The 129856-nt window shown below is 44.5% G+C and overlaps 4 protein-coding genes across 12 annotated transcripts in view; 1 reads left to right on the top strand and 3 right to left on the bottom strand.

Annotated features, from left to right (window-relative positions):
- The first annotated feature begins 33001 nt into the window (after nt 1-33001).
- Nucleotides 33002-58274, top strand: LOC110510302. Of its 4 annotated transcripts, none has more exons than XM_021591699.2 (7): nt 33002-33158; nt 38018-38213; nt 38960-39088; nt 44973-45304; nt 48837-48932; nt 52668-52709; nt 54503-58274. In XM_021591699.2, exons 2-6 carry the CDS (start codon nt 38025-38027, stop codon nt 52699-52701), a joined length of 780 nt encoding a protein of 259 aa, XP_021447374.1. In that variant the 5' UTR covers nt 33002-33158; nt 38018-38024; the 3' UTR covers nt 52702-52709; nt 54503-58274. The 4 variants fall into 4 exon arrangements, with proteins under 4 accessions (XP_021447374.1, XP_021447375.1, XP_036823682.1 ...); XM_021591700.2 differs by having other exon boundaries at nt 52671-52709; XM_036967787.1 differs by lacking the exon at nt 52668-52709.
- A 2434-nt stretch (nt 58275-60708) lies between these two features.
- Nucleotides 60709-104700, bottom strand: ddx52 (DEAD (Asp-Glu-Ala-Asp) box polypeptide 52). 2 transcript variants are annotated; one of them, XM_036967923.1, is made up of 15 exons: nt 104548-104700; nt 103956-104157; nt 102373-102497; nt 102091-102276; nt 99245-99388; nt 88178-88289; nt 87951-88017; nt 85397-85600; nt 84121-84211; nt 76949-77071; nt 71428-71578; nt 66555-66630; nt 65115-65186; nt 63997-64299; nt 60709-60985 (listed from the first exon to the last, which is right to left on the bottom strand). In XM_036967923.1, the coding sequence occupies exons 1-15, from the start codon at nt 104632-104634 to the stop codon at nt 60958-60960; spliced, it is 1971 nt and encodes a 656-aa protein (XP_036823818.1). In that variant the 5' UTR covers nt 104635-104700; the 3' UTR covers nt 60709-60957. The 2 variants fall into 2 exon arrangements, with proteins under 2 accessions (XP_036823818.1, XP_036823817.1); XM_036967922.1 differs by having other exon boundaries at nt 102373-102500.
- A 4632-nt stretch (nt 104701-109332) lies between these two features.
- LOC110510303 (serine/arginine-rich splicing factor 1B) lies at nt 109333-118157 on the bottom strand. 4 transcript variants are annotated; one of them, XR_002471548.2, is made up of 5 exons: nt 117508-118157; nt 112958-113157; nt 112560-112732; nt 111721-112446; nt 109333-109910 (listed from the first exon to the last, which is right to left on the bottom strand). XR_002471548.2 is itself a non-coding variant. In XM_021591702.2 (4 exons), the coding sequence occupies exons 1-4, from the start codon at nt 117717-117719 to the stop codon at nt 112249-112251; spliced, it is 783 nt and encodes a 260-aa protein (XP_021447377.1). In that variant the 5' UTR covers nt 117720-118157; the 3' UTR covers nt 109333-112248. The 4 variants fall into 4 exon arrangements, 1 of the variants encoding a protein (XP_021447377.1); XR_005040373.1 differs by having other exon boundaries at nt 109333-111390; nt 111510-112446; XR_005040372.1 differs by having other exon boundaries at nt 109333-111475; nt 111510-112446.
- A 9527-nt stretch (nt 118158-127684) lies between these two features.
- pigs (phosphatidylinositol glycan anchor biosynthesis, class S) overlaps nt 127685-129856 on the bottom strand; it is a 14382-nt gene continuing 12210 nt past the window's right edge. For both annotated transcript variants that reach the window (XM_036967634.1, XM_036967635.1), the window contains exons 9-11: nt 128790-128875; nt 128366-128576; nt 127685-128273 (exon numbers count right to left, since the gene is read on the bottom strand). In XM_036967634.1, coding sequence (XP_036823529.1) covers nt 127995-128273; nt 128366-128576; nt 128790-128875 — 576 coding nt within the window. In that variant the 3' untranslated portion in view covers nt 127685-127994. The remainder of the gene's footprint in view (nt 128274-128365; nt 128577-128789; nt 128876-129856) is intronic.

Raw genomic sequence — 129856 nt, forward strand, 5'->3', positions numbered from 1 at the left:
CGTTAATTCCCATATATTCCCGTCTTGTGACTTATAAATGACTTGTTATATTGTTATATAAAGACCTGACTGGGTCCAACACCCCACAGTATGACTTGTTATATAAAGACCTGACTGGGTCCAACACCCCACAGTATGACTTGTTATATAAAGACCTGACTGGGTCCAACACCCCACAGTATGACTTGTTATATAAAGACCTGACTGGGTCCTACACACCACAGTATGACTTGTTATATAAAGACCTGACTGGGTCCAACACCCCACAGTATGACTTGTTATATAAAGACCTGACTGGGTCCAGCACCCCACAGTATGACTTGTTATATAAAGACCTGACTGGGTCCAACACCCCACAGTATGACTTGTTATATAAAGACCTGACTGGGTCCAGCACCCCACAGTATGACTTGTTATATAAAGACCTGACTGGGTCCAACACCCCACAGTATGACTTGTTATATAAAGACCTGACTGGGTCCAACACCCCACAGTATGACTTGTTATATAAAGACCTGACTGGGTCCAACACCCCACAGTATGACTTGTTATATTGTTATATAAAGACCTGACTGGGTCCAACACCCCACAGTATGACTTGTTATATAAAGACCTGACTGGGTCCTACACACCACAGTATGACTTGTTATATAAAGACCTGACTGGGTCCAACACCCCACAGTATGACTTGTTATATAAAGACCTGACTGGGTCCAGCACCCCACAGTATGACTTGTTATATAAAGACCTGACTGGGTCCAACACCCCACAGTATGACTTGTTATATAAAGACCTGACTGGGTCCAGCACCCCACAGTATGACTTGTTATATAAAGACCTGACTGGGTCCAACACCCCACAGTATGACTTGTTATATAAAGACCTGACTGGGTCCAACACCCCACAGTATGACTTGTTATATAAAGACCTGACTGGGTCCAACACCCCACAGTATGACTTGTTGTATTGTTGTTTTGTTGTTTGTTTGTGTACTGAGGAACACGTAACATGGTTCTAGAAGAAAGACACTTTCCGTTTAACGTGTTTCTGGTTGAAATGTAATATATGTCTCCCTTTAAAAAGCACTTCATGTAAAGGTCAACATAGGGGCTTATGTCACATTTGACATTGGTGATTGTCACACATTTGTGACATACGGTCATAGATGCTTTGTAACACATTTTTGTAGTACTTATGAAGGCCTTATGAAGGCCTTATGAAGGCCTTATGAATGCTTCATGAAGCCTTTATAAGCTGAACGTCATTTAAAGCGGGACAGTTCATTCATTCACTCTCGCGCTCTGTCCGCCATTATCTCCCTCCCTCCCTTCCTCATTCCCTCTGTCTGGCTCACCTCCCTCCCTCCCTTCATTCCCTCTGTTTGGCTCACACACTCACCTCCCGCCTCCACATGCACTCGAGGACCCCGCACCCCAAAAAACGCAACCCTCTATACAAATACCCACACAGACACTACGCTTTTGCACACGCACTCTCACCCGCCCTCCCGTCTCTCTCTCTTTACCACCCCCTCACCCGCCCTCCCCTCTCTCTCTCTTTACCACCCCCTCACCCGCCCTCCCCTCTCTCTCTTAACCACCCCCTCACACCCCCTCCCCTCCTTCTGCCTAATCCTCATCACAGAACCTCCGTCATCAGTGTTTATCTCGCTCCAACAAATCTGCCGTGATTTGATGTTCCTCTGATTCGTCATTTATTACCCCTCCTTTATTCTACCCCCACCCCCCCCCCCCTTTTACCCTACTCCCTCTTACCCCCACTTACCCTACTCCCCCCTTTATCCTACCCCCCTTTACGCCAGCCCCCCTTCAAGCTACCCCACCTTGTCTGATCCCCCACCCACCCGACCCCACCCCCATGCCATACACACACACACACACACACACACACACACGCCCAACGATGGACACACACACGCCCAGCGATGGACACACACACGCCCAGCGATGGACACACACACGCCCAGCGATGGACACACACACGCCCAGCGATGGACACACACGCCCAGCGATGAACACACACACGCCCAGCGATGAACACACACACGCCCAGGGGTGCAGCGGCGGCCATTGTGCTAGCAATGTTTGAGTCGTTGTGAAGCGCCTCTTTACTGGCAACCTAGAGAATGCTGGGATTTACTGCAGCGTGACGTCACGGCGGGCGCCAGCGTGTGTTCGTGTGTGTGGCGTGATGTATCACTCAACCAGTAAAATGATGCAGAGTGGGCACTACATGTTACCCCCCCTCCTTCACGCTCTCCTCCTCTTTCACCCGCTCCATCACCCCCTCTTCTTCTCTACTCTCTCCTCCCCCTCCATCATGCTCTCCTGCTCTCTCCTCTTCTCTCTTCCTCTCTCCATCATCCTCTTCTCCTCTCTCCTCTTCTCTCCTCCTCTCTCCTCTTTCCTCCTCCTCTCTCCTCCCCTCCATCACCCTCTTCTCCTCTCTCCTCTCTTCTCTCCTCCACTCTCCTCCCCTCCATCACTCTCTTCTCCTACCTTCTCCTCTCCTCCTATATCCTCTTATCTTCTCTCTTCTTCTCTCCTCTCCTATCTCCTCTTCTCTCCTCCGCTCTCCATCACCCTCTTCTCATCTCCTCTCCTTTCTCCTCTTCTCTCCTCCCCTCCATCACCCTCTTCTCCTCTCTCCTCTTCTCTTCCTTTCTCTCCTCTCCTCTCCTTCCCTTCATCTCCTCTTTCCTCCTCTCCATCACCATCTCCTCTCTCCTTCTCTCCTCCTTTCTTATCCACCTACAACACCCTCTTCACCGCTCTCCTCCTCTCTCCTCCCCTCCATCACCCTCTCTTCTTCCCTCATCTCTCTGCCACTCTCTCCTCCTCCCCTCCATCACCCTCTTCTCCTCTCACCTCTTCTCTTCCCTTCTCTCCTCTCCTTCCCTTCATCTCCTCCTCTCATCACCATCTCCTCTCTCCTCTTTCCTTCTCTCCTCATTTCTTCTCCACCTACAACACCCTCTTCACCTCTCTCCTCCTCTCTCCTCCCCTCCGTCACCCTCTCTTCTTCCCTCCTCTCTCCTCCACTCTCCTCCGCTCTCCTCCTCTCTCCTCCGGTCTCCTCCTCTCTCCTCCGGTCTCCTCCTCTCTCCCTCTCTCTCCTCCGCTCTCCTCCGCTCTCCCTCTCTCCTCCGCTCTCCTCCGCTCTCCTCCTCTCTCCTCCGCTCTCCTACTCTCTCCTCCGCTCTCCTCCTCTCTCCTCCCCTCAATACCACCCTCTGCTGTCATCACCTAACTAGGAGCACAGAAACTCTGTTTCAATGTATGTTAGAAGGTATAAATGTTTGCGGTATACACACAGCGTGCTGTATACATGGTATAGTGGTAGAGTGGTGTAGTGGTGTAGTGGTATAGTGGTATAGTGGTGTAGTGGTGTAGTGGTATAGTGGTATAGTGATGTAGTGGTATAGTGGTGTAGTGGTATAGTGGTATAGTGGTATAGTGGTATAGTGATGTAGTGGTATAGTGGTATAGTGGTGTAGTGGTATAGTGGTATAGTGGTGTAGTGGTATAGTGGTGTAGTGGTGTAGTGGTGTAGTGGTGTAGTGGTGTAGTGGTATAGTGGTGTAGTTGTATAGTGGTGTAGTGGTGTAGTGGTGTAGTGGTGTAGTGGTATAGTGGTGTAGTGGTGTAGTGGTATAGTTGTATAGTGGTATAGTGGTGTAGTGGTGTAGTGGTGTAGTGGTGTAGTGGTGTAGTGGTATAGTGGTGTAGTGGTGTAGTGGTGTAGTGGTATAGTTGTATAGTTGTATAGTGGTATAGTGGTGTAGTGGTGTAGTGGTGTAGTGGTGTAGTGGTGTAGTGGTGTAGTGGTATAGTGGTGTAGTGGTGTAGTGGTGTAGTGGTGTAGTGGTGTAGTGGTATAGTGCTATAGTGGTGTAGTGGTGTAGTGGTGTAGTGGTGTAGTGGTATAGTGGTGTAGTGGTGTAGTGGTGTAGTGGTATAGTGGTGTAGTGGTGTAGTGGTATAGTGGTGTAGTGGTATAGTGGTATAGTGGTGTAGTGGTATAGTGGTGTAGTGGTGTAGTGGTGTAGTGGTGTAGTGGTGTAGTGGTGTAGTGGTGTAGTGGTGTAGTGTTATAGTTGTATAGTGGTATAGTGGTGTAGTGGTATAGTTGTATAGTGGTATAGTGGTATAGTGGTGTAGTGGTGTAGTGGTGTAGTGGTGTAGTGGTGTAGTGGTATAGTGGTGTAGTGGTGTAGTGGTGTAGTGGTGTAGTGGTGTAGTGGTATAGTGGTGTAGTGGTGTAGTGCTATAGTGGTGTAGTGGTGTAGTGGTGTAGTGGTGTAGTGGTATAGTGGTATAGTGGTGTAGTGGTGTAGTGGTATAGTGGTATAGTGATGTAGTGGTATAGTGGTGTAGTGGTATAGTGGTATAGTGGTATAGTGGTATAGTGATGTAGTGGTATAGTGGTATAGTGGTGTAGTGGTATAGTGGTATAGTGGTGTAGTGGTATAGTGGTGTAGTGGTGTAGTGGTGTAGTGGTGTAGTGGTGTAGTGGTATAGTGGTGTAGTTGTATAGTGGTGTAGTGGTGTAGTGGTGTAGTGGTGTAGTGGTATAGTGGTGTAGTGGTGTAGTGGTATAGTTGTATAGTTGTATAGTGGTATAGTGGTGTAGTGGTGTAGTGGTGTAGTGGTGTAGTGGTATAGTGGTGTAGTGGTGTAGTGGTGTAGTGGTATAGTTGTATAGTTGTATAGTGGTATAGTGGTGTAGTGGTGTAGTGGTGTAGTGGTGTAGTGGTGTAGTGGTGTAGTGGTATAGTGGTGTAGTGGTGTAGTGGTGTAGTGGTGTAGTGGTGTAGTGGTATAGTGGTGTAGTGGTGTAGTGCTATAGTGGTGTAGTGGTGTAGTGGTGTAGTGGTGTAGTGGTATAGTGGTGTAGTGGTGTAGTGGTGTAGTGGTATAGTGGTGTAGTGGTGTAGTGGTATAGTGGTGTAGTGGTATAGTGGTATAGTGGTGTAGTGGTATAGTGGTGTAGTGGTGTAGTGGTGTAGTGGTGTAGTGGTATAGTGGTGTAGTGGTGTAGTGGTGTAGTGTTATAGTTGTATAGTGGTATAGTGGTGTAGTGGTATAGTTGTATAGTGGTATAGTGGTATAGTGGTGTAGTGGTGTAGTGGTGTAGTGGTGTAGTGGTGTAGTGGTATAGTGGTGTAGTGGTGTAGTGGTGTAGTGGTGTAGTGGTGTAGTGGTATAGTGGTGTAGTGGTGTAGTGCTATAGTGGTGTAGTGGTGTAGTGGTGTAGTGGTATAGTGGTATAGTGGTGTAGTGGTGTAGTGGTATAGTGGTATAGTGGTGTAGTGGTATAGTGGTGTAGTGGTGTAGTGGTATAGTGGTATAGTGGTGTAGTGGTGTAGTGGTATAGTGGTGTAGTGGTGTAGTGGTGTAGTGGTGTAGTGGTATAGTGGTGTAGTGGTGTAGTGGTGTAGTGGTGTAGTGTTATAGTTGTATAGTGGTATAGTGGTGTAGTGGTATAGTGGTGTAGTGGTGTAGTGGTGTAGTGGTGTAGTGGTGTAGTGGTGTAGTGGTGTAGTGGTATAGTGGTGTAGTGGTATAGTGGTATAGTGGTGTAGTGGTGTAGTTGTATAGTGGTGTAGTTGTATAGTGGTGTAGTGGTGTAGTGGTGTAGTGGTGTAGTGGTGTAGTGGTATAGTGGTGTAGTGGTGTAGTGTTATAGTTGTATAGTGGTATAGTGGTATAGTGGTGTAGTGGTGTAGTGGTGTAGTGGTGTAGTGGTGTAGTGGTGTAGTGGTGTAGTGGTGTAGTGGTGTAGTGGTGTAGTGGTGTAGTGGTGTAGTGTTATAGTTGTATAGTGGTATAGTGGTGTAGTGGTATAGTGGTATAGTGGTGTAGTGGTGTAGTGGTGTAGTGGTGTAGTGGTGTAGTGGTATAGTGGTGTAGTGGTGTAGTGGTGTAGTGGTATAGTGGTATAGTTGTATAGTGGTGTAGTGGTGTAGTGGTATAGTGGTGTAGTGGTGTAGTGGTGTAGTGGTATAGTGGTATAGTGGTGTAGTGGTGTAGTGGTGTAGTGGTGTAGTGGTATAGTGGTGTAGTGGTGTAGTGGTATAGTGGTGTAGTGGTGTAGTGGTATAGTGGTGTAGTGGTGTAGTGGTGTAGTGGTGTAGTGGTATAGTGGTGTAGTGGTATAGTGGTATAGTGGTATAGTGGTGTAGTGGTGTAGTGGTGTAGTGGTATAGTGGTGTAGTGGTGTAGTGGTGTAGTGGTATAGTGGTATAGTGGTGTAGTGGTGTAGTGGTATAGTGGTGTAGTGGTGTAGTGGTATAGTGGTGTAGTGGTGTAGTGGTGTAGTGGTATAGTGGTATAGTGGTGTAGTGGTATAGTGGTGTAGTGGTATAGTGGTATAGTGGTGTAGTGGTGTAGTGGTGTAGTGGTGTAGTGGTGTAGTTGTATAGTGGTGTAGTGGTATAGTGGTATAGTGGTGTAGTGGTATAGTGGTATAGTGGTGTAGTGGTGTAGTGGTATAGTGGTGTAGTGGTGTAGTGGTATAGTGGTGTAGTGGTGTAGTGGTGTAGTGGTATAGTGGTGTAGTGGTGTAGTGGTGTAGTGGTGTAGTGGTATAGTGGTATAGTGGTATAGTGGTGTAGTGGTGTAGTGGTGTAGTGGTGTAGTGGTATAGTGGTGTAGTGGTGTAGTGGTATAGTTGTATAGTGGTATAGTGGTGTAGTGGTGTAGTGGTGTAGTGGTATAGTGGTATAGTGGTGTAGTGGTGTAGTGGTGTAGTGGTGTAGTGGTATAGTGGTATAGTGGTGTAGTGGTATAGTGGTATAGTGATGTAGTGGTATAGTGGTGTAGTGGTGTAGTGGTATAGTGGTATAGTGGTGTAGTGGTATAGTGGTATAGTGATGTAGTGGTATAGTGGTGTAGTGGTGTAGTGGTATAGTGGTATAGTGGTATAGTGGTGTAGTGGTATAGTGGTGTAGTGGTGTAGTGGTATAGTGGTATAGTGGTGTAGTGGTATAGTGGTATAGTGGTATAGTGGTGTAGTGGTGTAGTGGTGTAGTGGTGTAGTGGTATAGTGGTGTAGTGGTGTAGTGGTGTAGTGTTATAGTTGTATAGTGGTATAGTGGTGTAGTGGTATAGTTGTATAGTGGTATAGTGGTATAGTGGTGTAGTGGTGTAGTGGTGTAGTGGTGTAGTGGTGTAGTGGTATAGTGGTGTAGTGGTGTAGTGGTGTAGTGGTGTAGTGGTGTAGTGGTATAGTGGTGTAGTGGTGTAGTGCTATAGTGGTGTAGTGGTGTAGTGGTGTAGTGGTGTAGTGGTATAGTGGTATAGTGGTGTAGTGGTGTAGTGGTATAGTGGTATAGTGGTGTAGTGGTATAGTGGTGTAGTGGTGTAGTGGTATAGTGGTATAGTGGTGTAGTGGTGTAGTGGTATAGTGGTGTAGTGGTGTAGTGGTGTAGTGGTGTAGTGGTATAGTGGTGTAGTGGTGTAGTGGTGTAGTGGTGTAGTGTTATAGTTGTATAGTGGTATAGTGGTGTAGTGGTATAGTGGTGTAGTGGTGTAGTGGTGTAGTGGTGTAGTGGTGTAGTGGTGTAGTGGTATAGTGGTGTAGTGGTATAGTGGTATAGTGGTGTAGTGGTGTAGTGGTGTAGTTGTATAGTGGTGTAGTGGTGTAGTGGTGTAGTGGTGTAGTGGTATAGTGGTGTAGTGGTGTAGTGTTATAGTTGTATAGTGGTATAGTGGTATAGTGGTGTAGTGGTGTAGTGGTGTAGTGGTGTAGTGGTGTAGTGGTATAGTGGTGTAGTGGTGTAGTGGTGTAGTGGTGTAGTGTTATAGTTGTATAGTGGTATAGTGGTGTAGTGGTATAGTGGTATAGTGGTGTAGTGGTGTAGTGGTGTAGTGGTGTAGTGGTGTAGTGGTATAGTGGTGTAGTGGTGTAGTGGTGTAGTGGTATAGTGGTATAGTTGTATAGTGGTGTAGTGGTGTAGTGGTATAGTGGTGTAGTGGTGTAGTGGTGTAGTGGTATAGTGGTATAGTGGTGTAGTGGTGTAGTGGTGTAGTGGTATAGTGGTGTAGTGGTGTAGTGGTATAGTGGTGTAGTGGTATAGTGGTGTAGTGGTGTAGTGGTGTAGTGGTGTAGTGGTATAGTGGTGTAGTGGTATAGTGGTATAGTGGTATAGTGGTGTAGTGGTGTAGTGGTGTAGTGGTATAGTGGTGTAGTGGTGTAGTGGTGTAGTGGTATAGTGGTATAGTGGTGTAGTGGTGTAGTGGTATAGTGGTGTAGTGGTGTAGTGGTATAGTGGTGTAGTGGTGTAGTGGTGTAGTGGTATAGTGGTATAGTGGTGTAGTGGTATAGTGGTGTAGTGGTATAGTGGTATAGTGGTGTAGTGGTGTAGTGGTGTAGTGGTGTAGTGGTGTAGTTGTATAGTGGTGTAGTGGTATAGTGGTATAGTGGTGTAGTGGTATAGTGGTATAGTGGTGTAGTGGTGTAGTGGTATAGTGGTGTAGTGGTGTAGTGGTATAGTGGTGTAGTGGTGTAGTGGTGTAGTGGTATAGTGGTGTAGTGGTGTAGTGGTGTAGTGGTGTAGTGGTGTAGTGGTATAGTGGTATAGTGGTATAGTGGTGTAGTGGTGTAGTGGTGTAGTGGTATAGTGGTGTAGTGGTGTAGTGGTATAGTTGTATAGTGGTATAGTGGTGTAGTGGTGTAGTGGTGTAGTGGTATAGTGGTATAGTGGTGTAGTGGTGTAGTGGTGTAGTGGTGTAGTGGTATAGTGGTATAGTGGTGTAGTGGTATAGTGGTATAGTGATGTAGTGGTATAGTGGTGTAGTGGTGTAGTGGTATAGTGGTATAGTGGTGTAGTGGTATAGTGGTATAGTGATGTAGTGGTATAGTGGTGTAGTGGTGTAGTGGTATAGTGGTATAGTGGTATAGTGGTGTAGTGGTATAGTGGTGTAGTGGTGTAGTGGTATAGTGGTATAGTGGTGTAGTGGTATAGTGGTATAGTGATGTAGTGGTGTAGTGGTATAGTGGTTTAGTGGTATAGTGGTATAGTGATGTAGTGGTATAGTGGTGTAGTGGTATAGTGGTATAGTGGTGTAGTGGTGTAGTGGTATAGTGGTGTAGTGGTGTAGTGGTATAGTGGTGTAGTGGTGTAGTGGTGTAGTGGTGTAGTGGTATAGTGGTGTAGTGGTGTAGTGCTATAGTGGTGTAGTGGTGTAGTGGTGTAGTGGTATAGTGGTGTAGTGGTGTAGTGGTGTAGTGGTGTAGTGGTATAGTGGTATAGTGGTGTAGTGGTGTAGTGGTGTAGTGCTATAGTGGTGTAGTGGTGTAGTGGTATAGTGGTGTAGTGGTGTAGTGGTGTAGTGGTGTAGTGGTATAGTGGTATAGTTGTATAGTGGTGTAGTGGTGTAGTGGTATAGTGGTGTAGTGGTGTAGTGGTATAGTGGTGTAGTGTTGTAGTGGTATAGTGGTGTAGTGGTATAGTTGTATAGTGGTATAGTGGTATAGTGGTGTAGTGTTATAGTGGTGTAGTGGTTAGTGGTGTAGTGGTTAGTGGTGTAGTGGTGTAGTTGTGATGTAGGTGTATAGTTGTATAGTGGTGTAGTGGTATAGTTGTATAGTGGTGTAGTGGTGTAGTGTTATAGTGGTGTAGTGGTTAGTGGTGTAGTGGTGTAGTTGTGATGTAGGTGTATAGTGGTATAGTGGTGTAGTGGTATAGTTGTATAGTGGTGTAGTGGTGTAGTGTTATAGTGGTGTAGTGGTATAGTGGTATAGTGGTATAGTGGTGTAGTGGTGTAGTGGTGTAGTGGTATAGTGATGTAGTGGTATAGTGGTGTAGTGGTATAGTGGTGTAGTGGTATAGTGGTATAGTGATGTAGTGGTATAGTGGTGTAGTGGTATAGTGGTGTAGTGGTATAGTGGTGTAGTGGTGTAGTGGTATAGTGGTGTAGTGGTATAGTGGTGTAGTGGTGTAGTGGTGTAGTGGTATAGTGGTGTAGTGGTGTAGTGGTGTAGTGGTATAGTGGTGTAGTGGTGTAGTGGTGTAGTGGTGTAGTGGTATAGTGGTATAGTGGTGTAGTGTTATAGTGGTGTAGTGGTTAGTGGTGTAGTGGTTAGTGGTGTAGTGGTGTAGTTGTGATGTAGGTGTATAGTGGTATAGTGGTGTAGTGGTATAGTTGTATAGTGGTGTAGTGGTGTAGTGTTATAGTGGTGTAGTGGTTAGTGGTGTAGTGGTGTAGTTGTGATGTAGGTGTATAGTGGTATAGTGGTGTAGTGGTATAGTTGTATAGTGGTGTAGTGGTGTAGTGTTATAGTGGTGTAGTGGTATAGTGGTGTACACTGTAAAGTCCATGGAGAATAAGAACACCTCCTCCCAGCTGCCCACTGCACTGAAGATAGGAAACACTGTCACCACTGATAAATCCACCATAATTGAAAATTTCAATAAGCATTTTTCTACTGCTGGCCATGCTTTCCACCTGGCTACTCCTACCCCTGTCAACAGCACTGCACCCCCAACAGCAACTCGCCCAAGCCTTCCCCATTTCTCCTTCTCCCAAATCCATTCAGCTGATGTTCTGAAAGAGCTGCAAAATCTGGACCCCTACAAATCAGCCGGGCTAGACAATCTGGACCCTTTCTTTCTAAAATTATCTGCCGAAATTGTTGCCACCCCTATTACTAGCCTGTTCAACCTCTCTTTCGTGTCGTCTGAGATTCCCAAAGATTGGAAAGCAGCTGCGGTCATCCCCCTCTTCAAAGGGGGGGACACTCTTGACCCAAACTGCTACAGACCTATATCTATCCTACCATGCCTTTCTAAGGTCTTCGAAAGCCAAGTCAACAAACAGATTACCGACCATTTTGAATCTCACCATACCTTCTCTGCTATGCAATCTGGTTTCAGAGCTGGTCATGGGTGCACCTCAGCCACGCTCAAGGTCCTAAACGATATCTTAACCGCCATCGATAAGAAACATTACTGTGCAGCCGTATTCATTGATCTGGCCAAGGCTTTCGACTCTGTCAATCACCACATCCTCATCGGCAGACTCAACAGCCTTGGTTTCTCAAATGATTGCCTCGCCTGGTTCACCAACTACTTCTCTGATAGAGTTCAGTGTGTCAAATCTGAGGGTCTGTTGTCCGGACCTCTGGCAGTCTCTATGGGGGTGCCACAGGGTTCAATTCTTGGACCGACTCTCTTCTCTGTATACATCAATGAGGTCGCTCTTGCTGCTGGTGAGTCTCTGATCCACCTCTACGCAGACGACACCATTCTGTATACTTCCGGCCCTTCTTTGGACACTGTGTTAACAACCCTCCAGGCAAGCTTCAATGCCATACAACTCTCCTTCCGTGGCCTCCAACTGCTCTTAAATACAAGTAAAACTAAATGCATGCTCTTCAACCGATCACTACCTGCACCTACCCGCCTGTCCAACATCACTACTCTGGACGGCTCTGACTTAGAATACGTGGACAACTACAAATACTTAGGTGTCTGGTTAGACTGTAAACTCTCCTTCCAGACCCATATCAAACATCTCCAATCCAAAGTTAAATCTAGAATTGGCTTCCTATTTCGCAACAAAGCATCCTTCACTCATGCTGCCAAACATACCCTTGTAAAACTGACCATCCTACCAATCCTCGACTTTGGCGATGTAATTTACAAAATAGCCTCCAATACCCTACTCAACAAACTGGATGCAGTCTATCACAGTGCAATCCGTTTTGTCACCAAAGCCCCATACACTACCCACCATTGCGACCTGTACGCTCTCGTTGGCTGGCCCTCGCTTCATACTCGTCGCCAAACCCACTGGCTCCATGTCATCTACAAGACCCTGCTAGGTAAAGTCCCCCCTTATCTCAGCTCGCTGGTCACCATAGCATCTCCCACCTGTAGCACACGCTCCAGCAGGTATATCTCTCTAGTCACCCCCAAAACCAATTCTTTCTTTGGCCGCCTCTCTTTCCAGTTCTCTGCTGCCAATGACTGGAACGAACTACAAAAATCTCTGAAACTGGAAACTCTTATCTCCCTCACTAGCTTTAAGCACCAACTGTCAGAGCAGCTCACAGATTACTGCACCTGTACATAGCCCACATATAATTTAGCCCTATCAACTACCTCTTTCCCAACTGTATTTAATTTATTTATTTATTTTGCTCCTTTGCACCCCATTATTTTTATTTCTACTTTGCACATTCTTCCATTGCAAAACTACCATTCCAGTGTTTTACTTGCTATATTGTATTTACCTTGCCACCAAGGCCTTTTTTTGCCTTTACCTCCCTTCTCACCTCATTTGCTCACATTGTATATAGACTTGTTTATACTTTATTATTGACTGTATGTTTGTTTTACTCCATGTGTAACTCTGTGTTGTTGTATCTGTCGAACTGCTTTGCTTTATCTTGGCCAGGTCGCAATTGTAAATGAGAACTTGTTCTCAACTTGCCTACCTGGTTAAATAAAGGTAAAATAAATAAATAAATAAATAAATAGTGGTATAGTGGTGTAGTGGTGTAGTGGTGTAGTGGTATAGTGGTGTAGTGGTGTAGTGGTGTTGTGGTGTAGTGGTGTAGTGGTGTAGTGGTGTAGTGGTATAGTGGTGTAGTGGTATAGTGGTGTAGTGGTGTAGTGGTGTAGTGGTGTAGTGGTGTAGTGGTGTAGTGGTATAGTGGTGTAGTGGTATAGTGGTGTAGTGGTGTAGTGGTATAGTGGTATAGTGGTGTAGTGGTATAGTGGTATAGTGGTGTAGTGGTATAGTGGTGTAGTGGTGTAGTGGTATAGTGGTATAGTGGTATAGTGGTATAGTGGTATAGTGGTGTAGTGGTATAGTGGTATAGTGGTATAGTGATGTAGTGGTATAGTGGTATAGTGGTGTAGTGGTGTAGTGGTATAGTGGTGTAGTGGTGTAGTGGTGTAGTGTTATAGTGGTGTAGTGGTGTAGTGGTATAGTGGTATAGTGGTATAGTGGTTTAGGTGTTTAGTGGTGTAGTGGTGTAGTGGTATAGTGGTATAGTGGTGTAGTGGTGTAGTGTTATAGTGGTATAGTGGTGTAGTGGTATAGTGGTGTAGTGGTGTAGTGGTATAGTGGTATAGTGGTGTAGTGGTGTAGTGATGTAGTTGTATAGTGGTGTAGTGGTGTAGTGGTATAGTGGTGTAGTGGTATAGTGGTGTAGTGGTATAGTGGTATAGTGGTATAGTGGTATAGTGGTGTAGTGGTGTAGTGGTGTAGTGGTATAGTGGTGTAGTAGTGTAGTGGTGTAGTGGTGTTGTGATGTAGTGGTGTAGTACAATAGTGTATAGTGTATACTATGTAGTGTGTAGTGTTTTGTGTATATTGCTATCGTGTGTAGTGTCTAGTGCTGTAGTGTATAGTGTATACCTGGTGTCGTGTGTTGTGGACAGTGTGTAGTGTCCTGTGCTGTTGTGTATACCTAGTGTAGTGTGTAGTGTATTGTTCTGTATTGTATGTATACATGGTGTAGTGTGTAGTGTAGTGTACAGTGTATAGTTCTGTAGTGTATAATGTATACATAGTGTAGTGTGTAGTGTACAGTGCTGTCGTGTATAGTACTGCTGTGTATAGTGTATACCTAGTGTGGTGTATAGTGTGTAGTGTATAGTGTATACCTAGTGTAGTGTGTGGTGTATACCTAGTGCGGTGTATAGTGTATACCTGGTGTAGTGTATCGTGTGTAGTGTATAGTGTACACCTAGTGTAGTGTATAGTGTGTAGTGTACATTATGCAGTGTATACCTAGTGTAGTGTATATAGGGTAGTGTATACCTAGTGTAGTGTATATTGGGTATTGTATACCTAGTGTAGTGTGTAGTGTATAGTGTATACCTAGTGTAGTGTATAGTGTGTAGTGTACAGTGCTGTAGTGTATGGTGTATACCTAGTGTAGTGTACAGTGTATAGTGTATACCTAGTGTAGTGTGTAGTGTACAGCGCTGTAGTGTACAGTGCTGTAGGGTATAGTGTATAGCTAGTGTTGTGTATAGTGTTTAGTGTGTAGTGTATACCTGGTGTAGTGTGTAGTGTTTACCTACTGTAGTGTGTAGTGTATATCTAGAGTAGTTTATGGTGTATACTGGGTGTAGTGTGTTGTGTATACCTAGAATAGTGTGTAGTGTTTACCTACTGTAGTGTGTAGTGTATATCTAGAGTAGTTTATGGTGTATACTGGGTGTAGTGTGTTGTGTATACCTAGAATAGTGTGTAGTGTATACCTACTGTAGTGTGTAGTTTATATCTAGAGTAGTTTATGGTGTATACTGGGTGTAGTGTGTTGTGTATACCTAGAGTAGTGTGTAGTGTTTACCTAGAGTGGTATTTAGTGTATACATAGTGTAGTGTATAGTGTATACCTAGTGTAGTTTATGGTGTATACCTAGTGTAGTGTATGGTGTATACCTAGTGTAGTGTATAGTCTACACCTTGTGTAGTTTATGGTGTATACCTAGTGTAGTGTATGGTGTATACCTAGTGTAGTTTATGGTGTATACCTAGTGTAGTTTATGGTGTATACCTAGTGTAGTGTATGGTGTATACCTAGTGTAGTGTATGGTGTATACCTAGTGTAGTGTGTACCCCATAAGAACTCCCTTGTCCAGAATACTGCAGCCGGAAGGAAGCCAGCAGAACTAACAACATAAATCAGGAGATTTCACGTCTCTCTCTCTCACACACACACACACCCTCTCTCATCCTTTTGTCCTCTCCTTAAGCCCTCTCTCACCCTTCCCTCTCTCTCACCCTTTCCCTCTCTCTCACCCTTTCCCTCTCTCCTTATGTCCTTCTCCATTCATCTCTTTCCTCTTCCATCCCTCTCCTCCTCTCTCCATCTCTCTCCTCCTCCTCCTCCATCCCTCTCCTCCTCTCTCCATCCCTCTCCTCCTCTCTCCATCCCTCTCCTCCATCCCTCTCCTCCTCCTTTCTCCCTCCCTCTCCTCCTCCATCCCTCTCCTCCTCCTCCATCCCTCTCCATCCCTCTCCTCTCTCCATCCCTCTCCTCCTTCTCACTCCATCCTCCTCTCCTTTCATCCCTCTCCTCCTCCTCTATCCCTCTCCATCCCTCTCCTCCTCTCTCCATCCCTCTTCTCCTCTCTCCATCCCTCTTCTCCTCTCTCCATCCCTCTCCTCCTCCTCACTCCATCCTCCTCTCCTTTCATCCCTCTCCTCCTCCTCCATCCCTCTCCATCCCTCTCCTCTCTCCATCCCTCTCCTCCTTATCACTCATCCTTCTCTCCTTTCATCCCACTCCTCCTCCTCCATCCCTCTCCTCCTCCATCCCTCTCCTCTCTCCATCCCTCTCCTCCTCTCTCCATCCCTCTCCTCCTTTCTCCATCCCTCTTCTCCTCTCTCCATCCCTCTTCTCCTCTCTCCATCCCTCTCCTCCTCCTCCATCCCTCTCCATCCCTCTCCTCCTTCTCACTCATCCTTCTCTCCTTTCATCCCTCTCCTCCTCCTCCATCCCTCTCCATCCCTCTCCTCTCTCCATCCCTCTCCTCCTTCTCACTCCATACTTCTCTCCTTTCATCCCTCTCCTCCTCCTCCATCCCTCTCCTCCTCCATCCCTCTCCTCTCTCCATCCCTCTCCTCTCTCCATCCCTCTCTCCATCCCTCTCCTCCTCTCTCCATCCCTCTCCTCCTCTCTCCATCCCTCTCCATCCCTCTCCTCATCCCTCTCCTCCTCTCTCCATCCCTCTCCTCCTCTCTCCATCCCTCTCCTCCTCTCTCCATCCCTCTCCTCCTCTCTCCATCCCTCTCCTCCTCTCTCCATCCCTCTCCTCCTCTCTCCATCCCTCTCCTCCTCTATCCATCCCTCTTCTCCTCTCTCCATCCCTCTTCTCCTCTCTCCATCCCTCTCCTCCTCCTCTCTCCATCCCTCTTCTCCTCCTCTCTCCATCCCTCTCCTCTCTCCATCCCTCTCTCCATCCCTCTCCTCCTCTCTCCATCCCTCTCCTCCTCTCTCCATCCCTCTCCATCCCTCTCCTCATCCCTCTCCATCCCTCTCCTCCTCTCTCCATCCCTCTCCTCCTCTCTCCATCCCTCTCCTACTCTCTCCATCCCTCTCCTCCTCTATCCATCCCTCTTCTCCTCTCTCCATCCCTCTTCTCCTCTCTCCATCCCTCTCCTCCTCCTCTCTCCATCCCTCTTCTCCTCTCTCCATCCCTCTCCTCCTCCTCACTCCATCCTCCTCTCCTTTCATATCCTGGCCACCGAGACAAAGGAGAGCTGGTGGGAAACACGTGTACACACACACACACACACACACATGCAAACACAGACTAAGAGCACTTAGCTTTCTGTGTGTGTCTCCAAATATCACATTTTATTGGTCATTCAGCAGATGTTATGTTATGTTATTGCATGTGTAGTGAAAGGCATGTGTTAATAGCTCCAAAAGTTCAGTAGTATCTAACAATTCACAATAATGCACACAAATCTAAAAGTAAAAGAATGGAATTAAAAAAATACGAAGAGCAATTTCGAAGTCCGAAGTATGTAATGTGTGTGTGATGTTTTGTATTGTTAGATGGGATGTATAGATGTTGTGTATTGTTAGATGGGATGTATAGATGTTGTGTATTGTTAGATGGGATGTATAGATGTTGTGTATTGTTAGATGGGATATATTGATGGTGTGTATTGTTAGATGGGATGTATAGATGTGTATATTGTTAGATTGGATGTATGAATGTATAGATGTGTATTGTTAGGTGGGATGTATAGATGTTAAGATGGAAATATATCCCAACTAACAATACACAACATCTATACATCCCAACTAACAATACACAACATCTATACATCCCAACTAACAATACACAACATCTATACATCCCAACTAACAATACACAACATCTATACATCCCAACTAACAATACACAACATCTATACATCCCAACTAACAATACACAACATCTATACATCCCATCTTACAATACACAACATCTATACATCCCAACTAACAATACACAACATCTATACATCCCAACTAACAATACACAACATCTATACATCCCATCTTACAATACACAACATCTATACATCCCAACTAACAATACACAACATCTATACATCCCAACTAACAATACACAACATCTATACATCCCATCTTACAATACACAACATCTATACATCCCAACTAACAATACACAACATCTATACATCCCAACTAACAATACACAACATCTATACATCCCAACTAACAATACACAACATCTATACATCCCAACTAACAATACACAAGATCTATACATCCCAACTAACAATACACAACATCTATACATCCCAACTAACAATACACAACATCTATACATCCCAACTAACAATACACAACATCTATACATCCCATCTTACAATACACAACATCTATACATCCCAACTAACAATACACAACATCTATATATCCCAACTAACAATACACAACATCTATACATCCCATCTTACAATACACAACATCTATACATCCCAACTAACAATACACAACATCTATACATCCCAACTAACAATACACAACATCTATACATCCCATCTTACAATACACAACATCTATACATCCCAACTAACAATACACAACATCTATACATCCCAACTAACAATACACAACATCTATACATCCCAACTAACAATACACAACATCTATACATCCCAACTAACAATACACAACATCTATATATCCCATCTAACAATACACAACATCTATATATCCCATCTAACAATACACAACATCTATACATCCCTTCTAACAATACACAACATCTATATATCCCATCTAACAATACACAACATCTATACATCCCATCTAACAATACACACCATCTATACATCCCATCTAACAATACACAACATCTATACATCTCAACTAAAAATACACACCATCTATACATCCCATCTAACAATACACAACATCTATACATCTAAATATCTATACATCCCATCTAACAATACACACCATCTATATATCCCCATCTAACAATACACACCATCTATATATATCCCATCTAACAATACACAACATCTATACATCCCATCTAACAATACACAACATCTATATATCCCCATCTAACAATACACAACATCTATATATCCCCATCTAACAATACACACCATCTATATATCCCATCTAACAATACACACCATCTATATATCCCCATCTAACAATACACAACATCTATATATCCCCATCTAACAATACACACCATCTATATATCCCCATCTAACAATACACAACATCTATATATCCCCATCTAACAATACACACCATCTATATATATCCCATCTAACAATACACAACATCTATATATCCCCATCTAACAATACACAACATCTATATATCCCCATCTAACAATACACAACATCTATATATCCCCATCTAACAATACACACCATCTATATATCCCATCTAACAATACACACCATCTATATATCCCCATCTAACAATACACACCATCTATATATCCCATCTAACAATACACACCATCTATATATCCCCATCTAACAATACACAACATCTATATATCCCCATCTAACAATACACACCATCTATATATCCCCATCTAACAATACACAACATCTATACATCCCTTCTAACAATACACAACATTTATACATCTACAGTGGGGCAAAAAAGTATTTAGTCAGCCACCAATTGTGCAAGTTCTCCCACTTAAAAAGATGAGAGAGGCCTGTAATTTTCATCATAGGTACACTTCAACTATGACAGACAAAATGAGAAATTACAAATTGTGGCTGACTAAATACTTTTTTGCCCCACTGTATGTTAAGGATAGCATGTGGATAGCACAGGAGGCTGCTGAAGCGAGGACGACTCATAATAAAGTCCGGAACGGAGCAAATGGAATGGTAAACACCTGGAAACCATGGAAACCACGTGTTTGATGGATTTGCTACCATTCCACTGATTCCACTCCAGTCATTACCACGAGCCCGTCCTTCCCAATTAAGGTACCACCAACCTCCTGTGGTGGATATAATAGATAGTGTGTCTGAAGAATACATGAATAGAATAGTAAATGTACAGCAATGGTTGAATAGGATGAACTTGACTCGAATACAGTAAATACGTATGAATTACGAAAAACAGTATGTAAACAGTATGTAAACATTATTAAAGTGACCAGTGTTCCATGTCTATTTACATAGCGTAGCAGTCTCTAAGGTGCATGGTTGAATAACCGTGTTTTTACGGATAGTGACCAAAGTTCAGGGCATAGTACTGGGCGGACCCCGGCTAATGGTGACTATTTAACAGTCTGATGGCCTTGAGATAGAAGCTGTTTTTCAGTCTTTCGATTCCAGCTTTGTTGCACCTGTACTGACCTCGCAGGCCGTGGCTCGGGTGGTTGATGTCCTTGATGATCTTTTTGGCTTCCTGTGACATCGGGTGGTGTAGGTGTCATGGAGGGCAGGTAGTTTGCCCACGGGGATGCGTTGGGTAGACCACACCACCCTCTGGAGGGCTTTGCAGTTGCAGGCGGTGCAGTTGCCGTACCAGGCGGTGATACAGCCCGACAGGATGCTCTCAATTGTAGATCTGTAAAAGTTTGTGAGGGTCTTAGGGGTCAAGCTTAATTTCTTCAGCCTCCTGAGGTAGAAGAGGCGCTGTTCTTCTTCACCACGCTGTCTGTGTGGGTGGACCATTTCAGATTGTCAGTGATGTGTACGCTGAGAAACTTTGTTAGGAAGCTTTCAACCTTCTCCGCAGTCATGGGTGAACAAGGAGTACAGGAAGGGGCTGAGCATGCACCCTTGTGGGACCCCTGTGTTGAGGATCAGCGTAGCAGAGATGTTGTTATCTACCTTCACCGCCTGGTGGCGGCATGTCAGTAAGTCCAGGACCCAGTCGCACAGGGCGGGGTTCCGATCCAGGACTCTGAGCTTAATGATGAGCTTAGAGGGTACTATGGTGTTGAATGCTGAGCTGTCGTCAATGAACAGCATAATTACATAGGTATTCCTCTTGTCCAGATGGGTTAGGGCAGTGTGCAGTGCGATGGCGATTGCGTCGTCTATGGACCTATTGGGGCGGTAAACAAACTGAAGTGGGTCCAGGGTGTCAGGTAGGGTGGAGGTGATATGATCCTTAACTAGCCTCTCAAAGCACTTCATGATGACAGAAGTGAGTGCTACGGGGCGATAGTCATTTAGTTCAGTTACGTTAGCTTTCTTGGGTACAGCTACAATGGTGGACATCTTGAAGCAAGTGGGGAAAACAGACTGGGATAGGGAGAGATTGAATATGAGATTAAACACTCCAGCCAACTGGTCTGCGCATGCTCTGAGGACGCGGCTAGGGATGCAGTCTGGGCCGGCAGCCTTGCGAGGGTTAACCCTCTTAAATGTCTTACTCACGTCAGCCACGAAGAAGGAAAGCCCACAGTCTGGGTTGGTGGCACTGTGTTATCCTCAAAGCGGGCGAAGAAGATTCTTGTGAAGATGCCTGGACAATTGTGTAATTGACGTCCTTTCCAGTCACAACTTGTGGACAAGCGCTGTTGCTAACGTTACTTTGCCGCCAACTTTACATTTTTTATATCGTTTTATATTTTTTATTTTTATAACAACTTTTTTGGTTATTTTTTTTGCTTTATTTGGACATGGTTCTATACGACCTCCACAGTAGTAATGATATATATTAATATAAATAATATAAATATTCATATAAATATTAACAATAATTGCCGTACTCATAATAATAATCACCTTACGGTGAGGATAGCCGTGCTGCAAGCCCAGCTTCAGACACAATCGTTGAAGTGTAGGAAAAGATGAAACAGCATCTGTGCCACTAGTAAGTACAAATAGTAGTATAAATCCCAGCACACTCCATTACCCGCAGTATTAGACTTAAAACGAATCATCCAGCGATCATACACTGTTTACCAGGGGGGCAGGGCTACCGACGTTAAGGCTAATCTGAAGATGGTGCTGGCTAAAGCTAAAACTGGCGAGTGTAGAGAGTATAGAGATATTGTTATCCACGTCGGCACCAACGATGTTAGGATGAAACAGTCAGAGGTCACCAAGCGCAACATAGCTTCAGCGTGTAAATCAGCTAGAAAGATGTGTCGGCATCGAGTAATTGTCTCTGGCCCCCTCCCAGTTAGGGGGAGTGATGAGCTCTACAGCAGAGTCTCACAACTCAATCGCTGGTTGAAAACTGTTTTCTGCCCCTCCCAAAAGATAGAATTTGTAGATAATTGGCCCTCTTTCTGGGACTCCATCCTAGCTGGAGCGGTGCTCTGATCTTATCTACCAACATAGACAGGGCTCTAGCTCCACAATGAGATAGGGTGCAGGACAGGCAGCAGGCTGTTAGCCAGCCTGCCAGCTTAGTGGAGTCTGCCACTAGCACAGTCAGTGTAGTCAGTTCAGCTATCCCCAATGAGACTGTGTCTGTGCCTCGATCTAGGTTGGGCAAAACTAAACATGGCGGTGTTTGCCTTAGCAATCTCACTGGAATAAAGACCTCCTCCATTCCTGTCATTATTGAAAGAGATTGTGATATCTCACATCTCAAAATAGGGCAACTTAATGTTAGATCATTCACTTCCAGGGCAGTTATAGTTAATGGCCTGACTGAAACATGGCTTAAGCCTGATGAATTCACTGTGTTAAATGAGGCCTCTCCTTCTGGTTACACTAGTGACCATATCCCCCGTGCATCCCGCAAAGGCGGAGGTGTTGCTAACATTTACGATTGAAATGTAGGGGAATTTTTCATCTTTTGAGCTTCTAGCTTCTAGTCATCAAATCTATGCAGACTACTCAATCACTTTTTATAGCTACTGTTTACAGGCCTCCTGGGCCATATACATCATTCCTCACTGAGTTCCCTGAATTCCTATCGGACCTTGTAGTCATAGCAGATAATATTCTAATTTTTGGTGACTTTAATATTCACATGGAAAAGTCCACAGACCCACTCCAAAAGGCTTTCGGAGCCATCATCGACTCAGTGGGTTTTGTCCAACATGTCTCTGGACCTAGTTTTGTCCCATGGAATAAATGTTGTGGATCTTAATGTTTTTCCTCATAATCCTGGACTGTCGGACCACCATTTTATTACATTTGCAATCGCAACAAATAATCTGCTCAGACCCCAACCAAGGAACATCAAAAGTTTTGCTATAAATTCACAGACAACACAAAGATTCCTTGATGTCCTTCCAGACTCCCTCTGCCTACCCAAGGACGTCAGAGGACAAAAATCGATTATCCACCTAACTGAGGAACTAAATGTAACCTTGCGTAATACCCTAGATGCAGTCGCACAGCTAAAAACAAAAAACATTTGTCATAAGAAACTAGCTCCCTGGTATACAGAAAATACCTGAGCCCTGATGCAATTTTCAAGAAAATTGGAACGGAAATTGAGCCAAACTGGAAGTCTTCCGACTAGCTTGGAAAGTAAGAGCCCTCTCTGCTGCTCAATCATCCTATTTTTACAACTTAATTGAGGAGAATAAGAACAATACAAATGTATTTTTGCTACAGTCGCAAAGCTCACTATAAAGCAGCATTCAACAAGAGAGGATGGCTTTCACTTCAGCAGTAATAAATTCATGAATTTCTTTGAGGAAGAGATCATGATCATTAGAAAGCAAATTACGGACTCCTCTTTAAATCTGCGTATTCCTTCAAAGCTCAGTTGTCCTGAGTCTGCACAACTCTGCCAGGACCTAAGATCAAGAGAGACACTCAAGTGTTTTAGTACTATATCTCTTGACACAATGATGAAAATAATCATGGCCTCTAAACCTTCAAGCTTCATACTGGACCCTATTCCAACTAAACTACTGAAAGAGCTGCTTCCTGTGCTTGGCCCTCCTATGTTGAACATAATAAACAGCTCTCTATCCACCGGATGTGTACCAAACTCACAAAAAGTGGCTGTAATAAAGCCTCTCTTGAAAAAGCCAAACCTTGACCCAGAAAATATAAAAAACTATCGGCCTATATCGAATCTCCCATTCCTCTCAAAAAAAAATGAAAAAAGCAGCAACTCACCGCCTTCCTGAAGACAAAGAATGTATACGAAACGCTTCAGTCTGGTTTTAGACCCGATCATAGCACTGAGACTGCACTCATAAAGGTGGTAAATTACCTTTTAATGGTGTCAGACCGAGGCTCTGCATCTGTCCTCATGCTCCTAGACCTTAGTGCTGCTTTTGATACCATCGATCACCACATTATTTTGGAGAGATGTAGACCAATTTGGGTTTCAACTGACAAATTTTGGCCTGGTTTAGTTTATCCTGGCCTGGTTTAGTTCATCCTGGCCTGGTTTATCCTGGCTTGGTTTATCTGTCAGAACAATATCAGTTTGTCTCTGTGGAAGGAGGTGCTGACCTGTTGCACCCTCTTCAACCACTGTGATTATTATTATTTGACCCTGCTGGTCATCAATGAACGTTTGAACATACTGGCCATGTTCTGTTATAATCTCCACCCGGCACAGCCAGAAGAGTCCTTAGCTTAGTGATGAGCTTTGAGGGTACTATGGTGTTGAACGCTAAGCTGTAGTCAATGAACAGCATTCTCACATAGGTGTTCCGTTTGTCCAGGTGGGAAAGGGCAGTGTGGAGTGCAATAGAGATTGCATCATCTGTGGATGTGTTGGGGCGGTATGCAAATTTGAGTGGGTCTAGGGTGTCCGGGAGGATGCTGTTGATGTGAGCCACTTCATGGCTACCGACGTGAGTGCCACGGGGCGGTAATCATTTAAGCAGGTTACCTTCGCTTCCCTGGGCACGGGGATTATGGTGGTCTGCTTGATACATGTAGGTATTCTCGGACAGGGAGAGGTTTAAAATGTCAGTGAAGACACTTGACAGTTGGTCCGTACATGCCTTGAGTACATGTCCTGGTAATCCGTCTGGCCCAGCGGCTTTTTGAATGTTGACCTGTTTAAAGGTTTTGTTCACATTGGCTACAGAGACCGTTATCACAGAGCCATCCAGAACAGCTGATGCTCTTGTGCATGCTTCAGTGTTGCTTGCCTCGAAGCGAGCATAAAAGACATTTAGCTCATCTGTTAGGCTCGCGTCATTGGGCAGCTCGCATCTGGTTTCCTTTTGTAGTCCGTAATAGTTTTCAAGCCCTGCCACTTCCGACGAGCGTCAGAGCCGGTGTCGTAGGATTCAATCTTAATCGTGTATTGACGCTTTGCTTCTTTGATGGTTAGTCTGAAGACATGGATTTGGATTTCTTATAAGTGTCCGAATTGGTCTCCCGCTCCTTGAAAGCGGCAGCTCTAGCCTTTAACTCGATGCGGATGTTGCCTGTAATCCATGGCTTCTGGTTGGGAAATATACGTACAGTCATTGTGGGGACGACGTCATCGATGCACTTATTGATGAAACTGATGACTGAGGTGGTATACTTCTCAATGCCATTGGATGAATCCCGGAACATATTCCAGTCTGTGCTAGCAAAACAGTCCTGTAGAGTAGCATCCATGTAATTTGACCACTTCTGTATTGAGCGAGTCACTGGTTCTTCCTATTTAGTTTTTGCTAGTAAGCAGGAATCAAGAGGATAGAATTATGGTCAGATCTTCCAAATGGAGGGTGAGGGAGAGCTTTGTATGCATCTCTGTGTGTGGAGTAAAAGTGGTCTAGAGATTTTTTCCCCCTGGTTGCACATGTGACATGCAGGTAAAAATTTGGTAAAAATTATTTAACTTTGCCTGCATTGCCTGCAGTCCCCGGCCACTAGGAGCGCCACTTCTGTGTGAGCATTTTCTTCTTTGCTTATGGCCTTTTAGAGTTGGTTGAATGTGGTCTTAGTGCCAGCATCGGTTTGTGGTGGTAAATAGACGGATACGAATAATATAGATGAGAACTCTCTTGGTAGATAGTGTTGTCTACAGCTTATCATAAGGTACTCTACCTCAGGTGAGCAATACCTCCAGACTTCTTTAATATTAGACATCGCGCACCAGCTGTTATTGACAAATAGACACTCACCCCCACCCCTCGTCTTACCAGAGGTAGCATCTCTGTTCTGCCAGTGCATGGAAAATCCCGCCAGCTCTATATTTTCTGTTTCTTCTTTCAACCACATCTCAGTGAAACATATAATGTTACAGTTTTTAATGTCCCGTTGTTAGGATAATCTTAATAGTAGGTCATCAATTTTACTTTCTAACGATTGCACGTTAGCGAGGAGAATGGAAGGCATTGGGAGTTTACTCGCTCGCCTACGGCTTCTCAGAAGGATCCCCGATCTACGTCCCCTTTTCCGGCGTCTTTTCTTCACGCAGAAGGCATGGATCTGGGCCTGTTCCAGTGAAATCAGGACATCCTTCTCGTTGGACTAGTTAATATAAAACGTTTCTTCCAGTCCGCGGTGAGTAATCGCTGTTCTGATGTCCAGAAGTTATTTTCTGTCAATAGAGACGGTGGCAGCAACATTATGTACACAATAAGTTCAAAAAGAAGTTCAAAATTATCAAAATTGCACAATTGGTTGGGAGAATGGAAAACGTCAGCCAATTAGGTTAGGGTTATGTTAGGGTTAGGGTTATATATAAAACACATTAGGTTAGGGTTATGTTAGGGTTAGGGTTATATATAAAACACATTAGGTTAGGGTTATGTTAGGGTTATATATAAAACACATTAGGTTAGGGTTATGTTAGGGTTATATATAAAACACATTAGGTTAGGGTTATGTTAGGGTTATATATAAAACACATTAGGTTAGGGTTATGTTAGGGTTAGGGTTCATATAGAACACATACCGTAGTCCTACTGTAATTATTTAGAACACATACCGTAGTCCTACTGTAATTATTTAGAACACATACCGTAGTCCTACTGTAATCATTTAGAACACATACCGTAGTCCTACTATAATCATATAAAACACAAATCGGAGGGCCTGTTGTCCGGACCTCTGGCAGTCTCTATGGGGGTGCCACAGGGTTCAAGTCTCAGGCCGACTCTTTTCTCTGTCCATCAATGATGTCGCTCTTGCTGCTGGTGATTCTCTAATCCACCTCTACACAGACGACACCAGTCTGTATACTTCTGGCCCTTCTTTGGACACTGTGTTAACTAACCTCCAGACGAGCTTCAATGCCATACAACTCTCCTTCCGTGGCCTCCAACTGCTCTTAAACGCAAGTAAAATTTTAAATCGATCACTGCCCGCACCTGCTCGCCCGTCTGGCATCACTACTCTGGACGGTTCTGACTTAGAATATGTGGACAACTACAAATACCTAGGTGTCTGGTTAGATGGAAACTCTCCTTCCAGACTCACATTAAGCAACAAAGCATCCTTCACTCATGCTGCCAAACATACCCTCGTAAAATAGACTATCATACCGATCCTTGACTTCGGCGATGTCATTTATAAAATAGCCCTCAACATTCTACTCAGCAAATTGAATGCAGTCTATCACAGTGTCATCCGTTTTGTCACCAAAGCCCCATATACTACCCACCACTGTGTCCATATTCGTCGCCAAACATACTGGCTCCAGGTCATCTATAAGTCTTTGCTAGGTAAAGCTCCGCCTTATCTCAGCTCACTGGTCACCATAGCAACACCCACCTGTAGCACGTGCTCCAGCAGGTATATTTCACTGGTCACCCCCAAAGCCAACACCTCCTTTGGTCACCTTTCCTTCCAGTTCTCTGCTGCCAATGACTGGAACGAATTGCAAAAATCACTTTAGCTGGAGACTCATATCTCCCTCACTAACTTTAAGCATCAGCTGTCAGAGCAGCTCACAGATCACTGCATCTGTAAATAGCCCATCTGTAAATAGCCCATCCAACTACCTCATCCCCATACTGTTATTTATTTATGTTCCTCCTTTGCCACCCCAGTATCTCTACTTGCACATTCATCTTCTGCACATCTATCACTCCAGTGTTTAATTGCTAAATTGTAATTATTTCGCCACTACGGCCTATTTATTGCCTTACATCCCTTATCTTACCTCATTTGCGCACACTGTACATACTTTTTTATTTATTGTGTTATTGACTGTATGTTTGTTTATCCCATGTGTAACTCTGTGTTGTTGTCTGTTCACACTGCTTTGCTTTATCGTGGCCAGGTCGCAGTTGTAAATGAGAACTTGTTCTCAACTGGCCTACCTGGTTAAATAAAGGGTAAAAAAATAAAATAAAATACCGTAGGCCTACTGTAATCATATAAAACACATACTGTAGTCCTATTGTATTTCCTACTGTAATCATATAAAACACATACTGTAGTCCTATTGTATTTCCTACTGTAATCATATAGAACACATACTGTAGGCCTACTGTAATCATATAAAACACATACTGTAGTCCTACTGTAATCATATAGAACATATACTGTAGTCCTATTGTATTTCCTACTGTAATCATATACAACACGTACTGTAGTCCTATTGTATTTCCTACTGTAATCATATACAACACATACTGTAGTCCTACTGTAATTATATAGAACACATACTGTATTTCCTACTGTAATCATATACAACAAATACTGTAGGCCTACTGTAATCATATAGAACACATACTGTAGTCCTACTGTAATCTTCTAGAACACATACTGTAATCATATAGATCACATACTGTAGGCCTACTGTAAGTCCAGGGATATGAGACTAGAGACGAGGAGGAACCGGTAGTGGCTCCAAAAGGAGCCTGCCGTGGAGTCTTGTTTTGGGCACACAGTGCGCGCGGTGACGAAGGCAGAGACGTCAGGGACCATTGTGGGCCACCAGAAACATTGTCGGAGGAAGGCTAGTGTACGACGGGACCCTGGAAGGCAGGTCAGCCTTGAGGAATGAGCCCATTCCAGGACCCGGGACCGGACTGGATTAGGGACAAACAGCCAGTTAGCCCGGCCCCCTTCAGGTCCAGGCTGGGAGCATTGCGCCTCGCGGACCAGATTCTCAATAGCCCAATCCACAGTGGCAGCAAGGCATGAGGTAGGGAGAATGGTGTGTGAGGTCGAGGGTTTGGCAGAGGAACTGTATAGAAAGGAGAGGGCGGCAGGCTTCACATTTTTTTACCCTGGGTGGTAGGAAATGGTGGAGTTGAATCTGGTGAACAGGAGGGCCCACCGGGCCTGCCTGGAGTTGAGGCACTTGGCTGTACGGAGATATTCCAGGTTTTTATGGTCGGTCCAGACCAGAAATGGCTGTTCTGCTCCTTCCAGCCAGTGCCTCCACTCTTCCAACACCATCTTCACCGCCAGGAGTTCTCGGTTGCCAACATCGTAGTTCCTCTCAGCAAGATTGAGACGCTGGGACAGGAAGGCCAGGGATGAAGCTTCTGGTCCTGGGCAGATCGCTGGGACAGGATGGCCCCAACTCCAACACCCGAAGCATCCACTTTCACCACAAATTGACGCGAGGGGTCTGGATGGATGAGGATGGGTGCTGTTGTGAACTGATGCTTCAGGTCCACCAAGGCTTGTTGACAGCTGGAGAACATTTGAACGGTACCTTGGGAGAGGTGAGTGTTCGAGAGGGGGGCCGCCGGGGTGCTGTAGTCCCAAATGAAACGGCGGTAGAAGTTTGCAAAACCAAGACACTGTTGCAAATGTACCCTGGACGTTGGTTGAGGCCAATCCACCACTGCTTTCACCTTTCCAGGATCCATCTGAACATTGCCCTCAGTAATGACATATCCCAGAAAGGTGATGGTAGAGCAGTGGAACACTTCTCGGCTTTCACAAACAATTGGTTCTCCAGGAGGAGCTGAACGACCTGCCTGACATGAAGAACATGATATTGGGCAGATCGGGAGAAAAAACAGGATGTTGTCAAGGTACACGAACACAAACCGGTTTAGCATGTCCCGAAGCAAATCATTGACCAAAGCCTGGAAAACAATGGTGAGTCCAAATGGCATGACCTGGTACTCATAATGTCCACTGGCTGTGTTGAAGGCTGTCTTCCACTCATCCCCCTCGCGTATCCGAACCAGGTGGTAGGCATTCCTAAGGTCCAACCTGGAAAACATGGTGGCCCCCTGGAGAGCTTCAAATGCCGGGGAGAGGAGAGGTAGGGGGTAACGATTATTGACAGTAATGTCATTAAGTCCCCGGAAGTCAATGCATGGACGCAGGGTCTTGTCCTTCTTCTCCACAAAGAAAAACCCTGCACCGGCAGGAGATGCAAACGGACGAAGCATCCGTAAGATTTCCATTAGCAAGCCCCAGAGTCAATGAGCACTCGGAGAAACTTAGATTGCTCTCCCCACATGATGAGAATTAGGGAACTCCCAGTCTGACTCACCATAGTACTGGTACCCACTAGAGACAAGGGTTTCCTAATAGGGCAAGTAGCTAGCTATAAAATGTCCTGCCCCTCCACAGTACAGGCAACAGTTATTATTCATCCTCCATGAGCACTCCCAAACTGATAACCTAGTCCAATTGCATAGGCTCAGGAGTATCCAACTCACCCGTCGTAGATTCACGAGAGAGCTCGGGTGGCTTCGACTCCTCTTGGAAGAGCTGCCTTCAGAAACATCCGGATTCCATAGGAGGTGAACGCGCCATATCGGGCTTTTCTAAAAACTTTTCTCAACCTCTGCCATGAATTCCTCAAAATGACCGCAAATGGCAGATTGTTGTTCCCAAACTGCCATAGCCCAGGAGAGGGCCCTTTCCAACATTAGCGTAATAATATACGCCATCTTCGATCGGTCTGAAGGAAACGAAGATGGCTGTAGCTCAAAAATAAGCGAGCACTGAGAAAGAAAACCCCCGGAAGGTACCAGGATTCCCTGAATATCGCTCCGGAGGAGGTAAGCGGGGTTCCCGGGGAGTAGGATAGGCTGTACCAACTCACCACAGATAGGGGGAAATAGGCTGTACCAACTCACCACAGAGAGGGGGAAATAGGCTGTACCAACTCACCACAGATAGGGGGAAATAGGCTGTACCAACTCTCCACAGATAGGAGGAAATAGGCTGTACCAACTCACCACAGATAGGCTGTACCAACTAACCACAGAAAGGGGGAAATAGGCTGTACCAACTCACCACAGAGAGGGAAAAATATTACTGGGTGATTGGGGTTTTTCAGAGGTGGCAGACAGTCTGAGCTAACTCCCTGATTTACTCCATAATAGCCTTTAACCCATGGTCGTGGCGTTCCGTCAAAGAACGGAGCCCTTTTAAAAGGCCCTGTAGCATCTCCTCATGGTGGCTCCCTGCAGGGAGACAGTATGGCGGAGCTGGTTCAAGTCTGCTGAGTCTGTCATGGCCAGGTCGTACTATCAAGGCACAAGGCGAGACCCAGATGCAGTCACAGGAGGCAGATGGTTGGAGTTTAAGATGTTTAATAAATCCAAAGGGAGTAGGCAAGAGAATGGTCGTGGACATGCAAAAGGTCAAAACCAGTTCAGAGTCCAAGAGGGAACAGAGTGGAAGGCAGGCTCGAGGTCAGTGCAGGCAGAATAGTCAGGCAGGCGTGTACAGAGTCCATAACAGGCAAGGGTCAAAACCGGGAGGACTAGAAAAAGGAGAAAAGGCAAAGCAGGAAAAGGGGAAAATCGCTGGTAGGCTTGAACATACAAGACAAACTGGCACAGAAAGACAGGAAACACTGGGGGAAACAAACAACACGTGAAGGGGGGTGGAGACAATAACGAGGACAGGTGAAACAGAGCAGGGTGGGACATAATCATATAGAACCCATTCTGTAGGACTATTTCCTATTGCAACATCTAACCACAGACCCATTTATAGGGAAACAGAAAAACAAGCAACCTTTGTTTCACAGATTTCACAGGTAGAAAGGGGAAAACTTATTAGCCTCGTTTTGCTATCTTTGCTACAGGACTTTCAGACCTGACCAAGTACTACACAAATAATTGACAAAAAAACAGTGACAAACAATATTTCTTACGGGTCTCTCAATGAACAGTTTGGAACCCAAAGCCTCTCCAAGCACATTACACAAACTGGAACCAACTTCGAGTGGTGGGAAAAATACCCATATGTCATACTTGAGTTAAAGTAAAGATACTTTAATAGAAAGTAACTCAAGTAAAATACAACTTCAGTAAAAGTCTAAAAGTATTTGGTTTTAAATATACTTAAGTATGAAAAGTAAAATTATAATATTTTCAAATTCCTAATATTAAGCAAACCAGACAGCATCATTTACTTGTTTTAAAAAATATATATATTTACAGATAGCCATGGGGCATGCTCCAACACAGACATAATTTACAAATGAAGCCTGTGTTTAGTGTATCAGCCAGAACAGAGGCAGTTGGCTTGACCAGGGATGTTCTTTTGATTAGTGTGTGAATTAGACAATTTTCCTGTCCTGCTAAGCATTCAAAATGTAACGAGTACTTTTGGTTGTCAGGGAAAATGTATGGAGTAAAAAGTACAACATTTTCTGCAGGAATGTAGTGAAGTAAAAGTTGTAAAAAATATATAAGAAGTTACTAAGTACAGATACACCCCCCCCCCCCCCCCCCAAAAAAAAACGACTTAAGTAGTATTTTCAAATATTTGTACTTAAGTAATTCACTCCACTGCCAACTTAGTTATTACACTCAACCATACCCCCATCTTTAGGTAGCATGGTGATTAAAAAAAACAATGATACCAAACAGTCAATCAAATGCATAGAACCTGCAGGTGTAAAACCTCTCATAAAGTTGTATGTAGTTAGTGATGGGACGATTGATACTGGAGCTCCAACGCACTTTTCAAAGCACTTACTGGTTTGACATAAGGTACCGATCATCGTATTAAAGTAACATTATGACGTGTTTAATGACGTCGAAGCTTTTATCACGCGTTTTTTCGTGTTGCAAAATGAGAGATACCACTGATTTCGCTGTTGTGCTTTTGGCTTCCTTCGATGCAAAGTTGCTTTCAAACACCGACCTCTACTGGACACCTTAATTAACAATTTAGTTAGATGTGTTTCGGTTTATAGCACCTGAACCGTAGCTCTGTTGGTAGGGTCAGAGGATGCCAAAATAAACTGGCATCGGCACAATATTGAATCATGGCGATGCCAATGATTGAAAAAACACTAAAAACACCACAATATCTTCCCATTGTTGTTCAAATACGTCATTTTATTTAGTGTAGCCTATGACAATATTTTGTCTTCAGCGTAATAATACCACGGATTTTGAAAAAATAGTGAACCTGGAGGCAAAATGGGTGGATTTTACTAACTCACGCATGGGGGGGGAGGGGGGGGGGGGGGGGGTCTATATAAACATCAAACATGCTGATATTTATCCCTGACCAGCAGATGTCCCGAATGTGCCCTGTGTTAAAATGGTATGTTAAAAGATAACTGTTTTTCGGGAACAATTTGGTGAAAGCCTAAGGGTTTAGAAAGCCTTGAATTCCCATCACTAGTATTATTGTTATTCCTGGTAAGACAGCTCTGCGAATCTGCTCTTTTCTTTACACCACTCCTAAATATGTGCAAGGAGACTTTTAAACTTTTCTGCCTGTGCTCCCCTAAATAGTATCCATAGGGAAACACTGACGAAAATTATAGTTCTTACACTGTCACCCTATTATCAGTACATTTCATTCATAGATACAATGAATACAGTCTGTGGATACTTAGTCAACTGAATAATTGTATCCGTTATTATATTTTTTTCAGCACAGGCCGGGCCTACTACAACTATCCTATTGTCTGTGTCCGCTGGAGCGCACACGGAATCAGTGCACATGTGCGAAAGAACAGGGTTTTGGATTCCAAATCCACAAGTCTGAACTTGTATCCCAAAAGTTATTCACAGCCATAAAAGGACTGGATAGAAGAAAAAAAGCAGAATGGTAGAGATTCCGTCCGAGCCAGCTATCACTGTTATAAAGTCACATTATCCGCCAGTTTTTTTAATATATATTTTTAAATACAGCAGATATCAGTAGAGTAGGAACTAAAGCAAGGAGCTAGGAACCGAATTTGTCATTAATTCGGGGAAGTTTGGGACCACTCGGGACAGCGTCGACCAATCAGATAGCACTGAGGGTCTGTAGTTGGGGAGCGGGTCCACCGCCAAATTCAAACACAGAAAGACTTCCCGTTGACTACTACAGTTAGACGTTTCTCCAGGAGACACACAGAGAGGGAACAAACAACTTTACAAGGTAGATATTATCGAATATAAAGTACTTCGTTGTGTATCATAAATGAGTTTTACAGAAAAAGATAACCTATTCACCTCGTTCAAAGGACGATTTAGCTAAAAAAAAAAAAAAAACAGGCATTCAGAGAGTTTTACGTCAGCTAGCTAATAATGTTAACTTTGTCTGCTTGCTAACTAGCTAATCCGAAGCTGCTAGTATCATTATTAAAATAATTTATTTAACCTTTATTTAACTAGGCAAGTCAGTTAATAGCAAGGTTAGCGAATTCAAAAGTAGAACAAAGTATCTAGCTAGTTAACTTAAGATAGCTACATTTTGTTGATATGGTTATTGGGATGTTAACTAGCATGTGAAATTACTACAGTAGGTAATGTTAGTTAACTGGGTACTGTAATATATTATACAATATATTACATAATATATATATTATAATATATTGTAACGTTAGTTAACTGGGTACTGTAATATATTGTAACGTTAGTTAACTGGGTACTGTAATATATTGTAACGTTAGTTAACTGGGTACTGTAATATATTGTTGGGGCAAGCCAAAGAAAAGCAGCATAACCGGGCGGTTGTGAACGGCATGACGAAATGTAAACAATGCAAACTTGAGTTGACTCCCTTTCAGAGACAAAACGCTTAAATAAGGTAAGGCTCCAGCAGATACCGGAGCGAACGGCTCTTTTTTTGGGCGAATTTCGGTAACCGAATTGCATCGGTGAAAGAGCCGTTTATTTGGCTCCCTGAGTTGCATACTGCTACTACTGTTTGTTTGTTTTAGCTCCATACAACGATTATCGGCACAACGTTATAAAAACATTATCTGGAGTTTATAATCCCTCACTAGTGAGGAGAGACTTTTTTTGGTTCACACATTTTTTGCAATGCGTTCATTTTTGCGGGACAGTAATTTGGTCAGGTACAAATGTATTTGAATTCACATGTCACGATCTGACATTATGGCAGGCAACTTTGTAGTCTTTATAAATTCCTTTTTCAAAATGTTCCTGGTTTTAAACACCCACACCAGAGACGATACGTCAGTGGGATGATTCGATTAGGCTGAGCCGCGGGCTCGTTACGTCATCGGGCGAAAGCGTGGAGGGAAAAGCCACTTACTGAAATGGAACAGTAATCTGCGCCTCTCAGTCATTTTGTCAACAAGGCAGCATGGTGCAACGTCCAGAAAAATACATATATCATTTTTATTATTATTATTATTATTTTTACTCGTTTTCATTTGGGGATGCAGACAGAGTGTGCTGAAAAACAATCACTTTTGCATGTGGAAAACACAGAATCCTACTCATTACTCCACATGCTCCTACATCACTTTGTTTCGAGCCGACAGGGCACCTGGCTCGTACCCAGGAGTGTGCCAGTTATCTAATGTAATCAACGTTTACCTGGTGCAAAACACGCCTACATGGACACCCGGGTGAAATTAATCGAATCCCCTCATTGGCAAGACGCGGGCAGTTCGGTTAACACTTCAAGTCCAAATATATCATACTTTAACTTGAACGACTACATGTTGACTGACAACATTGTGCAACAAATGTAAACTCTGCTCGTCCTCTTTCAGCTGGAACAAAGTGGATTTGGAAATTATTTTTGGGCCAAATTTTCATTTTCAGGGCTGGGTTTTATTTGAATGGTATCACCCACCAGCATGGCATTGTTTATTAATCAGAAACACCTGCAAAGTTCACGAGTAGTAATTGAGTTTAGCAGGGTGCACTGTGGTTTTAAAAGTAAGTGAGGGGGTATAACCTGGCGGTGGGTCTTGATCGACCAAGAGTAGTAGTGTTTACAACCAATTTCAATCAATTGGTCCATTTTAAAACTGGTATTTTTTTCCATGTTAAACACGGGGTGTGTCTATAATACAATCAACTAGGCTATATGTACTGTAATTGTCTGACGCTTTAAGCACGCTGTTTGATTAAATAATTAACACACACAAATGACTCAAGAGGGAGCCAGAGATCAAGATAGCCGGAACCTGTTCCTGACCCTCCTGCTGCAGCAGCTGGCCTTTGCAGATTCTGGCTTTGTGCTCCTGATGTAGTTGGTAACAGGCTACACCAAGGGTCGGAAACCTTTTCCATTTGGAGTGACAATTTATCTTACCATTTCCACCAATCTACCTGCCAGTTACGATTTTCATATGCACATTTTCGTGGAACGGTTTCATTTTAATTTATAATAGTATTTTTATATCAATCATAGACTGTAGATTAACCACATACAATCTAAATGACAATTATTCAAATCTAAAAGTAACTTTCATTGCCATTTCCAACTATGTAAAAATGGCCGACATAAAGCCAATGCATAACATTGCAGCCCGCAGGTAGAAAATACCCTGATGAAAATACATAAATATCCTATAAATCACATTGGCTATGCATGGCCTGTATGCAACAAATTTGCAACATTGTATATAATATTCTGGGCCCTGAGAGTTCCCAAGCCAGTGAGCTTGGGACAGACACAGCTGTAGGCTATTTGTGCAAAAGGGATAAGAAGTAATCAGGTATTCTATGATGTTTCCACTGGATCAGAACATTACATTTGTTCCTTTCATGCTGAGTGGTTATCGAAAGGGAGAGAGTTGGAAATATTGTTCAAATACTTTGATGAACTTCTCAATTGATCCTAAAAACACTTTGTTTACTCGCTGTTTCAGGTGAAGAAAAACATGATTTTGAGAAACTCCACAGCTCATTAGTGGTGGTGAGTTAAGACAATCAGAAAAACTATCAGACATCCCCTCTTACAGCTCTTAGAGACTGACCCAGGAAGACTCACAGCTCTTAGAGACTGACCCAAGAAGACTCACAGCTCTTAGAGACTGACCCAGAAAGACTCGCAGCTCTTAGAAACTGACCCAGGAAGACTCACAGCTCTTAGAGACTGACCCAGGAAGACTCACAGCTCTTAGAGACTGACCCAGGAAGACTCACAGCTCTTAGAGACTGACCAAGGAAGACTCACAGCTCTTAGAGACTGACCCAGAAAGACTCACAGCTCTTAGAAACTGACCCAGGAAGACTCACAGCTCTTAGAGACAGACCCAGGAAGACTCACAGCTCTTAGAGACTGACCCAGGAAGACTCACAGCTCTTAGAGACTGACCCAGAAAGACTCACAGCTCTTAGAAACTGACCCAGAAAGACTCACAGCTCTTAGAGACCGACCCAGGAAGACTCACAGCTCTTAGAGACTGACCCAGGAAGACTCACAGCTCTTAGAGACTGACCCAGAAAGACTCACAGCTCTTAGAAACTGACCCAGAAAGACTCACAGCTCTTAGAGACCGACCCAGGAAGACTCACAGCTCTTAGAGACTGACCCAGGAAGACTCACAGCTCTTTAGTGGTGGTGTGTTAAGATGATCAGAAAAACTATCAGACATCCCCAAATGGACACATTTTATAGGCCTATATTTGCGCGCAGGCCAGGCAGCCTAGTCTTACTTCTATATGCGTCCTTACTCAACATTGACAGGAGCATTTCAAAGACGACCAACAAATTGACAACTCATAAATGGAGTGAAATAAACAAGCTTGTTTCTCAGAAGTGTAGGTTATGAGTTCTGCAAAACACATTTCCAATCTGACAAAATTATTAAATAACTAATATATTGAACGCATTAACAGAAATTAAAGTCAGTTAAAAACAAATAACAGCCTACAGTGGGAAAACTGCCTTGTTCAGGGGCAGAACGACAGATTTTTACCTTGTCAACTTGGGGATTTGATCCAGCCACCTTTCGGTTACTGGCCCAACGCTCTAACCACTAGGCTACCTGCCACCCCATGCACACAAAAGTTATATGAAACAATACGAATACCCATGAAATTGCAGGAGAGGACACATTCTGGAGAGAGATGTGCCTTGTGTATCTGAGCCACAGTCCCCATTTTATTGTCATCACTGCGGCCTCCTCAATGGATTTGTCCAGAGACAGGCGCAAATCAGACAGGTGTCTCGTGTGCCATAAAATAAACATATACACTACCATTCAAAAGTTAGGGGTCACTTAGAAATGTCCATGTTTTTGAAAGAAACTTTTGAAATTATGTTAGCACAAATTAAAACTGTTGTTCTGGTTAAAGAAGCAATAAAACTGGCCTTCTTTAGATTAGTTGAGTATCTGGAGCATCAGCATTTGTGGGTTTGATTACAGGCTCAAAATGACCAGAAACAAAGAACTTTCTTCTGAAACTCGTCAGTCTATTCTTGTTCTGAGAATTGAAGGCTTTTCCATGCGAGAAATTGCCAAGAAATTGACAATCTGGTACAATGCTGTGTACTACTCCCTTCACAGAACAGCGCAAACTGGCTCTAACCAGAATAGAAAGCGTGGGAGGCCCCGGTGCACAATTGTGCAAGAGGTTTCCGGGGTCATGGTATGTGCCTAGAACAAACTACTGACTCGGGACCAACAAACTTCTACAGGTTGTGCGCGTTCATACCATTTGAGACTCTAAAATACCATCCGAGACACTCAAGCATTCCCTTTTAGGATCACAGACCAGGCAGCGTCATAATCTTCTGCTGGATAATTCCAGCTTCTTGTAAGTAGGACTTTGTTTTGCAGTGCTTTCTAGTTCACTCCAAAACCACCGTTTTCCCCCCAGACGTGTTTAAATGACCTCGGCCATCTGTTGTGCAGAATTTCATCCCACAGACGGTCACCAGTTTTATTATGCGCTTATCTTTTACATTTTGAGGCGAGTTGCTTGTTCTACATTTCTATCTGAACGCTCTACATTGTGTGTGTGTGTGTGTGTGTGTACTGCTGAACACAGCCCTGATCTCTTCCCCTTTCCTCCCTGATTGGCCAGCTTCAGCATGTCGTCGTCGGTGATGAGTGGCGTGGCGGTGTGGAGGGCTCACAGCGTTCTGGAGGAGTCAGACGGGGGCGAGTCCAGCTCCCCTGAGGCACCCCCCCCTGACCGCTTCAGGAAGCTACGCTCCTCCTCCTCTCTCAACTCCCTCCGCATGTCTCTGAAGAAGAGGCTTCCACTGCGCTCTGTACAGGTAAGAGGCTGAATCAAGCTGCACACGTCCCCAATGGCTCCCTGTTTAGTTCACTACTTTTGACCAGAGTAATTTGGGATACATAGAAAGACCTCATCCTAGATAACATCTCCTGCCATTGGGACCTTAAGCAAAGCAACTAACCCATTCTCTGTCCAGAGTCTGTGTGTACACTGAGTTTACAAAACATTATAAGAACACCTTCCTAATATTGAGTTGCTCTGAGAACAGCTTCGGTTTGTCGGGGCATGGACTTTAAAGGGTTCCACAGGGATGCTGGTCCATGTTGACTCCAATGCTTCCCCACAGTTGTGTCAAGTTGGCTGGATATCTTTTGGGTGGTGGACCATACTTGGTACACACAGAAAACTGTTGTGTGAAAAACCCAGCAGCGTTGCAGTTCTTGACACAAACCGGTGCGCCTGGCACCTACTACCATACCCCGTTCAAAGGCACTGAAGTCTTTTGCCCATTTACCCTCTAAATGAAAAACATACACAATCCATTTCTCAAGGCTTAAAAAAATCCTCCTTTGCCCTGTCTCCTCCCCTTCATCTACACAGATTTTTGAAGTATATTTAACAAGTGACATCAATAAGGGATCGTGGCCTTCACCTGGTCAGTATGTCATAGAAAGAGCAGGTGTTCTTAATGTTTTATAGTGTGTGTGTCGGGCTTGCTAAGATAATGATCCTATCGTCCTGTCCGATAATGGCCAATAAAAAAGTGGTGCATTGTTCCTCCAGACCAACTCCCTGCCAGACCCTGAGCTGACCCCTGACCCCACCTGGGAGAGTCTGCAGGCCAATCAGAAGACCAACGCTGTCTGCCAGCTCACACGCAGCGCACGCAGCCACATCGGGGGAGTGTACCAGGTAGGAGACACTGACCGTAGTGGTACCTCTGCTTTGTCCTTAACCTGCACCGCAATTGCTAATAACCCATCCGCAACCGCCTGAGAAATAAGAATCAACTTCCGACTCTCGGAATGGAGGGACTAAAGCTGTCTAATGTTTTTACTCACGTCAAAGTGGGTTTGATGATGAGCAGCTTGTGGAGTCGCACTGGAGCCAGCCTCTAGCTCCAGTTGTCGGATCCTCACCTCCTTGTCAGCTTCTATTTTCCTAATTTCAAGTTCAAAATTAATCTGTCTCTCTTTATCTTTTTGCTCCATTTCTAACCGAGCCAGCCTCACCTTCAGCCTAGCAGTCCCATCTGAACGACCCGAAGCAGAAGATAAAGGATCGAATCGGGGCAATGTAAAAGGGGTACGAGGAACCCCTTCCTCTGCCCTGTCCTCCGACTTGGCATCAGAAGGTCTACCCGTCTTGAATACATGCCATGTCTACTTATTTGCTATATTCTTTTTTTTATTTTTTAGAATTTGAATCGGTCTAATCTACTGTTTTTATGTTTACTGGACAGCACATTAGTTCAAATGATACACCAACTCCCTGCATCATTTGTTTTGGCAGTAAGACTGAAGCCAAATACATGTCATTAATATCACAATGAATTGATCCAGAAGTTGGAGTCAACACCTCTATTGGTTTCCGATGCAGCTGGAATCATTTAGTCACTTGTCAGTATACTTATAAAACAAGATGATCCAAACCTCCATTATATACATACTGTAGAACAGCTAGTGACGTGCCAGCAACAAACACTGACACTACACATTATGAAAGACAAGAATGAGGTGAAAAAATGATTGCTGTCTATCAACAATGACAAGCCACCAGGGTCTGACAATCTAGATGGAAAATTACTGAGGATAATAGCAAACGATACTGCCACTCCTATTTGCCACATCTACTAGAAACTGTGTGCCCTCAGGCCTGGAGGGAAGCTAAAGTCATTCCGCTACCCAAGAATAGTAAAGCCCCCTTTACTGGCTCAATCAGCCTGTTACCAACTTTTAGTAAACTTCTGGAAAAAAATAGTGTTTGACCAGATACAATGCTATTTCACAGTAAACAAATTGACAACAGACTTTCAGCACGCTTATAGGGAAGGATGCTCAACAAGCACAGCACTTACACAAATGACTGATGATTGGCAGAGAGAAATTGATGAATAAATACAAATTGTGGGGGCTGTCTTGTTAGACTTCAGTGCAGCTTTTGACATTATTGATCAAAGTCTGCTGCTGGAAAAACTTATGTGTTCTGGCTTTACACCCTCTGCTATATTGTGGATAAAGAGTTACACAGAGGGTGTTCTATAATGGGAGCCTCCCCAACATAATCCAGGTAGAATCAGGAATTCCCCAGGGCAGCTGTCTAGGCCCCTTACATTTTTAAATTTTCACTAACGACATGCCAATGGCTTTGAGTAAAGCCAGTGTGTCTATGTATGTGCATGACTCAACACTATACACGTCAGCTACTACAGTGACTGAAATGACTGCAACACTTAACAAAGAGCTACAGTTAGTTTTAGAACGGGTGGCAAGGAATAAGTTAGTCCTAAATATTTCTTAAACTAAAAACATTGTATTTGGAACAAATCATTCACTAAACCTCAACTAAATCTTGTAATAAATAATGTGGAAATTGAGCAAGTTGAGATGACTAAACTGCTGGAGTAACACTAGATTGTAAACTATCATGGTCAAAACATTGATACAGTGGTAGCTAAGATGGGGAGAAGTCTGTCCATAATAAAGTGCTGCTCTACCTTCTTAACAACACTGTCAACAAGGCAGGTCCTACAGGCCCTAGTTTCTACCTTCTTAACAACACTATCAACAAGGCAGGTCCTACAGGCCCTAGTTTCTGCCTTCTTAACAGCACTATCAACAAGGCAGGTCCTACAGGCCCTAGTTTCTACCTTCTCAACAGCACTATCAACAAGGCAGGTCCTACAGGCCCTAGTTTCTACCTTCTTAACAACACTATCAACAAGGCAGGTCCTACAGGCCCTAGTTTCTACCTTCTCAACAGCACTATCAACAAGGCAGGTCCTACAGGCCCTAGTTTCTACCTTCTTAACAACACTATCAACAAGGCAGGTCCTACAGGCCCTAGTTTCTACCTTCTTAACAACACTATCAACAAGGCAGGTCCTACAGGCCCTAGTTTCTACCTTCTTAACAACACTATCAACAAGGCAGGTCCTACAGGCCCTAGTTTCTACCTTCTTAACAACACTATCAACAAGGCAGGTCCTACAGGCCCTAGTTTCTACCTTCTTAACAACACTATCAACAAGGCAGGTCCTACAGGCCCTAGTTTCTACCTTCTTAACAGCACTATCAACAAGGCAGGTCCTACAGGCTCTAGTTTCTACCTTCTTAACAGCACTATCAACAAGGCAGGTCCTACAGGCTCTAGTTTCTACCTTCTTAACAGCACTATCAACAAGGCAGGTCCTACAGGCCCTAGTTTCTACCTTCTTAACAGCACTATCAACAAGGCAGGTCCTACAGGCTCTAGTTTCTACCTTCTTAACACTATCAACAAGGCAGGTCCTACAGGCCCTAGTTTCTACCTTCTTAACAACACTATCAACAAGGCAGGTCCTACAGGCCCTAGTTGTGTCGCACCTGGTCTACTGTTTAGTCGTGTGGTTGGGTGCCACAAAGGGCTTAGGAAAATTGCAATTGGCTCAGAACAGGGCAGCACAGCTGGCCCTTGGATGTACACAGAGAGCTAATATTAATAATATGCATGTCAATCTCTCCTGGCTCAAAGTGGATGTGTTTGACTTCATCACTACTTGTATTTATGAGAGGTATTGACATGTTGAATGCACCGAGCTGTCTGTTTGAACTACTGGCACACAGCTCAGACACCCATGCATACCCCACAATACATGCCACCAGAGGTCTGTTTAAACTACTAATACACAGCTCAGACACCCATCCATACCCCACAAGACATGCCACCAGAGGTCTTTTTGAACTACTGGCACACAGCTCGGACACCCATGCATACCCCACAAGACATGCCACCAGAGGTCTCTTCACAGTCCCCAAGTCCAGAACAGACTATAGGAGGCACCCAGTACTACATAGAGCCATGACTACATGGAACTCTATTCCACAGTACTACATAGAGCCATGACTACATGGAACTCTATTCCACAGTACTACATAGAGCCATGACTACATGGAACTCTATTCCACAGTACTACATAGAGCCATGACTACATGGAACTCTATTCCACAGTACTACATAGAGTCATGACTACATGGAACTCTATTCCACAGTACTACATAGAGCCATGACTACATGGAACTCTATTCCACAGTACTACATAGAGCCATGACTACATGGAACTCTATTCCACAGTACTACATAGAGCCATGACTACATGGAACTCTATTCCACAGTACTACATAGAGCCATGACTACATGGAACTCTATTCCACAGTACTACATAGAGACATGACTACATGGAACTCTATTCCACAGTACTACATAGAGCCATGACTACATGGAACTCTATTCCACAGTACTACATAGAGCCATGACTACATGGAACTCTATTCCACAGTACTACATAGAGCCATGACTACATGGAACTCTATTCCACAGTATTACATAGAGCCATGACTACATGGAACTCTATTCCACAGTACTACATAGAGCCATGACTACATGGAACTCTATTCCACAGTACTACATAGAGCCATGACTACATGGAACTCTATTCCACAGTACTACATAGAGCCATGACTACATGGAACTCTATTCCACAATACTACATAGAGCCATGACTACATGGAACTCTATTCCACAGTACTACATAGAGCCATGACTACATGGAACTCTACTCCACCTCAGGTAACTGTTTCAGCGGTAGAATCAGATTTAAAAACAGATAAAAATACACCTTATGGAACAGCGGGGACTGTGAAGAGACACACACAGGTACAGACAAGCATACGCACACACACATATACGATAACATACGCACTATAAATTAGAGGTCTACCGATTATGATTTTTCAATGCCGATATCGATTATTGGAGGACCAAAAAAGCCGATGCCGATTAATCGGACGATTTAAAATAAAAAAAAATACAAACGTTTTATTTGTAATAATGACAATTACAACAATACTGAATGAACACTTATTATAACTTAATATAATACATCAATAATATCAATTTAGCCTCAAATAAATAATGAAACATGTTCAATTTGGTTTAAATAATGCAAAAACAAAGTGTTGGAGAAGAAAGTAAAAGTGCAATATGTGCCATGTAAGAAAGCTAACGTTTAAGTTCCTTGCTCAGAACATGAGAACATATGAAAGCTGGTGGTTCCTTTTAACATGAGTCTTCAATATTCCCAGGTAAGAAGTTTTAGGTTGTAGTTATAATAGGAATTATAGGACTATTTCCCTCTATACCATTTGTATTTCATTAACCTTTGACTATTGGATGTTCTTATAGGCACTTTAGTATTGCCAGTGTAACAGTATAGCTTCCATCCCTCTCCTCGCTCCTCCCTGGGCTCGAACCAGCAACACAACGACAACAGCCACCCTCGAAGCAGCGTTACCCATGCAGAGCAAGGGAAACAACCACAGGCTCAGAGCGAGTGACGTTTGAAACGCTATTAGCGTGCGCTAACTAGCCAGCCATTTCACATCGGTTACACCAGCCTAATCTCGGGAGTTGATAGGCTTGAAGTCATAAACAGCGCAATGCTTGACGCACAACGAAGAGCTGCTGGCAAAACGCACGAAAGTGCTGTTTGAATGAATGTTTACACGCCTGCTTCTGCCTACCACCACTCAGTCAGATACCTAGATACGCAGGACACGCTAGATAATATCTGGTAATATCATCAACCACGTGTAGTTATCTAGTGATTATGATTGATTGATTGTTTTTATAAGATACGTTTAATGCTAGCTACCAACTTACCGTGGCTTACTGTGGAGTAAGCCACAAGGGGCAGAGTACAACAAGGGCCAGGTCGTTATTGCGTTGGACTAGTTAACTGTAAGGCAGCAAGATCGTTTAGGGCCAAAAAGCATTCCAATTTGCTTTGTTGTTTTTGGTTGATTTCTTTCCAGCGTGTCAAATAGTTTTACTTTCTCATAATGTGTTTGGGTCTAATTGTGTTTCTGTCCTGGGGCTCTGTGGGGTCAGTTTTGTGTTTGTGAACAGAGCCCCAGAACCAGCTGGCTGAGGGGACTCCTTCTCTAGGTTCATCTCTCTGTAGGTGAGGGATTTGTGGTGGAATGCTTTAATCTCAAACCAATCGCATCTACTCACGGCCGCTCATGTTGTAAACACAGTCCAGTTCAAAGTGAATGGCACAGATCCATATATGGCAATGGTCTATTTGCATATAGGCCTACTGCAGCTCTGATTGGTTATGCTGCACCGGTCTGTGTAGAGTATGCAATAGAATCCTACTCCGATGAGTTCTGCCTACAACAAAATCTCTTGCATAGTTTGTTTTGGTATGTTGCATTGAAAGTATACATTTTTCGTTGATTCGATCACAATTACCACCGTAACAGGGAAAACTTTAGAAAGTTGAATGAAGTTCAATCTGTGCTTCTCTCTTTGGGCTGATATTTAATCTGTCCCTGGGAGCTGCAAGGCTACTGCACACCCACGCGCAGCTTAGAGGGGGCATTGGTCTTCACCAAGAGAGAGAATCTTTGATTCTGTGAAAGTCCAGCTGAAACTGTTTGGGGTTACCCAATAAAAAAATCCAAGTTTATCCAACTCCAAATGTTATCTTTTTGTATAAAAAATAAAAAATCTGCTTGTGATCTCTCTTTCTCAGAAGCTTCAGAGGAACAGAGCAGTGGTACAGGATCAGGAGGAGTGTTTGGTGGCGACACCTGGCCAGGTGTGTGAGGGGGGAGAGAACAACGAGGGGGTCACCTCCCGTACACCCAGGCGCACCCCCGTCCGTTCCACCACACTCATACCTACAACAACCCCCAGAGCCACCGCGCCCAAACGCACCCCTGCCTCAGGCCGCAGGGGGAGGAGAACCCCAGGGCGAAGTCCTGAGGTGACAGGGGTGAAGAACGTGGGAGGGAGGAGGCAGCTGGTTCGGATGGCTGCACTACGAAGCCCCTTCGCATCTCCTAACACTCAGAGCCTCAGACGGTGAGGACACACCCCCATACACACACACACGTATACATACACACACACACACATGTATACATACACACACACACACACACACACATGTACAAACATGCAGTACCAGTCAAAAGTTTGGACACACCTAGTCATTCCAGGGTTTTTTCTTTATTTTTACTATTTTCTACATTGTAGAATATTAGTGAAGACATCAGAACTATGAAATAACACATATGGAATCATGTAGTAACCAAAAAAAAAGTGTTAAACAAATCAAAATATGTTTTAGATTCTTCAAAGTAGCCACCCTTTGTCTTGATGACAGCTTTGCACACGCTTGGCATTCTCTCAACCAGTTTAATGAGGAATGCTTTTCCAACAGTATTTAAGGAGTTCCCACATATACTGAGCACTTATTGGCTGCTTTTCCTTCACTCTGCGGTCCAACTCATCCCAAACCATCTCAATTGGGTTAAGGCCAGGTGATTGTGGAGGCCAGGTTATCTGATGCAGCACTCCATCACTCTCCTTCTTGGTCAAATAGCCCTTACACAGCCTGGAGGTGTGTTGGATCATTGTCCTGTTGAAAAACGTATCAGTCACCAGGTCTGACTGTATAGTCCCACTAAGCCCAAACCAGATAGGATGGTGTATCTCTGCAGAATGCTGTGTTAGTAGCCATGCTGGTTAAGTGTGCCTTGAATTAAATAAATCACTGCCAGTGTCACCAGCAAAGCACCATCACAAATACACATGCCGAGATCATCCATTCACCCACACCACATCTCACAAAGACACGGTGGTTGGAACCAAATATCTCCAATTTGAATTCCAAATCAATCAAGACAGTTTCACCAGCAAAGCACCCCCCACACCATAACACCTCCTCCATGCTTCATGGTGGGAACCACACATGCAGAGATCAAAAATCTCAAATTTGGACTAATCAGACCAAAGGACAGATTTCCACCAGTCTAATGTCCATTGTTTGTGTTTTCTTGGCCCAAGCAAATCTCTTCTTCTTATTGATGTCCTTTAGTAGTGTTTTTTTTGCAGCAATTCGACCATGAAGGTGTGATTTACAGTCTCCCCTCCCAAACAGTTTATGTTGAGATTAGAGGTCGACCGATTAATCGGAATTGCCGATTAATTAGGGCCGATTTAAAGTTTTCATAACAATCGGAAATCTGTATTTTTGGACACCGATTTGGGCGTTTTTTTCTTTTACACCTTTATTTAATCTTTTATTTAACTGGACAAGTCAGTTAAGAACACATTCTTATTTTCAATGACGGCCTAGGAACAGTGGGTTAACTGCCTCGTTCAGGGGCAAAACGACAGATTTGTACCTTGTCAGCTCAGGGATTCAATCTTGCAACCTTACAGTTAACTAGTCCAACGCTCTAACCACCTGCCTCTCATTGCACTCCACGAGGAGCCTGCCTGTTACGTGAATGCAGTAAGAAGCCAAGGTAAGTTGCTAGCTAGCATTAAACTTATCTTATAAAAAACAATCAATCATAATCACTATTTAACTACGCATGGTTGATGATATTACTAGTTTATCAAGCGTGTCCTGCGTTGCATATAATCGATGCGGTGCGTATCGTTGCTCCAATGTGTACCTAACCATAAACATCAATACCTTTCTTAAAATCAATACACAGAAGGAGATATTTTTAAACCTGCATATTTAGCTAAAAGAAATCCAGGTTAGCAGGAAATATTAACCAGGTGAAATTGTGTTACTTCTCTTGTGTTCATTGCACGCAGAGTCAGGGTATATGCAACAGTTTGGGCAGCCTAATTTGCCAGAATTGTACGTAATTATGACATAACATTGAAGGTTGTGCAATGTAACAGGAATATTTAGACTGATGGATGCCATCCATTAGATAAAATACAGAACGGTTCCGTATTTCACTGAAATAATAAACGTCTTGTTTTCGAGATGATAGTTTCCAGATTCGACCATATTAATGACCAAAGGCTCGTATTTCTGTGTGTTATTATGTTATAACTAAGTCTATGATTTGATAGAGCAGTCTGACTGAGCGATGGTAGGCAGCAGCAGGCTCGTAAGCATTCATTCAAACAGCACTTTCGTGCGTTTTGCCAGCAGCTATTTTTGACTTCAAGCCTATCAACTCCCGAGATTAGGCTGGTGTAACCGATGTGAAATGGCTAGCTAGTTAGCGGGGTGCGCGCTAATAGCGTTTCAAACGTCACTCGCTCTGAGATTTGGAGTGGTTGTTCCCCGCGGCTTTTGTGGAGCGATGGGTAACGCTGCTTCGAGGGTGGCTGTTGTCGTTGTGTTGCTGGTTCAAGCCCAGGTAGCGGCGAGGAGAGGGACGGAAGCTATACTGTTACACTGGCAATACTAAAGTGCCTATAATAACATCCAATAGTCAAAGGTTAATGAAATACAAATGGTATAGAGGGAAATAGTCCTATAATTCCTATTATAACTACAACCTAAAACGTCTTATCTGGCTGGGAAAATTGAAGACTCATGTTAAAAGGAACCACCAGCTTTCATATGTTCTCATGTTCTGAGCAAGGAACTTAAACGTTAGCTTTCTTACATGGCACATATTGCACTTTTACTTTCTTCTCCAACACTTTGTTTTTGCATTATTTAAACCAAATTGAACATGTTTCATTATTTATTTGAGGCTAAATTGATATTATTGATGTATTATATTAAGTTAAAATAAGTGTTCATTCAGTATTGTTGTAATTGTCATTATTACAAATACATTTTTTATTTTTTAATCGTCCGATTAATCGGTATCGGCGTTGAAAAAATCATATACGGTCGACCTCTAGTTGAGATGTGTCTGTTACATTTATTTGGGCTGCAATCTGAGGCTGGTATCTCTAATGAACTTATCCTCTGCAGCAGAGGTAACTCTGGGTCTTTCTTTCCTGTAGTGGTCCTCCTGAGAGCCAGTTTCATCATAGCGCTGGATGGTTTTTTGCGACTAATGATGGACTCTTTCTCTGTTTATTTGAGCTGTTCTTGCCATAATATGGACTTGGGTCTTTTACCAAATAGGGCTGTCTTCTGTATACCACCCTTACCTTGTCACAACACAACTGATTGGCTCAAACGCATTAAGAAGGAAAGAAATTCCACAAATTAACTTAACAAGGCACACCTGTTAATTGAAATGCATTCCAGGTGACTACCTCATGAATCTGGTTGAGAGAATGCCAAGAGTGAGCAAAGCTGTCATCAAGGCAAAGGGTGGCTACTTTGCAGAATCTTATATTTTGATTTGTTTAACACTTTTTTTGATTACTACATGATTCCATATGTGTTACTTCATAGTTTTGATGTCTTCACTATTATTCTACAATGTTGACAATAGTAAAAAATAAAGAGAACCCCCTGAATGAGGTGTCCAAACTTTTGACTGGTACTGTACATCCCTACACACACATCCACACTCTCAAACAATGTATACCGAATTGACCATGCCCAGAATGGAGTGCGTGTGATTGACTGGTGTGTCCTGCTCTCTGATTGGTTCCTGTGTATGATTGACAGGAAGTTTGGCCGGGACCTGGAGAGTGTGTCCAGCGGTCTCAGGAAGCTGAAACGTCTGTCCCACGCCTTTGATGATGTCATAGGGAGAGACGACCGGTGAAGAGAACACTAACATTTATTCATACAGATACCGTCTGTTACACAGGGTTTTACTCACTATATTTACACTAGTATTTATATAGGGCAATGAGGGGTTAGGACGAGGAGGAGGACAGAGGACTATGTAGTGAGAGGTTAGTTTTGTTAGGATGGGGAGCAGGACAGAGGACTATGTAGTGAGAGGTTAGGCTGGGGAGCAGGACAGAGGACTATGTAGTGAGAGGTTAGGCTGGGGAGCAGGACAGAGGACTATGTAGTGAGGGGTTAGGCTGGGGAGCAGGACAGAGGACTATGTAGTGAGGGGTTAGGCTGGGGAGCAGGACAGAGGACTATGTAGTGAGAGGTTAGGCTGGGGAGCAGGACAGAGGACTATGTAGTGAGAGGTTAGGCTGGGGAGCAGGACAGAGGACTATGTAGTGAGAGGTTAGGCTGGGGAGCAGGACAGAGGACTATGTAGTGAGGGGTTAGGCTGGGGAGCAGGACAGAGGACTATGTAGTGAGGGGTTAGGCTGGGGAGCAGGACAGAGGACTATGTAGTGAGGGGTTAGGCTGGGGAGCAGGACAGAGGACTATGTAGTGAGAGGTTAGGCTGGGGAGCAGGACAGAGGACTATGTAGTGAGGGGTTAGGCTGGGGAGCAGGACAGAGGACTATGTAGTGAGAGGTTAGGCTGGGGAGCAGGACAGAGGACTATGTAGTGAGAGGTTAGTTTTGTTAGGACGGGGAGATGGTAGCAAATCTGGCTCAGATATGCGTTTCCTGTTCTGGGGCCCTGAGGAGGGGCTCCTGTCTAACGGTCGCCTGCCCTAAAACCCTTCAGCTGCTCTCTCCTTCCCGCCCGCTCAGATTCAAATTGGGCTTGTGGTATGTGGATGAGTGAGGGAGGACTGGAAGGGGGGTGATGTGGGGGCGGTTGGAGAGGACAGGGGGGAGTCAGAGCTCTATAGTTGGACTTGTTTTAGGAGTGATGCTTAGGGGAGGAGGGTGTGTGTGTGTGTGAGACTACGCAGGCCAGTCAAATTTCCGCCCTGCCCCGGTCAACTGTAAGTGCTGTTATTTGTGGAAACGCCTAGGAGCTCACAGAATGAGCTGAAGAATTCGCTATGACAGCCAATTAATATCTAGTATAACTTTTGATTTCACCCCCATCTCAAAAATATATATATATATTTTTACAGTTTAAATGTTTTTATGGAGTGGTCTTCTCTGTTTCGGCCATGCAGTGTGCACCGCAAAAGGGATTTCTGTCCTCGTTATGAAGTGAACTTTACCCTCTATTTAAAAATGTAAAAAAACATAAAACGCTGATTGTTTAAAGCAAAACTACCAAAACTATTGCTGATGGTGAACCTGAACAATCCAAATAGAATCGGTTGTAGTTTTCAACAGCCAGATGAATGGTCGACGGTAGCTGACTTTTACTCCAGTAAAACACAATTTTCAACATCTCCATAGGTAACAATAACATAGCAGATCACATAGATTGACACTCAACTAATTAAGGCTAATAATCACAGTCGGTCATTTTATCATTTGAACGCCATCATTCCACTATTACTGCAGATGCATGGTGGATATTTTCTGAAATTACAATGCAACATGCTACTAACATGCTACGTTGCTACATGTTACTAACATGCTACGCATAGCACCTTTAATTTAGAATGGAAATTACAATGCAACATGCTACGTTGCTACATGCTACGCGTAGCACCTCTAATTTAGAATGGAAATTACAATGCAACATGCTACGTTGCTACATGCTACTAACATGCTACGCATAGCACTTTTAATTTAGAATGGAAATTACAATGCAACATGCTACGTTGCTACATGCTACTAACATGCTACACATAGCACCTTTAATTTAGAATGGAAATTACAATGCAACATGCTACGTTGCTACATGTTACTAACATGCTACGCATAGCACCTTTAATTTAGAATGGAAATTACAATGCAACATGCTACGTTGCTACATGCTACGCGTAGCACCTCTAATTTAGAATGGAAATGACAATGCAACATGCTACGTTGCTACATGCTACGCGTAGCACCTTTAATTTAGAATGGAAATTAATATGTTAGTGTATCGATTCGTTCTCCCACCAAACCTTTTCAAAATAAAACGTATCGTTCCTGTATCGAGAGACAATGTATCTAATTGTCTTGAAAAGAGAAATATGTACATCCCTAATGAACACTGAAGTTGACATGCACACTTTTGTCATTTCAGTAAGGATTTTTGTTATGAACTGGGAATTGGATTTATAAACAACTTTATCAGTGTCATTTTTTTATGAATTCTATCAGATTTTAAGACTTGATCAAACGATGAAATTAGGTCCAACAACTAAGTCAGACTTTATCAGTGAAAACCTAGGTGTCTCTGTCTGTCTGCTTCCAGGGCCCAGTTATCTCTTGATTTTGCCTATCGGATAGGATTAAATGCATAGAAATAGAATGGACAGAACATGTATCATTGACTTGAATGGGGACTCCCGTTCTGCATGTTATATTTCTTTGTATTTTAATCCTATCCGATAGCTGAAGTCCAGATAACTGGGCAGCTGGGACTGTAAAGGTATGGCAGCTGGGACTGTAAAGGTATAGCAGCTGGGACTGTAAAGGTATAGCAGCTGGGACTGTAAAGGTATAGCAGCTGGGACTGTAAAGGTATAGCAGCTGGGACTGTAAAGGTATAGCAGCTGGGACTGTAAAGGTATAGCAGCCGGGACTGTAAAGGTATAGCAGCTGGGACTGTAAAGGTATAGCAGCTGGGACTGTAAAGGTATAGCAGCTGGGACTGTAAAGGTATAGCAGCTGGGACTGTAAAGGTATAGCAGCTGGGACTGTAAAGGTATAGCAGCCGGGACCGTAAAGGTATAGCAGCTGGGACTGTAAAGGTATAGCAGCTGGGACTGTAAAGGTATAGCAGCCGGGACTGTAAAGGTATAGCAGCCGGGACTGTAAAGGTATAGCAGCCGGGACTGTAAAGGTATAGCAGCCGGAACTGTAAAGGTATAGCAGCTGAGACTGTAAAGGTATAGCAGCTGGGACTGTAAAGGTATAGCAGCCGGGACTGTAAAGGTATAGCAGCTGGGGATGTAAAGGTATAGCAGCTGAGACTGTAAAGGTATAGCAGCCGGGACTGTAAAGGTATAGCAGCTGGGACTGTAAAGGTATAGCAGCTGGGACTGTAAAGGTATAGCAGCTGGGACTGTAAAGGTATAGCAGCTGGGACTGTAAAGGTATATCAGCTTGGACTGTAAAGGTATAGCAGCTGGGACTGTAAAGGTATAGCAGCTGGGACTGTAAAGGTATATCAGCTTGGACTGTAAAGGTATAGCAGCTGGGACTGTAAAGGTATAGCAGCTGGGACTGTAAAGGTATAGCAGCTGGGACTGTAAAGGTATAGCAGCTGGGACTGTAAAGGTATAGCAGCTGGGACTGTAAAGGTATAGCAGCTGGGACTGTAAAGGTATAGCAGCTGGGACTGTAAAGGTATAGCAGCTGGGACTGTAAAGGTATAGCAGCTGGGACTGTAAAGGTATAGCAGCCGGGACTGTAAAGATATAGCAGCTGGGACTGTAAAGGTATAGCAGCCGGGACTGTAAAGATATAGCAGCTGGGACTGTAAAGGTATAGCAGCCGGGACTGTAAAGATATAGCAGCTGGGACTGTAAAGGTATAGCCCTATCTGTTGTTAACCCTGTTGTTTTTCATCCTGCAGCAGAACCTTCAACTACTCTCTAATTGCAGAGTGAATATGCAGGTAACCATGTTTACACTAGCTAACTGTCTCACCTAACACTCTGTTACTGAACTACTGCTGGTACTGGGCCATCTGCATCTGAATGGGAGAGTTGACTGACTGACTTGACTGCATGGCTGAGTTGAACCTGGTGGCTGATTGGTTGGCTGACTGACTGACTTGACTGCATGGGAGAGTTGAACCTGGTGGCTGATTGGTTGGCTGACTGACTGACTTGACTGCATGGCTGAGTTGAACCTGGTGGCTGATTGGTTGGCTGACTGACTGACTTGACTGCATGGGAGAGTTGAACCTGGTGGCTGATTGGTTGGCTGACTGACTGACTGACTTGACTGCATGGGAGAGTTGACCTCGTGGCTGATTGGTTGGCTGGCTGACTGACTGACTTGACTGCATGGGAGAGTTGACCTCGTGGCTGATTGGTTGGCTGACTGACTGACTTGACTGCATGGGAGAGTTGAACCTGGTGGCTGCATGACATTGCATGGTGCTGTCCATCTAAAAGCCTAAAAGATACTCAGACCGTTGGGCTTCCATTCAGACACAACAACAACAGACTGATACTCAGACCGTTGGGCTTCCATTCAGACACAACAACAGACTGATACTCAGACCGGTGGGCTTCCATTCAGACACAACAACAGACTGATACTCAGACACACAATAACTACCCAGATGATCTTGACAAAGCTTGAGTTCTGATTCTCTCTCCTTCTCCAGAAGTGCATGACTGTTCACACCCACTCTAAAAGCCTTGGATTTGTGCAAGAAGGAGGGTCCTATAAAATAGAACGAGGACAGAACCACGGAATCCAGACATTGAAAACGGAATTCAACAATATTAAAAAAAACTGTTGTACTTAGTAGGGAATCAACTAACTGCATTGAATTTAGTAATTGTATGTATTGTCTACTAAATTAATTATATTCCTGCAACTTCCTGAAGAGACGCAGGAGTGTCCACTTAGCTGTTAGCGACGATGATAAGTCTTCTGGTAGATGGAAAGGCTTTCCCCAAATAAAACTAAATGAAATGTTAACTACAAAGTAGCCTATGACTATCTGGCAGAATGCTGATAGGATTATTTTCATTAATCCAGTGGCCATTTTGTTTTGAAAACTGTGATGGGAAAAAAATCCCTCACAAAACTCTGCAATCAGATGAGCACCACAGAAACATTGCTAACCAAACAACGTGCTGGTGCATGCACACTAACTACACCCAGAAACACAGAGGTTTCCAAGACCTCACAGTGGTCTCCTGATGTGCTTTAATCATTGTTGTGGACTTACAACATCCAGTTTTGTTGTTTTTCTATTTAAAAAAAAATAGTGCTTTTGCGAGTGAAAACCTGAAAAGACCTGTGGAAACCTGGAAAAACGAAATGTAGAAAATACTAAAACGGAATCAGGAAAAGATGTAAACGATTTTTAAGAAGGTCCTACTGGAGGGAGGTTCCTCCATATGCCTGAGGAAAGAACAAGTATACACTTCTAGAAGGGTAGAGAATTAGAACCTGTCCCTGGAGAAGTCAGGAGTCTGTCTGGAACGCAGCCACAAGAGGGCAGAGGGCAGTGAAGTGTCGTGTCATTACGTCAGATAACTAAGAGCCTCTCATTGTGACCAGTGGACAGGCATGTGACGCTGATGTGAATTTCCCCCCCAAAAAAACACAGTGAATGAATGGATGGCTCACATTGTTTAACTGACACAAAGACTGCTGCTATCAACCAGACACACTGACTCAACCAAAACTCTCCTCTCCTTCTCTTTTCCCTCTCACCCCCTCCAGAGGTCCTGTGCAGCAGAGCGTTATGGAGGGGTGAGGAGGTTGGACCCCAGCGGGGGGCTGGGCTACTCCTCTTTCACAGAGCCAGACGCCTCCTACCAGCTCAGCCAAACGCCTCCTACCAGCTCAGTCTCACGTCAGAATTAGACGTTGATCCATGTTTCTCAAACGTCAAATTGCAAAGTTTTTTTAAAAGATTGAGTTTAGGCATTTAACTCAAATGTGTAAGATTTAGGGTTAAGTTCAGGCTGGTTTCCCCCCCTCAGCTCCCGACGTCCTCAGACATAGATTGGACGTCGGATGCTGACTTGTATCACGGGGGACCTGGTTCACCTTGCAGTCCTCAAGCCACACTGAACCCCACATACCTTCCTGTTACAGTGTGTTGGTGTGAGGAATATCTATCTTTCCATATTCTAGATGTACAGTTGCAGCCAAATAGATTGGCATCCTTGCCACTTCTCTTAAATAATTCCCTTTTTCTTCTCTTAAGTTAACGTTTGAAATTGGTCTCCACACCTTTTTGTTATTGGATTGTCAACATTGCAGAACATATGTTTATTTTGTTGCTAGTACTTGTTTTTGCACAGCTTTTTGTTCAAGATAACTGCCGACAAATGTTTCTTCTTCCATCAATGAGCTTGCTGCACTATTCTACTGCCGATTTGACCTTCAGAAAATAACGGATCTAGTTATTCAATGCCCTCCACCAACTGCTGTTTGGAGCTCTCCCCCCAAGGTAAGGGATGTGATTCTGGACTCTTCACTGGCCTCTCCAGAACAGTCCAGCGTTTTCGTCTTGAACCATTCCAGGGTGCTTCTATGTGTTTTAGGGTTGTTGTCCTACTAGAAGACCCACAACCTTCAACAGAGAGACATTGCACTCCAAAATGCCCTGATAATCTGCTCATTGATTATTTTGTCTTGTTGGGGGGGGGTCCAAATCAGGCTTTCTGGTGTCTCCTTCAGCAGCGGGGTCTTCCTGGTGTTTACCAACAACCAAAACAAAGCATTCAGATAAAATTACACCCTCCCTACAATCATAGATGGTGGAGGTTTGATCATGCTGTTGGGTTGCTTTGCTGCTTCTGGTACTAGTGGTCTTGGAACACGTGCAAGACATGAAATCAGCAGATTCTGGGTTTCTGGAGTCCAATGTTCAACCCAGTATCCAAAAACTGGGTCTCCATTAAAGGTTGTGGGTCTTCCAGCAGGATAATGACCCCTAAACAGAGGTTCCGGCGTGCCCAGCTAAGAGTCCCCTAATTGACAGTTGAAAAGGTGTGTCAGGAATATATATTTTTTGCTTCAAGAAGTGTTCGCGGTTATCTTGGTCAATAGGCTGTGCAACCAAGTACTAGCTCTGAAGTGCCAATAATTTTGTCGATGACATTTGTCTTTTAAGTTTACAATTTGTAATTTTAGAAAATAAAGTTTACCAAAAAATAAAATTGGTTCTGCAATGTTGAAGATCTAATAAGGTGTGGTGACTAAACGTTTCTCAAATTTGAACTTATTTGAGAAACGGGGGACTAAGAAAAGTATATGCGCGTGTATTGGTACATACCGGTTACGGTCTACCCGCCTGGGACAGTTTCTGTACAGTATGTTCGTGTATTCTATTCACCTTATGATTCCCTGCCCACTTGACCCAGTTCCTGATCCAACAGGATTGTTTGCCCATTCACAAACAAACAAAAACATTGTTAAATATAAATTACATTTGTCAAAAATATTTTTATACAAGACCTGAAGGAGGAAAAAGTCACAAATTGGATTGTCCTCGTTGACACGGGCATCATAAGGTGAATAATTAAACAGAATGGGATTCGTTTCTATGTTCATAGATTCTATAATGTAACAGGTTTGTTTTATACGTGATGGGATGTTTAAGGTAAAGCCGGGGGTGAAAGTAGATGGCATTTCTTATCGGTAGCGGTCAGCCAAGAGCACGCACGCATTTTTACTGTGAACATGACAGAGTAGCTTACTCTGCTGACACTGACGAACAGATCAACAAAACCCGATGTCTGATCCATATAATTGGCCTACGAAAACGGGAGGCACAAATACAATGGAGGGGGATATTATTGTCCAAAAACAAACAAAAGTGGCACTGATTCAATGATAAAGACTGAATATGCACACACCGGGGGGGACATGGCCGATGTTCTCTGCTGGTGCCAGGAAGATAGGCTACTGTTCGTTCGATTAAGTTAAGAATTTTGAAAGTTAAAATACAGATTGGAGTCTTCTGACTGTAATATGTTTTACAGCAATATCCATTTGCTTTCTAAACAGTTTTTCCGGATTGTAATCTTTAAATATTGCTGACAGTCGCAACGCAACAGTGATCTATTGGTATTGCAGCAGCCGCTGCCCACATTGCGGGCCCTTCCGACTGTTGGCGATTTAAAACAATCCACACGTTAATAAAATAAACTAATGATCCTCTGTTGCCAAATCATGCTTTCTGGTGTAGTAGCCTATTTTGAATGATTTTATTCATTTATGTATAGACAGGAGAAGCTAATTAGGCTATATAATTTTGCCAATTTAATTCAATTTAGGGAAAGCTTAGTTTATGCCTTTTTTTAAACGTGGCATAAACACAACCAGTTATGGTGTTTTCATCCGGTTGTCAAACAATCACTTAAAGGCGCTCCTGTGGGCTACCCGCGCACATTCATCCACTTACAAATTCATTTCAGCATCCAAACCCCAACAGTGCACTGTGCATCCGCAATTTGATGAATGGAAAGATACATGTGTTACAAAACACCTCCGTATAGATTGAAATGACGTCCTGTGATTGTCATTGGGAGCAGTACACTTGTAGTCTGAATTGATGTATCCACTGTTGTCCTCGGTCTCGGCCACTCATCTCCGCCATGACAAAACGTCAGTTTTTCTCCTCAAACGACAACGCAGTTTGGAGAACATTCCACCCGGGTTCCAGTCAATTCCGCTAATTGTTCTTGCGGCTGACACGCAGTACTGTTCCATAATGGTGTAATAGACTAGCTTTTTGGGGGCATGTTGTATTAATATGAATAGGTTCGCTCTACCGGAACATACATTACTTTCACCCCTGGGTAAAGCTGACATTCAATTAGAGTCTAGGGCCACTGTTATTCTAATGGGAAAGGGGGATACCTAGACAGTTGTACAACTGAAATGTAACTCCAACCCCTCTGAATCAGAGAGAGGTGAGGAGGGTTGTCTTAATGACGTCTTCGGCGTTAGGGGACTAATGATAACATGTTATTCAGATATTGGGAATCCATGATGTATATTCTTGATAACTACATGTTATGAATCAATGTTGCGTATTCGTAATAACTACATATCAGGAGTGATCAGAGCGTCTCCTGTCGGCATAGGGACTAAACTGACGAGACAGAGTCGCTGATGCGAGTAACCAGTCTTGTAACAGCACATTGCAATACATCCGGGTTACACTGGTGTTGCAGTAATTCACATTTACCGACAGACAGCATCAAAGTGCCATTTTACACCCATAACACAAACCTTTCCAAAATGCTTCACCAGGCACGTAGATTAAGAACAAATTCTTATTTACAATGACGGACAACTACCAAATGTTACACTAATATTCTATGAACACTAATATGTAAAGAGCAAATGGCGACCCGTCAGGGCAGGTGGGGCTTGCCTGTTTTGCATGTTATTTTGGCATTAATAGGTGTCACATATCAGTTTGCAAAAAATGTAGACAAATATATATCATTGAGTTAATAAAGCTGGAAACAAACATGGTCTCTTTTTTTGTTTTCTTGAGTAAGGCGGCTCTAAAATGCAGGTGTTTCAGCCTAGCTCAGTGCTTTCTGTGGTGGTGGGGCAGCCAGCAGCAAATACAGAGCGTTGCGTCGTTATTGGCTCAGTGTTCTGTCACTCATGGGGACACTACGTCACCGACAAGTTTAAGGGTAGAGCTAGCCAATTCTATCCCCTTGGGTCCTGCCATAGAGTTACAATAAAAGTGCCCATCCGAAAAGTCTCAAGGTCATTGGCCACAGATAAAATGACGTCAAATCACGTTATATCTACAGTAGCTTTGATTGGACTGATCATGTCAACATCTTACTTTCAAAATCTTAGCTAGCAGTGATCATGCATCAAGTTGACAATATACTGGCGAATCCTTTTTAATCTTTGTCAAAAGAAGAGATAAAATGTATCGGTGCAAACATTACACAACAAGTTGGAAAGTGGTTTGGAAGGAATCAGTGTCAATGGCTAACTGCAAGCATTGCAAAGCAACTCAGTGGAGTGGCTGTGTGGTCCCAAATCTGGGATTAAGGGTCTCTTTTCCATGTTTAAAATGATAAACGTTCAACATTGGCCATGCTGTCAATGAAGCATGATTTGTGCCACGCTCAAAACAACTCGGAACTGAGAAAACTTGACTTCAGTGAGTTCAAGACAACTGGGATGTCGGGAATAATATACGTGTATATACACTGGGGAGAACAAGTATTTGATACACTGACGATTTTGCAGGTTTTCCTACTTACAAAGCATGTAGAGGGCTGTCATTTTTATCATAGGTCCACTTCAACTGTGAGAGACGGAATCTGTGAGAGACGGAATCCAGAAAATCATTGTATGATTTTTAAGTAATTCATTTGCATTTTATTGCATGACATAAGTATTTGATACATCAGAAAAGCAGAACTTAATATTTGGTACAGAAACCTGTGTTTGCAATTACAGAGATCATACTTTTCCTGTAGTTCTTGACCAGGTTTGCACACACTGCAGCAGGGATTTTGGCCCACTCCTCCATATAGACCTTCTCCAGATCCTTCAGGTTTCGGGGCTGTCGCTGGGCAATACGGACTTTCAGCTCCCTCCAAAGATGTTCTATTGGGTTCAGGTCTGGAGACTGGCTAGGCCACTCCAGGACCTTGAGATGCTTCTTACGGGGCCACTCCTTAGTTGCCCTGGCTGTGTGTTTCGGGTCATTGTCATGCTGGAAGACCCAGCCACGACCCATCTTCAATGCTCTTACTGAGGGAAGATCTCACGATACATGGCCCCATCCATCCTCCCCTCAATACGGTGCAGTCGTCCTGTCCCCTTTGCAGAAAAGCATCCCCAAAGAATGATGTTTCCACCTCCATGCTTCACGGTTGGGATGGTGTTCTTGGGGTTGTCCTCATCATTCTTCCTCCAAACACGGCAAGTGGAGTTGAGACCAAAAGCTCTATTTGTCTCATCAGACCACATTACCTTCTCCCATTCCTCTGGATCATCCAGATGGTCATTAGCAAACTTCAGACGGGCCTGGACTTGAGCAGGGGGACCTTGCGTGCGCTGCAGGATTTTAATCCATGACGGCGTAGTGTGTTACTAATGGTTTTCTTTGAGACTGTGGTCCCAGCTCTCTTCAGGTCATTGACCAGGTCCTGCCGTGTAGTTCTGGGCTGATTTCTCACCTTCCTCATGATCATTGATGCCCCATGAGGTGAGATATTGCATGGAGCCCCAAGATAGAGGGTGATTGACCGTCATCTTGAACTTCTTCATTTTCTAATAATTGCGCCTACAGTTGTTGCCTTCTCACCAAGCTGCTTGCCTATTGTCCTGTAGCCCATCCCAGCCTTGTGCAGGTCTACAATTTTATCCCTAATGTCCTTACACAGCTCTCTGGTCTTGGCCATTGTGGAGAGGTTGGAGTCTGTTTGATTGAGTGTGTGGACAGGTGTCTTTTATACAGGTTCAAACAGGTGCAGTTAATACAGGTAATGAGTGGAGAACAGGAGGGCTTCTTAAAGAAAAACGAACAGGTCTGTGAGAGCCGGAATTCTTACTGGTTGGTAGGTGATCAAATACTTATGTCATGCAATAAAATGCATATAAATAAAAGCATTCCAGGTGAAGCTGGTTGAGAGCATGCCAAGCTGTCATCAGCTTGGCTACTTTGAAGAATCTAAAATCTCAAATATATTTAGATTTGTTAACACGTTTTTGGTTACTACATGATTCCATATGTGTTATTTCATAGTTTTGATGTCTTCACTATTATTCTAGATTTAGAAAATAGTAAAAATAAAGACCCTTCAATGAGAAGTGTCCAAACTTTTGACTGGTGCTGTATGTATCCGTCTTGTACATCTTTATGTTTATCTGTGTCTTATATATATTTTGTGATGTCTGGTTTTAAGAATTTGCTCTTAATTGACTTCATTAAATCAACAGTTTTTATTAGAATGTCCAAGAAATACAAAATCACACGTATCTGAAAGCAACAGAACAGTATTATCATACACCTCCATCGGTCTTCTCCTTCCTCTCATCTGCCTGTCTTCTCCTTCCTCCCATCTGCCCGTCTTCCCATCTCCATTGGTCTTCTCCTTCCTCTCATCTGCCTGTCTTCCCATCTCCATCGGTCTTCTCCTTCCTCTCATCTGCCCATCTTCCCATCTGTCTTCTCAGTTCTTCTTTCCTTTCTTCTTTTTCCTGAGAACAGAGAGATTATTGTTGTGAATGATTGTCCCATTGACAATTGATTAATTTACAAAAAAATATTTTTTTAAATCTCCAAATTGAATTGAGAGAAAAGAGTACGAGAATCCCGCCGCCCCCTGCCAGCTGTTGTTAAAAACACTAAACAACACTATTACCCAAACACACAAGGAAATCAACCAGATTGTTATGGAAATGAAAACCTATTTGGCAAATGGGGAAAATGAAACACAGAATTAACTAGATTGCTATTTGGCTTAAAAAGAGAAAAGAAACGGGCAAAATATCTCTAGAGATACAAAACAGAGACAGATCCTGGCCAAACACAGCCTCAGTGACCACCAATTGGCTATAAAAGGGAGACGTGAAAAAACATGGCCGCCCAAAGAGGAGTGTCTATCTGGTCACTGCACTACAGGGGAGGTAGAGACAGAGATGCACTGCCTCCTCTACTGTGAGAAATACTCCCAAATAAGAAAATCTCAATCAATCCCCAACTTCTGTGCATTTACTAATCACATAAAGCGAGCATTAAAAAAATAATCCAAGAATTAACCAGATATATGATTTCCATAGCTGAGGAACGTCCCATTAACTTCTTATGGCTGGGGCAGTATTGAGTAGCTTGGATGAATAAGGTGCCCAGAGTAAACTGCCTGCTACTCAGTCCCAGTTGCTAATATATGCATATTATTAGTATATTTTCTATATAAACCCTCTGAAGTTTCTAAAACTGTTTGAATGATGTCTGTGAGTATAACAGAACTCATATGGCAGGCAAAAACCTGAGAAAAAATCCAACCCGGGTGGGAAATCTGAGGTTGATCGTTTTTCAACTCAGCCCCTATTGAAGATACCGGTCATGTTGCATCTCCTAAGGCTTCCATTAGATGTCAACAGTCTTTAGAACGTTGTTTCAGGCTTCTACTGTGAAGGGGGGCTGAGTGACAGGGGAATGAGTCAGGTGTCTGGCAGAGAGCCACACGCTCGGGGCGCTCGTTCACGTGAGCGACCTCTCGTTCTATTGCTTTTCTACAGACAAAGTAAGTTCTCCGGTTGGGACATTATTGAATATTTATGATAAAAACATTTAAATATTGATTCTATACATCGTTTGACGTGTTTCTACGGACTGTAAAGGAACTTTTTGACATTTCGTCTGCAACTAGTGAACGCGCTTCGTGAGGTTTGATTTGTTTACCAAACGCGCTAACAAAATAAGCTATTTGGACATAAATGGACATCGAACAAAAACATTTATTGTGGAACTGAGATTCCTGTGAGTGCATTCTGATGAAGATCAAAGGTAAGTGAATATTTATAATGTTATTTCTGACTGTTGACTGCACAATATGTCAGATATCTTTTTGGCTTGTTGGTTCTCTGAGCGCCGTACTCAGATTATTGCATGGTTTGCTTTTTCCGTAAAGCTTTTTTGAAATCTGACACAGCGGTTGCGTTAAGGAGAAGAGTATCTAAAGTTCCATGCATAACACTTGTATTTTCCATCAACATTTATAATGAGTACTTCTGTAAATTGATGTGGCTCTCTGCAAAATCGCTGGATGTTTTTGGAACTACTGAACATAACGTGCCAATGTAAACTCCGATTTTTTTATATAAATATGAACTATATCAAACAAAACATACATGTATTGTGTAACATGAAGTCCTATGAGTGTCATCTGATGAAGATCATCAGAGGTTAGTGATTAATTGTATCTCCATTTGTGCTTTTTGTGACTCCTCTCTTTGGCTGGAAAAATGGCTGTTTTTCTGTGACTTGGCTCTGACCAAACATAACCGTTTGTGGTGCTTTCGCTGTAAAAGCCTATTTGAAATCGGACACTGTGGTGGGATTAACAAGAAGTGTATCTTTAAAATGGTGTGAAATACATGTATGTCTGAGGAATTTTAATTATGAGATTTCTGTTGTTTTAAATTTGGCGCCCTGCACTTTCACTGGCTGTTGTCATATCGATCCCATTAGCGGGATCTCAGCCAAAAGATTAATTCCCTGTAGTATTGACATTCTCTTTCTTTATCGTCTTAATTAAATGTATTGACCGAAGATTCCACAATACAACAGCCGAGCCAGCGGGAGCGCGCACGGAGCCGAGCCAGCGGGAGCGCGCACGGAGCCGAGCCAGCGGGAGCGCGCACGGAGCCGAGCCAGCGGGAGCGCGCACGGAGCCGAGCCAGCGGGAGCGCGCACGGAGCCGAGCCAGCGGGAGCGCGCACGGAGCCGAGCCAGCGGGAGCGCGCACGGAGCCGAGCCAGCGGGAGCGCGCACGGAGCCAGCGAGTGCCTTATTTTGCGCATCACTACTTCACAGGAGAGGCATTTGAACATAAATAATTTATCAAAATACGTTTTTTGGCAGAAATGCTGAATTATGTGAACTTTCATGTGCCTCAAAAACAAACATGTAGAAACCAAATAAAACTGTTAAAACTACGAGCCTAGTTGATTTTGCCACAGAAAAAGTCAGCAATCTTCACGCAAGCCATGATTGGCTGAGATAATGAGTGGGCTGGGCATGCCGGGAGATGAGTTTGGATTGGTCTGCCATAATATGACATGTCTCTACTCCTCTGAAACTACGCTGAGTGTAATATTTACGGTTCATTCTTTGTTTATTACCTATTTCACTTGCTTTGGCAATGTAAACATATGTTTCCCATGACAATAAAGCCCCTTGAATTGAAAGAGGCGCGAGAGAGAGAGAGCCGAGGCAAGAGAGTCTAAGGGTCGGAAGTCAGTGTCAACCTCACAGTACACTAAACACAAATATGTCTGATGACATCATCAAAAGAAGACAGTTAGTGCACATTAACCCAGATGGATATTTCTCAATTCATCTTTTCCTCCTCAAAACAGACTGGAAAAGAAAGTCAAGAGGCGAAGGACCTCGACTCTCCTCCTCCAATAGCGTTGAGGCGGTGGCGAGGAATAGATGAATTGTCAAAGATCCTTTGTTTCCTCTACATGATCAGAGCTCCTACCTCGTCCCCTGGACCTTAGACTGGACTCCAACAGACGACTTCTGTCCTTTATCTCCCTTCGTCTGTCCGTCAGCTCCTTTCTTTGGGCCTCCCAGTCCTCCTTCCACTCCTCCTCCCGTCTTCTCTCCTCCTCTTCCCTTCTTCAGTACAAATTGAGGCGTGGTACGGATAGTGCTCCTCTTCGGTCCTTCCACTCCTCCTCCCGTCTTCTCTCCTCCTCTTCCCTTCTTCAGTACAAATTGAGGCGTGGTACAGATAGTGCTCCTCTTCGGTGGTTTCTTCTGGAGCTGCCGTTTTACCTTACTGCAGATACACAGTAATGCTTTTGTTAGGTTTTTATTTTTCAGGTTACTGTAGCCCCTCCCCTCTGAGCCATAGGTTACCGTAGCCCCTCCCCTCTGAGCCATAGGTTACCGTAGCCCCTCCCCTCTGAGCCATAGGTTACCGTAGCCCCTCCCCCCTGAGCCATAGGTTACCTTAGCCCCTCCCCCCTGAGCCATAGGTTACTGTAGCCCCTCCCCTCTGACCCATATGTTACTGTAGCCCCTCCCCTCGGACCCATAGGTTACTGTAGCCCCTCCCCTCTGACCCATAGGTTACTGTAGCCCCTCCCCTCTGACCCATAGGTTACTGTAGCTACGGACAACGTTACAAGCACCATTGAGGGAGATGTTTAATAAAAAAAATGTATTGACTTTTTCAATGCTAGTTAAGGGTACTGTAGTGATCACGTTTCACATTGGATTTATTAACTACAGAAAGGTAAGATGTGTTTTTAATTTCTGGTGCCGCTCGACACACAAGGTTGTTATCTAGCTAACGTTCAAAGGCATTCAAAGTTCCCCCGTTGGTATAATTCAGTGGTCCTAATTCAGATAACACATGTCATAACCAGACGACAAGCTTCCTCCATTCTCTCTCTCTCTCCTCACCCTCTAAATGTCTGTTTTATCTGGCTTCCTACACTGGCAGCTCAGTGTGTGAGTCGTCATGATTAAACCATGCTAAGGGATAACAGTCACTGATTTATAACACATCTACTACTGCATAATAACAGACAGGGAACATCAGCTAAACCACATACATGATTAAACCATGCTAGGCAGATATAAACTCACCTGTGTATCTTTTTAAAGCCTACCATGTAGCCAGGGACAGGACAACCGGCCTGTTTGATCACATTGGCAATACTGGAGAAAGAGAGAGGTGGGGGGGCGAGAGAGGTGGGGGGGGCGAGAGAGGTGGGGGGGGCGAGAGAGGTGGGGGGGGGGCGGAGAGAGGTGGGGGGGGGGGAGAGGTGGGGGGGGGGGGGAGAGAGGTGGGGGAGAGAGAGAGAGAGGTGGGGGGGAGAGAGAGAGAGAGAGAGAGAGGTGAGGGGAGAGAGAGGTGGGGGAGAGAGAGAGGTGGGGAGAGAGAGAGGTGGGGAGAGAGAGAGGTGGGGAGAGAGAGAGGTGGGGAGAGAGAGAGGTGGGGGGAGAGAGAGGTGGGGGGAGAGAGAGAGGTGGGGGGAGAGAGAGAGGTGGGGGGAGAGAGAGAGGTGGGGGGAGAGAGAGGTGGGGAGAGAGAGAGGTGGGGAGAGAGAGGTGGGGGGAGAGAGAGAGGTGGGGGGAGAGAGAGAGGTGGGGGGGAGAGAGAGAGGTGGGGGGGAGAGAGAGAGGTGGGGGGGAGAGAGAGAGGTGGGGGGAGAGAGAGAAGTGGGGGGAGAGAGAGAAGTGGGGGGAGAGAGAGAGGTGGGGGGAGAGAGAGAGGTGGGGGGAGAGAGAGAGGTGGGGGGAGAGAGAGGTGGGGGGAGAGAGAGAGGTGGGGGGAGAGAGAGGTGGGGGGAGAGAGAGGTGGGGGGAGAGAGAGAGGTGGGGGGAGAGAGAGAGGTGGGGGGAGAGAGAGAGGTGGGGGGAGAGAGAGAGGTGGGGGGAGAGAGAGAGGTGGGGAGAGAGAGAGAGGTGGGGAGAGAGAGGTGGGGGGAGAGAGAGAGGTGGGGGGAGAGAGAGAGGTGGGGGGGAGAGAGAGAGGTGGGGGGGAGAGAGAGAGGTGGGGGGGAGAGAGAGAGGTGGGGGGGAGAGAGAGAGGTGGGGGGAGAGAGAGAAGTGGGGGGAGAGAGAGAAGTGGGGGGAGAGAGAGAGGTGGGGGGAGAGAGAGGTGGGGGAGAGAGAGAGGTGGGGGGAGAGAGAGAGGTGGGGGGAGAGAGAGGTGGGGGGAGAGAGAGGTGGGGAGAGAGAGAGGTGGGGAGAGAGAGAGAGGTGGGGAGAGAGAGAGGTGGGGAGAGAGAGAGGTGGGGGGAGAGAGAGAAGTGGGGGGAGAGAGAGAGGTGGGGGGAGAGAGAGGTGGGGGGAGAGAGAGGTGGGGGGAGAGAGAGAGGTGGGGGGAGAGAGAGAGGTGGGGGGAGAGAGAGAGGTGGGGGGAGAGAGAGGTGGGGGGAGAGAGAGGTGGGGGGAGAGAGAGGTGGGGGGAGAGAGAGAGGTGGGGGGGAGAGAGGTGAGTTATTACTACAGCTCCCATCAGAACGTGCTGCTTTACAAGCCCCTCCCCTGTGGATCCCTAGGCTCCTCCCCCTGGTGTACCTGCGTAGAAGAGGCTTGTCATCCTCGGTGAAGAAGGTGACAGCTCTCCCTGTGCGTCCGGCCCTGCCAGTACGACCTACGATTAGATATACAAAGATGGACAACACTTAATTACATACGTACTGTAACTAGCTCACTATATAGGGAATAGGGCTCTGGTCTATAGTAGTACCACTATATAGGGAATAGGGCTCTGGTCTATAGTAGTACCACTATATAGGGAATAGGGCTCTGGTCTATAGTAGTACCACTATATAGGGAATAGGGCTCTGGTCTATAGTAGTACCACTATATAGGGAATAGGGCTCTGGTCTATAGTAGTACCACTATATAGGGAATAGGGCTCTGGTCTATAGTAGTACCACTTTATAGGGAATAGGGCTCTGGTCTATAGTAGTGCACTATATAGGGAATAGGGCTCTGGTCTATAGTAGTACCACTATATAGGGAATAGGGCTCTGGTCTATAGTAGTGCACTATATATAGGGAACAGGGCTCTGGTCTATAGTAGTACCACTATATAGGGAATAGGGCTCTGGTCTATAGTAGTACCACTATATAGGGAATAGGGCTCTGGTCTATAGTAGTACCACTATATAGGGAATAGGGCTCTGGTCTATAGTAGCGCACTATATATAGGGAACAGGGCTCTGGTCTATAGTAGTACCACTATATAGGGAATAGGGCTCTGGTCTATAGTAGTACCACTATATAGGGAATAGGGCTCTGGTCTATAGTAGTACCACTATATAGGGAATAGGGCTCTGGTCTATAGTAGTACCACTATATAGGGAATAGGGCCCTGGTCTATAGTAGTACCACTATATATAGGGAATAGGGCTCTGGTCTATAGTAGTGCACTATATAGGGAATAGGGCCCTGGTCTATAGTAGTACCACTATATAGGGAATAGGGCTCTGGTCTATAGTAGTGCACTATATAGGGAATAGGGCTCTGGTCTATAGTAGTACCACTATTTAGGGAATAGGGCTCTGGTCTATAGTAGTGCACTATATAGGGAATAGGGCTCTGGTCTAAAGTAGTGCACTATATAGGGAATAGGGCTCTGGTCTATAGTAGTGCACTATATATAGGGAACAGGGCTCTGGTCTATAGTAGTACCACTATATAGGGAATAGGGCTCTGGTCTATAGTAGTACCACTTTATAGGGAATAGGGCTCTGGTCTATAGTAGTGCACTATATAGGGAATAGGGCTCTGGTCTATAGTAGTGCACTATATAGGGAATAGGGCTCTGGTCTATAGTAGTGCACTATATAGGGAATAGGGCTCTGGTCTATAGTAGTACCACTTTATAGGGAATAGGGCTCTGGTCTATAGTAGTGCACTATATAGGGAATAGGGCTCTGGTCTATAGTAGTGCAGTATATAGGGAACAGGGCTCTGGTCTATAGTAGTGAACTATATAGGGAATAGGGCTCTGGTCTATAGTAGTGCACTATATAGGGAATAGGGCTCTGGTCTATAGTAGTGCACTATATAGGGAACAGGGCTCTGGTCTATAGTAGTGAACTATATAGGGAATAGGGCTCTGGTCTATAGTAGTGAACTATATAGGGAATAGGGCTCTGGTCTATAGTAGTGTACTATATAGGGAACAGGGCTCTGGTCTATAGTAGTGAACTATATAGGGAATAGGGCTCTGGTCTATAGTAGTGCACTATATAGGGAATAGGGCTATGGTCTATAGTAGTGCACTATATAGGGAATAGGGCTCTGGTCTATAGTAGTACCACTATATAGGGAATAGGGCTCTGGTCTATAGTAGTGCACTATATAGGGAATAGGGCTCTGGTCTATAGTAGTGCACTATATAGGGAATAGGGCTCTGGTCTATAGTAGTGCACTATATAGGGAATAGGGCTCTGGTCTATAGTAGTACCACTATATAGGGAATAGGGCTCTGGTCTATAGTAGTACCACTTTATAGGGAACAGGGCTCTGGTCTATAGTAATGCACTATATAGGGAATAGGGCTCTGGTCTATAGTAGTGCACTATTTAGGGAATAGGGCCCTGGTCTAAAGTAGTGCACTATATAGGGAATAGGGCTCTGGTCTAAAGTAGTGCACTATATAGGGAACAGGGCTCTGGTCTATAGTAGTGCACTATATAGGGAATAGGGCTCTGGTCTATAGTAGTGCACTATATAGGGAATAGGGCTCTGGTCTATAGTAGTGCACTATATAGGGAATAGGGCTCTGGTCTATAGTAGTGCACTATATAGGGAATAGGGCTCTGGTCTATAGTAGTGTACTATATAGGGAATAGGGCTCTGGTCTAAAGTAGTGCACTATATAGGGAACAGGGCTCTGGTCTATAGTAGTACCACTATATAGGGAATAGGGCTCTGGTCTATAGTAGTGTACTATATAGGGAATAGGGCCCTGGTCTAAAGTAGTGCACTATATAGGGAATAGGGCTCTGGTCTAAAGTAGTGCACTATATAGGGAATAGGGCTCTGGTCTAAAGTAGTGCACTATATAGGGAACAGGGCTCTGGTCTATAGTAGTACCACTATATAGGGAATAGGGCTCTGGTCTATAGTAGTGCACTATATAGGGAATAGGGCTCTGGTCTATAGTAGTGCACTATATAGGGAATAGGGCTCTGGTCTATAGTAGTACCACTATATAGGGAATAGGGCACTGGTCTATAGTAGTACCACTATATAGGGAATAGGGCTCTGGTCTAAAGTAGTGCACTATATAGGGAACAGGGCTCTGGTCTATAGTAGTACCACTATATAGGGAATAGGGCTCTGGTCTATAGTAGTACCACTATATAGGGAATAGGGCTCTGGTCTATAGTAGTGCACTATATAGGGAATAGGGCTCTGGTCTATAGTAGTACCACTATATAGGGAATAGGGCTCTGGTCTATAGTAGTACCACTATATAGGGAATAGGGCTCTGGTCTATAGTAGTACCACTATATAGGGAATAGGGCTCTGGTCTATAGTAGTACCACTATATAGGGAATAGGGCTCTGGTCTATAGTAGTACCACTATATAGGGAATAGGGCTCTGGTCTATAGTAGTACCACTATATAGGGAATAGGGCTCTGGTCTATAGTAGTACCACTATATAGGGAATAGGGCTCTGGTCTATAGTAGTACCACTATATAGGGAATAGGGCTCTGGTCTATAGTAGTGCACTATATATAGGGAATAGGGCTCTGGTCTATAGTAGTGAACTATATATAGGGAACAGGGCTCTGGTCTATAGTAGTACCACTATATAGGGAATAGGGCTCTGGTCTATAGTAGTGCACTATATATAGGGAATAGGGCTCTGGTCTATAGTAGTGAACTATATATAGGGAATAGGGCTCTGGTCTATAGTAGTGCACTATATAGGGAATAGGGCTCTGGTCTATAGTAGTGCACTATATAGGGAATAGGGCTCTGGTCTATAGTAGTGCACTATATAGGGAATAGGGCTCTGGTCTATAGTAGTGAACTATATATAGGGAACAGGGCTCTGGTCTATAGTAGTACCACTATATAGGGAATAGGACTCTGGTCTATAGTAGTGAACTATATATAGGGAATAGGGCTCTGGTCTATAGTAGTGAACTATATATAGGGAACAGGGCTCTGGTCTATAGTAGTGAACTATATATAGGGAACAGGGCTCTGGTCTATAGTAGTGAACTATATATAGGGAACAGGGCTCTGGTCTATAGTAGTGCACTATATAGGGAATAGGGCTCTGGTCTATAGTAGTGAACTATATATAGGGAACAGGGCTCTGGTCTATAGTAGTACCACTATATAGGGAATAGGGCTCTGGTCTATAGTAGTGAACTATATATAGGGAACAGGGCTCTGGTCTATAGTAGTACCACTATATAGGGAATAGGGCTCTGGTCTATAGTAGTGCACTATATATAGGGAATAGGGCTCTGGTCTATAGTAGTGAACTATATATAGGGAACAGGGCTCTGGTCTATAGTAGTACCACTATATAGGGAATAGGGCTCTGGTCTATAGTAGTGCACTATATATAGGGAATAGGGCTCTGGTCTATAGTAGTGAACTATATATAGGGAATAGGGCTCTGGTCTATAGTAGTGCACTATATAGGGAATAGGGCTCTGGTCTATAGTAGTGTACTATATAGGGAATAGGGCTCTGGTCTATAGTAGTGCACTATATAGGGAATAGGGCTCTGGTCTATAGTAGTGTACTATATAGGGAATAGGGCTCTGGTCTATAGTAGTGCACTATATAGGGAATAGGGCTCTGGTATATAGTAGTGTACTATATAGGGAATAGGGCTCTGGTCTATAGTAGTGCACTATATAGGGAATAGGGCTCTGGTCTATAGTAGTGCACTATATAGGGAATAGGGCTCTGGTCTATAGTAGTGCACTATATAGGGAATAGGGCTCTGGTCTATAGTAGTACCACTATATAGGGAATAGGGCTCTGGTCTATAGTAGTGCCACTATATAGGGAACAGGGGGTCTCCCCCAAAAAAATGGTCAAAGACTCCATTCAACCAAGTCATAGACGGTTTTCTCTGCTACCTTTCTCTGCTACCTCACGGCAAGCGATACCAGAGCGTCAAGTCTAGGATCAGAAGGCTCCTTAACAGCTTCTACCTCCAAGAACATCTCATCAAAATGGCCACCAGACTATTTACATTGACCCCCCCCCTCCTTTGTTTTTACACTGCTGCTCTGTGCATCGTCTTTGCAGTCACTCTACCCCCACCGACACGTCGAGGTCATGTGTACGTGCGGGGGCACCGGTTACGCAGTACCGTATTCGGCACATGTAACTAATAAAACGAGATGAGATTTTTAGAGCTTTGTGCGGTAGTGTAGTGATACGCAGGGACTAACCGATACGGTGGATGTATTCCACCGCGCTGGTAGGGAAGTCGTAGTTCAGCACCAGGTTGACACCCTTAAAGTCGATACCTCGGGCCAGCAGGGCTGTACAGATCAACACCCAGATATCACCCGACCGGAAACTACTGATCACGTTGTCTCTCTGGAGAAAAAAACAACAGTTAGGGAATGACTTATAGTAGTGTGTGTTTTACTATACTTGGGAGTACAGTAGTGTGTGTGTGTGTGTGTGTGTGTGTGTGTGTGTGTGTGTGTGTGTGTGTGTGTGTGTGTACACATGTTGTACTATACATGGGAGTACCAGAAGTCCACACTAGAATAGTAAACTAACTAAAATATAGAGACCTAAGAACATTTTGCTGGTTAGATTTAGGGTTAAAACTAGGGTTAGAGGTTATAGGTTAGATTTAGGGTTAAAACTAGGGTTAGAGGTTATAGGTTAGATTTAGGGTTAAAACTAGGGTTAGAGGTTATAGGTTAGATTTAGGGTTAAAACTAGGGTTAGAGGTTATAGGTTAGATTTAGGGTTAAAACTAGGGTTAGAGGTTATAGGTTAGATTTAGGGTTAAAACTAGGGTTAGAGGTTAAGGTTAGATTTAGGGTTAAAACTAGGGTTAGAGGTTAAGGTTAGATTTAGGGTTATAACTAGGGTTAGAGGTTATAGGTTAGATTTAGGGTTAGAGGTTATAGGTTAGATTTAGGGTTAAAACTAGGGTTAGAGGTTATAGGTTAGATTTAGGGTTAAAACTAGGGTTAGAGGTTATAGGTTAGATTTAGGGTTAAAACTAGGGTTAGAGGTTATAGGTTAGATTTAGGGTTAAAACTAGGGTTAGAGGTTATAGGTTAGATTTAGGGTTAGAGGTTATAGGTTAGATTTAGGGTTAGAGGTTATAGGTTAGATTTAGGGTTAAAACTAGGGTTAGAGGTTATAGGTTAGATTTAGGGTTAAAACTAGGGTTAGAGGATAAGGTTAGATTTAGGGTTAGAGGTTATAGGTTAGATTTAGGGTTAGAGGTTATAGGTTAGATTTAGGGTTAAAACTAGGGTTAGAGGTTATAGGTTAGATTTAGGGTTAAAACTAGGGTTAGAGGATAAGGTTAGATTTAGGGTTAAAACTAGGGTTAGAGGTTAAGGTTAGATTTAGGGTTAGAGGTTATAGGTTAGATTTAGGGTTAGAGGTTATAGGTTAGATTTAGGGTTAAAACTAGGGTTAGAGGTTATAGGTTAGATTTAGGGTTAAAACTAGGGTTAGAGGTTATAGGTTAGATTTAGGGTTAAAACTAGGGTTAGAGGTTATAGGTTAGATTTAGGGTTAAAACTAGGGTTAGAGGTTAAGGTTAGATTTAGGGTTATAACTAGGGTTAGAGGTTAAGGTTAGATTTAGGGTTAGAGGTTATAGGTTAGATTTAGGGTTAAAACTAGGGTTAGAGGTTAAGGTTAGATTTAGGGTTATAACTAGGGTTAGAGGTTAAGGTTAGATTTAGGGTTAAAACTAGGGTTAGAGGTTAAGGTTAGATTTAGGGTTAGAGGTTAAGGTTAGATTTAGGGTTAAAACTAGGGTTAGGGGTTATAAGTTCGATTTAGGGTTAGAGGTTAAGGTTAGATTTAGGGTTAAAACTAGGGTTAGAGGATAAGGTTAGATTTAGGGTTAAAACTAGGGTTAGAGGATAAGGTTAGATTTAGGGTTAAAACTAGGGTTAGAGGTTAAGGTTAGATTTAGGGTTAAAACTAGGGTTAGAGGTTAAGGTTAGATTTAGGGTTATAACTAGGGTTAGAGGTTAAGGTTAGATTTAGGGTTATAACTAGGGTTAGAGGTTAAGGTTAGATTTAGGGTTAGAGGTTAAGGTTAGATTTAGGGTTAAAACTAGGGTTAGGGGTTATAGGTTAGATTTAGGGTTAAAACTAGGGTTAGAGGTTAAGGTTAGATTTAGGGTTAAAACTAGGGTTAGAGGTTAAGGTTAGATTTAGGGTTAAAACTAGGGTTAGGGGTTATAGGTTAGATTTAGGGTTAGAGGATAAGGTTAGATTTAGGGTTAAAACTAGGGTTAGAGGATAAGGTTAGATTTAGGGTTAAAACTAGGGTTAGAGGTTAAGGTTAGATTTAGGGTTAAAACTAGGGTTAGAGGTTAAGGTTAGATTTAGGGTTATAACTAGGGTTAGAGGTTAAGGTTAGATTTAGGGTTAGAGGTTAAGGTTAGATTTAGGGTTAAAACTAGGGTTAGGGGTTATAGGTTAGATTTAGGGTTAAAACTAGGGTTAGAGGTTAAGGTTAGATTTAGGGTTAAAACTAGGGTTAGAGGTTAAGGTTAGATTTAGGGTTATAACTAGGGTTAGAGGTTATAGGTTAGATTTAGGGTTAGAGGTTAAGGTTAGATTTAGGGTTAAAACTAGGGTTAGGGGTTATAGGTTAGATTTAGGGTTAGAGGATAAGGTTAGATTTAGGGTTAAAACTAGGGTTAGAGGATAAGGTTAGATTTAGGGTTAAAACTAGGGTTAGAGGTTAAGGTTAGATTTAGGGTTAAAACTAGGGTTAGAGGTTAAGGTTAGATTTAGGGTTATAACTAGGGTTAGAGGTTAAGGTTAGATTTAGGGTTAGAGGTTAAGGTTAGATTTAGGGTTAAAACTAGGGTTAGGGGTTATAGGTTAGATTTAGGGTTAAAACTAGGGTTAGAGGTTAAGGTTAGATTTAGGGTTAAAACTAGGGTTAGAGGTTAAGGTTAGATTTAGGGTTATAACTAGGGTTAGAGGTTATAGGTTAGATTTAGGGTTAGAGGTTAAGGTTAGATTTAGGGTTAAAACTAGGGTTAGAGGATAAGGTTAGATTTAGGGTTAAAACTAGGGTTAGAGGTTAAGGTTAGATTTAGGGTTAAAACTAGGGTTAGAGGTTAAGGTTAGATTTAGGGTTAAAACTAGGGTTAGGGGTTATAGGTTAGATTTAGGGTTAGAGGTTAAGGTTAGATTTAGGGTTAAAACTAGGGTTAGGGGTTAAGGTTAGATTTAGGGTTAAAACTAGGGTTAGAGGTTAAGGTTAGATTTAGGGTTATAACTAGGGTTAGAGGTTATAGGTTAGATTTAGGGTTAGAGGTTATAGGTTAGATTTAGGGTTAAAACTAGGGTTAGAGGTTATAGGTTAGATTTAGGGTTAAAACTAGGGTTAGAGGTTATAGGTTAGATTTAGGGTTAAAACTAGGGTTAGAGGTTATAGGTTAGATTTAGGGTTAAAACTAGGGTTAGAGGTTATAGGTTAGATTTAGGGTTAGAGGTTATAGGTTAGATTTAGGGTTAGAGGTTATAGGTTAGATTTAGGGTTAAAACTAGGGTTAGAGGTTATAGGTTAGATTTAGGGTTAAAACTAGGGTTAGAGGATAAGGTTAGATTTAGGGTTAGAGGTTATAGGTTAGATTTAGGGTTAGAGGTTATAGGTTAGATTTAGGGTTAAAACTAGGGTTAGAGGTTATAGGTTAGATTTAGGGTTAAAACTAGGGTTAGAGGATAAGGTTAGATTTAGGGTTAAAACTAGGGTTAGAGGTTAAGGTTAGATTTAGGGTTAGAGGTTATAGGTTAGATTTAGGGTTAGAGGTTATAGGTTAGATTTAGGGTTAAAACTAGGGTTAGAGGTTATAGGTTAGATTTAGGGTTAAAACTAGGGTTAGAGGTTATAGGTTAGATTTAGGGTTAAAACTAGGGTTAGAGGTTATAGGTTAGATTTAGGGTTAAAACTAGGGTTAGAGGTTAAGGTTAGATTTAGGGTTATAACTAGGGTTAGAGGTTAAGGTTAGATTTAGGGTTAGAGGTTATAGGTTAGATTTAGGGTTAAAACTAGGGTTAGAGGTTAAGGTTAGATTTAGGGTTATAACTAGGGTTAGAGGTTAAGGTTAGATTTAGGGTTAAAACTAGGGTTAGAGGTTAAGGTTAGATTTAGGGTTAGAGGTTAAGGTTAGATTTAGGGTTAAAACTAGGGTTAGGGGTTATAAGTTCGATTTAGGGTTAGAGGTTAAGGTTAGATTTAGGGTTAAAACTAGGGTTAGAGGATAAGGTTAGATTTAGGGTTAAAACTAGGGTTAGAGGATAAGGTTAGATTTAGGGTTAAAACTAGGGTTAGAGGTTAAGGTTAGATTTAGGGTTAAAACTAGGGTTAGAGGTTAAGGTTAGATTTAGGGTTATAACTAGGGTTAGAGGTTAAGGTTAGATTTAGGGTTATAACTAGGGTTAGAGGTTAAGGTTAGATTTAGGGTTAGAGGTTAAGGTTAGATTTAGGGTTAAAACTAGGGTTAGGGGTTATAGGTTAGATTTAGGGTTAAAACTAGGGTTAGAGGTTAAGGTTAGATTTAGGGTTAAAACTAGGGTTAGAGGTTAAGGTTAGATTTAGGGTTAAAACTAGGGTTAGGGGTTATAGGTTAGATTTAGGGTTAGAGGATAAGGTTAGATTTAGGGTTAAAACTAGGGTTAGAGGATAAGGTTAGATTTAGGGTTAAAACTAGGGTTAGAGGTTAAGGTTAGATTTAGGGTTAAAACTAGGGTTAGAGGTTAAGGTTAGATTTAGGGTTATAACTAGGGTTAGAGGTTAAGGTTAGATTTAGGGTTAGAGGTTAAGGTTAGATTTAGGGTTAAAACTAGGGTTAGGGGTTATAGGTTAGATTTAGGGTTAAAACTAGGGTTAGAGGTTAAGGTTAGATTTAGGGTTAAAACTAGGGTTAGAGGTTAAGGTTAGATTTAGGGTTATAACTAGGGTTAGAGGTTATAGGTTAGATTTAGGGTTAGAGGTTAAGGTTAGATTTAGGGTTAAAACTAGGGTTAGGGGTTATAGGTTAGATTTAGGGTTAGAGGATAAGGTTAGATTTAGGGTTAAAACTAGGGTTAGAGGATAAGGTTAGATTTAGGGTTAAAACTAGGGTTAGAGGTTAAGGTTAGATTTAGGGTTAAAACTAGGGTTAGAGGTTAAGGTTAGATTTAGGGTTATAACTAGGGTTAGAGGTTAAGGTTAGATTTAGGGTTAGAGGTTAAGGTTAGATTTAGGGTTAAAACTAGGGTTAGGGGTTATAGGTTAGATTTAGGGTTAAAACTAGGGTTAGAGGTTAAGGTTAGATTTAGGGTTAAAACTAGGGTTAGAGGTTAAGGTTAGATTTAGGGTTATAACTAGGGTTAGAGGTTATAGGTTAGATTTAGGGTTAGAGGTTAAGGTTAGATTTAGGGTTAAAACTAGGGTTAGAGGATAAGGTTAGATTTAGGGTTAAAACTAGGGTTAGAGGTTAAGGTTAGATTTAGGGTTAAAACTAGGGTTAGAGGTTAAGGTTAGATTTAGGGTTAAAACTAGGGTTAGGGGTTATAGGTTAGATTTAGGGTTAGAGGTTAAGGTTAGATTTAGGGTTAAAACTAGGGTTAGGGGTTATAGGTTAGATTTAGGGTTAGAGGTCCAGCAAAACAGGATTTAGATGGAAATCAATTGCTGGTCCCCAAAAGTCTTGAAAAGTATATTGTGTGTGTGTGTGTGTGTGCGCGCGCATGTGCGTGCCTGTTGCTGTGTGCGGTCAGCGTGTATGATGTCTACGTTGATGCCTTCGTACACCAGCTCATGGAAGAGCTCTCTGGCTCGATCAATAGACTGGACAAACACCAGCATAGGGGGCAAGAAACCCTAGGAGAGAGGAATTAGTATTTACCATTCAGGTAGCAAATGTTATCTGAAACATGCTTGGTAAACAACAGGTGTAGACTAACAACAACAACAGGTGTAGACTAACAGTGAAATGCTTGGTAAACAACAGGTGTAGACTAACAGTGATATGTAACCTACAGGCCCTTCCCAACAACGCAGAGAGAAAAATAAAAATAACATTGCTTTATACACACGGTACCAGGCTATATACACACACACGGTACCAGGCTATATACACACACACACACACACACGGTACCAGGCTATATACACACACACACGGTACCAGGCTATATACACACACACACGGTACCAGGCTATATACACACACACGGTACCAGGCTATATACACACACACACACGGTACCAGGCTATATACACACACACGGTACCAGGCTATATACACACACACGGTACCAGGCTATATACACACACACGGTACCAGGCTATATACACACACACGGTACCAGGCTATATACACACACACGGTACCAGGCTATATACACACACACGGTACCAGGCTATATACACACACACGGTACCAGGCTATATACACACACACGGTACCAGGCTATATACACACACACGGTACCAGGCTATATACACACACACGGTACCAGGCTATATACACACACACACGGTACCAGGCTATATACACACACACGGTACCAGGCTATATACACATGGTACCAGGCTATATACACATGGTACCAGGCTATATACACATGGTACCAGTACTGAGTCAATGTGCAGGGAGTACTGGGTAATTACCAGAGTTAGAAAGAGGACTATCTATGTTTTAACAGACAGGGCCAGAGGGCTTAAAACACTTTGAAGTACAGGAAGCCAGCAGGGTGGACTTCCTAAACCATTTTGAAGTACAGGAAGTCAACAGGGTGGACTTCTTAAACCATTTTGAAGTACAGGAAGCCAGCAGGGTGGACTTCCTAAACCATTTTGAAGTACAGGAAGTCAGCAGGGTGGACTTCCTAAACCATTTTGAAGTACAGGAAGTCAACAGGGTGGACTTCTTAAACCATTTTGAAGTACAGGAAGCCAACAGGGTGGACTTCCTAAACCATTTTGAAGTACAGGAAGTCAACAGGGTGGGACTTCCAATGGGTTAAGAAGGAATGATCACATGATTCCATCCAGGTCATGAGGGATCAGCCAATGAATTAGATGGTTTATCTTCCGTCACCAAAATGACACACGCGCATTGACGTGGCCGGAAGATGTGGGTTGTTATGATTCTGAACGGTCAGATAGCAACAATGACAAGAAACTACCTTGTGAGGAATCGGAGGTGGCTCGTTTAAGCTTGTTGTATCTTGTTCTTGATACCATGTCTTGTGTTGACTGATGTCATGTCTACGCCAATATGGCTAAAATCCGCTAGCTAGCTAATCAACAACTGCAACGATGTATTTGAGAGATAACAAGCGATCATTGTGCAAATGTATTTATGTTTTCAATAAACATCTGGAGAGGATATATTGTTTACATGTTGTCTAGTCTAAGCCAGGGGTCCTCAACCTTCTCTTTCACAGGGACGAGAGTCTTCACAGATCCACCTGTACCCCAGAGTCCCCGGATCCAGAACTCTAACCATCTGTACCTGAATACCCCAGAGTCCCCGGATCCAGAACTCTAACCATCTGTACCTGAATACCCCAGAGTCCCCGGATCCAGAACTCTAACCATCTGTACCTGAATACCCCAGAGTCCCCGGATCCAGAACTCTAACCATCTGTACCTGAATACCCCAGAGGGTCCGGATCCAGAACCCTAACCATCTGTACCTGAATACCCCAGAGGGTCCGGATCCAGAACCCTAACCATCTGTACCTGAATACCCCAGAGGGTCCGGATCCAGAACTCTAACCATCTGTACCTGAATACCCCAGAGTCCCCGGATCCAGAACTCTAACCATCTGTACCTGAATACCCCAGAGTCCCCGGATCCAGAACTCTAACCATCTGTACCTGAATACCCCAGAGTCCCCGGATCCAGAACTCTAACCATCTGTACCTGAATACCCCAGAGTCCCCGGATCCAGAACTCTAACCATCTGTACCTGAATACCCCAGAGTCCCCGGATCCAGAACTCTAACCATCTGTACCTGAATACCCCAGAGTCCCCGGATCCAGAACTCTAACCATCTGTACCTGAATACCCCAGAGTCCCCGGATCCAGAACTCTAACCATCTGTACCTGAATACCCCAGAGTCCCCGGATCCAGAACTCTAACCATCTGTACCTGAATACCCCAGAGTCCCCGGATCCAGAACTCTAACCATCTGTACCTGAATACCCCAGAGTCCCCGGATCCAGAACTCTAACCATCTGTACCTGAATACCCCAGAGTCCCCGGATCCAGAACTCTAACCATCTGTACCTGAATACCCCAGAGTCCCCGGATCCAGAACTCTAACCATCTGTACCTGAATACCCCAGAGTCCCCGGATCCAGAACTCTAACCATCTGTACCTGAATACCCCAGAGTCCCCGGATCCAGAACTCTAACCATCTGTACCTGAATACCCCAGAGTCCCCGGATCCAGAACTCTAACCATCTGTACCTGAATACCCCAGAGTCCCCGGATCCAGAACTCTAACCATCTGTACCTGAATACCCCAGAGTCCCCGGATCCAGAACTCTAACCATCTGTACCTGAATACCCCAGAGTCCCCGGATCCAGAACTCTAACCATCTGTACCTGAATACCCCAGAGGGTCCGGATCCAGAACCCTAACCATCTGTACCTGAATACCCCAGAGGGTCTGGATCCAGAACTCTAACCATCTGTACCTGAATACCCCAGAGTCCCCGGATCCAGAACTCTAACCATCTGTACCTGAATACCCCAGAGGGTCTGGATTCAGAACTCTAACCATCTGTACCTGAATACCCCAGAGGGTTTGGATTCAGAACTCTAACCATCTGTACCTGAATACCCCAGAGGGTCTGGATCCAGAACTCTAACCATCTGTACCTGAATACCCCAGAGGGTCTGGATTCAGAACTCTAACCATCTGTACCTGAATACCCCAGAGTCCCCGGATCCAGAACTCTAACCATCTTTACCTGAATACCCCAGAGGGTCTGGATCCAGAATTCTAACCATCTGTACCTGAATACCCCAGAGGGTCTGGATCCAGAACTCTAACCATCTGTACCTGAATACCCCAGAGGGTCTGGATCCAGAACTCTAACCATCTTTACCTGAATACCCCAGAGGGTCTGGATCCAGAACTCTAACCATCTTTACCTGAATACCCCAGAGGGTCTGGATCCAGAACTCTAACCATCTGTACCTGAATACCCCATTTGCATTAAGGTGTCTAACAAAACTGCACATTTTAGATTGGCCTTTTATTGTCCCCAGCACAAGGTCCACCTGTGTAATAACCATGCTGTTTAATCCCTTTCTTGATATGCCACACTTGGCACTTTTGTAATACAACTTTAGGTATTTCTAAACGTATGTAATCGATCAAATTAAAGACGGGATGATCTGTGTTCAATACAGGAGCAAAACAAACTGATGCTACTTTTCTGGTTACACCCCTCTATCAAAAGGTTCACATGAAATGACGTTCATTCTGAGCTATGGTACTTCTTCATTACACAAAGGGAAAACCTCAACCAATTTATACAAACTGGTGACATCCAGTGGAAGCGGTAGGAACTGCAGGAAAGTCATTTAGAACTCTGGATTCCCCATGAAAACGTATTGAAAAAACAGTGACCTCAAAAAAAAAGAACATCTGAATGGTTTGTCGTCGTGGTTTCGCCTGCTAAATAAGTTCTGTTATAGTCACAGACATGATTCAAACAGTTTTAGAAACTTCAGAGTGTTTTCTACCCAATACTAATAATAATAATATGCATATATTAGGATCTGGGACAGAGTAGGAGGCAGTTCAGTTTGGGCACGCAATTTATCCAAAAGTGAAAATGCTGCCCCCTACCCCAAACAGGTTAAAATAGGTCATTCACAACATTCACAAGGCTGCAGGGCCAGACGGATAACCAGGAAGTGTACTGTGAGCATGCTTTGACCAACTGACAAGTGTCTTCACTGATATTTTCAATGTCTCCCTGTCTGAGTCTGTAGTACCAACCTGTTTTAAGCAGACCACCATAGTCCCTGCGCCCAAGAACACTAAGGTAACCTGCCTAAATGGCTGCTGACCCGTAGCACACAAATCTGTATCCATGAAATGCTTTGAAAGGCTGGTCATGGCTCACATCAACACCATTATCCCAGAAACCCTAGACCCACTCCAATTTGCATACCACCCCAACAGATCCACAGATGATGCCATCTCTATTGCACTCCACACTGCCCTTTACCACCTGGACAGAAGGAACACCTATGTGAGAATGCTGTTCATTGACTACAGCTCAGCGTTCAACACCATAGTACCCTCAAAGCTCATCAATAAGCTAAGGACCCTAGAACTAAACACCCCCCTCTGCAAATGGATCCTGGACTTCTTTACGGGCAACCCCTAGGTGGTAAGGGTAGGTAACAACGCACCCGTCACGCTGATCCTCAACACAGGGGCCCCTCAGGGGTGCGTGCTCATTCCCCTCCTGTACTCCCTGTTCACTCATGACTGCATGGCCGGGCACGACTCCAACACGATCATTAAGTTTGCCGATGACACAACAGTGATAGGACTGATCACCGACAACGACGAGACTTCCTATAGGAAGGAGGTCAGAGACCTGGCCATGCGGTGCACGACAACAACCTCTATCCTCAACGTGAGCAAGACAAAGGAGATGATTGTGGACTACAGGAAAAAGAGGACCGAGCACGCGCCCATTCTCATAGACGAGGCTGCAGTAGAGCAGGTTGAGAGCTTCAAGTTCCTTGGCGTCCACATAAACAACAGACTAGAATGGTCCAAACACACCAAGACAGTTGTGAAGAGAGCATGACTAAACCTCAGGAATCTGAAAAGATTTGGCATGGGTCCTCAGATCCTCAAAAAGTTCTACAGCTGCACCATCGAGAGCATCCTAACTGGTTGCATCACTGCCTAGTATGGCAACTGCTCAGCCTCCGACTGCAAAGCACTACAGAGTGTAGTTCGAAAGGCCTAGTACATCACTGGGGCTAAGCTGCCTGCCATCCAGGACCTCTACACCAGGTGGTGTCAGAGGAAGGCCCTACAAATTGTCAAAGACTCCAGCCACCCTAGTCATAGACTGTTCTCTCTGCTACCTCACGGCAAGCGGTACCGGAGCACCAAGTCTAGGTCAAAGAGGCTTCTAAACAGCCTCTACACCAAAGCCCCCCCCCCCCTTTACACCGCTGCTACTCTGTTGTTATGTTGTATGAATAGTCACTTTAATAACTCTCCCTACATGTACCTCAACTAACCGGTGCCCCCGCACTTTGACTCTGTACCGGTACCCCCATGTATATAGTCTCCACATTGACTCTGTACCGGTACCCCCTGTATATAGCCTCCACATTGACTCTGTACCGGTACCCCCCTGTATATAGTCTCCACATTGACTCTGTACCGGTACCCCCTGTATATAGCCTCCACATTGACTCTGTACCGGTACCCCCCTGTATATAGTCTCCACATTGACTCTGTACCGGTACCCCCTGTATATAGCCTCCACATTGACTCTGTACCGGTACCCCCCTGTATATAGTCTCCACATTGACTCTGTACCGGTACCCCCCTGTATATAGTCTCCACATTGACTCTGTACCGGTACCCCCCTGTATATAGTCTCCACATTGACTCTGTACCGGTACCCCCTGTATATAGTCTCCACATTGACTCTGTACCGGTACCCCCTGTATATAGCCTCCACATTGACTCTGTACCGGTACCCCCTGTATATAGCCTCCACATTGACTCTGTACCGGTACCCCCTGTATATAGCCTCCACATTGACTCTGTACCGGTACCCCCTGTATATAGCCTCCACATTGACTCTGTACCGGTACCCCCTGTATATAGTCTCCACATTGACTCTGTACCAGTACCCCTGTATATAGCCTCCACATTGACTCTGTACCGTAATACCCTGTATATAGCCTCCACATTGACTCTGTACCGGTACCCCCTGTATATAGTCTCCACATTGACTCTGTACCGGTACCCCCTGTATATAGTCTCCACATTGACTCTGTACCGGTACCCCCTGTATATAGCCTCCACATTGACTCTGTACCGGTACCCCCTGTATATAGTCTCCACATTGACTCTGTACCGTAACACCCTGTATATAGCCTCCACATTGACTCTGTACCAGTACCCCTGTATATAGCCTCCACATTGACTCTGTACCGTAACACCCTGTATATAGCCTCCACATTGACTCTGTACCGGTACCCCCTGTATATAGCCTCCACATTGACTCTGTACCGGTACCCCCTTCTATATAGCCTCCACATTGACTCTGTACCAGTACCCCTGTATATAGCCTCCACATTGACTCTGTACCGTAACACCCTGTATATAGCCTCCACATTGACTCTGTACCGGTACCCCCTGTATATAGCCTCCACATTGACTCTGTACCGGTACCCCCTGTATATAGTCTCCACAATGACTCTGTACCGTAACACCCTGTATATAGCCTCCACATTGACTCTGTACCGGTACCCCCTGTATATAGCCTCCACATTGACTCTGTACCAGTACCCCCTGTATATAGCCTCCACATTGACTCTGTACCGGTACCCCCTTCTATATAGCCTCCACATTGTTATTTTACTGCTGCTCTTTAATTACTTGTTAATTTGACTTGTTTTCGTTTTTTTTAAACTGCATTTTTGGTTAAGAGCTTGTAAATAAGCATTTCACTGTAAGGTCTACTACACCTGTTGTATTCAGCATTTCACTGTAAGGTCTACTACACCTGTTGTATTCAGCATTTCACTGTAAGGTCTACTACACCTGTTGTATTCAGCATTTCACTGTGAGGTCTACTACACCTGTTGTATTCGACTAATAACATTTGATTAGATTTATTTGGAAAGGTACCTTCTTGATGATGTCCCTCACGGCCAGTAACTTCCCGTTCTCCGTTCCAACAAACAGCAGCTCCTGTTCTACTGTCTCTACTGCAGAGTTCCTGAGAACACACACACAATCGTTTTTAAACTCTTTTTAGCTGGTTCTGAACGAGATTATCAGACAGGAGATACAGTTAGAAGGGGTTGAACCCCGGTATACGGTGGGGAGCTTTGTTCATGTGCAGTGTTACCACTCAACCACGGCTCTGCAAAGAAGAGAGGGTAGTTATGGGTAGTGTAAGAGACAGGGCGGCACGATAGAGAGGGTAGTTATGGGTAGTGTAAGAGACAGGGCGGCACGATAGAGAGGGTAGTTATGGGTAGTGTAAGAGACAGGGCGGCACGATAGAGAGGGTAGTTATGGGTAGTGTAAGAGACAGGGCGGCACGATAGAGAGGGTAGTTATGGGTAGTGTAAGAGACAGGGCGGCACGATAGAGAAGGCAGTTATGGGTAGTGTAAGAGACAGGGCAGCACGATAGAGAGGGTAGTTATGGGTAGTGTAAGAGACAGGGCGGCACGATAGAGAAGGCAGTTATGGGTAGTGTAAGAGACATGGCGGCACGATAGAGAGGGTAGTTATGGGTAGTGTAAGAGACAGGGCGGCACGATAGAGAGGGTAGTTATGGGTAGTGTAAGAGACAGGGCGGCACGATAGAGAGGGTAGTTATGGGTAGTGTAAGAGACAGGGCGGCACGATAGAGAGGGTAGTTATGGGTAGTGTAAGAGACAGGGCGGCACGATAGAGAGGGTAGTTATGGGTAGTGTAAGAGACAGGGCAGCACGATAGAGAGGGTAGTTATGGGTAGTGTAAGAGACAGGGCGGCACGATAGAGAAGGCAGTTATGGGTAGTGTAAGAGACATGGCGGCACGATAGAGAGGGTAGTTATGGGTAGTGTAAGAGACAGGGCGGCACGATAGAGAAGGCAGTTATGGGTAGTGTAAGAGACAGGGCGACACGATAGAGAGGGTAGTTATGGGTAGTGTAAGAGACAGGGCGGCACGATAGAGAAGGCAGTTATGGGTAGTGTAAGAGACAGGGCAGCACGATAGAGAGGGTAGTTATGGGTAGTGTAAGAGACAGGGCGGCACGATAGAGAGGGTAGTTATGGGTAGTGTAAGAGACAGGGCGGCACGATAGAGAAGGCAGTTATGGGTAGTGTAAGAGACAGGGCGACACGATAGAGAGGGTAGTTACGGGTAGTGTAGTATAGTAGAACAGGGGACTGTGGGTAGTGGAGTACCTGTGTCCAATGTTGACAGAGACCAGGTTGTCGAGGTTGAGACGACACCACTGTTCCACGTCTGGAGCACAGGTAGCACTGTAGAGCGCTCGTCTGACCCGCGGAGAGGAACACGCCTGGAACACTGCTGCTAGCTGCTCTCTGAAGCCACTACGACCATCCTCAAACAGCTTATCGCTCTCATCCACCACCAACCATTCCACACTGAGCACACACACACACACACACAGTATTAACAAACCCTGCTACGACAGCCCTCAACCAACATATCAGACCCAACAACACAGAAATAACACAGTCTTGTATAACTAACCTTAGGGCTGGGCGGTTAACCGTATTTTACTATATACAGATATTGATGCAGGGACCGGTTTGGGTTTTTACTTTACCTTCTAGAACGATATTTAAACGTTTGGTTTGTTAAATGTGATACGCTGTGTGTAACGTCCGTTTTTATAGTTGACTTGGCTACTTGGGTCGTCTCTCTAAGCTCTCTCTCTATGCCGCTTTCCACACAGAACTAGCCCCGCCCCCCTGTCACTCAAGGAGTGGATTTTGATGTTACTTGCCCAGAGACACTTGTGTTCAGTCTGCATGGCCAATCGAGTACCACAGTATGAGTCATAATCGCCATGAAGCCATGTGGTCAAACAGGGAAATGGTTCCATTGTTTTTTCACAATTCATTTTTTAATTTTAGAAACACTTAAAATAAGGGATGTGTTTCTCGTAGGTTTACAAGGAGACTTTTATCAATATAGTCAGTCGCCTGTATTTACTCGCCAAAAATTAAACGGCAATTAGCTGCTAATGTGGCTAATATTAAGAACTACAAATGCCACCATGATCTAGCCGAATCGAGGCAAAGGTAAGAATGTCTGGATTAACTATCTAATGTTAGCTATTTGTAGTAATGAATAAAATTGGCTACATTTCATTAAAAACTGACAATTCTGTGAAAACTTGTGCAAGTTTTAAATTGAGAATATGTTAGCAAAGGTGCCAGATAGCGATGAAGTGCAGGAGCTTGCAGGGATTTGTAGTCTTGCATAATGTCTACTTTGGATGCAAATTAGCATTTTAGAATCAGAGTAAGTAGAGCCCGAATATCTTGATAAAAGTCCCCTTGTCCGAGAGAGATGTACACGGTCATCAAAACGCCACGTCAGGGTAAAGACTACATGAAACACAGCCCTTAATTTAAGTGTTTCTAAAATAAATACAAAATTAAATGGTGGAAAAAACAAAGGACCCATTTCCCTGTTTGACCACTAGGTGTTATGGGTATGATGACACCACCACTGTGGGGTTCTACGTAGCACATGCGACAACGTTGTTTTCATTTTGCTTCTTAATATAAATCCACTAGCGTTCCATAATTACACTATTAGTTTGTTTCTCTTACATCTGCAAAGTTCTTAGCAAGTTTGCGGGAAAAAAGTATCTTCTAAATCAAAGAGGAATAGTTATAGCATGAATATGTCGGCTACATGAAGAAACATCTAATGTAGCCAAAGATTATAGGGTCCCCTAGGAAACACTTATCAACACTTTGGTTCCTACCCTGTCACAATAACTCCTCCCCGGCATTTTCATTCGTTGTCATCTCAAACACAGTATTCAAAGTGCCCACCATTATTTATATTCTAACTATAGAATTATAATAATCCTTCTATTGCCATGATTCCAACAGTTCACTAGTGTTTTTGCTCTAAATCAATTGCAACATTTGGTTATAAATAAGGCCTAGTATCTGTGGCCCATTATCGTGCAGCCAGTCTTACGCGGCAGTGTGGAAATGATCCTCAGTGCAGGAAACACAGAAATGTATGAAAATGTTTTTGGTTGAATTGAACAGTAGAAAACAAAGGAGAAAGACTCATTGAAATCACGCAGAATGTATGTTGCCACCCAGGGGTCATTACTCAAAGCACATTAAGGACTTTTAGGACTAACATTTTTAAAAACACAGTGATATATTTTGGTCATAGCGCCCAGTCCAAACTAACCTTACGGGGACATACATTTCTGTCCCATTCAAAATCCTATTTCCCCTAACCACAAAACCTAACCCTAATTCTAACCTTAGCTCCTAACCCTAATTCTAATTCTAACCTTAGCTCCTAACCCTAAATCTAACCGTAGCTCCTAACCCTAATTCGAACCTTAGCCCCTAACCCTAATTCGAACCGTAGCCCCTAACCCTAATTCTAACCTTAGCCCCTAACCCTAATTCTAACCTTAGCTCCTAACCCTAATTCTAACCTTAGCTCCTAACCCTAATTCTAACCTTAGCTCCTAACCCTAATTCTAACCTTAGCTCCTAACCCTAATTCTAACCTTAGCTCCTAACCCTAATTCTAACCTTAACCCTAAACAACTTAGAAATAGCGTTTGACCTTGTGAACCCAGTTGGCCCAAATGTTTTGACTTCTGGTCTCCACGAGTATAGTTAATAATGTGTGTGGATGTGTTTAACACACATAGTATTGACAAACAAAACCTGTTACATTAGCCCTCAACCAACATAGAGCCAACACACAGAGGGAGCTGACCTGCTGAGGTCTATAGCATCCTGCTTCAGGAGGAACACCAGTCTATTGGGGGTACTGATCAGAATATCTAGACAGAGAGGGGAGAGAGAGAGAGAGGGGAGAGGGGGAGAGAGAGGGGGAGGGACAAAAAAAATAGAAAATGAGTGAGGGCTGTTGTGCTGGTCTCGGTCTCATTAGTAAACAGGTCCCAGCGCATTTTACAGATCATTTGAATATTGTCTTTGTACCGGATTTCTTGTGAGAGCTGGGAACGTGTTTCCTGGCTGCCATGGAGGCCTTGTCTAGTATGTGAACTCTGAACCCGACGCCCTCCGACAGACGCACCAACTCCCTGTGGGTCTACACAACAACACAACATTGTAACAAAATAACACAACATTCTAATAACACAACATTCTAACAACGCAACATTCAATCAACGCAACATTCTAACACCACAACATTCTAACACCACAACATTCTAACAACACAACATTCTAATAACACAACATTCTAACAACGCAACACAACATTCTAACAACGCAACATTCAATCAACACAACATTCTAACACCACAACATTCTAACACCACAACATTCTAACACCACAACATTCTAACACAACATTCTAACAACACAACATTCTAACACAACATTCTAACAACACAACATCCTAACAACACAACATTCTAACACAGCTTTCAATCAACACAACATCCTAACACAACATTCTAACAACACAACATTCTAACAACACAACATTCTAACAACACAACATTCTAACACAGCATAAAAAACACATGCAACAATGTCAAATCAAATTGTACGTGTCACATGCTTGGTAAACAACAGGTGTAGACTATGAACTGTTTACCGACAGGCCCTTCCCAACAATGCAGAGAGAAACAGAACAATTATAACCCCAGGAATAAAAATACACAACGACTAACGATAAGTTGGCTAAAAACACGTAGTACAGGTACCAAGTGGACATGCAGGGGTATGAGGTTCATGCAAATAGGTAGGATAGATAATAGACAGTAACAGCAGTATACTGTTGGTAGGGGTAAAGGATAGATAATAGACAGTAACAGCAGTATACTGTAGTTAGGGGTAAAGGATAGATAATAGACAGTAACAGCAGTATACTGTAGGTAGGGGTAAAGGATAGATAATAGACGGGAACAGCAGTATACTGTAGGTAGGGGTAAAGGATAGATAATAGACGGGAACAGCAGTATACTGTAGGTAGGGGTAAAGGATAGATAATAGACGGGAACAGCAGTATACTGTAGGTAGGGGTAAAGGATAGATAATAGACAGTAAGAGCAGATGAGTCAACAGAGTTAGTGCATAAAGGGGCAGATAGTTAAATAGTTAACCAAATAGCTATCCAGACTAACTATTTAGCAATCTTATTGATTCTGGTAGGCTTGAGGCTGGGTTTCCCTTTGTAATCCGTGATAGTTTGTTATCCATATAGTTAGCGTCAGAGTAGGTGTAGCAGAATTCGATCTTAGTCCTGTATTGACGCTTTGATGGGTCGGAGGTCTTAGCCGGATTTCTTATAAATGTCTGGATTAGTGTTCCGTTCTTTAAAAGCGGCAGCTCTAGACCTTAGTTCGGTACGGATATTGCCTGTAATCCATGGCTTCTGGTTGGGATATGTACGTACGGTCACAATGGGGACGTTGTCGTTGATGTTCTTATCAACGAAGCCGGTGACTGATGTGGTAAACTCCTCAATATTATTGGATGTATACCGGAACATATTCAAATCTGCGCTAGCGAAACTGTTTTCCAACCGTTAACGACGATGACGTGCGGAGCACTTAATATCCGTGTCATAAAGTATTCACACCCCTCGACTTTTCCCATATTCTGTGTTACTGAATTTAAAGTTGAGATTGTGTCACTGACATTATGGGGTAGTGGGTAGATCGGAGTGAAATTTTATTTGTAGAACATTTGCAAAATTAATAAAAAATGTCAAGCTGAAATGTCTCGAGTTAATCTGTTTTGAACCCCTTTGTTAAGCCTCAATAAATTCAGGAGGAAAAATGTCTTTAACAAGTCACATAATAAGTTGCAAGGACTCACTCTTTTTGCAATAAGTGTCTCACATGATTTCTGAATGACTACCTCATCTCTGTACCTCACACATACAGATAATTGTAAGGTCCCTCAGGCAAACTGGGGATTTCAACCACAAAGACCAGGGAGGTCTTTGGGCATCCTATTGGTAGATGGATAGGGCATCCTATTGGTAGATGGATAGGGCATCCTATTGGTAGATGGATAGGGCATCCTATTGGTAGATGGATAGGGCATCCTATTGGTAGATGGATAGGGCATCCTATTGGTAGATGGATCTAAATAAAATAAAAATGCAGACATTGAATATCCCCTTGAACAAATTAATTACACTTAGGACGGTGTATCAATACACCTAGCCACTACAAAGATACAGGCATCCTTCCTAACTCAGTTGCCAGAGAGGAAGGAAACAGCTCAGGGATTTCACCATGAGGCCAATGGTGACTTTAAAACAGTTACAGAGTTTAATGGCTGTGATAGGAGAAAACTGAGGATGGATCAACAACATTATAGTTACTCCACAATACCACAACAATACTGTTTGGGGCAAATCCAATCTAACACATTACTGGTGGCAGCTACATCCTGTTATGGGTATGCTTGTCATCGGACTGGGGAAATAGAATGGAGCTGAGCACAGGAAAAATCCTAGAGGGAACCCTGATTCAGGCTGCTTTACACCAGACACTGGGAGATGAATTCACCTTTCAACAGGACAATAACCTAAAACACAAGGCCAAATCTACACTGGAGTTGCTTACCAAGAAGACAGTGAATGTTCTTGAGTGGCTGAGTTACAGTTTTGACTTAAATCTACTTGAAAATCTATGGCAAGACCTGCAAATGGTTGTCTAGCAATGATCAACAACCAATTTGAGCTTTAAGAATTTTAAAAAGCATTAAAAAAAATGGGCAAATGTAGCACAATCCAGGTATGCAAATCTCTTAGAGACGTACCCAGAAAGACTCACAGCTGTAATCGCTGCCAAAGGTGATTCTAACCAGTATCGACCCAGGGGTGTGAATACTTATGTAAATGACATTTCTGTATTTCATTTTCAATAAATGTGCAACATTTTGTAAGCATAAGTTTTCCACTTTGTCCTTATGGGATATTGTGTGTAGATGGGTGAGAGTTTTATTGTTTATATCAACACAACATGTCCCATGTTTCATGAGCTGAAATAAAAGATCCCAGAAATGTTCCATACACACAAAAAACACATTTCCTTTCAACTGTTGTGCACAAATGTGTTTCCATCCCTGTTAGTGAGCATTTCACCTTTGCCAATATAATCCATCCACCTGACAGGTGTGGCATATCCAGAAGCTGATTAAACAGCATGATCATTACACAGATGCACCTTCTGCTGGGGTCAATAAAAGGCCACTCTAAAATGTGCAGTTTTGTCACACAACACAATGCCACAGATGTGTCAAGTTGAGCATGCAATTGGCATGCTGACTGTAGGAATGTCCACCAAAGCTGTTGACAGATAATTGAAGGGTAATTTCTCTACCATAAGCCACCTCAGTCATGCAGACCACATGCCAGCCAAGGACCTTCACATCCAGCTTCTACACCTGGAGTATCGTCTGAGACCGGCTAACCGGAAAGCTGATAAAACTGAGGAGTATTTCTGTCTGTAATAAAGCCCTCGTAGGAAAATGTATTCTGATTGGTTGGGCCAGCTCCCCAGTGGGGGGGGGGGGGGGGGGGGGCAATGCCCTCATGGGAGTTTCTCCCATTCTTCTCTGCAGATCCTCTCAAGCTCTGTCACGTTGGATAGGGAGCATTGCTGCACAGCTATTTTCAGGTCTCTCCAGAGATGTTCGATTGGGTTCTGGCTGGGCCACTCAAGGACATTCAGAGACTTGTCCCGAAGCCACTCCTGCGTTGCCTTGGCTGTGTGCTTAGGTCGTTGCTTAGGGTCGTTGTCCTGTTGGAAGGTGAACCTTGACCCCAGTCTGAGGTCCGTTGTTCCGCGATAGAGAGGGAGGCCAGAGTCCGTTGTTCCCGATAGAGAGGGAGGCCAGAGTCCGTTGTGCCCGTTGTTCCCGATAGAGAGGGAGGCCAGAGTCCGTTGTTCCCGATAGAGAGGGAGGCCAGAGTCCGTTGTGCCCGTTGTTCCCGATAGAGAGGGAGGCCAGAGTCCGTTGTTCCCGATAGAGAGGGAGGTCAGAGCCCGTTGTGCCTGTTGTTCCCGATAGAGGGAGGTCAGAGCCCGTTGTTCCCGATAGAGAGAAAGGCCAGAGCCCGTTGTGCAGATAGAGAGAGAGGCCAGAGCCCGTTGTGCCGATAGAGGACAGAGCCCGTTGTGCCGATAGAGGCCAGAGCCCGTTGTGCCGATAGAGAGAGAGGCCAGAGCCCGTTGTGCCGATAGAGAGAGAGGCCAGAGCTCGTTGTGCCGATAGAGAGAGAGCCCAGAGCCCGTTGTGCCGATAGAGAGAGAGCCCAGAGCCCGTTGTGCCGATAGAGAGAGAGCCCAGAGCCCGTTGTGCCGATAGAGAGAGAGCCCAGAGTCCGTTGTTCCCGATAGAGAGAGCCCAGAGCCCGTTGTGCCGATAGAGAGAGAGCCCAGAGCCCGTTGGTGCCGATAGAGAGAGGCCAGAGCCCGTTGTGCCGATAGAGAGAGGCCAGAGCCCGTTGTGCCGATAGAGAGAGGCCAGAGCCCGTTGTGCCGATGGAGAGAGGCCAGAGCCCGTTGTGCCGATAGAGAGAGGCCAGAGCCCGTTGTGCCGATAGAGAGAGGCCAGAGCCCGTTGTGCCGATAGAGAGAGGCCAGAGCCCGTTGTGCCGATAGAGAGAGGCCAGAGCCCGTTGTGCCGATAGAGAGGCCAGAGCCCGTTGTGCCGATAGAGAGAGGCCAGAGCCCGTTGTGCCGATAGAGAGAGGCCAGAGCCCGTTGTGCCGATAGAGAGAGGCCAGAGCCCGTTGTGCGATAGAGAGAGGCCAGAGCCCGTTGTGCCGATAGAGAGAGGCCAGAGCCCGTTGTGCCGATAGAGAGAGGCCAGAGCCCGTTGTGCCGATAGAGAGAGGCCAGAGCCCGTTGTGCCGATAGAGAGAGGCCAGAGCCCGTTGTGCCGATAGAGAGAGGCCAGAGCCCGTTGTGCCGATAGAGAGAGGCCAGAGCCCGTTGTGCCGATAGAGAGGCCAGAGCCCGTTGTGCCGATAGAGAGAGGCCAGAGCCCGTTGGTGCCGATAGAGAGAGGCCAGAGCCCGTTGTGCCGATAGAGAGAGGCCAGAGCCCGTTGTGCCGATAGAGAGAGGCCAGAGCCCGTTGTGCCGATAGAGAGAGGCCAGAGCCCGTTGTGCCGATAGAGAGAGGCCAGAGCCCGTTGTGCCGATAGAGAGAGGCCAGAGCCCGTTGTGCCGATAGAGAGAGACCAGAGCCCGTTGTGCCGATAGAGAGAGGCCAGAGCCCGTTGTGCCGATAGAGAGAGGCCAGAGCCCGTTGTGCCGATAGAGAGAGGCCAGAGCCCGTTGTTCCCGATAGAGAGGGAGGCCAGAGTCCGTTGTGCCCGTTGTTCCCGATAGAGAGGGAGGTCAGAGTCCGTTGTGCCCGTTGTTCCCGATAGAGAGGGAGGCCAGAGTCCGTTGTTCCCGATAGAGAGGGAGGCCAGAGTCCGTTGTGCCCGTTGTTCCCGATAGAGAGGGAGGCCAGAGTCCGTTGTTCCCGATAGAGAGGGAGGTCAGAGCCCGTTGTGCCTGTTGTTCCCGATAGAGGGAGGTCAGAGCCCGTTGTTCCCGATAGAGAGAGGCCAGAGCCCGTTGTGCCGATAGAGGCCAGAGCCCGTTGTGCCGATAGAGGCCAGAGCCCGTTGTGCCGATAGAGAGAGAGGCCAGAGCCCGTTGTGCCGATAGAGAGAGAGGCCAGAGCCCGTTGTGCCGATAGAGAGAGTCCAGAGCCCGTTGTGCCGATAGAGAGAGGCCAGAGCCCGTTGTGCCGATAGAGAGAGGCCAGAGCCCGTTGTGCCGATAGAGAGAGGCCAGAGCCCGTTGTGCCGATAGAGAGAGGCCAGAGCCCGTTGTGCCGATAGAGAGAGAGGCCAGAGCCCGTTGTGCCGATAGAGAGAGAGGCCAGAGCCCGTTGTGCCGATAGAGAGAGAGGCCAGAGCCCGTTGTGCCGATAGAGGCCAGAGCCCGTTGTGCCGATAGAGGCCAGAGCCCGTTGTGCCGATAGAGAGAGAGGCCAGAGCCCGTTGTGCCGATAGAGAGAGAGGCCAGAGCCCGTTGTGCCGATAGAGAGAGAGGCCAGAGCCCGTTGTGCCGATAGAGAGAGAGGCCAGAGCCCGTTGTGCCGATAGAGAGAGGCCAGAGCCCGTTGTGCCGATAGAGAGAGGCCAGAGCCCGTTGTGCCGATAGAGAGAGGCCAGAGCCCGTTGTGCCGATAGAGAGAGGCCAGAGCCCGTTGTGCCGATAGAGGCCAGAGCCCGTTGTGCCGATAGAGAGAGAGGCCAGAGCCCGTTGTGCCGATAGAGAGAGGCCAGAGCCCGTTGTGCCGATAGAGAGAGGCCAGAGCCCGTTGTGCCGATAGAGAGGCCAGAGCCCGTTGTGCCGATAGAGAGAGGCCAGAGCCCGTTGGTGCCGATAGAGAGAGGCCAGAGCCCGTTGTGCCGATAGAGAGAGGCCAGAGCCCGTTGTGCCGATAGAGAGAGGCCAGAGCCCGTTGTGCCGATAGAGAGAGGCCAGAGCCCGTTGTGCCGATAGAGAGAGGCCAGAGCCCGTTGTGCCGATAGAGAGAGGCCAGAGCCCGTTGTGCCGATAGAGAGAGGCCAGAGCCCGTTGTGCCGATAGAGAGAGGCCAGAGCCCGTTGTGCCGATAGAGAGAGACCAGAGCCCGTTGTGCCGATAGAGAGAGGCCAGAGCCCGTTGTGCCGATAGAGAGAGGCCAGAGCCCGTTGTGCCGATAGAGAGAGGCCAGAGCCCGTTGTTCCCGATAGAGAGGGAGGCCAGAGTCCGTTGTGCCCGTTGTTCCCGATAGAGAGGGAGGTCAGAGTCCGTTGTGCCCGTTGTTCCCGATAGAGAGGGAGGCCAGAGTCCGTTGTTCCCGATAGAGAGGGAGGCCAGAGTCCGTTGTGCCCGTTGTTCCCGATAGAGAGGGAGGCCAGAGTCCGTTGTTCCCGATAGAGAGGGAGGTCAGAGCCCGTTGTGCCTGTTGTTCCCGATAGAGGGAGGTCAGAGCCCGTTGTTCCCGATAGAGAGAGGCCAGAGCCCGTTGTGCAGATAGAGAGAGGCCAGAGCCCGTTGTGCCGATAGAGGCCAGAGCCCGTTGTGCCGATAGAGGCCAGAGCCCGTTGTGCCGATAGAGAGAGAGGCCAGAGCCCGTTGTGCCGATAGAGAGAGGCCAGAGCCCGTTGTGCCGATAGAGAGAGGCCAGAGCCCGTTGTGCCGATAGAGAGAGGCCAGAGCCCGTTGTGCCGATAGAGAGAGGCCAGAGCCCGTTGTGCCGATAGAGAGAGGCCAGAGCCCGTTGTGCCGATAGAGAGAGGCCAGAGCCCGTTGTGCCGATAGAGAGGCCAGAGCCCGTTGTGCCGATAGAGAGAGGCCAGAGCCCGTTGTGCCGATAGAGAGAGGCCAGAGCCCGTTGTGCCGATAGAGAGAGGCCAGAGCCCGTTGTGCCGATAGAGAGAGGCCAGAGCCCGTTGTGCCGATAGAGAGAGGCCAGAGCCCGTTGTGCCGATAGAGAGAGGCCAGAGCCCGTTGTGCCGATAGAGAGAGAGGCCAGAGCCCGTTGTGCCGATAGAGAGAGAGGCCAGAGCCCGTTGTGCCGATAGAGGCCAGAGCCCGTTGTGCCGATAGAGGCCAGAGCCCGTTGTGCCGATAGAGGCCAGAGCCCGTTGTGCCGATAGAGGCCAGAGCCCGTTGTGCCGATAGAGAGAGAGGCCAGAGCCCGTTGTGCCGATAGAGAGAGAGGCCAGAGCCCGTTGTGCCGATAGAGAGAGGCCAGAGCCCGTTGTGCCGATAGAGAGAGAGGCCAGAGCCCGTTGTGCCGATAGAGAGAGAGGCCAGAGCCCGTTGTGCCGATAGAGAGAGGCCAGAGCCCGTTGTGCCGATAGAGAGAGAGGCCAGAGCCCGTTGTGCCGATAGAGAGAGAGGCCAGAGCCCGTTGTGCCGATAGAGAGAGAGGCCAGAGCCCGTTGTGCCGATAGAGAGAGAGGCCAGAGCCCGTTGTGCCGATAGAGAGAGAGGCCAGAGCCCGTTGTGCCGATAGAGAGAGAGGCCAGAGCCCGTTGTGCCGATAGAGAGAGAGGCCAGAGCCCGTTGTGCCGATAGAGAGAGAGGCCAGAGCCCGTTGTGCCGATAGAGAGAGAGGCCAGAGCCCGTTGTGCCGATAGAGAGAGAGGCCAGAGCCCGTTGTGCCGATAGAGAGAGAGGCCAGAGCCCGTTGTGCCGATAGAGAGAGAGGCCAGAGCCCGTTGTGCCGATAGAGAGAGAGGCCAGAGCCCGTTGTGCCGATAGAGAGAGAGGCCAGAGCCCGTTGTGCCGATAGAGAGAGAGGCCAGAGCCCGTTGTGCCGATAGAGAGAGAGGCCAGAGCCCGTTGTGCCGATAGAGAGAGAGGCCAGAGCCCGTTGTGCCGATAGAGAGAGAGGCCAGAGCCCGTTGTGCCGATAGAGAGAGAGGCCAGAGCCCGTTGTGCCGATAGAGAGAGAGGCCAGAGCCCGTTGTGCCGATAGAGAGAGAGGCCAGAGCCCGTTGTGCCGATAGAGAGAGAGGCCAGAGCCCGTTGTGCCGATAGAGAGAGAGGCCAGAGCCCGTTGTGCCGATAGAGAGAGAGGCCAGAGCCCGTTGTGCCGATAGAGAGAGAGGCCAGAGCCCGTTGTGCCGATAGAGAGAGAGGCCAGAGCCCGTTGTGCCGATAGAGAGAGAGGCCAGAGCCCGTTGTGCCGATAGAGAGAGAGGCCAGAGCCCGTTGTGCCGATAGAGAGAGAGGCCAGAGCCCGTTGTGCCGATAGAGAGAGAGGCCAGAGCCCGTTGTGCCGATAGAGAGAGAGGCCAGAGCCCGTTGTGCCGATAGAGAGAGAGGCCAGAGCCCGTTGTGCCGATAGAGAGAGAGGCCAGAGCCCGTTGTGCCGATAGAGAGAGAGGCCAGAGCCCGTTGTGCCGATAGAGAGAGAGGCCAGAGCCCGTTGTGCCGATAGAGAGAGAGGCCAGAGCCCGTTGTGCCGATAGAGAGAGAGGCCAGAGCCCGTTGTGCCGATAGAGAGAGAGGCCAGAGCCCGTTGTGCCGATAGAGAGAGAGGCCAGAGCCCGTTGTGCCGATAGAGAGAGAGGCCAGAGCCCGTTGTGCCGATAGAGAGAGAGGCCAGAGCCCGTTGTGCCGATAGAGAGAGAGGCCAGAGCCCGTTGTGCCGATAGAGAGAGAGGCCAGAGCCCGTTGTGCCGATAGAGAGAGAGGCCAGAGCCCGTTGTGCCGATAGAGAGAGAGGCCAGAGCCCGTTGTGCCGATAGAGAGAGAGGCCAGAGCCCGTTGTGCCGATAGAGAGAGAGGCCAGAGCCCGTTGTGCCGATAGAGAGAGAGGCCAGAGCCCGTTGTGCCGATAGAGAGAGGCCAGAGCCCGTTGTGCCGATAGAGAGAGAGGCTAGAGCCCGTTGTGCCGATAGAGAGAGAGGCCAGAGCCCGTTGTGCCGATAGAGAGAGAGGCCAGAGCCCGTTGTGCCGATAGAGAGAGAGGCCAGAGCCCGTTGTGCCGATAGAGAGAGAGGCCAGAGCCCGTTGTGCCGATAGAGAGAGAGGCCAGAGCCCGTTGTGCCGATAGAGAGGCCAGAGCCCGTTGTGCCGATAGAGAGGGAGGCCAGAGCCCGTTGTTCCCGATAGAGAGAGAGGCCAGAGCCCGTTGTTCCCGATAGAGAGAGAGGCCAGAGCCCGTTGTTCCCGATAGAGAGAGAGGCCAGAGCCCGTTGTTCCCGATAGAGAGAGAGGCCAGAGCCCGTTGTTCCCGATAGAGAGAGAGGCCAGAGCCCGTTGTTCCCGATAGAGAGAGAGGCCAGAGCCCGTTGTTCCCGATAGAGAGAGAGGCCAGAGCCCGTTGTTCCCGATAGAGAGAGGCCAGAGCCCGTTGTGCCGATAGAGAGGGAGGTCAGAGCCCGTTGTTCCCGATAGAGAGAGGCCAGAGCCCGTTGTGCCGATAGAGAGGGAGGTCAGAGCCCGTTGTTCCCGATAGAGGGGCCAGAACCAGTATTTCTCATGTTCTATAATTGTCCAGCAGCCAAAGACACAATACTACACATATTAACAACCCACAGCAACAACCCACAGCAACAGCACATATTAACAACCCACAGCAACAACCCATAGCAACAACACATATTAACAACCCACAGCAACAACCCACAGCAACAACCCATAGTAACAACCCACAGCAACAACCCACAGCAACAACCCACAGCAACAACCCACAGCAACAACCCACAGCAACAACCCACAGCAACAACCCACAGCAACAACCCACAGCAACAACCCACAGCAACAACCCACAGCAACAACCCACAGCAACAACCCATGCTTGTTGTTGCATCTTCAGATCTTCCGTCTTTCTACATTGGCGAAGGATATTTTCATCTCTTGTCAAATGAAACCGCTGGCATTTGCAGTGCACTTTTGAGAGCGGTGTTTTCCGGTAATTGAATTGTATAATATTTGCGTTTATAGCCTACTGCCGTGTGCACATCGCTGTGCTTAAGCTAAATGTCATGCTACATGAATCTCATTGCTTTTAAAAGTTATTTGATATATAGTGGTTGTATTAGTTTGGGGTCTATCGTTACCACAACTCTCCTTGACTATGTTTGCAATATGTTATTTCTCACACAGAAGGACAAGCTGACCAATAGACGAGGTCAACTGTTGTACTCTGTATGGATAGCAGATCGACAGTGTTCGTTACTCATCTTGTCGGCTGACGAAAAGTAAAATGTGGACAGTTCTATCATCTTCAATACGCGCCTCGGAATTCAATGAGGACGTGTGTGGCCTCCCCCGGTGAGTCCGTCTTCACGTGAAACCTACTTCCAAGCTGCAATGCCTGTGACAAGGACCCGATCAAGTGTCGGCATTGGCTAATAAGAATTGCGATATCTGAGAGCCTGGTGAGAGGAGCACGGGCGATTGAGAGCAGGAAATTATTATTATACTCACCCCAAGGGCACAACGGCCACCAAACATGGATTTGTTAATGAGGCATGACGACCAAACGGTTCTATATGTGTGTGTACCTGGCTGGCCAGTTCCCTGGTGGGAGAGATGACCAGAGCTCTGATGCCGAGGTTAGCAGGCTGTTTCAGGTGTGTCAGGAGAGGGAGACAGAACGCTAGAGTCTTCCCCGAACCTGTGGGAGCACACGCCAACAACTCACGACCCTGGGAGAGGGGTGAGAGAGAGATGCATACAACTATATTATTTAGGGTTCCATTCTATTTATCCATACACTCAGTCTGTGTTCCATTCTATATATCCACACACTCATCAGTCTGTGTTCCATTCTATATATCCACACACTCATCAGTCTGTGTTCCATTCTATATATCCATACACTCATCAGTCTGTGTTCCATTCTATATATCCATACACTCATCAGTCTGTGTTCCATTCTATATATCCATACACTCATCAGTCTGTGTTCCATTCTATATATCCACACACTCATCAGTCTGTGTTCCATTCTATATATCCACACACTTATCAGTCTGTGTTCCATTCTATATATCCACACACTCATCAGTCTGTGTTCCATTCTATATATCCACACACTCATCAGTCTGTGTTCCATTCTATATATCCATCCACTCATCAGTCTGTGTTCAATTCTATATATCCATCCACTCATCAGTCTGTGTTCCATTCTATATATCCATCCACTCATCAGTCTGTGTTCCATTCTATATATCCATCCACTCATCAGTCTGTGTTCCATTCTATATATCCACACACTCATCAGTCTGTGTTCCATTCTATATATCCACACACTCATCAGTCTGTGTTCCATTCTATATATCCACCCTCAGTCTGTGTTCCATTCTATATATCCACACACTCATCAGTCTGTGTTCCATTCTATATATCCATACACTCATCAGTCTGTGTTCCATTCTATATATCCATACACTCATCAGTTTGGGTTCCATTCTATATATCCATCCACTCATCAGTCTGTGTTCCATTCTATATATCCACACACTCATCAGTTTGTGTTCCATTCTATATATCCATACACTCATCAGTCTGTGTTCCATTCTATATATCCACACACTCATCAGTCTGTGTTCCATTCTATATATCCATACACTCATCAGTCTGTGTTCCATTCTATATATCCATACACTCATCAGTTTGGGTTCCATTCTATATATCCATCCACTCATCAGTCTGTGTTCCATTCTATATATCCACACACTCATCAGTCTGTGTTCCATTCTATATATCCACACACTTATCAGTCTGTGTTCCATTCTATATATCCACACACTCATCAGTCTGTGTTCCATTCTATATATCCACACACTCATCAGTCTGTGTTCCATTCTATATATCCATCCACTCATCAGTCTGTGTTCAATTCTATATATCCATCCACTCATCAGTCTGTGTTCCATTCTATATATCCATCCACTCATCAGTCTGTGTTCCATTCTATATATCCACACACTCATCAGTCTGTGTTCCATTCTATATATCCACACACTTATCAGTCTGTGTTCCATTCTATATATCCACCCTCAGTCTGTGTTCCATTCTATATATCCACACACTCATCAGTCTGTGTTCCATTCTATATATCCATACACTCATCAGTCTGTGTTCCATTCTATATATCCATACACTCATCAGTTTGGGTTCCATTCTATATATCCATCCACTCATCAGTCTGTGTTCCATTCTATATATCCACACACTCATCAGTTTGTGTTCCATTCTATATATCCATACACTCATCAGTCTGTGTTCCATTCTATATATCCACACACTCATCAGTCTGTGTTCCATTCTATATATCCATACACTCATCAGTCTGTGTTCCATTCTATATATCCATACACTCATCAGTTTGGGTTCCATTCTATATATCCATCCACTCATCAGTCTGTGTTCCATTCTATATATCCACACACTCATCAGTTTGTGTTCCATTCTATATATCCACACACTCATCAGTCTGTGTTCCATTCTATATATCCACACACTCATCAGTCTGTGTTCCATTCTATATATCCATCCACTCATCAGTCTGTGTTCAATTCTATATATCCATCCACTCATCAGTCTGTGTTCCATTCTATATATCCATCCACTCATCAGTCTGTGTTCCATTCTATATATCCATCCACTCATCAGTCTGTGTTCCATTCTATATATCCACACACTCATCAGTCTGTGTTCCATTCTATATATCCACACACTCATCAGTCTGTGTTCCATTCTATATATCCACACACTTATCAGTCTGTGTTCCATTCTATATATCCACCCTCAGTCTGTGTTCCATTCTATATATCCACACACTCATCAGTCTGTGTTCCATTCTATATATCCATACACTCATCAGTCTGTGTTCCATTCTATATATCCATACACTCATCAGTTTGGGTTCCATTCTATATATCCATCCACTCATCAGTCTGTGTTCCATTCTATATATCCACACACTCATCAGTTTGTGTTCCATTCTATATATCCATACACTCATCAGTCTGTGTTCCATTCTATATATCCACACACTCATCAGTCTGTGTTCCATTCTATATATCCATACACTCATCAGTCTCTGTGTTCCATTCTATATATCCACACACTCATCAGTCTGTGTTCCATTCTATATATCCACACACTCATCAGTCTGTGTTCCATTCTATATATCCACACACTCATCAGTCTGTGTTCCATTCTATATATCCACACACTCATCAGTCTGTGTTCCATTCTATATATCCATACACTCATCAGTCTGTGTTCCATTCTATATATCCACCCTCATCAGTCTGTGTTCCATTCTATATATCCACACACTTATCAGTCTGTGTTCCATTCTATATATCCATACACTCATCCATCTCTGCATACTCACATGCATCATCAGGGGTATAGCCTGCATCTGGATGGGCGTGGGTATGGTGAGTCCAGCTGCGGACAGGTTCTGGAGGACGCGTGGGTTCAGGTCGTACTCGGACTGCAGCTCGGAGAAGGTGCACACTGGGTCAGGCACGTCACAGCCATGCACGTTGATACGATGCTGCATGCGGACACGGTTCACCTGACAACACACAGAGATGAGATTCAACAGGTAGACAGAGCGAAGAGCTGTGTGTGTGTGTGTGTGTGTGTGTGTGTGGTGTGTGTGTGTGTGTACCTTCTCTTGGTGGAGGTGTTGGAGTCTCTTCATGGATGTCTTGTCTCTGTCCCTCCCCTCCTTCAAGCCTTTAGACTTCCTGTCTGCAGAGGAGGTCCACAGGATGCCCTCGGTCTCCTCACACGCTACTACAACAAAACGACAGGGACCATCAGAATGCTGAATTAATTCATGGGTCATTTTAAACAACAATAAGCTGCTCCAGTTGAAACACACAGAACACACATACACACCGATGTGGAAAGATGCCCAAAAAGCAACACATGAAGTTTTGGAAATGGCCAAGTCAAAGTCCAGACCTAATCCCAATGGAGATGTTGTGGCAGGACTTGAAACGAGCATTTCAAGCTTGAAAACCCCAAAATGTCACTGAGTTAAAGCATTTCTGCATGGAAGAGTGGGCCAAAATTCCTCCACATCGATGTGAGAGACTTATCAACTACAGGAAGTGTTTGGTTGGAGTCTTTGCAGTTAAAGGTGGACTGATCAACTACAGTAAGTGGTTGGTTGGAGTCTTTGCAGCTAAAGGTGGACTGATCAACTACAGTAAGTGGTTGGTTGGAGTCACTGCAGCTAAAGGTGGACTGATCAACTACAGTAAGTGGTTGGTTGGAGTCACTGCAGCTAAAGGTGGACTGATCAACTACAGTAAGTGGTTGGTTGGAGTCACTGCAGCTAAAGGTGGACTGATCAACTACAGTAAGTGGTTGGTTGGAGTCACTGCAGCTAAAGGTGGACTGATCAACTACAGTAAGTGGTTGGTTGGAGTCACTGCAGCTAAAGGTGGACTGATCAACTACAGTAAGTGTTTGGTTGGAGTCACTGCAGCTAAAGGTGGACTGATCAACTACAGTAAGTGGTTGGTTGGAGTCACTGCAGCTAAAGGTGGACTGATCAACTACAGTAAGTGGTTGGTTGGAGTCACTGCAGCTAAAGGTGGACTGATCAACTACAGTAAGTGTTTGGTTGGAGTCACTGCAGCTAAAGGTGGACTGATCAACTACAGTAAGTGTTTGGTTGAGTCACTGCAGCTAAAGGTGGACTGATCAACTACAGTAAGTGGTTGGTTGGAGTCACTGCAGCTAAAGGTGGACTGATCAACTACAGTAAGTGGTTGGTTGGAGTCACTGCAGCTAAAGGTGGACTGATCAACTACAGTAAGTGTTTGGTTGGAGTCACTGCAGCTAAAGGTGGACTGATCAACTACAGTAAGTGGTTGGTTGGAGTCACTGCAGCTAAAGGTGGACTGATCAACTACAGTAAGTGGTTGGTTGGAGTCACTGCAGCTAAAGGTGGACTGATCAACTACAGTAAGTGGTTGGTTGGAGTCACTGCAGCTAAAGGTGGCACAATCAGTTATTGAGTGTAAGCGGACAATTACTTTTACACACAGGGGCATTGGGTGTTACATAACTTTGTTAATTGAATAAGTACACTTTTTTGCAATTTGTAAACACAGGTTATCTTTATCTAATATTAGGTTTTGGTTGAATACTTTTTAACATTCGGTATCAAAAATAGAGAATGAGAAAGGGGCAAATACTTTTTCACCGCACTGTAGAACACAAGCCTCCAAATTCTACCTTCAGCCTGAGTATCTTTCTTTTCCTTCTTTGCCGTCTTCTCCTCATCCTGTCGTTTCCTTTTCCCTGCAGCAGCATCTACCTCTCCCTCCTCGTCTTGCTTCTCCTCCGCTCTCTGCTCCTGGTTGCCGTGGGTTGTTCCGGTCCCGAAAAAGTCGATCCCATAGTGGTCAGATACATCTTTCTCTTGAGATCTCACCACCTGGAACGCACACACGTACCATAAATAAATATAACTATTGTTAATGACAAGAGTATACTACGAAGACAGCTACTAGCAATACCCCAGACCGCTAAATCCTAATGTGATATATGTCCTGATACATCTCACTACAAACGTTCAGAATAATGTTAGTTAACCAAAACAATCGAAAGTTACATAGATAATATCATCCGGGACTTCAATTTATGAGAATAAACGAAACATTGAGTTTGAGATGTATTCATTTTAAACCTGAAACTAGCTAACTTAGCTAGACTGTGTCTCTACAGATCGAGGGCAGACACGCTAACGAACCGCCCAAATCTTTGCAGCGTTCAAATACTACTCGCTCAACACGAATAGAGAAATATTGGACATCATCCTCATTACCTTAAATCGTTCGGCATCTTTACCAAACCTCTTGAAATCAAATTTCGCTCCGGCTCCGAGTTTACGAAACAAGTCGAAGGCGTCCATTGAAACAGCGTGGAGACGAGAAAAAAGGCATGACGACTCGATCCCAGTGTAGTTAAACCAACCGGTGATTCGTCGATTGATTATAAAGCCTGGATATGTTTGTGTGGTTGTACCTCATGTGTCCACATGGTGTCGCCATTGTCTCATCAGTGGAATATGGAAACCAAAGTATTTCGTTTGCATGGTTACGTTTGGTATTTTCCATGTCTCAAACGGCAGTATTTGTAGTGAGGACGTTACTATTATTGAACAACACTGTGATGTGTTTACGTCCTCTACAGATCCTCTCTAATTAACGAGACAGGAGTTGACAGGAGTTGAGAGAAAACATTCAGCTAGTGTCATGGAGACAGAATACCTAATAATGATTTAGTTTAAATGTTTTACAATTTACTCAATAAATGAAATGTATTTATAAAGACCCTTTTTACATCAGCCGATGTCACAAAGTGCTGTACAGAAACCCAGCCTAAAACCCCAAACAGCAAGCAAATGCAGGTGTAGAAGCACGGTGGCTAGGAAAAACTCCCTAGAAAGGCCAAAACCTAGGAAGAAACCTAGAGAGGAACCAGGCTATGATGGGTGGCCAGTCCTCTTCTGGCTGTGCCAGGTGGAGATTATAACAGAACATGGCCAAGATGTTCAAACGTTCATAGATGACCAGCAGGGTCAAATAATAATAATAATCACAGTGGTTGTAGATGGTGCAACAGGTCAGCACCTCAGGAGTAAATGTCAGTTGGCTTTTCATAGCTGATAATTAAGAGTTAGAGACAGCAGGTGCAGTAGATCATCAAAAAACAGCAGGTCTGGGACAAGGTAGCACGTCCGGTGAACAGGTCAGGGTTCCATAGCCGCAGGCAGAACAGTTGAAACTGGAGCAGCAGCACGATTAGGTGGACTGGGGACAGGCCAAGTAGTCCTGAGGCATGGCTCAGGGCTCAGCACCTCCGGAAGGGGAGGGAGAGGAAGAGTACTTAATTCATAGAGGACACCGGAGACAAGGCTGAGTATAGCCCACGAAGATATCCCCCAAGGCACGGATATGTGTTCAAATATTTAAAATTCAAATTTAGGTACCGTGATGCTACTGTGGTTAAAAAGGTACCGTGATGCTACTGTGGTTAAAATGGTACCGTGATGCTACTGTGGTTAAAATGGTACCGTGATGCTACTATAGTTAAAAATGGTAACGTGATGCTACTGTGGTTAAAAAGGTACCGTGATGCTACTGTAGTTAAAATGGTACCGTGATGCTACTGTGGTTAAAAATGGTACCGTGATGCTACTGTGGTTAAAAAGGTACCGTGATGCTACTGTAGTTAAAAAGGTACCGTGATGCTACTGTAGTTAAAAAGGTACCGTGATGCTACTGTAGTTAAAAAGGTACCGTGATGCTACTGTAGTTAAAAAGGTACCGTGATGCTACTGTAGTTAAAAAGGTACCGTGATGCTACTGTAGTTAAAAAGGTACCGTGATGCTACTGTAGTTAAAAAGGTACCGTGATGCTACAGTAGTTAAAAATGGTACCGTGATGCTACTGTAGTTAAAAAGGTACCGTGATGCTACTGTAGTTAAAAAGGTACCGTGATACTACTGTAGTTAAAAAGGTACCGTGATGCTACTGTAGTTAAAATGGTAACGTGATGCTACTGTAGTTAAAAATGGTAACGTGATGCTACTGTAAATAAAAGTGAATTTCCTTGTTGTTCGCTCATCTTCGACACACAGACAGTTTGTCACTGCTGGAAGAGATGGAACAAATCCAAAGACTTACCTCTTCACTGCAGTGTTAGGTGGGTTAAGTTGAAGGAAGGTTCTGGAACGGTTCGTGGAGTGTTTGGATACAGTTTTAGCCTTTCTGGCTGAAAAGGGCCAAAATGACCCATAGCTTGGGGTTGGCTTATAAAACTGATATTTCTCACTGACATAACAGGACACCTCAACGTGCTCAACCTGCATCTTCAGGGTGCAGGGGAAACAGTCCTGGAACTGATACATGCATGGAAGGCATTCGTTGCCAAGCTAAAAAAAAAAGTATACTCGCAGGATATTCAAGGTGGAACGTTCCGCTACTTCCAAGCAACTCAAAGGGATGTCAACTCCACACATGGTCAGTGCTGACGTTATCGGAGTGTACATGGGGGAATTGAAGTCAGAGTTCTCTGTCAGATTTCAAGCAACATGACCCAATGTTTTATTTTTTGATCAAGCCAGACAACTTTGAGGACAGTGACTTGGATCTGTCTGTGTTTCAGTGGATGGTGATTGAGGACTTTGAAATGCAGCTGATCGAGCTCCAGGCATCCTTCCTTTGGTCATCAAAATCCACAGAGCTGCGGAAAAAACTAGAAGGGACTGAGAGATCAGGGACCTCCATCATGCACTGTTGGGAGAGCCTTCCGCTGAAATCTGACAGTTTGGATGTAAGACAAAAATATATTCTGGATTGTCTGGAACCTGTTTTATTACTCCAAGTGAATGATCTTTCGGTCAGAAACCTCTCTCCATATATCAGTAAGATCAAACTTTTCCATAAAAAGTATTAAACCCAAATTCTGATTGGTTGGACTACCTGGGGGCCATCTATCAGTTGAATTATCTATAGTAATGTTCAAGTCCCCTCCTATCAATAATAATGATTTATTCTCAAATGTTGCATACTTGCAAATCTTATTGAATTTGTCACTACGCTGTCCTGTATAACGTAATAGGTGCGTTCCAGAGCTCAGACATTGCAGACGCCCGACAGATCTTACAACGTCTGGATCGGTATTTTACCTATCAGCTAACCACGTAACAGCCAATGCCGTAGCATGCCACCATTGGTTGATGCAACATCTGAGCAGGGGAACACCACCAAATACTGACTGCATTCATAACCATTAAACAGAATCTACATGATCAGTCTGTGTGTAAAATAAGTGGTTAATGTGACACTAACTCACAGCTAAAAACAATTTAAGAAAGAAATCCAATGTCATTTGTTGCCTTGACTTTACTGCAAATGACACTCAAGTCTTCAGAAAAAAACAATACACTAATATTTCAGTTACCATGACAGCCTTTATAATAGAATGCTTGTGACCACACACACACACCTAAATATTACACTTGGGGAAAAACATCTTAAAAGTAGAAATAGAATATGGCCATTATAGACACAAACCCAGTGCACAAGGCTACATGTGAGCAAAAATAAAGTTCACTGAGAAAGAAATGTAATAACCCCCCCTCACTCACGTATTACTGTCAAATTCAACACAACAAAAGCAATATCTTTGGGGCTACACTGAACATATTTACATTGTACACGTTCTGCCTGTGGACATCTGTTGTACAATGTGCCAGCAGAGCATGAGACCCGTTGTTGGTATAATTGATCTCTTTCAGGCAGGTAGTCACCTGGCATAGCCCTTTATACCACTGTATTGAAGTAGAGGGAAAGTGTGTGGTCTTTCACCTCTATACTGGCATCCAGTTTAAGACAGGCCCAGCTCCAGCTACACTTAAAGGTTTAACAAACAACACCTCATTTTCACCTAATTCTCTCATTCTGAAAATAATCCAAAACATTAGTTCACATTTCACACAGATTGCCAGGGTCCAGTAAGCACCTAACGCGTTATAACTTGAGGAAAGGCACGGAGTCGTATAACGTTACAAGTTAATACTATTGCAAATTTGGTTAGGTTACTAACGTTGGCTCACCTGATGTTGTAACGTTAACCGCCTGACAATCAGCCAGCTAATTTTTCACACCATAAACTAAATGATTTGATCAGTTAAGTTGGCTAATGTTGCTCAACATTTCTCTGGATAAGTTATCTAACGGAGAAACCGATCCAGCTAACCTGATACTTAACGATGCTAATCATACTTGTTCCACCACTTTCTCCTTCAGCTCAAACTCTCCAAAAGCCGGTTGTTTTTCGGTTACAGCTCATGAAGTCCGCTTCATCACCTTCTCACCCCGGCCTCTCCCACCGTCACCTCACCCCGGCCTCTCCCACCGTCACCTCACCCCGGCCTCTCCTACCGTCACCCCACCCCGGCCTCTCCTACCGTCACCCCACCCCGGCCTCTCCTACCGTCACCTCACCCCGGCCTCTCCTACCGTCACCCCACCCCGGCCTCTCCTACCGTCACCTCACCCCGGCCTCTCCTACCGTCACCCCACCCCGGCCTCTCCTACCGTCACCTCACCCCGGCCTCTCCTACCGTTACCTCAGTTACCGTTCAGGGAGACACGCTGCTGTAACCTCCTCACCCCGGTCTTAGCCACCACCGTTACCTCACCCCGGGCTCACCCACCACCGTTACCTCACCCCGGTCTCACCCACCACCGTTACCTCACCCCGGTCTCACCCAACTTTACCTCACCCACCGTTACCGTTCAGGGAGACGCGCTTCTGTAACGGACAAGTCTCTTCTCTCTTCAGTCGGGCGCTGCGTTTTGTTGTCATGTGAACGACTGGCTGAGCCTTGGAAACAGCCGGGATTGGTCCAAACGCACATCACTCATTCACATCCCCCCCCCCCCAAAACACTTTTAATTGATTCGACACAAATCACGTAGGTCACCTATTTTGGATTGAAAACGGCACATTTCGCCCGAAAGGTGACTAGTTTGCATCCCTACGGTAGCTACTGTAGAAGAATCAAGAGGAACAAGAATCAGAGGCACACAGACTAGCTACTGTAGAAGACACTTTATTGAAGAGGTGCTGAAACATGAAAAGTTACCAACTAGGGAAACAAACAAATCCTAAAATATACTGAGGAAACAATGCAAACCTAAAAATAAAAATAAACTTTTAAAAAAACACACCCTCCAAACAAACTAAACACATTACTCTCAATCCCTTTATAGAACAAACACATTTAACCCCCCCAGATTGTAATTCCCTTCTAGTTACCAATCTCCTTATGTGCGCCTCCCTCCATCCTGAGCCAGACTCCTGGTTTTGCGTTGAGCTCCACTCAAATAATAAAAGAACGCTGGTCAGGATCCTAGAAGGACGCTGTGGAGTCCACACGGGGGGGGGGAATAAACTAATTTTGGGTGTTTGAGAGCCATTTGAGTGACTTAGGTCTAGTATCTAGGTTCCAGTGGGCTGGGCTGTGGCCTGGGGGCTGGTCCCGATCCTATGCTCCTGTCCCACTCCGCGTTCTCTCTCCATCCTTAATCCTAATCCCTGCTCTGATCCTGAATCCTGAAGGTCTGATTGGCTCCAGGACGGGGAGACAGAGCCCTCCTCCAATCACAGCCCTCCTTGAGACAGATCCCGCACCCAACAGAGAGAAGGAAGGAGCAACAGGTTAGAATCACTCACAGCCTGCTACAGCCAATCAGCCACACTATCACAACCTGCTATAGTTAGGACTTGGCGATATGGCCAAAATATTATATCACGGTGTAAAAACAATATTTAAAAAAAAAAATGGTATGCCAGTATTTAATGTTTTTAATAAAAGTCCTTAATTTTCTTTGTGAGTATTGTTACTATGTGATTTCAAATGGGTCTTTCTCCTTTGTTTTCTACTGTTCAATTCAACCAAAAACATTTTCATACATTTCTGTGTTTCCTGCACTGAGGATCATTTCCACACTGCCGTAAGACTGGCTGCACAATATGGGCAAAAAAAAAAACTAGGCTTTATTTTTAACCAAATGTTGCAATTGGACTTGCGATTTAGAGCAAAACACTTGGGTGAACCGTTGAAATAAAAGGAAATAATGATTAGGCAGGGTTAATTCTATAGTTCGAATATAATAGTGGTTGTTGTTTGACATGAAAATGCCAGGAGGATTTATTGTGACAGGGTAGGAACCAAAGTGATGGTCAGTGTTTCCTATGGGACTCTAATCTTTGGCTACATTGAAGGTTCTCTAAGTTACTTCATGTAACTAACATTCACATGTTCCTCTGATTTCGAAAATACTGTTGTACCAACATGCCGATTTAGTTCTACACCATCACTGGTATTATCAGGCTGTATAGCTAGTTACATTTGCTCTGACTCGGTTCATTTATTAGCGAGCTAGCAGTTAGCATTAGCGGCTAACAAGATTAAGGCCCAACTTTCTATAATACAAATTTGCAGGTGTAAGAAACAAACTAATAGTGTAATTATGGAACGCTACTAGATTTATATTAAGAAGCAAAGTGAAAACAGCATTGTTGTCGTCAACATTGTTGCACGTGTTACATTGACCATGCAAACTGAACGCAAGCGTCTCCTGGTCAAGCAACAACAATTATGCTCCTTGAGTGACGGGGGGGGGCGGGGCTAGAAAGTGGCATGGCGAGAGATGACCCAAGTAGCCAAGTCAACTATAAAAACGGACGTTACACACAGCGCATCACATTTAACAAACCAAACGTTCAAATATCGTTCTAGAAGGTAAAGTAAAAACCCAAACCGGTCCCTGCATCAATATCTGTGTATAGTAAAATACGGTATACCGCCCAAGTCTAGCTACAGCCAATCAGCCATCACAACCTGCTGGCTCTGAAAGCTGTGTTTAAGAGAAGACATTTACAGAAGAAAACTCACCTCAACATTAGAACTAAAGTTCTCTGAACCAAGACTAACCAACCACTAATAACAATGCCAGACACACACACTCTCCTATTGATACTGCCACCTACCGACGCACTACACTACCGACGCACTACACTACCCTACCGACGCACTACCTCCACAGACGCACTACCTCCACAGACGCACTACCTCCACAGACGCACTACCTCCACAGACGCACTACCTCCACAGACGCACTACCTCCACAGACGCACTACCTCCACAGACGCACTACCTCCACAGACGCACTACCTCCACAGACGCACTACCTCCACAGACGCACTACCTCCACAGACGCACACTGCCATGCATGCTACTCTGACCAGAAACCGTGAATAGAAAACCAGGGGAGGATGGGATCGAGGGAAGGAGAGGTGGCAAAGCACTCTAATATGAGAGAGTTAAGAGTAGAAAGTTAAAACCAGCTCAATAATATTACTGGTCACTAAAACATCAGGTCTGACAGCTGATTGGATGAGAGACTACTGCCGTCATACCATTGGCTGGTTATTTGACTCCTCCTGCTCCTCCTGTTAATCCTAATATGAACAGTTTCCTGTTTCCCAGCAGCCTATCAGCTTGCTCCTGTGATCTCTACAGAGAGACACGACAGACAGGTCAGAGGTCAGCACAACAACACATCACAGACACCACAACAGGCCAAAGAAAATACCATCCCTCCCCACAAACACAAAATGAAACCTCTTCTTCTCCCCCCCCAGTCAAAACTAACAGAAACAGAACAATTAAAGCCCTTTACACAGATGGGGGGGGGGGAGAAGATGGGAGAAAGAGCGGGGGAAGATGAGGGGTCAGCAGATACAAAGAGAACAGAGGTCATAAGCCAAAACCACAGCTGAGGCAAACTAGACCAGGAAACGGGGATGAAAGAACAAGAGATAGCCGAGGCAAGAGAACATTAGGTGTAATTCATTAGAATGTCCACCCAGTCTGTCCATCTCCTGGTCTGATGTATCCTCTCCCTGGGGGCCGCTGGGCTGGAGGTGTGTGTATGTGGTTTGTGTCTAGCTGCGGGAGCGTGATCGGGAGTGTCGTGGCGAGTAGCGTGGCGAGGGACGGCTGCGTCGCGGCGGTGAGAAGCTGCGCGAGCGGCTGTTGCTACGCCCGTTGCTACGCCCGTTGCTACGGCTACGAGAGCGGGAGCGTCCGTAACTGGGGCTGCGAGGTCCGTCCACCTTCACACGCACATACGCAGTCTCTCCCTAAACACACAGGAGAGAGAGAAGGCTGCCTGATGAGAGACACATAGAGTATAGGGTGTGGACTCCAACCAACAGTGTTCCACCCCTGGAGTCCAGACCAACCTCTGACCTACCTCGTGGGAGCGGAACTTGGTGTTGTCCAGCTTGCGGACAGCGTAGGTCATGTCCTCCTTGCGTACGAACTCCACCACGCCGGTACCGTCCCGGAACACGTCAGCGTAACATACATCACCTGCCTCGCGCATGTGGTCCTTTAGGTCCTGCCAGCTACCACTAGAGGGGAGACCTGGAGAGGGAGGAGGAGGTGGTAGAGGGGCAACACAGTAAAGACAGGAGGAGACCTGGAGAGGGAGGAGGAGGTGGTAGAGGGGCAACAGTGTAAAGACAGGAGGAGACCTGGAGAGGGAGGAGGAGGAGCAACAGGGTAAAGACAAGAGGAGACCTGGAGAGGGAGGAGGAGGTGGTAGAGGGGCAACACAGTAAAGACAGGAGGGGAGGGGTAAAGACAGACCTGAGACGATGACTCTGTACTCTGAGCGCCGTGAGGGAGGTCCGTATCGTCCTCTTGGGGCTCCTCCTCCATCGCCGCCACCCCTGCCGCCGCCACCACCCCCTCTCCCTCCCCCACGCCCACTACGGGGGAACTCCACCCGGAGACGGTAACCATCATAGTCATAACCATCACGGCCATGCACCGCATCATCAGCATCCCTGGGAGACACAGACATCAAGAGAGTGAGAGAGAAAGATGTAACACAGACAGAGTTTGAGAGGGCCAATAGTTAATTAGCTAGCTACTTCACTCTGCTGCCTACGCATCAGTTTGTGAAAAGCACATTCCACAGCCTACCTGTTTTCACTGAGTTGTTTAAATGTCTGCACAGTTGCCATGAAACCAACCAGACCAAATACATAAAATGTAACAGTCTGATTGGCTGTTCCGTGAAAAAATGTGTGAACACACCCCCAGTGAACCCGAGCAGCACATTTTATTTAACCTTTATTTAACTAGGAAAATCAGTTATAATGACGGCTAGGAAGAGTGGGTTAACTGCCTTGTTCAGGGGTAGAAGGACAGATTTTTACCTTGTCAGCTCGGGGATTCGATCTTACAACCTTTCGGCGGCGCAGTAGGACATGTATATCGGTGTCAATAGCCGGTCTTTTTTCATTACATCTTAATCTCACTTCGATCTACGAACTAAATATACTTTCCTGCAACTCACCCAATGTAGTACAGATATATTATTTTGTCATTTTATTACTTATAACTGGAACGTCCATCAGGAGCTAGCCAGCTAACTAGCTACTAGTCTTTGTTAGCCACGGCTAGCGGTCCTCTAGCCAGCTAACTAGCTACTATTCTTTGTTAGCCACGGCTAGCGGTCCTCTAGCCAGCTAACTAGCTACTAGTCTTTGTTAGCCACGGCTAGCGGTCCTCTAGCCAGCTAACTAGCTACTATTCTTTGTTAGCCACGGCTAGCAGTCCTCGCCTTTCCCCCCCTGGAATCAGCCAGCCTTAGCTCGGACAGTCACCTGCCAGTCTTACACAGCGCGATATCAACCCAGAGCATATCGGACTGCTTCTCTCTACCACATCACCGGATTCCTGCCCGCTCTGGATCATTACACCGGATCATCGCAGCTAGCTAGCTGCAAACGAGCAAGCACCAACTAATTCTAGGGCTACAATAACTCCTTCGCCAATTGGCCTGGACCCTTTATTGTCGGCACGGAGCCCCGCCAATCCATGACAACTGGACTGCCTAGATGATCGCCCGATGTGGTCTCAACAGGCTATTCTGTTACGACATTGCCACAGAACCATCCACTAGCCCCGGCCCGCTAGCTTTTTCTGAATGCTGTGACCCCAGTGAGAGAGAAAGATATAAAAACAGATTGCATAGCGGAGAAGTGAAAACAGCACCCTGACTCACCTATTGCTACTCTTTCGACCCTATGATCACTCGGCTACACAGCTAATGCCCCCCGGACTGTTACAATAGCACGGTACCTCATTTTGTTAACCTGTCGGCCCTGGCTTAGGAAGGCCACCAAAAATACCCCTACCCCGGTCAACAGCTCTGCACCCCCCACAGCAACTTGCCCAAGCGCCCCCCATTTCTCCTTCACCCAAATCCAGATGGCTGATGTTCTGAAAAAGCTGCAAAATCTGGATCCCTACAAATCAGCTGGGCTAGACAATCTGGACCCTCTCTTTCTAAAATTATCCTCTGCAATTGTTGCAACCCCTATTACTAGCCTGTTCAACCTCTCTTTCGTATCGTCTGAGATCCCCAAAAGATTAGAAAGCTGCCGCGGTCATCCCACTCTTCGAAGGGGGACACTCGAGACCCAAACTGCTACAGACCTATATCTATCCTACCCTGCCTTTCTAAGGTCTTTGAAAGCCATGACCATTTCGAATGCCACCATACCTTCTCCACTGTGCATTCTGGTTTCCGAAGCTGGTCATGGATGCACCTCAGCCACGCTCAAGGTCCTAAACGATATCATAACCTCCATCGATAAGAGACAATAATACTGTGTAGCGGTATTCATCGACCTGGCCAAGGCTTTTGACTCTGTCAATCACAACATTCTTATTGACAGACTCAGCCTTGGTGACTGCCTCGCCTGGTTCACCAACTACTTCTCAGACAGAGTTCAGTGTGTCAAATCGGAGGGCCTGTTGTCCGGACCTCTGGCAGTCTCTATGGGGGTGCCACAAGGGTCCAATTCTTAGGCTGACTCTTCTCTGTATACATCAATGTCGCTCTTGCTGCTGGTGATTCTCTGATCTACCTCTATGCAGATGACACCATTCTGTATACTTACTGGCCATTCTTTGGACACTGTTACGCACTTCAATGCCATACAAAACTCCCTCCGTTGCCCCCAACTGCCTGCTCGTAAATGCAAGTAAAACTAAATGCCTGTTCTTTAACCGATCGCTGCCCGCACCTGCCCAGCATCAATACACTGGATGGTTCTGACGTAGGTATTTGTAGTTGTCAACATATTTTAGGTGTCTGGTTAGACTGTAAACTCTCCTTCCAGACTCACATTAAGCATCTCCAATCCAAAATCAAATTAGAACCGGCTTCCTATTTCGAAACAAAGCCTCCTTCACTCATGCTGCCAAACATACCCTCGTAAAACTGACCTTCCTACCAATCCTCGACGATGTCATTTACAAAATAGCCTCCAACAGTCTACTCAGCAAATTAGATGCAGTCTATCACAGTGCAATCCGTTTTGTCACCAAAGCCCCATATACTACCCACCACTACGACCTGTATGCTCTCGTTGGCTGGCCCTCACTTCATATTCATCACCAAACCAACTGGCTCCAAGTCATCTATAAGTCTTTGCTAGGTAAAGCACCACCTTATCTCAGCTCACTGGCACGCACTCCAGCAGGTATATTTCACTGGTCACCACCAAAGCCAATGCCTCCTTTGGCCGTCTTTCCTTCCAGTTCTATGCTGCCAATGACTAACAAATTGCAAAAATCACTTTAGATGGAGACTCATATCGCCCTCACTAACTTTAAGCATCAGCTATCAAAGCAGCTCACAGATCATTGAAACTACCCCATCCCCATATTGTTCTTTTTTTCTCCTTTGCACCCCAGTATCTCTACTTGCACATCTATCACTCCAGTGTTTAATTGCTAAATTGTCATTATTTTGCCACTACGGCCTATTTATTGCCGTACCGCCCTAATCGCACCTCATTTGCACACACTGTATATAGACTTTTCCCTTGACTGTACTTTTGTTTATTCTTTGTGTAACTGTTGTTTTTGTCACACTGTTTTGAATTATCTTGGCCAGGTCGCAGTTGTAAAAGAGAACTTGTTCTCAACTGACCTACCTGGTTAAATAAAGGAGAAAAAAGAGAAGAAAAAAAAAAAAACAGGTCCAACACTAACCACTAGGCTACCCACTAACGGATAGCCATGATTGCTTCCTCCTCATGTTGGCGCTAGCAATCAGGCCAGGTGGTGATAGGTATTAACAGCCAATCCAGTAGGGGCTGGAAACTACAGTGAGCTTGGATTGGTAAATAACAATGCGATGTCTCGGATTATTTGCATGAAGTTCAGCTTTACCCAACTTTGGTCCCGCCCCTCGCCCACTTTGCTTCCTTCATTCAAAATGAATGGGCTTCCATTGTTTCATCTCCCCAACATATTAAATGTGTCTCTCGTGTTACAGATGTCAACGCAAATTACCCCGCAGCCAGCTAGAAACAATGATTCCTAATACATTTAAATAAAAAACGGTTTTCTTCAAACCAAAAAAAGTGCTTTAAAATTGGCCACATCTTGAAAAAGACCGGGACAATTGTTAGGTTTTACACCCTGAATGGATTGCTAACCACGAGAAGAATATAATGTTTCACTTTTGATTTACACACGCCAGCAACCTGTCACCGTAGGCCATCAAGGTGTACCCATGCGAACAGCGGACGCTCTCACATAGTAACTTTATTAATATCTTCGGTAAACAGACGGTTTGGGTGGGTTAACAGGCTGGCACTCACGCGGAACAATGGGGCTGAGCATAGAAAGTTAGAAAGGCGAGTTGGTGCAACGGTGCTCAATAAAACGAGTAGGAGCTGGCAGGGTGAAAAAAAACACCGTCAAATATGTTTCCGCGATTACTTCTAAAACTACGGCAGGCAGTTGGGCCAAACTAATGCATTTAACTAATTTAAAAAGGGAAGCGTTAAAAAGTCATGTGTCCGGCCCATCGCCATCTTGCGCAGCTCTCCGTTTAGCCATAATTATGGACTGTGGAAACTAGTGACAACCACCTCAATAACTTGGCTCTTGACCATAGTAGAAAAAAGCAAAATAACCTATTTATAGTATATATTTTTTAAACTCTGGTAAAAAAAACTGTCTGGCAACAAAACACCAACCAATATCTCCGCCTCAACACGAGGTAGCTAAGGGGTAGCTAGTTGTTCCCTTTCCGCCGCTAGCTACTTAGCTATCGGTTTTGTTCTGAAAGCGGATTATTATGTTTTTAGCATAGTCAGCTAATTTACCTGGGGTCCTCGAATTCCACAAAAGCGAACGGAGGTCCTCCTCTCCGGTTCTTCAGATCGATATCTCGGATCGCCCCATACTTATAAAACACATCCTCCACGTCTTTAGTGCGAATATCAGGCGGCAGGTTACCCACGTAGATCCGACAGTCGTTGTTTCCCGCTGGGCCACGAACCACGCTCCCGCCGCCCGACATATTATCTCCAGACATCCGTAGACTGATAACTAACTTTCGTGTTTTAAAAGTTAGGAGACCACTTTTAACGTTAATTTAGCTAATTGCTATTGTAAAAATATATATATAAAAAAAATACAGCAAGCTATGTTTGGTCAGTCGTTAACAGTTCACACCAAGTTTTGCTAGCTCACTAGCAACAAAATACAAATATTCCCACCACAACTCTCGCAGGCTTGAGTGGCTTCACAAAATGGTGCCGAGATCTCGCCACAGAGTTTTTAAACCCAGAGGCGCAACATCGTAAGACTTCCGGGAACACTTGCGAAGCAGGCCGTGGTTTGGTGTTAAGAGAAGCGAAACGTTCTTCCTTTGTTTTGTTTTTATCTAAAAGGCACAAGCTAGATACTAAACAATGTTTTAAGTATTTTAACATGTTATTACTCCAACCTCGGGAAAGTGACACGTTTTCATTTTCGTCAAAAACGACTAAATCGAAGGCATGCGTTTTGATTTTTGACGGCCTGCACCTGCGCAGTTCGGCGCGAGACGACCGTTAGACCCGATGACGTTTTCTACGCAAGCGCTTAGCCAGCCAACGTCGCCATGACACCTACACGCGTGATCGGGGATCTGCATATCTTCATACTGCAATGTCTTTGGTCTCGCGTTCATTTGGTCGTCACTAGCTACCACAGCCACAAATTCGGAAGGCCCGCCTACTTGACCAATCAGAGGGAGTGTGATGACGCATAGGGTTAGGTTCGTGCGAAACGACCAATCAGACGAGGGAGATGTAATGACGCGAATGCCAGCGGTCCTGTTAGGTGCAGAGGAGAAACAAGCACTTACCTAGATTTGAGTTATAGAAAGGAATTAGGCAAGGTTGTCCTATCTCACCGTATCCATTTTTATTAATCACTCAACTTCTTACAAATTCTTTAAATAAGAGTCCTGTACAAGGTCTTTCCATAGCTGGTAAATAAATTATTATATGCCAGCTGGCTGACAATACTACACTTTTTCTGAAAGACGCTGGTCAGATTCCCATATCGATCAATGTGATATATAATCCATTTCCAAAGCATCTGGTCTGTTTTAACATTAATAAATGTGAACTCATGGCTGTCAAATATTGTGTGACACCTTCATATTATGGTATTCCAGTAAAAGAAGAACTTACATATTTAGGCATAACCATTACAAAGGATCAGAAGTCTAGTGGCTTACTACATTTTAACCCTCAAAATACATTTTTAAAAAACCAGAAGAAGCTAAATCAATGGCTGCAGAGGGATTTATCTGTAAAAGGAAGAGTCCTAATTACCAAGGCTAAAGGTATCTCTAGACTAACATATGGCGCTCTGTTTATATCTTGACGGTAAAATAAGCAAGGAGAACCAGATGCTTTTCAACTTTCTGTGGAGAAACCGTACCCATTACAGTAGAAAAAACTGTTGTAATGAACACTTATGAGAATGGTGGGCTGAATTTTCTAGACTTTACTACCATAAAATATGATTTAAGATCAATTGGATAAAACAATTCCTAAGAAGACCCACTTCTATGTGGAACTTTATTCCTCGGTCCTCTTTACTTTTGGTGAACTTAACTTCATGTTGGTTTGCAATTTTAATATTGACAGTTCAAGCGAAACTTTCTTGTCATGGTACTTAATTTATAAGCCAAATTTTTCTCCACACAGATATTATATATGGAATAATCGGGATATATTGAATAAAAATACTTGTTTGTTTTTAGAATTTTGGTTCCGAAATAATATGGTATTGGTGTGACAACTGGTAAATGCAGAGGGTTAATTACTTCCTTATAAGGATAATTTTACAAGATCCCAGTAACACTTAAAGATTTTGCAATTATTTTAGATGCCATTCCCTCAGGTGTTGCTTTATTATTCAGGAACGTGTCGAGACCTGAACCTCAGAACCTACCTACGATTCATAAATATTATCCTGACAACCACTAGATGAAGTTTTTTATTTTTTATTCTCCAAATTGTACCCAGAAACAGTGTTGCATCTTTTTCGGCATTGTGTTCATGTAAGGAATCTGTGGCAAGACATCAGTAGATTTATAATCAAACACATTTATGAAGATTTTACACTATTATGGAGCGATGTAGTGCTTGGATTCTTTACCTACGATAGAAATAAGTTTAAATAATTTTATGTAATTTCATTATTCTTTTGGCCAAATTTCATATTCACAAATGTACATTTACAAACAAAATAACATTTTATTAACTTAAATTGAACTACACTTCTACATTGTAGAATAATAGTGAAGACATCAAAACTATGAAATAACACATATGGAATCATGTAGTAACCAAAAAAAGTGTTAAACAAATCAAAATATATTTTTTAGATTCTTCAAAGCCCTTTGCACACTGATGACGTCAGTGATCGTTCCCGATTTACAATTCTGAGTTAGATGAAATTTAAAAACGTATTTTCTCAGTCGTAGCTCATTTACCCGAGTTCCCAGTTTAATCTTGAACTCACTAAAGTCAGGTTTTGCAGTTCCAAGTTAAAAGTTGTTTTGAGCGCGGCACAAATCATGCTTCATTGACAGCATGGCCAATGTTGAATGTTTATCATTTTAAACTAGGAAAAGAGACCCTTAATCTTAGACTTGGGACCACACAGCCACTCCATTGAATAGCAGGCTGGTTTTGCAATGCTTGCAGTCAGCCACTGATTCCTTCCAAACCACTCATTGTTGAATTTGCGATTTCCAACTTGTTGTGTAATGTTTATGACCGATTAGCACCGATATGTTTCATCTATAATTTCTCTATATTATTTTTCTTCATATGACAAGGATTAAAAAGGATTTGCCAGTAGTTGTTGAAACACCTTTGGCAGCGATTACCGCCTCGAGTCTTCTTGACTCTACATCATCATCTGCACATATATCAATCCAGTGTTAATTGCTAAATTGTAATTACTTTGCCACTACCTCCTTGCTTCATTTGCACACACGGTATACAGATTTTTCTATTGTGTTATTGACTGTACGTTTGTTTATCCCATGTGTAACTCTGTGTTGTTGTTTTGGTCGCACTGCTTTGCTTTATCTTGGCCAGGTCGCAGTTGTAAATGAGAACTTGTTCTCAACTGGCCTACCTGGTTAAATAAAGGTGAAATAAAAAAACACTATAAGCTTGGCACACCTGTATTTGGGGAGTTTCTCTCATTCTTCTCTGTAGATCCTCTGTAGATCCTCTGTAGATCCTCTCTTCTCTCTGTTTTTGCTTTGTCATTATGGAGTATTGTGTGTAGATTGATGAGGAGAAAAAACAATTCAATCAATTTTAGAAAAAGGCTGTAACCTAACAAAATGTGGAAAAAGTCAAGGGGTCTGAATACTTTCCGAAGGCACTGTATACAAAAGTATATTCAACGGACTAATTTGGGTTTGGCGGATGCCATGAGAACACTACCTGCCCCAATGCATAGTGCCAACTGTAAAGTTTGGTGGAGGAGGAATAATGGTCTGGGGCTGTTTTTCATGGTTCAAGCCCCTTAGTTCCAGTGAAGGGAAATCTTAACGCTACAGCATACAATGACATTCTAGACGATTCTGTGCTTCCAACTTTGTGGCAACAGTTTGGCTTAGGCCCTTTCCTGTTTCATCATGACAATGCCCCCATGCACAAAGCGAGGTACATGCAGAAATGGTTTGTCAAGATCTGTGTGGAAGAACTTGACTGGCCTGCACAGAACCCTGACCTCAACCCCATTGAACACCTTTGGGATGAATTGGAACGCGACTACGGGCCAGGCCTTATCACTCAACATCAGTGCCTGACCTCACTAATGCTCTTGTGGCTGAATGGAATCATGTCCCTGCAGCAATGTTCCAACATCAAGTGGAAAGCCTTCCCAGAAGAGTCGAGGCTGTTATAGCAGCAAAGGGGGACCAACTCCATATTAATGCCTATGATTTTGGAATGAAATGTTCGATGAGCAGGTGTCCAAATATTTTTGGTCAGAAAAAGCTATTGACTGCCCACCCTTGATAGACAGTCAGCAACCAAGTTGTCCACGGACGCGTCTGATTTCAAGGGGAAACTCCTGCAACATAAGACTCCAGTGAGCCGGCGATTCATGGAGTCTTTTGCAGGAAAACGAGAGGGTTATGATCGGTATAGACCAGCAGAGGAGTAGAGACCGATTCATAAACCTCGAAGTGCTGAAGAGCCAGTACCAAAGCGAGTGTCTCCGTCTCGATAGTCGAGTGGTATTTTTGATATGAAGCCAATGTCTTTGAAAAGTACCCCACAGGGTGTTCAACGTTGTTATCGTCTTTCTGTAGGACCACAGACCCTGCTCCTACATCTCTGAACAACGCAAATAAATGACGGAAATCCGGAGCAAGCTAGCATCGGTGGAGAGACCAAAAGCCTCCTGACAGTTGGAGATTCAACAGAGAAAAAAAAAACTTTCGGATTGGTCAAATCTGTGGCGCAATAACCTGGGCAAAGTTCTTGCAAAAAGCCCGGTAGTAGCCAGCCATTCCCAAGAATTGGCGTTGTTTCTGGTTCTGGACAGTTATTGAGGTCCGGCCGGCTTTTTCCCTTGCCCCACCACCTTCCTGAGATATTTCACTGTTGCTCGGGCAATTTCGCTCTTTGACCGGTTAACTGCGAAATGCCTGAACAGACTTCCAATATCCTGAAGGTGTTGGGTCCAGGTCGTGCTAAATACAAGCACATATAAATATGCACGATGTGCATGAGCCTTTGAAACATGGCTCCGGCATTTCCGGAGTTCGTCTCTCCCGAACAGGAGACGAAGGTTGGAAAGCGAGCCAAAAGCAGACAACTCTTTGGCACGCTCAGTTAGAGGGACCTGCCAATATCCATTCAGCAGATCAAACATGCTAATGTACTTATCAAACATGCTAACAAAACCGCAGAGACCCATCCACCCATACTAATACACAGGGCGAACTCCACGGACTGTTACCATGTAGTGCGATGCCACGTTCAAGAATGAACTCCACCTCACTGTGAAGCCTTTCTCTCTTTTCTGGGTTCACTAGATAGGCATGATGTTGGATCGGGGCCCAGTCCCCAACGTCAATGTCATGCTCCAGTACATTTGCCCGAGCTGGCACATCCGAGAACAAACCCTGATATTCCAAAAGCAGTGTAACAATGTCGCCCCTTTCCTCCGTTGACAAGTGTGCCAAAAAGACTAGAGTTAAGAGTTACTTAACCGTCCAACTGGCACAGTGTGTATTGGTCTTTCCTCGATCTTAGTCAACTGTGACAGCAGTGGCCATAGTCAGCACATGGTTTACCCGTTTCTACCAACTTCTCCGCCCCGATTGTAGTGGATGAAGTATGGTTTCAACATGTTGACATGACAACAGGTTCTCTTCTTCTTTTGTTGCTCACAGGATCTGTGTTTCTCAAAACTTTTAGGCAACTGTATAACAAAAAATTGAAAGACAAAAAGTGTGTTTTGTCTTATGTGTCATTGTTGACAGCCAGTAAATGCTATGTTTACACTGGAGAAGGCGACTCATTGAGGTTGATTATGTTGTGTAATGGAAGTTGTTTTCTGTTGGCAGTGAGCAAACTTGTCCAACAAAAAGATAGGATATATTTGTTTTCTTAAGGGGGAAGGTGTTACAGGTTTTGGTTTTCCCATTTACATTTTGAGGTTGGACTTTTAGCAAGTAGGCATGTAGGGCGCACCGATTGGCATCACCTCGTTAGTCAGTATGTGTTACACCTGTGCTGGCTTGTCCATCTCGTTAGTCGGTATGTGTTACACCTGTGCTGGCTTGTCCATCTCGTTAGTCAGAAGGTTTTTCACCTGTTCTCGCCCAGGTACTATTTAAGAGTGTCTGGCCCAGTGCTTCACTTGTCTTGAGACATGTGGAGAGTCAACACCTTTAATTGGCGCTCCCTAATTGAGTTCTAGAGAAACGTTCCTTTGTCTGATCTTCAGTGTTTTTTCGTTTTGCTAAACATTTTGGTTTGCTACCTGTTTAAGTTTGGTGTGAGTTTTTTTGTTTGCTTCTTTGTGGTGGGTGGTCGCGGTGGGTGCCTTAAGTCCCAGTTGTTGCTATGGGAACTTTCCGTGGAACCCCCATGAATGTCTTTGAACCTCTCCTAAAAACCTACCTGTTTGGGTTGTTGTCATTGACTCTGTTAGTTCAACCTTCTGTTTGAGTGACATTTCTTTCGCTTTCTTGCTGGGAAACAATATGAAGGTTTCACTTAAGAGTTTTTTTTTTCCATCTGGTGTCAGATCGCTGATGTGTTGTGCACTTAAGTCCACAGGTGACAGGATGAGAAGGCATTATCCAACGCTCAAAAGAATCCTGCGTGGTTTCTATGAAAGTGAGCTGTGTTCGCGTGTGACCAGCCGTGAATTCCTTCTGCCAATTTAGGTTGAAAAAGTTTCATAAACTGAAGCAAAAAGCATTCCTGACTTTGTCTAATAGACTCGTTTGCAACTGTTGGATTACTGATTACACCCTAGATCAGCTAGATGCAGGTATGAGCGTTCAAGGTGGTTTTGAATGTATCAATGTCTGTCATCCTTGATTACTCATGTATCTCGACCTGTGTGTGTAGTTGCCTAAACCTATCGATGTTACATTGAGCTGGGTGACTAGAATATGAATGACAATCATCCAATAGGCTGCAGTAGAAATAAGGTCATGCTCAAAAAATGTAATTATCTTCCCTCATCTTAAACGGGACCGATGGTAACTGCTCCCAACGGAGTTGTTTTCCTACCAAAGGCTGTGCATCTGTTGCAGGTCAATAATATATTAACGTTACTATTAGAAAGGCTAACAACTTTTCTCTATCAAATAACTCCTCTAATGCTAGTTAGCGAACTCCTTTTATATGTGAGTAGTAACAGAGAACTACTAGTTGCCCTTTCTCAGTGTAATTTTAGTGTCGTCGCCAATTCTTGTTCCAGACTGTATTTAGTTATTTGGTCGTCAAACACTAACTCGAGATGAACCGGAACACGCATCATCACATTCCCTCCCCTGATTGGTCGGGTAGGAGGGCCTTATAGTCGCGGTGGTAACAAGTGATGACCTGTTCGTTCGGGACCTGCACAGACCAATACCAGAATGCAGTAATGTTCCTAGAATAAGTACAATTGATGTTTGCAGTTACTACACGGAACAAAAATATGAAAGCATCATGTAAAGTGTTGGTCTCATATTTCATGAGCTGGAAATAAAAGATCCCAGAAATGTCCCATATGCACAGAAAGCTTATTTCTCTCAAATTTTATATCAAGAAGCTGATTTAAACAGCATGACCATTACACAGGTGCACCTTGTGCTGGGAACAATAAAATGCCACTCGAAAGTGTAGTTTTGTTACACAACACAATGCCACGAATGTCTCAAGTTTTGAGGGAGGGTGCAATTGGCACGCTGACTGCAGGAATGTCCACCAGAGCTGTTGCCAAATAATTTCATGTTCATTTCTCTACCATAAGCCGCCTCCAATGTCGTTCTAGAGCATTTGCCAGAACGTCCAGCCGGGCTCACAAGCCCACAGACTACGTGCAACCAGCCCAGGACCTCCAAATCCGTCTCCTTCACTTTTTGGAATCGTCTGATACCAGCCACCCAGACGGACAGTTGGTGAAACACAAGTATTTCTGTCTGTAATTAAGTCCTTTTGTGGGGAAGAACTCACTCCGATTGGCTGAGCCTGGCTCCCCATTGGGTGGGCCTATGCCCTCCAAAGCCCACCCATGGCTGCGCCCCTGCCCAGTCATGTGAAATCCATAGATTAGGGCCAAATATATTTATTAAAATTGTAACTCAGAAAACTCATTTAAATTGTTGCATTTATATCTTTGCTCAGTATATTTATCAAACATAAGACCGGCCTTAGATTTTTTTTTATTGTCATAAACATGTACAAAGCATAAAACAAACAAAAAGATAAACAAAGTCCTTCCCCAAATCAATTAATTCCCAGTTGATCGTACGAGTCCCTCTCGTACAATAATCGACAGAGCGTAAGTAAAGCATCATTCCTAACATAAATAAAACAATCTAAACCTTGTTGCTACAGTGAAAGACAGACCTGTTGCTTCCAGATCAGACATCAGGCAAATAAAAGACAACTAAAAACATTTCAACATCGCCACGGTGATGGCATCAACCCCCTGCCACCAGTGGTTTCAGACTACAGCAAACGCCTGGTTTTCAGGGGCCGCATATGTATCAAGTATCTCAGTCAGAGGTTGGAACCGGTTCTGGGAACAGAACTGAAAAAACAACATTTTCCCAGGAACGAAATCAGAACCGGGAACGAAAGGGATCTCTAGTGTTCCGGGAACAGAACCGTTATTTTCAAATCTTGATTACCGGTTAATAACTTTTTTTCCCCAAAATATCCCTTATGTCTAGTATATAATTCTGTAATTAGGTGACGTTATAATGCTAGTAATAGCCTAAACACATTGGTGCTAATTGGGGGAATACATTTATTTAACTCTAAATGTTAAAACGATATTGATTTCACAGTTTTTTTTAAGTAACGAAAAGCCACTATATAAAACAGTAACGTTCTTCTGCTCGGAACACCGGAATGGAACATATAGAACAGGGTTCTGCTCGGAACACCGGAATGGAACATATAGAACAGGGTTCTGCTCGGAACGGAACGATTGGAAAATAATTTTGGTTCCAACCACTGCTCAGAGTAGGAGTGTTGATCTAGGATCAGGTCCACCCTGTCTATATAATCAGAGGAGTGTTGATCTAGGATCAGGTCCACCCTGTCTATATAATCAGTGTTGATCTAGGATCAGGTCCACCCCCCCTGTCCATATAATCAGAGGAGTGTTGATCTAGGATCAGGTCCACCCTGTCTATATAATCAGTGTTGATCTAGGATCAGGTCCACCCCCCCTGTCCATATAATCAGAGGAGTGTTGATCTAGGATCAGGTCCCCCTGTCTATATAATCAGAGGAGGATTGTTGATCTAGGATCAGGTCCCCCCTGTCTATATAATCAGAGGAGGATTGATCTTGGATCAGGTCCCCCTGTCCATATAATCAGAGGAGTGTTGATCTTGGATCAGGTCCCCCTGTCCATGTAATCAGAGGAGTGTTGATCTAAGATCAGGTCCCCCTGTCCATGTAATCAGAGGAGTGTTGATCTAAGATCAGGTCCCCCTGTCCATGTAATCAGAGGAGTGTTGATCTAGGATCAGGTCCCCCTGTCTATATAATCAGAGGAGTGTTGATCTAGGATCAGGTCCCCCCTGTCCATATAATCAGAGGAGTGTTGATCTAGGATCAGGTCCCCCTGTCTATATAATCAGAGGAGGATTGATCTTGGATCAGGTCCCCCTGTCCATGTAATCAGGAGTGTTGATCTAGGATCAGGTCCACCCCCCCTGTCCATATAATCAGTGTTGATCTAGGATCAGGTCCCCCTGTCCATGTAATCAGAGGAGTGTTGATCTAGGATCAGGTCCCCCTGTCTATATAATCAGAGGAGTGTTGATCTAGGATCAGGTCCCCCTGTCTATATAATCAGAGGAGTGTTGATCTAGGATCAGGTCCCCCTGTCTATATAATCAGAGGAGTGTTGATCTAGGATCAGGTCCCCCCTGTCTATATAATCAGAGGAGTGTTGATCTTGGATCAGGTCCCCCTGTCCATGTAATCAGAGGAGTGTTGATCTAGGATCAGGTCCCCCTGTCTATATAATCAGAGGAGTGTTGATCTTGGATCAGGTCCCCCCCTGTCCATGTAATCAGAGGAGTGTTGATCTAGGATCAGGTCCCCCTGTCTATATAATCAGAGGAGTGTTGATCTAGGATCAGGTCCCCCCTGTCTATATAATCAGAGGAGTGTTGATCTTGGATCAGGTCCCCCTGTCCATGTAATCAGAGGAGTGTTGATCTAGGATCAGGTCCCCCTGTCTATATAATCAGAGGAGTGTTGATCTTGGATCAGGTCCCCCTGTCCATGTAATCAGAGGAGTGTTGATCTAGGATCAGGTCCCCCTGTCTATATAATCAGAGGAGTGTTGATCTTGGATCAGGTCCCCCCCTGTCCATGTAATCTTATTCATTGTGTTCTGAAAGGCAAAACTGATCCTAAATAAACACTCCTATTGTGAGAAGTTTGATCAATACGGCCCCATGTATTTCTAATGGTCTTATAATTTCTGAGTCCAGACAGTTTCCTTTAAACACTTTGTTGATCAGTGAACCAACTGTGCGTGTGCCCGTTCATCGGTCGATCTCTCCATCTTAATAACTTCCATCTCACTCCTTCTTGTCCTGTCTCTCCCGTCGCCTCTGGCGTGCCTCGGCGGCCATCTTGAGCAGTGAGAGCAGGATGGGGACACACATGGGCAGGAAGAGAGGGATGTAGATGGCAAACTTCTGATCGTCAGGGAAATAGAGGAGGTGGAGGAGGGAGGGGTCGAAGAAGGCTCGTTCTGAATGGAGGATAGCTTCCTTACTGTACTGCAGGGCCAGGCCCAGGTTCCCCGCCTCCAACTGACCCACAGCCAACTGGAGAGAGGCAACTGCTGCTGACACCTGACGGACAGGAACAACAGCCAATCACCAGTTAGAGACCATGACGACAGCAAGACAAGACTACTATTTCTCACACTCACACACACACACACCTGTTCTGCGATGTTGTCGTTGATGACGATGTTTCCTATCTGGTCCAGCAGCTGGGCCAATGAGGTGATAGTTGTCGTTGCCGTGGCAACGTTCTCTACACTGCGACTCCACAGGAGGCGATCCAACTCCCAGTCAGCCAATCCCGCTGGGCCACACGGGCCAACCAGGAAGCCAGGGGGAGGGGTTGACGACTGGACACCCAGCATCAGCCTGAGGGAGAGATAGAGGGGGGGGGGGTTGGTAGTTTGGCCAAACTGATAAGTGGACAATGGACACCAAGTTGGAACGGATTAATTTTGGTCCATCTGAACGTTTTGTCGGTGGATGGAAACTGTATGGATGCGTCATCTCCACTGACCTCCAACGTCCGTCTCCCAATGAAGACTGGAAAAACACGGATCAAATCAACACGCCAGTACTGACCGTAGCTGTGCTAGGAAGACTCCCATCACTCTGGTCATGTCTATGTTGATGTGAACAGGAAGCTCGGTCCCATTGACATTATACACCTAGAGAGAGGGAGAATACACACCTTCTTCACAAGACACATTGTGTGTTGAGTACGTGATGTACACTCCCTTCACAAAGTATTCACACCCTTCCACATGTTGTTGTGTTACAGCCTGAATTTAACATGGATTACATACCCCATAATGAATTTAACATGGATTACATACCCCATAATGAATTTAACATGGATTACATACCCCATAATGAATTTAACATGGATTAAATACCCCATAATGAATTTAACATGGATTACATACCCCATAATGAATTTAACATGGATTACATACCCCATAATGAATTTAACATGGATTACATACCCCATAATGAATTTAACATGGATTACATACCCCATAATGAATTTAACATGGATTAAATACCCCATAATGAATTTAACATGGATTAAATACCCCATAATGAATTTAACATGGATTAAATACCCCATAATGAATTTAACATGGATTACATACCCCATAATGAATTTAACATGGATTAAATACCCCATAATGAATTTAACATGGATTACATACCCCATAATGAATTTAACATGGATTACATACCCCATAATGAATTTAACATGGATTAAATACCCCATAATGAATTTAACATGGATTAAATACCCCATAATGAATTTAACATGGATTACATACCCCATAATGAATTTAACATGGATTAAATACCCCATAATGAATTTAACATGGATTACATACCCCATAATGAATTTAACATGGATTAAATACCCCATAATGAATTTAACATGGATTAAATACCCCATAATGAATTTAACATGGATTACATACCCCATAATGAATTTAACATGGATTACATACCCCATAATGAATTTAACATGGATTAAATACCCCATAATGAATTTAACATGGATTAAATACCCCATAATGAATTTAACATGGATTAAATACCCCATAATGAATTTAACATGGATTAAATACCCCATAATGAATTTAACATGGATTAGATACCCC

This window comes from Oncorhynchus mykiss, chromosome Y (genome assembly GCF_013265735.2).
Source record: "Oncorhynchus mykiss isolate Arlee chromosome Y, USDA_OmykA_1.1, whole genome shotgun sequence".
NCBI classification, from domain to species: Eukaryota; Metazoa; Chordata; class Actinopteri; order Salmoniformes; family Salmonidae; genus Oncorhynchus; species Oncorhynchus mykiss.

Bases quoted from the DNA above. Each gene is read 5' to 3' on its own strand.
- ddx52 (XM_036967922.1), bottom strand. From the start codon at position 104,634: ATGGACGCCTTCGACTTGTTTCGTAAACTCGGAGCCGGAGCGAAATTT. The intron at 84,212-85,396 runs GTACTCCACTAC...GTGTGTTCTCAG, and splicing joins TCTGTCAACATTGGACACAG to GAACTCTGCAGTAGAGACAG. The intron at 71,579-76,948 runs GCACGCACATGC...TTTTTTCTCCAG, and splicing joins CTGACCGCACACAGCAACAG to AGAGACAACGTGATCAGTAG.
- LOC110510303 (XM_021591702.2), bottom strand. From the start codon at position 117,719: ATGTCTGGAGATAATATGTCGGGCGGCGGGAGCGTGGTTCGTGGCCCA. The intron at 112,733-112,957 runs GTCTGTCTTTAC...CTCCCTCTCCAG, and splicing joins GTACAGAGTCATCGTCTCAG to GTCTCCCCTCTAGTGGTAGC. The intron at 112,447-112,559 runs GTAGGTCAGAGG...CTGTGTGTTTAG, and splicing joins CCAAGTTCCGCTCCCACGAG to GGAGAGACTGCGTATGTGCG.
- LOC110510302 (XM_021591699.2), top strand. From the start codon at position 38,025: ATGTCGTCGTCGGTGATGAGTGGCGTGGCGGTGTGGAGGGCTCACAGC. The intron at 45,305-48,836 runs GTGAGGACACAC...TATGATTGACAG, and splicing joins AACACTCAGAGCCTCAGACG to GAAGTTTGGCCGGGACCTGG. The intron at 48,933-52,667 runs GTGAAGAGAACA...TTCATCCTGCAG, and splicing joins GTCATAGGGAGAGACGACCG to CAGAACCTTCAACTACTCTC.